The sequence below is a fragment of the Platichthys flesus genome, chromosome 4 (genome assembly GCF_949316205.1).
Source record: "Platichthys flesus chromosome 4, fPlaFle2.1, whole genome shotgun sequence".
Classification (NCBI taxonomy): Eukaryota; Metazoa; Chordata; class Actinopteri; order Pleuronectiformes; family Pleuronectidae; genus Platichthys; species Platichthys flesus.
Window position 1 is genome coordinate 16,459,123 of NC_084948.1, and position 108,518 is coordinate 16,567,640.

At 43.1% G+C, this 108,518-nt stretch overlaps 6 protein-coding genes across 9 annotated transcripts; 4 read left to right on the forward strand and 2 right to left on the reverse strand.

The window, feature by feature from the left end:
- Positions 1-2,496: 2,496 nt before the first annotated feature.
- im:7138535 (uncharacterized protein LOC797998 homolog) lies at positions 2,497-5,902 on the reverse strand. Its single transcript, XM_062386510.1, has 8 exons — positions 5,745-5,902; positions 5,525-5,631; positions 4,700-4,825; positions 4,291-4,544; positions 4,129-4,209; positions 3,938-4,054; positions 3,197-3,343; positions 2,497-3,096 (listed from the first exon to the last, which is right to left on the reverse strand). The coding sequence occupies exons 1-8, from the start codon at positions 5,786-5,788 to the stop codon at positions 2,926-2,928; spliced, it is 1,047 nt and encodes a 348-aa protein (XP_062242494.1). The 5' UTR covers positions 5,789-5,902; the 3' UTR covers positions 2,497-2,925.
- A 3,346-nt stretch (positions 5,903-9,248) lies between these two features.
- On the forward strand, positions 9,249-23,890 carry si:ch211-235m3.5 (BICD family-like cargo adapter 1). 2 transcript variants are annotated; one of them, XM_062386388.1, is made up of 10 exons: positions 9,249-9,656; positions 11,334-11,549; positions 16,646-16,765; positions 17,843-17,989; positions 18,567-18,749; positions 20,468-20,632; positions 21,236-21,319; positions 21,838-21,950; positions 22,107-22,227; positions 22,920-23,890. In XM_062386388.1, the coding sequence occupies exons 1-10, from the start codon at positions 9,411-9,413 to the stop codon at positions 23,163-23,165; spliced, it is 1,641 nt and encodes a 546-aa protein (XP_062242372.1). In that variant the 5' UTR covers positions 9,249-9,410; the 3' UTR covers positions 23,166-23,890. The 2 variants fall into 2 exon arrangements, with proteins under 2 accessions (XP_062242372.1, XP_062242374.1); XM_062386390.1 differs by having other exon boundaries at positions 21,242-21,319.
- A 1,029-nt stretch (positions 23,891-24,919) lies between these two features.
- Positions 24,920-35,328, forward strand: ube4a (ubiquitination factor E4A (UFD2 homolog, yeast)). 2 transcript variants are annotated; one of them, XM_062386010.1, is made up of 20 exons: positions 24,920-25,005; positions 26,279-26,448; positions 26,567-26,743; positions 27,311-27,423; positions 27,545-27,697; positions 27,770-27,959; positions 28,076-28,278; positions 28,496-28,687; positions 28,793-29,126; positions 29,310-29,436; positions 29,603-29,910; positions 30,261-30,393; positions 30,540-30,730; positions 31,069-31,169; positions 31,436-31,549; positions 31,820-31,994; positions 32,090-32,270; positions 32,475-32,622; positions 32,774-32,931; positions 33,135-35,328. In XM_062386010.1, the coding sequence occupies exons 2-20, from the start codon at positions 26,319-26,321 to the stop codon at positions 33,268-33,270; spliced, it is 3,264 nt and encodes a 1,087-aa protein (XP_062241994.1). In that variant the 5' UTR covers positions 24,920-25,005; positions 26,279-26,318; the 3' UTR covers positions 33,271-35,328. The 2 variants fall into 2 exon arrangements, with proteins under 2 accessions (XP_062241994.1, XP_062241995.1); XM_062386011.1 differs by having other exon boundaries at positions 27,800-27,959.
- Positions 35,329-38,027: 2,699 nt separating this feature from the next.
- On the forward strand, positions 38,028-75,704 carry kmt2a (lysine (K)-specific methyltransferase 2A). 2 transcript variants are annotated; one of them, XM_062385283.1, is made up of 35 exons: positions 38,039-38,299; positions 48,216-48,288; positions 48,418-51,725; positions 52,343-52,520; positions 52,883-53,111; positions 53,251-53,936; positions 54,846-54,919; positions 55,033-55,269; positions 55,413-55,559; positions 56,803-56,901; positions 57,278-57,398; positions 57,558-57,671; positions 57,920-58,104; positions 58,266-58,442; positions 58,696-58,806; positions 59,434-59,507; positions 61,356-61,570; positions 61,676-61,770; positions 61,853-61,990; positions 62,092-62,250; positions 62,361-62,472; positions 62,575-62,653; positions 62,801-62,961; positions 63,052-63,198; positions 63,312-65,970; positions 66,087-68,720; positions 69,088-69,156; positions 69,237-69,466; positions 69,711-69,785; positions 69,910-70,084; positions 70,362-70,469; positions 70,596-70,676; positions 70,846-70,975; positions 71,072-71,378; positions 73,872-75,704. In XM_062385283.1, the coding sequence occupies exons 1-34, from the start codon at positions 38,054-38,056 to the stop codon at positions 71,345-71,347; spliced, it is 13,602 nt and encodes a 4,533-aa protein (XP_062241267.1). In that variant the 5' UTR covers positions 38,039-38,053; the 3' UTR covers positions 71,348-71,378; positions 73,872-75,704. The 2 variants fall into 2 exon arrangements, with proteins under 2 accessions (XP_062241268.1, XP_062241267.1); XM_062385284.1 differs by having other exon boundaries at positions 38,028-38,299; positions 71,072-75,704.
- Positions 75,705-77,702: 1,998 nt separating this feature from the next.
- Positions 77,703-82,771, forward strand: c1qtnf5 (C1q and TNF related 5). The gene is made up of 3 exons (XM_062386666.1): positions 77,703-78,397; positions 81,161-81,405; positions 81,847-82,771. Exons 2-3 carry the CDS (start codon positions 81,174-81,176, stop codon positions 82,365-82,367), a joined length of 753 nt encoding a protein of 250 aa, XP_062242650.1. The 5' UTR covers positions 77,703-78,397; positions 81,161-81,173; the 3' UTR covers positions 82,368-82,771.
- Positions 82,772-96,151: 13,380 nt separating this feature from the next.
- rnf26 (ring finger protein 26) lies at positions 96,152-99,960 on the reverse strand. Its single transcript, XM_062386494.1, has one exon. The coding sequence runs from the start codon at positions 99,511-99,513 to the stop codon at positions 98,164-98,166; it is 1,350 nt and encodes a 449-aa protein (XP_062242478.1). The 5' UTR covers positions 99,514-99,960; the 3' UTR covers positions 96,152-98,163.
- Positions 99,961-108,518: the final 8,558 nt, after the last annotated feature.

A 108,518-nucleotide genomic window follows, 5' to 3' on the forward strand; every position in this document is an offset into this window, starting at 1 on the left:
TAGATAGACCTTCAGTTAATAGTGTAGCTTCACAGAGCAGGCTATGTTTTGTGATTTTGCCAGAATAGCAAACTGATAGCTGTGGTAATAGAATATGGTGTTGTAGTTAAAAGCAGAGCTCACTCTTCTTTTTCCTGCCTAGAGGGTGAAGTGAAATATAGCAGGAGAGAAAAGTGAAGAGATGAAAGGACTCTGTCAATGGTAAATCGAAGGCTCGTTTGAATGATGCAATTATGAAACTTATCAGTTATATGGATGGCGGATTGACACTGAGTGTTCTCAGTCAAATGAATATACAGACATATATGGGGCGGCTGTGGCTGAGGGGTAGAGTGGTCGTCCTCCAACCTGAAGGTCGGCAGTTCGATCCCCAATCTGACCCATCTGCATGCCGAAGTGTCCTCGGGCAAGATGTTGAACCCTGAATGGCCCCCCATAGAACAACAAAGTGCTGTGAATAGATGCACTGTATGAATGTGTGTGTGAATGGGTGAATGTAAAACTGTACTGTAAAGCACTTTGAGCGGTCATCAAGACTAGAAAAGTGCTATATAAATACAAAACCATTCACCATATTTAAACTCAAGGAATAGCTGCCGGGTGCATTATGTGTTTGTATGGTAATTCAGAATTACTGGTTACATCATACTGCTTTATGCCATGAATGGTCTTTAAATACATAGCCTGCTAATAAGACAGGTCAGGTGACCAGTCTTTAGTTTATTGGCCAATTATTATTGGTTCTGCACCATTAAAACAACACAAGGCTGAAACTTTGCAAGGCCTATGAGGAAACTGCCCCAAATTACAATTGGTTGCAAAAAACAGATAGGTTGCTGCATTCATTTACAAATATAGAATGACAAACATCTTTTCAAAATCAGAATCGGAATCAGAATTCTTTTTATTGCCATGTATATTTGCACATACAGGAAACTGCCTTGGTGTGGTTGGTGCACTGTACAAACAACAATATAAAAACAACAATATAGATCTTAGGATACTTTGCCTTTGATGGCTTCAAAGACAATAGGCTGTTCCTCTGTGATCTCTTGACATCATAGGAATGATTAAATGCACCCGTTATATTAAATACTCTTGAACAGTGGATGAAGTCATGGTGGATTTAAAATAAATGTCAACTCTGACCTCAATCATGAGCAGCCAGACACGATCACCATCACATCGCTCCAGGGATGCTGATGGCATGGATGAGGATACCCAGGCCAAACATTCATTTCTTGCATTGTTTGGACTTCAACCCGTCTCCTCTTCATCCAAATCCCCCACATCTTCAGCCACACAAGAGCCCTCAAATCAACAGAGGGATAACGTCCAAGACCTGAACAAAGCCGAGCTGCCAGGCGAACTGGAGGATCAAGGTCAGTGTACATCTCTGAAATGTTTCAGTGTCACCTGTAAAATAGCTAAAACCAGCTGAATCTGAAATTTTCACTTTTGTCAGTTGTTTGATTTACTTTTTTTCATGAGGATTATCTGGCAACCTGCACATATATGTGAGATCATTTTAAGATGTTCCCAGCTCAGCTACAATAGAGTTTACTTGAAAAAACATTTTTCAAACAATGTCACTGGTGGACGTTTTGGTGTCAGAAGCTCAGAACCACAAAATCAAGTTGTAAAAGTTGCCCACCTTGTAAGAGCCACCCTTAAAGAGGCGCCCTAAAACATTAGGGACATTGAGCAAGGTTTATATCCCATCATGTTTCAGAAATGGCTCGACTGGTAGAGAAGACCAAATTGAGGTGGAAACTGGAGGCACAGGCTGTGGCCCAAGCTACCAAGGAGGCCAGGAGGCAGAAAGGTAAACAGCCACCGTCTCGTCAGACTCTTCTCTAACATTGGATCAGATTGCGTGTGTGAACCTAGCATGTTTGTGTTTTCTAGCCATAAAGGCTAAGGAGGACCGACGGTTAAAGAGAGAGCAGAAAGAAGCTTCACTTCAGGACACTTGAAGACTGGGGATTGAACAGCCAACCTACTTGTTGGAGAACGACCAATCTACTCCCTGGGCCACACGCCGACCACGCTACTCCCTGGGCCACACCGCCTTGACATTCACATTTAGGATTGTATTACCTGCTCATTCCCATGATAAACTAAGCACAGGAAGAAGATGGACACATGATTATGTGTGTGTGCGTGTGTCAGTGTCATTCTATGGTTTTTATGATTCACATTTTCTACTTTACTACTAATAACTCCTCTAGGAGTTATGATAAATTCTGCTCACACTGAGGGGCTTTTCCTTAGATGGCGCTGTTGAGCCATTTTTCCAAACCCATGTCAAATTACTCCAGAATACAATGACCTTTTGGGGTTTTGTGTGTTACAATTCCTTCGAAATATAATAGGGCCTCCCGCCAGAGGTGCACGGGCCCTAATAACCCTTACAATTTCAAAAGAGCCTTCCATTGTCTCCTAGTGTTCGGTGCTCGGGCCCGAATAAATAATATTTTAAACATAAAACGTAAGCAGCTTCAAAATTATTTTATTTCATGCAGTGAGCGGTTTGTATCTTTAAGAATGTTAAAAAAATCCTGGATTCACACAAAAAATTGAATGGGATCATCCCAGACCTCCACAAATTTCATGGAAATGGTTTGAGCTTCTTTTGCAAAATGTGCAAAGCCAACATGTAAAAGAACATGTTAGATTTATTTTATTCTTTGATAAACAGAACAAAAAATATATTTCTACATACCAGCACATAAGAGCAATGACAAGCTCTTTTAGAAATGTACATGTCAGGTAGTTTTATGTGTTATAACAAAAAAGTGTACACACATTTATGACTATAAAATGAAGTCCCACGTGGCGAACCATGGCCACATTTTGTTTTAAGTATTTAAATAAAGGAAAATTATCACTTATTCCTTAATTTGGACTAAAGAGAAAGACATATTACAGGTTTTTCCCTTTCTTATCTGGAAATTTACGCCGATGATGGTGTCCACCTCCTCGACCCCCTCGACCCCCTCGGTTCCCTTTCGCGCTTCTCTCTCCCCACACTGGCATAGGCGGCTCAATTTCCCCCGGTCGTCCTCCTCTGTCTGGTACACTGCCCATCCTTATCTAGTAAAACCAAAGAAATATTAGAAACCATCTGCAATCAGAGCTGAACACACCTTCAATCATACTCTCGGACTTGGTGTTCAGGTGTTTACAGTTGTACCTTGTACACGGCAGTGCTTTTTCCAGCCTTGATGGGCTCAATGAAGGACTGATCCTCTCTGGCAGCAAGCAGACGAGACAGAGACACTCGGGAGGAGTGGGCGAGGGACTCAAGAGGAGGCACCGAGGCAAGCGCGTCTCTGCGCTCCTGTAAATAAAGAACTGATTGAACTGGGCTGTGTGATTTCATCATGACACACAGTGATGCATCGTGTCATCAGATTTAGACCAGAGCTGAAGCAAGAATCTGAGGCAGCAGACATTTTTGTTAAATCACAATGGAACACTACTTTGTTCCTGAGTTAAATTCTGGGACAAAAATAACTTTACTAGAAGGACACAGAGAAAGCATTCCTCCACCGAGCCTAACACCATATCTCACATTGTTAAAGAAAGGGAAAATCTATTCTTGGATTTGGCCCTTAATCTGGATTCGCAAAATAAATGTATTGGGTTCTTCCCTGAACCATATCACAAATTTCCGCCCAGTGGTTTTAGGATAATCCTGCTAACTAACACAAAAACAAATTAAGATGAAAAACTAACGTCCTTGGTGGAGGTTATTATATACAATTAGTGATCACACTTTATTCTCTAGGACCATAAGATTATATAAAAAAATACAATTTTAGCAAAAACACATTAAGTTGTTATAATTTTATCAATATTTCAGTTTGGATGGACATTGTGGCTAAAAGGGACAAGAGGCAAGTGTACAGGTGCAGGGACGTGACATTCCTACCTTTTGGTTGTCTCCCCATCCAAAGGACTCAAGTGTGACCTGAAAGCGTTTGGTCATCATCTGCCAGCGACACTGATAATCCTTTGACAGGACTTGACCGATCTTTTTAACTCGAACCTTAAAACAGAAAAGAAAATAAGGTTGAGATGCGGCTGTGACGATTGAATATGAGAACAGCTCTGAAGACGTACCCACTGCTCTGAGCGGAGGTTGGCATTTAGCAGAGGATCCATCATGGCTCCACATGGTAGACGAGCGATCCTGGACTCCACCTGCATTTACATGCCATCAAATCAAGCTTTTACAATGATCACGACTCACACAAAACTCTTTCTCTATGTTATCAGCCTTACATCACTCAACACATCCTCAAATTGGGAAGAGGCGTCCATGTTAAGTGCATGCAACACTAATATCCACTCCGCCTGCATCTCAGCCTGCCTCCTCTCTTTGTCAGAAAAATCTTCTTCTTCTTCGTCTACGTCTTCATGGCTGCGATCTACAACTCGCTGCTCTTTTTCAGACTCGTCTCCTGAAGTCTTCTCCTCAGGATGTGATTCCTGACGCTTGATCATGTGAGCTGCTTGCAGTTCTGATACAAGGAATTCTGAAGGATGAAGCAATAATACACCCTCCATTTAAAAAGGGATGTGCAGTTAATGTATAGATCCATAGGCACTGAAATCATCAGTAATTATTATAAACAAAGACATTTGCAGCAGAAGCAATTGGACGCTTTTGCTTATATTTATCACCTCTCACCAGTCACTTTGTTGAGGACATTTGGATCCAGCACCTCTGACATCAGCACAGTGAGAGGAGAGAACATGTCTGATAGTAAAGTTCTCAGCTCGCCCACCAGCAACACATTGCCCGTTCCAACTGAGTCTTAAAAAAAAGAAAGAAGAGCACACTATATTTATATAGTTATAGCTTTTTAGAGTTGAAATGATCAGTCAAAATAATCAATTATTAAATTGATGTAACATGAGTTCTGTGATTTTTGAATAAATGTTTTGTTTGGCACTTTTGGTCAAATTTGTATTAATTTGAAGACATTTTAAATTATTTTGACCTTTGGCAGTTGGTAGGAAAGAGCAATCTGAATATGTTCTCTTAGGCTTAATTCAATGGAGCATATGACTGATGGATTTATGGTGGAAATAATCTGAATTGATAGTTGCAATTTTAATTAAATACATAGAGCAAGAAAAGTATGTGGAAAAAAAACATAATAAAGAAAATATAAGAAAATGCAACATAAGTAAAAGGGTATATGTTACTAAAACCAACCAGGACTTGTCGACCGGTTGTAACAGATCTCAGCTGATCTGCCAGTTTGACTCAGAGAAAAGTAGAATATAAATTAATTGTTCATTTTAATAAATTAATTAAAATGAAAAAACATTTTTTTATTGATGATGTATTATTCTCTTCTCTTTAAGGGCTCAGAGTGTCTTTTTGTGTTTCATCCTCTTAGATGTACTAAATATTAAACACCTTCACTAGATGATGAAGCAACCACCTGCTGATCAGTGTGCAGCCCCTCACTCAGCAGACACGGCTCTATAATGAAGCCCTGCTCACCCCTCAGCCCCGGACAGACCCTCCTCAGCTCCGCAGACAACCAGCTGAGCAGCGGGCACGGGAGCTCGTCACACTCACACCGGGTCCGGCAGCAGCTCCCCGGGTACCTGAGCAGGAAGTAGAGCCGCCAGGTGAGAGACAGGTGGGAGTCAGGTAGATGATCTAAGGTGCTGACGCTGCTGGGGTCAGAATAATGAGAGCTTTCCTTGACGTAACTTACCCTGAAGCTTTAATGGCGGAAACTGTCCCCTCGCTTCTCTCCATTGTGTCTGTGAAAGACACGTCAACACAAACAACCACAATTCAACACAGTCTAAAGTTCTAACGTGTTTACCACTGCACTTCCTCTATGCTTCCTTTTACAGGGTCTGGACGCATATCGCCCCCTAAAGGTCGGAGTGTGCACTGCACGTTTGGTAAAAAATATATACATAAAAAAATTTGATAAAACACTTGAAATAAATAGTAAAACACAGTAAAAATTTGTAAGAAAATATAAATACTTTGAAAGAAATATTAACACCTGAAAATATAAATGGGTTTGATACAAGACCTTTATCAAATTGAATTACAAAAATTATTATATAATTATAAATAATACAAAAATCTCTCAGATATTAATAAGGTGCATCGGTTGTCGGATGTAGTTGCTGAGTCTGCGTCTCTGCTTTTTTGAGAGAAGATTCGAGATTCATTCACTATACGGCTCAACAGATCTCCGATCCATGAAGCTTCCTTCTACCAAGTTGTGTGGTTCGGAGCCGAGACACTGGCCAGAGAAGAAAAAACTTGGAATACGTTGCTTGATTGGTCTGCATATGTGTGCCATGAGTGATGGGTAACATAGTGCGAAGTCGATTTAGTTGGTTTCGGTTAGGCTAAATCGCGGACATTTTACGGGCACTGAGCAACGACATTGTGAACATTCGATTTAGACAGCGTCTCTCCTCAGGAGAAAGTATTGAAATGTCCCGAGGGTCAGTGAACAGGTAGGAGTGGGGCACGTGATAGTTCTAGGCCAATGGCTGTAGGGTTTTGTGGGATGCCAGGCTCTCATTGGCTGATGAGTTGGCGTATCAAGGGTGAATGAGGAAGGGGAGTGAAGAATACAGTGGTGAATGATAGGAGTGTCGGAGTTACGAACAAGAAGTCTGTCGTGTTCGCTGGACTTTAATAAAGTTACACATAAAGAGAGGTTTACTGTTGTCTATACGCGAGGACGCTACAATATGAACGTGTTCACCGTTCAAATTCATTATTTGTCATTGATTTGCGTTCAGTTTATCGTTCTCATAAAAGTAAACGCGTTCAATGAGCGCGTTCTTTTGCGTTCGTTCATGCACAACACTGCCTACTTTACAATAACCACTCCACCTTAAGAGGCAAACTGATCATTATTTTCTTTTGATGTATCACATATTTTTATCCACTAGAAGCCGCTAGAGCTCTGTGATTAGAAGATGGAATATGGTGTTTTAATAAGAAACTCAAATAACTGATATCAAATATGGAAGCAGAAAGTACACTTACTTAAGTGCATCTCTTAGGTGTAATGTTAAGGATACCTGCACTACTGTCTTTTATGGTAATAAGCTACGATTTAACTTCCTGATATCTCCCAGGCCTATGTATTATTCTTTCTTCACCTCAGGTTAGTCAGCCTGATTAAAGCCAGTGGACAAACATTAGCCACTCTGATAAAGACTTTTTTTTATTCCTACTTTACAGCGAGACATTTGTTTGCTTTTTATAAGAAAATGTATCAACCTGGACCAAATAACACATTTATTTTCTTTTCTGTCCAAAAAATAATGACCAAAAATGCTAATTGTATAGTCGCAGAGGACCATGGCTCTGCCTTCGTCTTCTCCTTGTCTTTATTGTAATCACTTCTCACAACATTTATACGCCTGAGCCTGGTTTGTCCCACTCAGCATTCTCACAGGTCTTGCTGATGCAGGCAGTGCAGCTCTCACACACACACACACACACACACACACACACACACACACACACACACACAGATGGTGTAATGTGGAGTATTGCGGTTGTCAGGGAGCCCTGGCAGCACTTGATTTAAAGTATCGATCAGGCTTTTATGGCTGCTGGTCCTGCTTGGGTATAGCACACCTCCTGTTGCAGCTCTCACAATGAAAAACCTTGAATGTAAGTGTCTACCATCACACTGGGCAAGCTAAGTGAACTTGTTCTCCGTGATCCGGCTCAGTAGATGAGCAGTGGAGAAACCAGTAGCAGGGCTCATCCTCTGATGTCTGCTTCATTTACTGCGTCTGGTTGTGTGGTTGTGGCTGACTCCAAAAGGCCTCCCCTCCTCTTTGTGCACTGTTTGACCACATGCAGACTGCACAGCGGGCGGTATGTGAGACACCTCGTCACGCTTACGGCACAAGCCCCTCCATCAGTGGCCCGTAAACCGGACAGGAACAATGGAGACAATGGCAGCCAGGCGTGCTCAGCCCTGACGTACAGTGCTTCTAAGTTTGCTTGGTCTCTGCCGCCATATGTACAGGAGCTTTGGCTTTCCTGAAAACAAAAGCCTCGGCGCGCGTCAGGATGCCTCGTCTTTTATTCCCCTGACACTAGCCCCTGCTGCATCAAACCTTGTGGGAGCTGACCTTTGACCTCTGGCAAGCAGCCAGACAAAGCAAGCAGAGGGTCCCCCTTTTTGACACTTGCTGGATGAAGGAGAAAGAGTAACACAATGACATCTTGATGTCCTAACTGGAACCAAAAGTGCATCCACACAATACAAGCGGGCAGGGAGAGAACAATCATGATAATCTGATTTTAAATTGTATTAAGATTGTAGAGATTTGTTGTGATTTTTATATTAAAGAGTCTTTTCCATCAAAAACTACTTTGATTTAATGCTGTGGGGCAATAAACATGACATTTTGAGTAGACCTCTACTTTTTATAGATTTATCTTTAGCTAGTTGTATTTTGTTGTAGTCCTGTGATAAATGTATTACCTTAACTAATTGTCTTTTTGCTGCTGCAAAAATATAAATGAAGGATTAAGGAGACTTTAAAAGTAATAAGAGAAAATAAGTATGATTATGTGTCTTTAGAATAGATAAATATTGTTAAACACAAGAACACAAACAGAAAGTCTTTGGTTTATTATAACAAGACAAAATGCCCCCACCCTCAAGCAAATCATCACAATGCACTTTTGTACAAGTGTGGAAGGGGAAGTGGTGAAAAAAATTTACCACTTATAATAACATGAAGAATAACAGGAGGAATCTGTACGATAACAGATTTTCATTGTCAGTTTGGAAGAAGACAGCGAAAGACCTGTTACGTGTTCATGAATTATTCAAATCAACCATCAAGATTTATTGAAATTACTTTAGAATGTGATTTTTTTTGTGATATCATATAGAAACCCCAATGCAATCTGAAAGCCTTTTCATGACATTTCTACAAACTCTGCAGCACATAATGAATCCTGTAGATTGCCTGGTACACAAGGAAACATCTGATCATAATAAATAAAGTATTTATTGTATCTGATCTCATCACAAACGTCTTTCTGTGTAATTTCCTCTGATGACGGAGTCAGTGTGAGTCAGTAGCACAAGACAGGTGTCAGTGTGTGTGTGTGTGTGTGTTGACAGTGGGGGTGGGAACAGTTGCTCAGGTGACTGCAGCTGGTTACTCCCCCTGGAGACAAACCAGTAAGCAGTCATCTGCTGGTGACACAGGGAGCAGCCTCCTCTCTCTGCTTCATTCACACGCTCACACTCACGGAGACAGCAGCTCGTGTCAGGTGCTATGGATGCGCATCTCATCCACACCTGCGTTTACTAAACAAAAACACTTTATTTAAAAAAAGAAGACGTGAGCGCATCTCCTGTGTTATGGACCGATTGGATGAATGGGGCTTCAAGTCCAGGAGCATGAAGCTGGAGGAGGACTTCTACTTCGACTACGGAGCGGAGGAAATAACAGACTATCAGGACCCCAGTGAACTTGTGGTGGCTCTGAAACAAAAGGAGGAAGAGGTTATTTTGGCAGCTCAGCTGGGAAACGCTCTGCTCCTGGAAAACCGAGAGCTGAAAGTGCAGAGCGAGAAACTTCACGAGCAGTACGCAGACAAGCTGGAGGTAAGAGCGGACTTTACGCACAAGTGGTTTTCATATCAAACTTAGTTATCGTGTGTTTAATAGAAGCCTCGCGGGTGGTTGTGTAGTTTAAAACTCTCGACGAGGCCTAATGCCGATGTTCGAAGTCGACGGAGGAAGACATGAGGTCTCCTGATTCCCTTTGAAGAATGGTCGTGTGCGTAAACTCAGAAATATATTGTGGAGTCAGATTGAGGGTTAAACTTGACCACTCAATTGACATGGATTGAAAAGAAAACTATTATCAAGTATAGAAAATATTGATATCAATAGCAATAAAACAAAAGTCCATCGATACATTGCTTATCAGTGTCGTGCAGCACAGTGATCAGTCAACCCTAACCCACATAACTGATCTACCTCAGATTTGTCAAACGTTTTGATGTACATCAAGAGTGTTACCACAACACTCAGGACCAAAAATCTGTTGTGACTTACAGTTTGAAAACACATGACGTTCATAGTAATGTGGATACTAACAACATTTGTTGTGTGTGTCCTAATTAAACATCATTCAGACATCATTCAGCAATGCAATGACAAGTCAGTTATTTAAATCAATATATCATATATCCATAGGGACTCTACAGTGATTGTATTAAGGGATTTAACAGCTGCCAAGCCCATGGGTCCATGTCAATTAGTTGTGCTTCTAAAATGTCTAATCAGGCTCAGTATAGAAGTATTTCATCTACTCTGATGGAAAAGTTATCTGCACTGGTTATGTAAGCAACTGGCACCTCCTCCTCCTGCTGCTGCCTCTGCTGAAACCCCCACTTATGTAAGACACCAGCTCCTAAAGGGGTAATAAAAAATACAAAGATGGAACAATGTCAGCAGCGATGGAGAGATCCACAGATTTAGAGGGATGACCTCACTCTTAACCAAACTTGAAATGACCATTCTCTGTATTAAGTACATGTCGACACAACAACAGGGGCAGCAGTTGAGAGCATGTGGCCTGTCCCCTGCTGCCCAGCATCACACACCTGGGTAGTGGGTACAGACTAAATCCTGGTTGTCTCAAGGTGAAGGCAGTTGTCTGCCCTAGATCTTCTGTCCTGAGTCTTATCAGGTGCGATTAAGAGTTACATTACAGATTTATGACAAACGACCGAGGTGGGAAAGTGTCAAAGTCCAAGGACTTATCTGATAGAGGTGGAAATATTAAGTGTTCATTGATGTTAAGTTCAAGTAATCATTGTTTTCATTGTCGATTATTCAGCAGATTTTGCTGTTTATTGCATAGAACATTGCTCTTTTTGTCTTATTTAACAATCCCCAAACTCAAAGATGTGTTTTTTTTTTTACCACGATATTAAAGAAGAAACTGTGATGCAGATGTTTGTTGTAGAATTACATTTATGTTGTTATTTCTCTGTGCAAATTGATTCAGATTACAGATGCCACAGACTTCCCATGATCCTTTCCTGGACTAATTGAGGCTCATTGTTGCAGTTTGTCCTCAGATTCCCCACAAAACAATGTGTTGTTGTTTGTCACATCCGATCGCCATCAAGATTAATTCACCAGCAGTGTATTTTCAATCCAACTTAGTACAAACACGTTGAGTGAGCTGTATTTGTTATGTTTGTCCCTCTGTGATGTTCCCACCGTCACCTATTAAGACGTTCTTTTATTCTTCCCGCCTGTGTTTAGGGGCTGGAGCAGGGTCGGCATGAGCTGCGGTTGAAGCTGGAGGGCTGCCAGTCCCAGTGGGAGAGCCAGGTGGGGGACCTGGAGAGGGACGTGAGGGAGCTGAGTGCCCAGGTGGAGCGGCTCACCCTGGCGCTCAGCGAGGCCGAGAGGGACAAGAGTCGGGCCCAGCTGGAGCACAGCGAGCACGCCCAGCGGCTCAGGGAGGAGCTCAACACAGTGAGTCCCCACACATGGATGGTACAGTTGAGCAGAATGTTTGAGTCCATTCAATGGTAACTTGATTCTATCTGCACCACATTTATAAAGAAGTGAACGTGGAGCACATATCTGGGTGTAAAGAAACCTCCGGGCTGCAGCAGGTAACTGAGCCTCGGTGAAACAAGCAGTTGGTCCTCTGAAACAAACTCGATAAGGCGAGCTGTCACACAATCCACACGCTGCAACTCTGTGTTCTTTACAAACCGCTCTGGTATCAGTCTGACTCAGTCTAATCTGTCCTCGAGCAAGGCCAGGCGCTCAGGTTGTTTATACACTCAGAATGAGGCAGTTCCCAAAAAATGCTTACTGCACAAATAGAAGAGAATGTTTTCATCTGAGCAGGAGAGACCGAGGGGGAAGTGAAAGTCGGTTGTCTGTTGAGTGAGCTGTATCTGTTCTGTTGTCGGCCTGAGACAAATGATCTGTGCCAGTGTGCAGCAGGATGGACAGAGGAGAGGAACATGCTGCTTCCACTTGAATTCCACTCATGCATGTTTGTCAGTTTTTTGGGAAAAGAATCCAACACATGATAATGGGGCCAAAAGTAGTTAATTGATAACGTTCTCAATAATTAACGACCTAGATTAAACTTAAAAAGCTAAAATATACTGGTTGCAACATCATGTACTCGTCCAAATGTGAATATTTGCAGATTAAACCAAATATCTTTGGGTTTTGTAATGTTGGTCAGACAAATCCAGATTTTCATATTTGGCTCTGCAAACTTTCTCAATTTATCTTTGACTTTTTACAGACCAAACCAACAATCAAAACTAGGATGACACTCACCTCTGCCAAGTGTAATCATGCTGATCTTATCAGGAAGAAACAAAAACATTAATTTCTGCCTTTCAAAGTCACTTCTCGAGGGAAAATGCAGAACATTCAGATCCCAGATTCCCTGTTTTCTGTCTCTCTCGGTTTTTATCTCATAGTTAAGTGAAAGTCTTTTAAGTTTTGAACAGTTGCTTCAGCAAGACATGATAAGGGAAGACTTCACCTTAAGCTTTAGTAAATAAAAAGTATAAAAAGCATATTTAAACCGACAACGAATCAAAATGAATCAATTTAATCACATGTGAGGATTGATTGGTTATAAGAATAATCATTAACTTCTGTCCTGTTTGAGAACATTATAATCTATGAAACCAGATGCGCTTTATTTAGTAACATAATAAAGTTTAGTGTTTAACTATGTGACGTAATGGACAAAAACAGCTGAATGAATCATGATAAGCAGCAATATGTGCTGTGGTTAAATCTCCATGAGAAGACGATGTACCCTGGCAGGAGAATCAAGCCAGTGACATGTTTTACAGCCTCTTATCAGTGAAGCTGGAGGACCGTGAGTACTTTTCCAGCCTGAGCAAGGTGGGGCGGTTTTGCTAAACATTAGCGATGTGACGTGTTGCTTCACACCTGATCAGTGGAGCAGTTCCTTGTGTTGTTTTAAGGATGATCATCAAACCAGAGCTGGTAAAGTTAAAAATGAACCCAAACAACAGAGAGACACCCTCCCATGAGTCAAGGTCCGCATAATGAGGAACTGTGAGAGTCCTTCCTCCTCAAGAACTTGCACTAAGGAAAAGTGACTCCCCAGATGTCCAGGAAAAGGTCCATTTAGATAAAAGGGGCTATCTGTGGTTGGGAAGTTCAAGAAGAAGGAAATGGGAAGGAAACATTTTGTTTTACTTGGCTGTCAGGCATCAGACGTGTGTAGCTCGGGGAGTCGCGAGGGAAAAGAAAAGAGTGCGAGAGGGGGTCCATGTCTGAACTGTCTTTACCAGACGTGGCGGTAAATGTTACTGCTGCCTCTGTTGCTGCGCTGCCGTCTGTGGTGAGTTGTGTTTGTGTGTCTGTGATTATATTGGTGTGTGTTTGTGGAGATGCTTCCACTGTTATGCCTGGAGCAGGAGATTTGGTCCTGATTATTATTTTCACTCGAACCTGCAGATTATTATCGCTTAAAATGGTGAATGTCTGGATAAATTTCCTGAGCTGCTTAGTTTACTATCATCAGAATATCGATATCCACATTTTTTATAACTTTTGCTTTACTCAAACAATGAACTACATCGAACAAGGAGGTCATGTTTTCCTCGCTGTCTGTTTGTTTGTTTGTTGGTTTGTTTGTTTGTTTGCAGGATGACACAAAAACCATATCCATGACATTTTGTGGAGGGGTGGGGCCTCCACAAAATGATACATTCAAGTTCTGATGAGGATCACTGGCCTGAACATCGTCTGATGGGGCGTTTTTCAACATTTTCATTGATCTATCAGGGAATGATTAATGGATGTTGTTGGACAAAAATCAGCAGACTGGTATTTATGAGACCTGGTGCAGATCCAAATCTTGATGCATTGAATTTAAATGTGATTTCATCGAGATACTCTACAATCTTAGCAGATCTACTGTGTGTAATTCCAGGGTTATTGGTTTTTATGGATATAAAGCTAATATTTTTGAAAAGGAAATAATAAATTCCAAGGCCCAAGCAGCCTTTGGTGCTGATACAGTTGTGAAAAAAGAAGCTGTAAATAGTTTGTTTTTTTATTTAAATGTCCTTTTAATTTGTGGACAAGTGGACTATTCAAGATGCTCTCGGAGTTGGTGGTCTTTTTGTAGATTGTGAGTCTACATTTAATGAAGCACAAGCTTGTTTTCAAAGAGCTTGAAACTCAATATCGTAATGGTGGGAGTGTAACAGGAGCCTGACGGGAATCTGGAGGAGGAGGTTGACGACAGTATCGCTCTGCAGAAACCTGAGAGAGAATGAATTCATTGTGTTAGCCAGCAGCAGCCAAGTAAAGCTCTGATGTGAGGGGGGTTAGATTTACTGGTGCATCTAATGCAGCGGCTGCACAAACTGCCTCTATAAAGAGAAGCTCAGGTGCAGGAGGGTTAAGGTGTTAATATATCAGAGAGTGTGAATGACGTCAGGATGTTTTCCTCCTGACCCCTTTACAAATGTTTTAATTTCTGCCACTGGAAAAACACCTGAGAACACTTCAATGAAGCAATAAGGAGTTTCTGATGTTTCTGATGACTTTTTTTGTTGACTCAGTTTTGAGAAGTGGATTTCCAGTTTATCTCAAAAAATAAATAAACATGCAGTCTGATTCTCCCGAGCCAGACGGTTAGGAAATTATTCACACTGAAGCAAAGCAAAATTGGATTGAGATGTTTTGCTGATTTAAGTTTCACTCACTTCACTTGTGCAAGAACATCTTTCAAAGCTCAACATTATCAGTGTATTAGAAATCTCTCTGTAAACATCTACTGAAGAGGAGAAGGAATACCAGTCTGGAGCTGAGGGAGAGTGGCGAGATAAGATAAACTGCACATTCGGATGAAACTGGGTTTGTTTATTGGGAAGAGTCATTTTATTAAAGTAATTTCTCCACCCTGTTTTTATCAATAACGTTTCACTGGTCATTAACTTAATATTTAGTGATTCCCCCCCCTCCCCCCACACTCTTCCTCTCTTGTTTTCTGCCCAGTGTTATATGATTACCTTCACTGATCACAGTTTGTTATTTGACAACGAGACAAATCCCTCACTGCGGGTTTCCGTTATTGTAAAAGAAGACGCCCAAATTGAGGCGAGCCCTGTGACCTTTGCGCCCTCTGGCAGCATCACCCAGCTCATAAACAAAAAGGAAAAGACAGTTTACATCGCAGAGAGATATAAATCTTTCATTTGCTCTTTTGATGCTGCCGCCGGTGCCCCATCGTCCCAGGGGAAAGCCGTCTTTTCTGTGTCTTCCCCGAGGGGCTCGGCTGTGGCTGGGGTGGTCAGCTGTTGTTGGATACCTCTGTGTTTGGACGGGTGAGGGCCTGAGGCTCAGGGGCCATGCAACGGGATGCCATCTTTGTGTGTCTACCAAATGGAGCGTCCTCCTTCCACTTGTGTTTTGGTCGATTCTCAGTGGGTCGCTGCCTCTATTGTGGAGGAGACCCATGTTGGCGGGACGAGGCAGCAATAATGACGACTCACAGACACAAACGTTCATCTTCAAGGCCCCCCCCCCCCAAACCCCCCCTTTCTCCTCCTCATAGTGTGTCTGCATGCTATGTTTTGTCATTGTCCATCAGTGCATGCTTTACTCTCAGACACACACACACGCACACACTTACCACTAATTTTAGCCCTCACGCCGGCCTCACTTCCTCTGCACACTCTTGCAAACACGTACACACAAGCTGTCCCCTCCACTTCACCTCATTGTTGTCTAATGTGGCATGATGATGTCACTGGCAAGTCCAAGATGCCCCCTTGCTCCATCTGCCTCAGAGAACGCTCTTTCATCTTGCATTATGTGGCAGTGATGGGACCTGACAGGGGCCCACCGGACTGCTGAGCAAGGGGAACTGAGGGTTAAGGACATGTATATAAAAAATGTATTTGTGTCTGTTAAAGAGTTAAAGTTTTGGAATAGATATGATGAGGAACAAAAAACATGAAGCTCTTAAAACGTGAACCCACTTATAAAGACAATAATCCATCTCATGATTACTGGTCAAAAACAGCCAATATGACCTTAACGTGTGGTTATGAGTTCTTTAGGTTCAGTGAAAGCAGAACAGATTTTTGGATTTGGGATGTAGCTTGGGAACCACAGAAACCTACTGTAGTGGCAAAGTCATGTTTCATTTTCCTTCTGTTTCAGGGCCAACAGAAAAAACAATACTAATCCCAACCTTTAGGGCAGATATCATGTTATATTTCTTCCCACCGGGGTCTCTATCCCAGGTCTGTATCTCAGAGACCTCCTCCTACACATATATGGGTATTTTTAACTGCAAGATTGTGTTCTCAATTCTCTTAAAACCCCTGCCTCGGGTCAGCTTTGTTTTTAAGTTTAAAGTTGAGTGATGCACATGTTTGATCCCACTTTTCTTGCTCTTTGACTTCTGGCCTATATCTTCCTGTAATCTGTTCCTCATGTCAGAAGGATTGAGCTTTGACCTACACATTCAACAGCTACATTTCTGTTTTCTTTTACCCTAGTTGTACATTCTCTTTGTCTGATGTGCATTTTCTGTTTAGGCTATGGCGGTGGAGCGGGCTGTGTCCAGCGAGCTGCAGGCTCTAAAACACGAGCTCCAGCACAAGGGAAGCCACAACAGGCCACAGGATGAGGAGCTGATCAGTGCCATGAGGGAGCAGGTAACTACTGCACACGAATATACATGCACCAATGAAACCATAGGCATAAACACCAAAATACATGAAAAAAAAATCTGTTTAGTGTCCTATACAGAAGTAAATCCTTGACTGAGGGTTTTGAGATTTAAAGTTTTCTTTCCCAATACGTAAAGAACATAATTTGAGTGTCTAATTCTCACTGTAAAACTAAAATGAGCAGGCATCAGAAGTAATCCAGGCACATAAAGCAAGCGTAGAGAAATGAATTAAGACAAAACAGTACGAAGGCTAGAATATAAAACTTCAATCACCCTGCATCAAATTAGTCACATTCATACCAGTTCCCTAAATATGCCTAATTTTTTTTTCATCAAGATACATGGATTGCTCCCTGGGAAAGTGCACTATCTCACGGTGTTAAATGAAGTGATTAATCGATGCCTGTTTGTGCCCTGTTGTCGGGAACTGCACTCAAAGTTAATGGGCTCTTTTTTGGCCTGTGTTCCTACTTTCCAACAAATTTCTTGAAAATGTGTTTCTGCGTAATCCTATTGATAAACAGACCAACAAACAAACAGACGAGCAAACAAACAAACAGACAGGGGTCAAAATATAACCTCCTCGGCGATGGTGCAAATGCAGCACAAATACAACAACAGCAGTTTCTCAAAATAGTGTAATCTACATGTGTAGAAAAATACACACGAAACTTATCTTGCTAATGATCGGTCTATTTTTTATTACAGATTCAAAAGAGATCCATTATTAATTTTAACTAATAAAGCATTATCTGTTCTTCAAGCAGCAACACATGCATACTTTCACTCTGTACTTCTGATGACTTGTTTCAAAAAAGCAGAAACCAAACAACATTCCTTTGATACAATAGAGAAAGTCTCTGCTGCATTTTTTACTCTTCCAGGAAAAGTATTTTGTTTTTTTAGGCAGAAACAGGTCAAAGAAAACCTCCCAAATATTTTCTCAATACTCCCAGATGTTAATATTTGTGGATTGGTGTGGTGTGATAAAGGGATCAGCTGGAGCTGGTTGGGAGTCAGAGTTGTTTTTTTTACTTCATGTCTGTATGTATTTTTTTAGGTGTTGCGTCTCACCCAGAAGGAGCAGGGGCTGGAGGAGCGTTTGAAGAGCGTGTGTCAAGAAAACACTGAGCTGAGGACGAGTTTGGCCTCTTTACACGCACGTCTGGCTCTGCATGACCAACTCAGCCAGCAGCACAGCCAGCAGGTGAGCGCCTCCTGCATTCATACATCACAGACTGAAAACCCACAAGCACCTCGACACAGACGCACCACGAGCTTCACTCTTTCCGACAACACAGAGCAGCTCAGTGCGGTCGGTGTATGAATGAAAGAGCCTCAATAACAATGGGGATTTTCTGCTCCCTGCCCGGGTTTCGGTGGGATTGTGTCAAACATTGCTAAACAATCACCTCATCCCCGTCATTGTAGCTTTCACTCACAGCTCTGGATTCCACTTGTGTTCGTTTGTTGAGTTTCACGTCGGGCTCGGGGCTGGAATCTGGCACGTCAGGATTTCTCTCCCACTGAACATTAGTAGAGTTTTTAAACGGTGTCTCACGACGGCGAGCTTTTTAAAAGGCACACTTGGCCTGGAGTAAAATAAGTTTGTGTTACCATATCCATCTTCCTCTGTCAGTTATCCATTTAATATTCTATGAGGATTCATTATGTCATCTTAAGTCTGTCCTCCGTTGTAAAACCTCAGATGCACGCCTATGCCTGAGTGTTATGTATCTACACATTTTCATTTGTGTGTTCCTCCCTGTGCTGTGTGTGTCCAGCTGGCAGAGGCGTGGCAGGAGGTGGAGGTGGCCCAGGGTCGCTCCCAGCAGCTGCAGGCCCAGGTGGACGAGCTTCAGGAGGAGGTGTCCCTCCAGGAAGCCAGGAGCCAAGGAGACGCCTCCCTGCTGTCCGAGCTGGAGAGCAGCCTGGAGACGGCAGGGCTGGGAGTCAGCAAAGAGGAGGTACGGACACCGAAGCACTCGAGTGGATAAGTGTTAAACACAGTTTGTTTAAGACGTTGTGTCAGAGCAGAAATAAATCAGACTTGTGTCGGATTTAGGAAAAACACAAAAGATAATTTAAAAAGGATCAATGAGGTAAGAAATATTTCCAAAAAAGGTCAAATATTTACCAAAAACTTTCAAAATAATCGACATTATACGACATAAGCAAATATAGTGAGAAGATATGAATAATAGAAAAGGCACATAACCTTGAATTATCAATTACCTATTTAGCTGGATTAGCCATAAAACATAATTTTATTTAGTCTTGTTAAACTGTTTCTGATTGAACTCTACTACAATATTTGGCAATATTATGATTTGAATATTATATACATTGAATATTTGGATTTTTATCTCCATCAAAAGTTATTCTCACAGGTTCAGTCAAAGCTGTAGATTGACTGTGCAAAATGGAACACAGTCTCTGCCCAGAAGTCATAAATTCAACCGTGTTTCTCCACTGTGGTTGGCAAGTGATAGTTTTGGTCTTGTTCTATTGTTGTCCTTCCCACAATGAATCATGTATGTTTTCAGAGGAAACAATGTTCCTGTGATGACTGGAAACACACAAACTTTGCATTTATGTGTTTCAGCTGGAAAAAAAAACTGTGCGGTTACATGTTAATGACACCAGAGAAGCATCATCTTTAAGCTCAATTAAAGCCGAAAATAGTTGGAAATGTATGAATTTATGAAAGCAAAAGTAAAGGAGCTGCGTCTGCAGACAGGAACGGTTTGACAGAACATCTTGTGCAAGTTCTCTGTGACAGTGGGACTTGTGTTTGATGCATAACACACTCTGAAAAAAGAAGGTGTGAAAGTCCTGGTGTGCAAAGCGAAGACGCCACAAAAGGAACATCCGATGAGGCGCGTTGTGGAAAACACACGTTTGATTTACGCCTGCGAGGGGACAGGAAAACTGAGCTGAAAAGAGTGAAGTAAAGACTTCTAGATCTCACGCTCTGGCCTTCTGCCATTACTGTTTTGTTCCAGCAGGAAAATGTGATGTATAACTCGACCTGTGAGTCATTCGATACATTTCCTGTTTGTCGTGACCACATCTCAGCAGAGTTTCTTCAACGGCACATGTGTTTATGACCTTATCATAAAATATGACATGATTATCTCTTCTAAAAAAAAAAAAAAAAAATACCTGTGTTCAGTTATCATTAGATCAGTACCGTCATGATACATTTGAGTCAAGGAAGAAATAAAGTGAAAAGATCATACTCTCCATAATATCACATGCTGAAGGGTAAAGAGGAAAATAAATGCCCGGTTTTGACCCAGTTTTATTTGTCAGGATTCAAAAGGAACATTAGTTCTCTTCTATTATGTCAAGTACATATTTTTTAAGTGACTGCACTTCACTTGAGTATGTCACAGGCTCGTTATTGTCGTTTGAATGCATTTTGGAGGAATTATCTGTTTTATATATAATATAGTGCATTATTTTTTCATTTTGTTTGAAGTAAGAGTGGTTAGGTTAATTAGTTATGAGTCTGAAGTTGGCTTTGCACAGATACATCCAGTAGAAAGTTACTTTAAGTGCATTTTTCCAGTTTTTTTTAGACGTTTTTAACACAAGTATCTGTACTTTTGCTTGAGTAAAGAATGTGTCTTTTTGGCATAATAGATATAAATCAACATGCCCTCCCCCCTTTTCTACGTAGATAACTCAAGAAATGGGGTCCATCCTTCAGTTACTGCTGCCAGTGATCCAGGATCCGAACTGCAAAGCGGAGTCAGATTTCCCGGATCAACGGGACGACTTGCAGGCGGTGCTGCTCCGGCTGAAGGGAGTGGCCCAAACCCTGGCGCAGGGATCCAGCCCGCAGGTGAGTGAGAGACACACCAAAAGAGCAAGTGGGGCAGGAGAGGAAAGGAAATGAAAAGAAAAGGTCAACCTTGTTGTTTGAAACAAGAGGAGGATGGGAGTTTTTGAACCATTTGTCATTACACTATACAAATGTTTTCATGTTAAACTCCCTGCTCTAAAGTCCTAACGTCCAGTGCTCTCATATTCTTACATAGTCTTACATTAATGGGATCCAGATCTATAAAGCAGCCTACTCTCATCGCACAGCCGTCAATTTATTCAGTTACCCAATATGCCCGCCAGTGGCTGTCAATGGTCCTAGTGTCTTTACTTTGAGCCATTCAGAGTAACAGTACAACCTTGTTTATCCGCAGAAAGCCTTTGAATTGTTGCCATTGTCAGCTTTACAAACCTCTGTTTGCTGTGACCGAGTGTGTACAGCTGTCCAGTTGTGTCTCATAGCATGTTGTCAGACCACTAACACGCATGCATCTGAAACTCAATAGCCCTGCCCAGCCACTTCTCTCCTTGAAGCGACATGCAAATAGGCCAGAAACTTGCTTTTTGTGAAAATGTCTATGAAATGCTCGACTGACACCCGATCTTTTTGGTAATGTCTCAGTTTCAGGAGCTGAATCTGGCTTTTGTCGACAGGACGGGTGATCAGTGTGGGAATAGGAGTGAGGCACAGGAGCGGAGGGATCAGGTAACCCAATGTTGAACAAATACGTCTGTCAGGGAGGAGCAGCACCTGTGGCTGCTCCATCATTTTAGGATTTGGCTTTGCCGGTCTTGATCTTGTTACTGTCACTGTAATCCATTTTAGAATCATGTGTAGATACAGATTCAGGAGGTTTTATTTGACACAAGGTTACATTGTCTGGTGCCAGATTTAATTCAAATAAATGAAATAATAGTTGTGCATAATAATCAGTTGCAGAGGTCTGTTAAGTTTAGAAGTTACTTATCGTAGGTGTGTGGCCGAGTCTAACACCAGGTTTCTTATTCAAGTTCACAAAGTCTTTAGTTTTTGTTTTATTATGAATTGTAAATTGCAACATAACCCGGAGTTGCTTTATGCAGCAATCCTTTAACAATGCTTTAACAATGCTTTGAGTCTTTGAAACCCATTTTAGTGCAACAACAATGTCGTCTGGGTTGTGCTATAGGCAAACAGTTTTGTACAGTCGTCTAATCACCGCTCATGTTATCTTCCTCCTGCAGAATGTCCAGCTGCAGCAGGAAAACACTGAGCTGAGACAGAAGCTGCTGAACGTCCAGGAACAAGGGGAAGTTGTCCAACAGGCCATCAGAGACCGAGATGAAGCCATAGCCAAGTGAGTAACTCATCACTTCATAATACCATCGCTGTATTTTACAATATCAAATATATCTCACATACCATTATAAATCAAATCCCTGTTTTTCAGTCTAATATATGTCAATATTTGGGTTTATCTATTACTGAAGAAGTTTCATTAATTTCTTCATAGGAAAAACCTGATGGAGGTGGAGTTGGTGCGAAGTAAAAACGACATGATGTCTCTGAACAACCAGTTATTAGAAGCCATCCAACGTAAACTGGAACTGTCCCAGGAGCTGGAGGCCTGGCAGGTGGGATACATGTTTCTCTCTCAATGCTTTTTACCCCTTCTCATCCAGACTACATTATCCCACAGCTCCCTATATGCTGTGGCTCTATCACTCTATCTTGATGTCTTTAAATGTTTCTGCGCATGTCCTACTTCATGAAACCTTTGACCAATGTATATGATTTACAATGTTAAGCTGTAAACCATCACATTTTCTATTCATAAATAATCAGTGAGGCATGCTGTGTTCAGTTCTAGTTATAGATAACAGACACGAGAGGGAGAGTGTCGTCAGTGGAAAGCCGACATATTTCTCTCATTCTCTTACCAGTCATGAACGTTATGAATGGCATTTGAGGTAGTTGTTAATATGATTTGATATATATATAACGCCAGTGTGCTTTTATTTTATCATAAAGCTAAAGGAAAATGGGGTGAAACATTATGATTGACAGCTGAGACTGACTCGTGATTGCTTGATTGGCTCCATCCCCGATCACTGCAGTACAGACCCTGGTTCAAGGCTCTGGGAGGAAGTGGAACAGCCTTATGCTAATTCCTTTTGAAAGGCCAAATTCATTTACTCCTGAAGTGAGATAGAAATGTGTATTATGACAATTCGGAGATGCTAATCTTGCCGAACATGAGACACCAGCCTTAGTTGCTGGCCCTCAGACCTCCTGCTCATCCCTTCTTCACTCCACCTCTCCTCAGGATGACATCCAGATCATCATCAACCAGCAGCTGAGGTCCCAGCAGCAGTCGGAGCAGCCTCAGAAGAAACCCGCCTCCAACAGCATGTCATTCTTCCGCAGGCCCAGCAAGGTGGCCTCCACCTGGACCCACCCGCCCACCTCCTCCTCATCCTCAACCTGGACTTCAGACATTAATCCGGACAAACCCCAGTCCCCCTGGAGGGACTGGTTAAGACGTGGGAAAGGAGCCCAGTATGGCAAATAAAGGCCGCTGAGTATGAAAGGACAGAGGGACGTCACAACTGAACTGAATATGTTTGGTGCTAAAGAGCCATAAAAACACTTTTGATTCAGTGATGAACAACAGAGCCACACTGGACTTTTTCAAACTGAAAGACATTTTACTGAGAGGCTGAGCCTTCATTAAACCTAAAATGTGACAACCTGCAGCACTGTCATGTTCACAGAATCACACTCAAAGGTTTGCCTGAGACTGTATATATTGTGCCTTATTTTGTATTAATGTGAATGTCATTCTGTCTGAGACTTTATATCATATACTGTGCATACTACTGTAGATATAGACACTTAGAGAGTATCTGTTTGGATTATTTAATGTAACTGAACAAAACTAAAATGTAATGACAGGAAAGAAATGCTAAAGATTTAATTTGTTAAAAGAAAGTTAAAAAAAAGTTTGATTTGTTTAAGAAACACTGTTTACTGACAAAGCTGTTTTTCTATAATTTTGTTCCTTTTTTGTTTTCAATATAAAACAAATATGTTTCTGAACAATCTGAATAATGGTGAAGCATGTGTGTGTGTGTGTGTATGTAGCAAACACATGTACTGTATGTGTATGAACTGTGACTCAGTATTCTTTATCGAAGCTGCTTAGTTAAAACTGTGCTGTGTCCTAAGTGGTGTGACTGAAAACTTCTGGACCGATTTTGCCAGAACATTTCATAAAGAACAAATAATCCTGTCAGATATTTGTGTCCCTGAGTCTTTGTGTTCAGACAAATGTGATAAACTGATAACTCTTGAATCAGACAAGTACCAAGAAGTGTCTTCAGCAAATTATAGCTGACAATGCACAAACTCCATTTTGGAAGAAAAAAAGAAATCCTTTGGCACAATGAATTTCAAGATACATTGAACAACCTCTGTGTTTTAATATTTGTCTTTCTGGCGCCGTCTGAATGCATATAATATGTGGAAAGTGAGTTTGAATGATAGATCATATCTTACTGCACATGTTCCTAGCACCAGTAACTTAGTAAAAGCATGACACAAAATGTTTAAAGGGAGAAAAACAATTTGTCCAATTACAAAAAATTCTGCAAATATATATTTTACTGTAATTCATAATGCGTATTTCATTTAATTATTAGAGGATTATTACAGTTTTGAATACAACTTTTCCTTTTATTGATGTGATACTCACTCAGGCCCCTTCATCAGACAGCTGAGGTAATGGTTGGCTGCTGCCCTCTGCTGTCCAAGCTTGTGAAGTGGCAGGTTTAAGTCATAATACTTGACATAATTTGATGAAAATAGTGAGGTTATGTCTCCATAGATTAAACGTCATATTATCCTGTTATTCATTGTTCAGCTATTTAAACTATAGACAACGGGTTGGTTTGTGGCTGCCAACAATTATTTAGCCTGAGATGTTAATCCATCCAAGATGCATTTTAAACTAAATAGGTCAAACGTAGTTCTCCCAAGAAATATTCTAAAGTAAAGCACTTTCCCTTATTCTTCCTTAAAACAGATAAAATAATATTCAATCTGAAACTGCTCTTTATTTACAACATTTAATATAAAAGTCAACAAATATTCTCTCACAAGTTTTGTGTGAATCCAGTTTAACTGTAGGGGATTTGAGATAATTATACATATTTACTATTTATAAAGCTGTGACTCTGAATGCTGTTTTATTTTATTTTATTTATTTTTAATGAAAAAAAAGTTGCTCAGCAGACAGGATGCTCCGTCTCAGTTTGATGACGTAGATGATTACTGTTTACTAAGGAACTCCCTCTGGTTTCGTAGGATCCATTTGTTTAAACCACAAACACACACCTCTTCCCGTCAAACAGGTACGACATCTCTCTTTATCGCTTCTATTCGTTGTGTAAACTGGTCGTAGACGAATTCAACATAACAGTTTGTTAAATCGATGCTGAAATGCAGCCGTGGTTGACCCCATGACAGCTTAGCTAGCTAGCTAGCTCGTCAGCTAACTAGCGTCACGAGGCTAAAGCTGAGCTTTGAGGCACTTCAGCGGTGAAGTGACACCTGTGATGCAGAGTATTGGAGGGTCGTCAGAGAGCCAGGCCCGGAGAAGGACGTGTATTATCGGTGTGAGGTGTTGAACTTGTGATTAACCGGGACACGCTGCTGCAACGTGAGGCTAAAGCACCGAGCAGGTACAGACCGGTACAGACCGTCGGTGTGGTGACTGTCAGTCCACAGCTCGGTGTCAAACTGTGGGCATGGGGATCAGCTTGGTTGGGTCTGATTGTCACGACAGAGGCTTTGTAGTGCCGTCAGAACCGGTTTCAGTGCCACTGCCTGATGAGGCAGCAGCTAAGGTTTATAATCCCTAAATCACGTTTTATCGTGCCATTCATTTATGTTTTACAATTTAGTAATAAGCCTGTAATACGGAAAACTTCTAGGTTGTGGAAAATCCTTCTGCAGCATGAGCACAGGGAGACCTCCTCTCCTTCCGGGTCTGTTTGACCTCTTATCTTCTTCTAATGCTGCAGGACCTCTGACCCCACATTCATTTAGGAAGTCCTTAAACACTGGATTACAAACTGACCAGAGGCCCTCAAGTTCTTTTCATTTGTCTTAATTGCATATTTGCAACATCAACAGTGATGGGCCCTCCATCCCAATATTGTGTAGGGGCCTTGGTTTATGAAAGGACTTTAGTTTTTAAACAATCATTCTTTTATTGAGTTCATATGCTGTAAAGTTGTGTTTACATACTTCTACCAAGTTATCTAGAATGAAAAGGGATTGAGGTTTTCTATATATGCAATTTTAATACATCGATTGATTGTTCAGTCTATTAAATGCCAGACTATAGTGAAAAAGCCAAAGTGAAAATATACCTATTGGTTGTTTGTTCTTTAGCAACAGCCAAACGTTTAGAAATGTGGAGTTTAATGACGTCTAAAACTAAACAGATGCTCATATTTTCTTTTTTGCATGTAAATAACTCAATGGTGACGTTGATATTTAGACACTGATGAAAATAATGATTTCATTTATATGTGGTAATATGCTGCAGCATCCCTTACCTGGTTGTTACAAGTCCTGCTCCTATGCCACTTATTTATCATGTCTGAATTGCTCCCTAAGGCTGGGATCTTGAATGGAGTGAGTGTTGAGCCCCAGTGAGATGACTGACCAGGGCAACAACAACCAAAACATCTCCTGCAACCCCTTCGCTGCCCTCTTCAGCTCACTGGCTGATGCTAAACATTTTGCGTCAGGCCAGAAACCGGAACAGCAGTCGGCTGAACCACCCCGTAAGAAAAGAGTTATCTGATCCTCTGCTTTTATTTCGAGTCAATTCAGGTCATAATAACATCTAATTCAAGTAAATCCACATGGTTTCACACTTAAACCCTGTATCTGAATGCACAGTGGAGGACTCCGGGGAGAGCCAATCGGACTCAGAAAACTCTGTGTCAGACAGCGTTGATGAAAATGACGACTCTGTGGCAGAGATCAGTCGCTCATTCCGCTCCCGCCAGGAGCTGTGTGAACAGCTCAATGTCAATCACATGATCCAGCGCATATTTCTCATCACTCTAGACAACAGTAAGTAAAAAAAGACAAATGACACATTCGGTAGGGTTCAAGCTACCCTTTATTTAGGTTTTTGACTGTGAACACTCAAAGTTTTAGCTTTCTATAAACGTTTGATGCAAATAATAGCACAGTAGGTTTTGTTTGGTGTTGTCGGTGGATGTTGCTGTTCTTGAAAATCAATTTAGAAGTTTCCAGTAAATAACGGATGACTCACCACCTTTTAAGACAGAACAAAGCCCTCACACACTGAGAGGTCTCCCAGTGAGACGGTTACATCCCTCCAGCGCTGTGACGGTTTAAGAATGAATCATGATTTTCAGGAAATGCAGACTAAAAGCCCCTCGGGTTTCACAGGGAGCCATTTCCATGTATTCCTCTTCCGCCTCACTCTCAAATATACCAGAGTAAACACATGCTGTGCACTTAATCCCCCTGTGTTTATTTTATTCTATATTGGGCTTTTGATTTATTTCCAGTTTTCATGATGGTCTGGTTTAAGCCTTATGGGATGTTAGGTATAATATTACATACAAGCAGACTTTTTTTTATAAACTCTGATTCTATATTCAACCCCAGGTGATCCCAGTCTGAGAGGAGGTAATGGAATCCCCCCTCGTTGTGTGTATCTGGAGGAGATGGCTGCAGATCTGGATGGACAGGACTGGCTGGACATGGACAACATAGACCAGGTGAGATGTTAACAACAGGTTTTCATGACACAAGACTTTAGTTAGTGGCTACGTCTTGTTCCTCTCCCCTCAATGTTAAACGGTCTGATTTGTATCTGTGATGTTTCCCTCTGTTCCTCAGGCTCTGTTTAACCGCCTGCTGCTGCTAGAGCCAGGAAACCACCTCATCTACATGACATCATGCAGTGCCGTGAATCTATCTGCAGACCGCGATGCTGGAGAGAAATGTGCCATCCCTTACCTTTTTGGTTGTTACCAGAGAGCCAAAGAAGAGGTGCAAGATTTTTCTACATCACTGAATATGTGGCACTAAAATACTCAGCTGTTTTTAGACTAATCTTGGTAGTTGGACATTTTCTCGATATCTGTCCCCCAGGTGACGAAGGTACCAGAGAAGTTACTGTCGTTTGCTGTGCGTTGTAAGAATCTGACGGTTTCTAACACACGGACAGTTCTGCTCACCCCAGAGATCTACGTCACCCAGAATATCTACGAGCAGCTTTTTGACCTGCTGCTGGAAGGTTTCAACGGAGCCCGTAGGTTTAGTCTTGTTGACCGTTTCCTTTCATGTGTTGCCTTTTTTTCACTCCCTTCCTTTTACTCTTGTCTTGGCATTTTCTCTGTAAATAGTTTTAAAAACGTTGTGTTTCAGAGTCAGAAGAGGTGGTGGAGTTTGTGGAGGAGGTAACTGCCGCCCTGCTCTCTGACCAGGAGGTGCGTACCTTCAAGGAGGTGATAGTACCAGTGTTTGATATCTTCCATGGACGCATCAAAGACATGGACCTCTGTCAGCCTCTCCTCTACTCCTACTTAGACGTTCTCCTGTACTTCAGCCACCATAAAGATATTGCTAAGGTCAGAGGACACACAGAGACATTATATCTCCAAATGTCATCGTAATCTTCCTTTGGAAATCTACCCTATCATTTTCCTGCTTACTTATGATCATATAACATACAATAATAGACTGATATACCCTCACTTGTGACAGTGTTACTCCATATTTGTTCTTTAGTTGCCCTATCTTCTCAAATCATTCCAAAATTGACTATTTTTCTTTCGTTTTTCTCAGGTACTGATGGAACACATTCAACCCAAAGACCCAACCAATGGTTTGCAGTACCAGAAAACCCTATTGGGGACAGTGCTGAGTATCTCCTGCTTGTTAAGAACCCCAGGTGTGGTGGAGGGACATGGCTATTTCCTGAACCCCTCCCGCTCCAGTGCCCAGGAGACAAAGGTCCAGGAGGCCAACATCCACCAGGTCCACAGAATGATTTGAATCAGCATTTTTGCTGCAAAACTACAATATTGTCTTTAAACTACAAACACATCTGGGCTCATTGTCTTTGATGTTCTTATGTTACAGTTTATGGGCCAGTTTCAAGACAAGCTGCACCAAATCTTGAAAAACTTGCTCCAGAGATCTGGTGAGACGCGTCACCTCCTGCTCTCGTGGCTGGGCAACTGTCTGCAGGCTAACGCTGGACGGGCAAAGATATGGGCCAATCAGATGCCAGAGATCTTCTTCCAGATGTACGCTTCAGATGCATTCTTTTTAAACTTGGGTGCAGCCCTTCTGAAGCTGTGCCAGCCTTTCTGCAAGCCTCGTTCGCCCAAACTGCTCACCTTCAACCCCACCTACTGCGGCCTCAAAGAGCTGAGCGAAGAAGAGAGGCGCAATCGCAATGTGCACGCAAAAGGTGAATATATGTGAATGATTGTCCTGTTATCATTTTATATGCATTATTTTGTTAACTTAGTTCTATCATACAGTAGTTATGGTTTTTGATTTACTTTTACAAGTAGGTTTCTAGAAATTTTTTACTACACCTTTTTAAAGGCTTAAGATTTTAAACTAAATGATCCCCTGTCGTTCATTTCAGGTCTCGACAAGGAAACCTGTCTGATCCCTCTGCCCCCTCAACAGCCGGTGGAGTCTGCACAGTCCTACAGCCTGCTGACTGAAAACCTCATCCTCACACAGCTCACACAACATCTAGGCTTCCACAGGTACATACCAACATCTTCTTCTATCAAGTTAAAATAAGAAATTTAGCCTTATCTCAGCTAAAGTCTTTAAAGTGAAGCTGTATTTTTTCTCATGTTTTCACCATATTTCAGCATTAACCCTCTTTGTCTTGCTCTGTTAATGTCCCTGCACAATGTCCGTGTCCAGACTCCATGAGCAGATGGTGAAGATGAACCAGTCTCTCCACCGGCTCCAGGTGACATGGCAAGAGGCCCAGCGGAGTGGCAACCCGATGTCGGAGCAGCTCCTTGAGCAGTTTGAGCGTCTGATGATTGTTTATCTGTCAACCAAAGCTGCCACTACGCAGCCTGCTATGCTGCAATGCTGCCTTAACCTCCAAGCTTCCACCGCTGCTCTGCTGGTTCAGCTTGGAATGGGAAACCAGGGGCCTGAACATGTAGCACTCAGTTTCCCCCTGCCCTCGCTACAGAATACTGTGCTCTGCTACGTACCAGGTAGGTCAGATCATTCACTGCACAATACAAGTTCTTAGAAAAATACCTTTTTGCTTTGTCGAGAGACCCAATGAGATCAGCAGAGTTTCTCTGTAATCTTAAATTGAATCAGGATTATTCCCTTTTTGACTTTTTACCTCCTAAAGAGGAACCTGTATGCTTCAACTCGCCTCACAGTAATTTACAGAAAAATAATTTTAATTTAACAGCATTTTCCCCTGGTAAATGTTCAAATAGTTTTGGTCCAGCTATTTAAATCTCTAACTCTGGGTTATATACAGCTGATACTAATGCTCTCCACTCCTTAACATGACAGTCATGGCTAAAGTGCATCTTTGTACGTTTGTCAGAGTTTTTTGCAGAAAACATGGGAGATTTTTTCATCTTTTTGCGGCGGTTTGCAGACGATGTTTTGGAGACTTCTGCAGAAAGTCTGGAGCAGATTCTTAACTTCATCACTGTCTTCATGGGTAATGTGGACAGGTATGTTTTTTCTTAAAAGACAAAATAATGTCTGCGGTGTAACAGTTTTCTGTTGAGATGAAAGGAAGAAGGAAGCTCATCTAGTTCTGATCCTAATAAAATGTTCAGATAATGCTCAAAGGCTGTTTGTCCTGTTCCTCAAACAGGATGAAGAACCCACACTTAAGAGCAAAGCTTGCGGAGGTCTTAGAGGCGGTGATGCCACACATGGAGCCTGTGTCTACTGGTGCTGCTCAGCCAATCCTGTTCCAGCGAGAGAGAGTGTTCTGTTCCTACAAATATGCACCTCAACTGGCCGAGGCCCTCATCAGTGTGTTCGTAGACATTGAATTCACAGGTGATTCAGTTGTATTCCTCACAGGTTTTTAGCTAGCTAGTGTTAGCTGTGGATGGAGACTTCACTGAACTTGGAAAGGCATGAAGATCATAAAGTCATACTTACATCCATAGATTGAACAGAAGCTGTTACAAGTGAGGACACTTGAAAAGAGTCCAAATAAACTGTTTAAAGGCAATAAGGGTTTTATTGCAAAGACTGACGGAGGTTGGCCTGTGTGTGCACACCTGTGTGTGTTCTACAGAACAAGATAAGGAGAGGAGCTGGGGCTAAGTGACAACAAATAGAAGGCATCAATGAAGCACATGTTTTATTTACTTTTCCTCACTCTATTTCAGGTGATCCTCATCAGTTCGAGCAGAAATTCAACTACAGAAGGCCCATGTATCCCATCCTCAAGTACATGTGGGGCAAAGATAGCTACAGAGAGAGCATCAAGGTAATGAGGTTCTCAGTGTTTTTGACGGTGTGTTGAGATGGTGATATATCTTTATTACAAGAAGTTCATAGGTTTGATTCTGTTTCTGGGTGACTTCCAGTCAGTGGCTGCCAGAATAATATTGTTTGCTGTTCCAATAGTGAGACACTGTAAACTCTTCAAATACCTTTCTATCAAAGATATACTCTCTATCCTTTGACCACTAATGGCTTACATTAATTGATCCCATTCATGTGCTCTTCATATTGTGTAATATCTCGTTTCAGGATTTGGCCGCCTATGCTTCTGTGAACCTGGAGGCCATGAACCCCCCTCTGTTCCTCAGGTATCTCAACTTACTGATGAATGATGCCATCTTCCTGCTAGATGAGGCTATTCAGGTGAGTTCACGAGGTTCACTGCATATTGACCTATTTTGTCTGTAGTGGTGCTCCTAATTATTTCGTTGGTGGTAAACGCTTGTTTCACATTTGCAGAAATCTAAAAAAAACTGCTCTCAGTCATGCACAGATTGTTTTCTTTTGAAGCAATACGGACATATATAATTGTTAGCATCAATTTATTGAGATCTTTAGCATTAGCTTACTTTTACTTTTAACTCTCTGTCACTATTTTCATGATCTTGATGAAATGTAATTATTTTCTCACAGTACCTGAGTAAAATAAAGGTTCTGCAGCTGGAGCGGGATCGAGGGGAGTGGGAAGGCCTGGCCCCGGATGCCCGAAGAGAGAAAGAGTCGAGCCTGCAGATGTTAGGACAGCTTGGACGCTTCCACAACATCATGTCTAATGAGACCATCGGCACACTGGCCTTTCTCACCTCAGGTAAGGCAGAAAATATTTTCATATGTGACTCTATCGATGAATCATTATCTTTCTCCATCCATGTTTGTTTACCTTTTTTCTGATTCCTTCTCCAGATATCAAGGGGATCTTTGTGCACCCCTTCCTGGCTGAGAGGATCATCTCAATGCTAAACTACTTCCTGCAGCACCTAGTGGGTCCTAAGATGGGCGCCCTTAAAGTCAAGGACTTCAGTGAGTTCGACTTCAAGCCCCAGCAGCTTGTTTCTGATATCTGCACCATCTACCTGCACCTGGGGTATGTTGACACACACAGCATTTACAAAGTGAATACACATGAGAAACAGAAAATAAACTGTTTATATTCTATTCCTTGGATATAATTTGTTTGGTGCTAGATTATTTGGAAGAGAAATACAGTGGCCCATTGCTGACTACATGCTACAGAGCAAACTCTGTCGTGATCCCTAATTAAACCCCAAAATGTTTTTGTCCTTGGCAGTGATGAGGAGAATTTCTGTGCTACAGTCCCAAAGGACGGCCGGTCGTACTCTCCTATCCTCTTTTCACAGACTGTTAGGGTTCTGAAGAAGATCAACAAACCTGGTGACATGATTGTTGGTTTTGGAGTTCTTGCTGATAAAATAAAGGTAAGATTTAATTTGGAAAATATTGATAAGAAGAGGAGGTTTTTATCTTTTACAAATATTTGTACTTTGAATCTGTACTGATAAATATGGATATAGTGGAAAAGCCTTTAATTTTGTACAGCCACAAGGTGTTGATTAAATTTTGTTTTAGTCCCATGCAGATAGGCATCAGCAGGACGAGGAAACATATTCAGATGCTCCAGATGAGTTCTTGGACCCCATCATGTCTACTCTGATGCTGGATCCTGTGCTTCTTCCCTCATCCAACGTAACAGTTGATCGCTCAACTATAGCAAGGCATCTCCTTAGGTAAGTTACTTCCTTCAATGCCCAGAAATTCACTTAAAGTAGAATAACAACCGGTGAGCACTTATATATCTATGTCTTTATTGTAATCTGATTAACTGGGATGACTGTAGAATCAGAACTCAAACTTGGGAGCATAATGAACGAATAAAAGCTTGGTTTGCAGGAGTCAAATGAGTAATTTGTTACTTATGTCCTCCTTGCAGTGACCAGACAGACCCTTTCAACCGCAGTCCTCTCACGATGGACCAGATCAGGCCAAACGAGGACCTCAAACAGCAGATTTCACAGTGGCTCGATAGGCATAAGCAGGAGAGCTTGCAGCTGGGACCAAGTGGCTAGCTGTGATCCCTTGCTGTGACAAACAATGACTGAATCCTTCCTTTCTTTCCTGGCCCACATCTCATGTGCTCCTCTGCTTTCTTGGCTAATCCACGGCGTGCTCGCCTCTGTGGAGTTCTTCTGAATCCTCCAATCTGACTAATGTTGCATTAGGCTTTTCGTGCAGCCTTCATCCTCACTGGATTCTCTCTGTGACAACAGTCCAGACAAACTGTAGCACACCAGCTGGTGGCAACTTCAAAATCCATTCAAAGCAGCTGATTCCATTGACTCTAAACATTAGTTGGGGTGATATCACCTCTGGTTCCTTTCCCTCCTGAACACTGTGTATTGATTCGTTATTATTACAGTCAGAGCTGTGGCCAGAAGTATCAGATTCAACAGACCTTGTTGAATGTACTGAATGAACTCCTGACTGAGCAGCTGGCCCAAAACAAGGTTTTATACTGCAAGGTGAGTATTTTTGGGAACTCATGAGGTAGCAGTTGGATTGAGTCATATATGATTTAACCTTCACCTTCATGAAGAATACATACACCGCCTTTCGAAGGTTTGATCACCCTATATTTGAGCAGTTTTGGTTCAATATGAAGCAGCAATGTAAATAGTTAGTCACAAAAATGTAGGTAATGTAAGACCAATATAACTGAATACTGTGGGACATAATTTATTGGGAAATAAACTATATTTCAAAACCTATAGCACAAAAACATACCATGTATTTTCAAATGTATAAATATAGGTCTTCACTTCTTCTAGTGCACCTGCACTTAGTCTAATTGATGATGTGATAATTTCTGGTGGGTTGTTGACTGTTGGATATAGGGATTTAAACATTTTCAAATTATGTCTAATAATTATTCTAATGTGATAATTACTTTAGGATGTAGACTTTGTAAAACATATTAAAATAACTCTACCTCCAGATTGCAAAATAAAATTGCTTGAATGTTGAACAAAAGATAAACATATGGCACAGAGGGTCACTTTCCTCAAGCATTTAAATCCTTAAAAAAATAGATTTGCCTTATTTGAAATCGTAAAGGCTTTAATTTGCTGTTGGAAAATAGTGAGAGGATAGAATATATTTTAGCACTGCAGGTTTGAGTATGAAAAATGCTTATCGGTCACGCCGACATCAATGTGGACATGATTATGCACTGATTACCACTATGTAACGGAACTGGAGTTTTTACTGAATTTCCACTTACCTATTCACCAAAATCAGACTGCATGAATCTGAGGTGATAAATGAGCCAAGAAACTGCAAAAATAAAATCAGAATTTTATATTCACTACATCAAACACTGCAAATCTGTTCTCTGAACATTTACTGATTTGTCTCATCCCTATTTTGATGGAGCTCAGTGGCTTCTCAGGCAGTAATTTCCTAAATCAGATCTTATTACTTTTTTATTAAGATAAAAAATTCGCAATTATTTCCCACCATCTGCTCATATTCCTTAGCCGTATTCCTTGACATTGGACCAAAAATGCAAGAATATAGGGTTCAAATATTTTTGACTGGCGGTCATTGACATCCTTCGAATTAACATCACCGGGTTTTAAGTGATGCTGAACAGAGTTTTCGTTGTGTGAATGCAAAGTGAATTAGCGAGTGGGCAAACAACTGATCAATAGAACTGGTGCCTAAAACCAAGAGCCTTGCAGTAAGTGTAAATGAAGGAGGATCTGAGTTGTTTCATACTTTAAAGAGACATAATTTGTCAGAGTTTGAACCAGAGAGGCATATGGGGACCGAAGGTAGAAAATGAATGGAAATCATAGAAGGTAACTTGTTTTTGAGAAGCTTTTTCAATTAAAAGGGTTTTAATTCAAGTTTAAGTGTGGTTGTATAAAATGGGAAACTGTGATAGATGTACACAAAGCTGTATTCGCTGGCATGCCCTCATACTGTATGTTGAATATCTAACACCTGAAGGATTACGTGGGTTAAATTATAATGCAATATTTTTGTTTTAATTGTGATCATAAATTGTTTATTTTGATTGTACAGTATGATTTAAAAAAATAAAAACTAATGTGCGTTATATAAGACACTGTGATGTTCTCTTTCAGAAGTATGATTGATTTAAATACATACAGAAATATACTTTGTATTTTTTGTTTCTGAGATCAACTATGAAATGTGAGATTATGTTTGTCAAAATTGTATACATTGATTTAGAAAGGGTTGAGATAAATACTTAAGGTTAAAGATAATACGAATGTTGGAATATTTGACTTTTTCTTTAAAAATAACTCAACTTTGTCTCGCACATCTTTGTGTAGCTCTTTTCCATCTTCCTTGTGGTTTTTTACTGAACTTCTTTTCCAAACAACTCATAGTTTTTATTATAATGAACCTAAACGAGTATTGAGACACAGGCTATATACAGGAACCACACATTTGTTGTATTGTGTATTTCTTCATCTTTACTTGGATAGTAAGACATGCCGATTGCAGATAAGATGGCAAATCAGACTTTAGTGTGTGGTGTTGTTTGACAGCCGTGGAACCAGTTGGATACGATGCACAGAGTTACAGTTGACGTCCATGAGTTTGTACAAACTGTGCTCTTTGGCTGCGAATGTACAACTTATGCAGAGCAGACGATAACTAACATGATCATGTCAGTGCTTTGGTAGAGGTCTTCTGAAGAGGAGGATGTGCACCTCTATAAAGACTAAAAGGAGCAGTTCTTACAAGTAACTTATTCAGCTTCCAGTATTGTCAATTTTCACATAATTAACTTTTTGGTCCATTAGTTTTTACATTGTCCCTACTGTGCACAAACTACATATGATTCTGTATAAATTTCACCATTCATAAACCTTGAAGTTCTTAAAGTGTTAAATGTTACATTAGGGACATCAACTTTAATGGAAGACTTATTTACAAATAAATAATAATTATAACTATAAGGTCATAACTGTGTATTTTTTATGTATGATTATCACTGACAATGGTGCAATAAGTTTTAATTACAACTAAAAAACCTGCCAAAACATTTCCCTCTATACATTTTTCTTGATTACTTAATCATATACTCCAGATAGGAGAAGGGAGTATACATGCAGTCTGTCATCACCCTCTTGAAAGATGACATGTGAACAATTTTTTAAGTTTTTCAACTTTGTTCGTTTTTTGCATTAATGCTATTAATTTCTTAATAATACTGATGGGAGTATTTTGGTTTGGATTCTCCAAACTGTAGACGTAGGACTTTGTGAAGGATCTCCTTCATCAGGCCCTGATGGGAAAACCTGCAGGATACAGACATTTTCTCTGTTCTTTTGAGAAGTTGTATTTCAAGAAGACCATTTGTGGAGTTAAGCTTGCATCTGCTCCACATGTTTTCACTGCAGCTTTTTAAAGAAAACCTTTCAAGATAAAAGATGTGTGCTGAAAACACATACTAATCACTATATACTGCATTTTATAGTGAGTCTGCAATTTATAGTGGCGTCTGAATGTTTAGTGAAGTTTATTATACCTATATAGTTCACTCATTGATTACCACAATGCATCATGAAAAGTAGTATACAGACGATTGTCACTAACATGAGCCATATATACCTTCATGCATTGCCCTCGTGGCGGTGAGACAAGAGGAGCGAGAGCAGCAGGATGAGACCGACCTGCCGCACAAATGTAAATAGAAGCAGAGCAGCACATCACAGCACAAAGTGAGGGGAACAGGTTTATCTCTACATTTTAAGATGATCATTCAACATGTTTGTTTTTTACCTCAAAGGTTAAGTGTGTAGGTTTTAGGTGAAAGGGATATATCGGCAGAATACATTGGATACAAAATAATCCTAATGGGGTTTTAACTAGTGTGTAAAAATCTATGAATTGTGAATCCTTTCCTTTGATACTTACATCGGGAGTGGGTCCTCCATGCGGAGGACACCATGTTTTTGACAGTAGCCAAGGCTGGACAAACTAAACACCTTTTGAGTTTTTATCACAACTGAAGGCTACCAAAGGTTCACTCTCATGTTTTGAAGGGGAAGGGGGGGGGGGGAGAGTTGCCACTAGATGTCACTAAATTGTACACACTGACTTATACCTACTGACATACCTAACTTACCATAAATACTAAGTGTAAAATAAACATTTAAAATTTACTGTGGGATTTTCCCACCGGCCGACGTTGTTGTTGTTGACATCAAATTCGTGCGAAAATGGCGTCATTAGAGTCCGGAAGCTTTTTTTTCTCTGATGAGCTCACTACATAGAGTGCTTTATATAGCTATAGTTATTGAAGTAGGAAATAGTGAATGAGTGGGTGATTTCAGACACAAAGTGGATAGAGTGGGTTGTGTTGCAGGGGGCACCAGAGAATCATAGGCTAACAGATTTCTTTGCTGCGCCCCTGGTTTAGCAGGTATACACTGCCTTCCTTTTCCAGTTCCACTCGGTCTTGTCTCATCTTACACTTTCACTGCCACTTGTTAAAAAACAAATCACTTTCCTTGTTGTTCAAACTGCACCGGGAACAACGGCCTGGTCCTTGTTCTACTGATTCAAGTGTGGAGCTCCTTTCCCGGGCAAAGCCCCTGAACCTGATTTGGAATCAGCCATGCAGAGTGTGAATGAGGCCGCTGAGGAAATGCATTGTCGGGGTTTCTTGGGTTCCGCCCCGCAACATGGATAACGACGTGTCGGCCAGTGAGAGCGAAGCGCTGTGGCGGAGGTTGTTTATGTGAGTGCTGGGTTAGGGTTCCGCCCACCGAGGTATCTGTGAGCGCAGGGCAGACAGGCAGAGAGTGTAAAATGGCGCACAGCTGTCGGTGGCGGTTCCCCGCTCGGCCCGGAGGGAGCAGCAACTCCGGTACCGGGAGGAGAGCGGGCCGAATCAGGGTTACTGCCTCTCTGCGGAGTGTCTCGGGAGGCCACCCCAACGCAGCGGGGCTCGGACCCGGGTTTGATGCTGCACTACAGGTCTCTTCGGTCATCGGGAGCAACCTGCAGAAATTTCGGGATGTTTTGGGGGAATCGAGCGACTCGAGCAGCGCGGAGGTAAGCACGGGACGGGACGGGAGCAGAGCCGGCGGAGCGTCGGTGGGACCGCTGCGGGGCTCGGTCCCCCCGGAGAGCTGCTCCTGACAGACCAGGAGCTAACGGGTACTCTCTGACCATCTCCTCCTCAGTGGAGCTGGGAGCAAACTTGTCATTGCCCAGGATGCAGTTAACTTTGAGTTGGTTGTTGTGGCCTTAAACTCCCCGGTAACGTGTCACCGTGTTAACTTCAGCCACCGGCGGGTTATCACGTTTAGGTTCTCAGAGGTTCTACCTGAGAGAAAGTTTCCTCCTCGGTGGAGTGAGGAGGGGGGGGCATGCTACATCCACACAGTTGGGATGAGCAGCTGCTAGCATCAGTCTGCTAACCGAACCAAAACATTGTGGAGAAACCCTGGTGTTTAACCGGCAATCGCAGCCCACAGCGCGGTTACCACACAGCACAGACAGCGGTACACCCACTGACTGTCTGTGCTGTGTGTAGCTAAGCCGTTGTAACTGGTTTACTAGTTAGCTCCTTGACATTAGCTTGACGCGAAGCCTTCATATTCATGTCACATTAACGCACAGCAAAAGTTATCGTCCCGTTTGAGCTTTAATGCGATTTAGCCACAGTAAAGCAGTGTTTGAATATGTCTGTTTCTTATAAGGGAGGTTTGATCGGAGAGTAGCATCCCGGGACCGTCACTGTAGCATGTGATGTGTTTGAAAACAAGACATGTCAACTTGGGGGAGGCGATAGTCTATAATTGTGGTTTGCAACTAGCTAACATGAACTTAGCGTCCGTCTGTAGCTCCTGTGTGAACGGGGCTGCTCGTTATTCACTTGGTTTGCTCATTACTATCTAATAATCGGTCCTCACAAGCTTCACAGCTCAGTTATTACAGCGTGAACTCGGGAGCTCGCTGTTTTCAGTGAGGTGCCCACCGTCCAGCGAGGCTCGGCTAACGTAGCTTGATGGGTTAGCTCGCAGGCTAGCTGTCTACACCTCACAGCCAAAACCACACCATTATCCCTGCCGACGTAAGCGGCGTCAAAGTTGCAGGTTCGCCCGGGAGGCTGCTGTGCTCTCCTCCGGCCGAGCACACATCGGGTTAAAGCTTTGTAGCCGGAGTTGGCGGAGCTCGCACACAAAAGTAAATAATTTCCATGGCTGGGTTTTGGTGGTGTGCTAGGGCAGCTACCATGCTACGCACTACGCCACGCTAGCCACTGGGGCTATTGCTGATGCATAGGAAAATGGGAGGGGGACATGTTTTCCCCGTCTCCTCACAGCCACTACGTAGCTTGTACCAAAATAATATCGGGCTGATAATGCTCGGGGGTGACGTCTGGTGCACGGCCACACGTCCAGGATCGCTCCCCCCGCTGGGCTGCTTGTAAGAGTGTATCGACGGGCTTTGGTGTCTGGATTGGCTTGTTTCAGCAGAGAAATGAGACTTGGTCGTGACAGTGCGCATGCAGGGCTGGCTACAATAACAACGAGCCCCTTCTTGACGGACCGTGTGATGTGGGGGTGTGTTCGCCTTAGCGAACTACCATCTTCCTTCTCCATGATGAGCAGCACGCGTTCAATGCAGTGGGAGCACGCTGTGTGGGGATGTTTACCAGCAGCTCCACTGCTCCCAGTCTCATTTGGTTGGAGTGTGTGTTGGTGTTTACATACACGCTACTTTGACGTTTAGCTAGATTTATTGTTTTTTTTATTCTGAACTTGAATGATGCATGGATCTTGAATACATTCTGAATGCTGATATTTGGGAGATTGTAAAAAAATCATCATAGTGTTGCAGTTAGATTTAGCAGAATATTGGAAAAATATATCATTATCATATATCACATTAACATCTTTATTTCACAGTATTCTAGAGATACATATGTTTGACAATACACTGAGTCCATGTGGCCGTTCAGAGTAGAGCAGTGTTTGGAGGAATAAGATGTTCCTGTAAAACCTAAATAGTATGGAAGATGTGCATGAAGCATGATGACTCAATTGATTCTACAGTACGATATATTTTAAATCAATGCTTTATAATGTTATGAAGAAACACACTTTTTACCTGACATGTAAGTTTTGTGTTCAAATAGCTTTTTAAGCTTTTTGAGCTCTTCCCAACCCCTTACTTTTATAGATGCAGGCTGGTCTATAAAATTACTTTGCAGGTTGAATCATATAAAGATCATATAAAGACTGTATTGTGGTTGTGACGAACGTTTGTGCTATAAATCACATCTTAATGATACTGTAGAGGAACAGATGTAACATCAACCTTTCAAGAGAGTGGTGTTACATGTAACAATACATTCCCTCTTCCCTGGCTCCAGTGAATGAGAAGATGGCAGTGTTTGGACTTGTAGAGACAGGACTGGACCAATGAACCCCCTTGGCACCTGAAGCCTGTGGAAGATGAGAACACAGCGTGGGGATCTAATAGAGAAGCAGTTTAGTGCCTGTCTGGCCAGGACGGGGCAGGATTGTTCAGTGTCACTGCAGCCTGCTGAGCTCACAGGGCGACCCTGAACTGTGTGCCAGCCTGATACTTGGTCACCCCTCCTTCCTCCATCCAAGCAGAAAAAAAAACAAATCCACTTCAGACACACACAACACCGTCTGAGAGGCAGAGCAATTTTTCTTCTGACAGCTGCCACTTTGGAATGGATCACTAAGCCTATTGGGGTGGCTCAAAGGGGTTCTTGTCGGCCGTTTCTGCCCTAATGAAGGCATTTGTTAGATTTATGTGTGTAGGGAATTCATTTTCCTGATCCGGCCAAATTGTTGTTGCTTGTTTTGATGCTGAATTTAGTCCATGATGACTTTTTTTGGTAAACGTGTGATCTTTTCACCCCCCCACAACCTCACTGTCCAGCTAATCAGGCTTAGCATCATTTTCCCTTTTTGTCCTTGCTCCATTATATCATGCCTCCTGCTGCAACTATCCACCCCCCATATTATGATCAATGTTTAATCATTCATACAAAAGTGCAGCTGAATAGATGTATCAACCTAAATGTCTCTTTGCCTCACTGATTTGAGAGAAATGGTGTGTTTGAGCGGAAGGGGTTTCAGTCCAGCAGGTGTTTGGCCTATTTAAATCGAAGACAACCCCCCCACCCGCTTACCCATCCCAGAGACAGCGTGTGGATTGGAGCAGGAAGCTTTGTGTCTGCTTTTATTCTAGCTCTCACAAAGTGCAGGCAGCTGAAAGAGCACAGGCAGGGATATCAAAGGGTGTGGGGCGACACCCCTCCTCCCAACGGGACAACGCTGGGAGGAGAATTAGTCACAGACCCTCCCATCCATGGCTTTATACTACTACAGCAGGCGGGCAAGGAGCTTTCACCTCTGCTTTAGGAGTTGCCTGACTGGGAGAAAGGCGACAATTGTGTCGTCTTACTCTTTGTGTTGTGTGTGTGTGTGTGTTTGTGGTAGGGGTGTCCCTCAGACTTTATGTCCCTTATTGCACTCAGAAGTGGGCATGCCTTCTTTGTCTTTATTTTGATTAGAACTCCAATTCAAGCAGCCTACTTGGGTGGGTAGGAGGGGGTGTGTGTCTACGGATGCCAGCCAGCCTGTGTGTGTGTGTGTAAGACAGACACCATACACACATGCCAATCTGTCTGTCTGTCTTTGTCCATTGACTGTTCGTGTCGCCCTACGTGCGAGGTGTAGGAAGAGGAGGCACCTTTCCCTACAAAGTGTTTGTTTTGGTTTGTGTTACTGACGAACAAATGTGAAAACAGTTGCACTTAGTGTTTGGACACTTGAAAAAACAAATGTCCACCTTTTGCTTAGGGGCTGACAAGGGTTACAAAAGAGTCCCACCAAAGGGTAATTCATTCTGGCGGAGGAAACAAGATGTTTTAAGCAGTGACTCAGATTAGGTTTAAAACATTCTTTCATATTACTCATGTTCGCTGCTTTGTATAATTAATAGCAGTAGTTGGCACAATTCTTGGAATTCCTCTTTGGCCTGTTTGAAGAGATAAGTCACCAGAGGGACATATAGAAGTATGAACTCATCTTCAATTTATATTCCAGGAAAGGATGATGCATAGTGTCTCTACAGTAAATGTAAGAGGTTAGCTTCTTGGAATGTGTCAGGAATTTTTTTTATTTTTTCTCAGAGTAGACGGGAGGAATAAGCAAATAAGAGCATCACATTGACTGACAGGGTCCTGACCTGACAAATTGAACATTTATTTGACATCCTTCCCCTCAGTCTGATCCAAACTCCTACCACTCTTTTCCTCCTCATTATTCATTAAGATGATTTTCTAACTTTAAATGGATAACGTCTGACTTAAAGTGTCTCAGTTTTCCTGGTCCTTGTGATTATAATGCATTAGTTAGCAAGATTTGTTTGAAATCTTGATGATTTATACATTTACATCTTATGTTAATTTTGCATTTATTTAAATATGTGGGTGAGTAGTGTGTGGGGTAGCTAGGGAGATGAGATGAGACACTTGTTCTCGTACAAAAAAAAGGACTCTGCTTCAACCCCTTTCTTCCCTTGATAACTCCAAATCTTGACTGTATTTCTTTTGACTTCCAGAAAAAACTTAACTAGGCGTAATATAGTGCAAAGCTTAGTTAACATAGGTAAGAAAGTATAATGGAAACTGAGTTTGCTGGTATTGATAAGCAGTAGAAAGTCTATCTGTTAACAGACTGTTGTTTAAACAAAAAGTCAGAACAAACTTTTACATTGAGCCTTTGTCCAACTATCCATCTACCAATGTACCCAACGCCATTTTTTGCTATGAAATATTTCATGAATTTAAATATTATATTTGAAGGAGTGAGGTTGACTGGGGTCTATACAAGTATTTTCTTAGGGAATTTGTTTTATTTTCCTAAAATGTCTGTTGGTTTTTCGATAGGGTCTGGTATATCGACTAAATCTGAGTGCTTACAGTGGAGCATCACAATTGACGATGTTTGTTTACTAAGCTTCTACACTAATAATCATTAGCCACAATCACTAATAATCATCATTATCATTAGCAATGTAGCGTTGAAAACATTCAGCTGGTGCTAAGCATCGTGGTGTTCAAATACAAATGTGCTGGTAGCAGTTGTATCATCTGTAGCCAATTAATTTAATGGCAGCTCTAAATGAAACAGGGCTGTTTGTGTGATCTCTGCAAGCCACTATCTTGTCAAATCAGAATCATTTTATTTGCCAAGTTTGTTTGCACATACAGGAAATTGCCTTGGTGTCGTTCGTTGGTGCACTTAGCGGTTTGTTTTAGCAGTTCGTATCACGTCACTGCTGACGACGCTGTTCTCCAAGATGAACTTTCATTCATCTCATCTTACATCACATTTTCTTAACCGTGTTCCTTAGTATTTGTATTAATAAGCTCATAAAAAACAGGGTGTGTGAGAGGAACTAGTCTAAAGCTCTGTTTTTTCAATGTGTCAGATACACTGAGAATTTTAATCAAAATGTAGGTGTCATAATGTGAAGTACAGAATTGTTATTTTCAGACCCGATAAAGGTTCGGTGTGTAGGATGTAGTGACATCTATTGGTGAGGTTGCATGGTGCAGATGACTACCCCTCACTTACTTTGTCAAGTTTTGGGCTACCGTAAGAAACATGGCGTCCTACGTAGAGAGGATCGATTTCCAATGTAAAAGGGCCCATTCTAAGGTAAAGAAAACAAATAAGTTTCAATTCAACTTAGGTGATTACACATGAGTTAACCCTCACTAGGATTATGTTATATTCATTTCCAGCAAATAGATCCCTTTCACGCACATTTTACACACTGAACCTTTAAAAGACTTGGATCTGGATCTGGCCAAAAACAAACTTGTGCAGGAAACAACTTGTCTTAAATGATAATTAATTTGTATATATTTTTCTCTATTATAGCAGGGACAATGGAATTGCAATATGTGTGTACATTTTTGTTTGTGGGAGGGTCTGTCCGGATGTTGTTTGGATTGGGCTGAAGGGACACAATGGTGTTGTCCATTGGCCCAACCCTATTTGTCAGTAGGATTAGGCAAAAGTACTTGAAGGAGGGATGGGACATGGGCCAGGGAAGAACCTGCTAAATTTTGCTCCTGATTTCGTTAAGGGGGGTTTTATAACATTGAGAAATGAGAAACATTTGTATGGAAGTAAAAATTCAACAATTTCAATTTAGCCTTGGCAAGAGGTGTGCTCTAGTTGTGTCTGCTTATACACTTTCAAAAAGTTATGGGCTTATTGTGATTAATTACAGCTTTTATGAGCTCCTGCAGGTTAAAGCTGTGTGCATTAACTCTAAATAATGGAGACTAATGTAAGTGGTTGAATATAATCTATGTTAAAAATAGTCTGAGAACCCATAGTGAAGAAAAGACTTCTGCAGACGAAAGCCTGCCAAGAAAAACTGGTCCCTTATCTGCTGCTGTTTGATTTCTGATAAACGCTGTCTTGATTGTCAGTAAAAGTCCCCTTTGCTTTTCAGTTTGAGAGGTTTACCTCAAACCAAATTTATGTTCTCCTCATAGCTGTCAGGGACAGTCCCCTGCACCTCTCGAGACTAAAGATGCTGTTGCCTCAACGATTCAGATCAGTTTCCTTTTCTTTTATCTTTGGATTTCATATCGAGTCATTTATGTATTGATCATTTACATGAGATGTGACAGAGCAGCAAGAAGTCAAACTGCTCAGGATTTCGTGGTGAGAGCGATAGCAGGAGAAGAACTAGAACAGTTGTGTTCAAAAACGTTCTTGTACAATTTTTATGCAGAAGAGATAAAAAATAAAAAGGGAAACTCAGATCTTTTCAGTAACTTTTGATCCCTTGCATGTTCCAAGGAAAGGCAGTGCATTCACCTCACCTTGCTAGTCTACTACAGTGTTTGTTTACTTCTTGATGGTACCTCCGTTTGCCTGCCCCACTATTGAGCTCATGGTGAGCCTTGTGTTTCAGATACTGCTGCTCAGTGATCAGTAGTCAGTGGGTGGGAAGCAAGTGAGCGAGCAGTGAGTGACTGAATATGTGTTAGGGAGCATGGCATGGAGCAAGGGGGAGGAAGGGGGTGCCTTGTCGTGTGTGGGAGGCCCGTTTAGATTGGGATTTGGCAAGCAGCTGCAGGAGCATGTTGCAACCCCAAACACTTTTCATCCTCTGCTCCCGGGAGACTGCCGCGCTCCTTCTGTTGTTGATGGTACATGTGGTCAAAATGCTGCTTCCTTGTCTCTTTCTTCTCTCCTCCTCTCCCTCCTCCCACAGACCTCCTCCTTTCTTTGCTATGCTTTGCTTTCTTGCTTCGCCTGTGCTCCCCTCCCCCGCAAACCTCACTCCTGTGCTTCGCTTGTTTACATCTCACTGTGCAGTTCATGCGCAGGTTTTTCTCCTCTCTCTATATGTGTGAAGTGTTTGTGTAGCTGACAGCATCGGGAGGTGCTTGTGCACATGTTCGAGTGTGCATGTGCAGCATGAACCTGCACAGTCCGCTCTGTGCACTCTCCCCTACTTGAGCGTGTTGTGATGTCATTGACTGCAACTCACACTATAGCAGCGAGTCAGAGGCGTGTGTTGGTACTCCGCCCCCCTCTGCTCCGCAACAACACCAACCAGGAGCAGAAGCTGTCTCAGAGAGGAGAGGATGCTGGTATTACTGTGAGGAAGGGATGTAAGAGGAAAAGGATGCTCACCTGCACTATGAAGAGGGGATGATGCTCAGCTTTATATTTCCTACCAGGATAAACAGCATTGTTGACTATCTGTCGTTGTTTATATTGTGATTTTGAACAAATAAAGCTAACTTTGGTAGCAAATTCTCGGCTGGTGCAAATCAGTTCTCATGTAATTGTGTGCGCATACTTGGTTAGCAGCTGCTCTACAAACTGGGCCAACAAGACCTCGACTGTATCCCTGCATGCTGCTATAAATAAACATGACGAAATGACATACTCACCTCGACTCTTAAACACACACACACTGATTGGAAGAAATGTTGACATACACTGACTTCTCAAGATGTTAATCATCTTCTGCTAATTTCAGTTGGACTGAGAGCACGAGAGGATTATTTTTCAGTCTGGTTTTACAGTATATTACATTTATTCACAATTTCTTGAACCACCACCATCAAAATTAAGCCATAGATAAAACATGTCAATATTAGTAATTCAGTGAGAGGAATAACACTCACTCAATTGCAAGGTGCGTTATACCTGCTTGCATTTGTTCCTGGAAAATAGTCCGTTTTTGTTGTGCAAGAACATGCCACATCATGCATTATAGTCTGGTTGATCGGCCATGCCAGGTTCTAATATGCTTATTGATGCATCATCAGTCCAAGTGCCTTGTGCATAAATGAAGACTGGTTTATTATGTCATGGACCAAGAGATGAAAGAGAAAAAAGAGAAATAATTCTGCTTTTAAGAAGTCTATGTCGTTGTCTCTTTAAGGACCCCCTCCCAATTAAGCTTAGTCTGCTCTGATTGGAGGGCTGTCGCACTCTGGAGTGAATGTTCACCTCCACTCTTTTACATTACATTACATGTCATTTAGCTGACGCTTTTGTCCAAAGCGACTTACAATTTTATTACACTCAACATTTATGAGGGGCCATTTAGGGGTTCAGTATCTTGCCAAGGACACTTAGGCATGCAGATGGGAAAGAGAGGGATTCGAACCAGCAACCTTCTTGTTGCAGTAAACCTGCTCTATTCCCACCTTGCCTCCTCGCTCTTCCTTTCACTGGCTTTGTTAAAGCGCATACATTATGCAAACTGGGGCCATCTGACATCATGACGCTATAGAAGTATTGGCTAGACTACTGATGTGTGTTTTCTTATGAGGAACCGACTTTAATGTGGACTTTTTAATCTTTTACATACAAAAAACTTTAAACCTCAATAGATGGTGAGGAAAAATGGAAAAAGCACAAGGTGTCTCTTTTAATTGTGATAAGCTCCATCAGAGATAATCTGAATCGCTTACTGCGTAAATTATATATCACCATAAGAAGGTAACAACATGGCCTTGCGCACAACACAAGACTTCATCACACCACACATCTTTTGTGATGGAGCTGTATGATGAGCTTTTTAAACTCACAGGGCTGCTCGTTCAGCTGTAGATTTAAAGCGATAGTTCACCAAGAAATGAAAATACACTCATTATCTACTCACCTATCTACTCGGGTGAATTGTGGAGTCCACAAAACACGTCTGGAGTCACAGGGGTAAACAGTGTTACAGAAGAATCCAATACAAAAATCGAAATCAATGGTGAATCGTTCCTTAGACATAATAAAACAACAGGAAAAAACCTAACAATGCCTCCGTACTGTTCGTGTGGTGTCATCCAAGTGTCTGCAAACCCAGACATTCATGTTCGATTCGAATACAATGTAATTTACATTTCACCCACCCCTCCATCGGCATAGTGTGCGTAGATCATGAGGGAATTTTCCTTTTATGGTGAACTATCCCTTTAAGGCCTCTTTGTTTTGTCTGTGTCCTTGTCCGGGCTCTCTGTCTGACTGTACATCTATGAGCAACCACCTTAGAATATAACATTTCCTTCGGGGAGCAGGAATGCGGCACGATGTGTTAGTCACCCAGTAAGATGTGGATGTTAGCAATTCAATCTCAGTTGTGGTTTGAGACTTCTCTGGCTACATACATGTCACCCTGAAAACCAATGAAGAAGAAAGCGCAGCGGTGACCCAGCAAGTGAAAGTGATTGAGCATTTCATAGCCTCAAAGCTATATTTCTTATCTGAGTCCAACTTCTGAACTGATATTAGTGTTGAACATTTAGGCCAACTGACAATTATGTAGCATGATCGATGTTGTACATTTGTCCAGCCATTGCTTCTATGCTTTGTTTTGTCATTACATAAATTGTATGCTCACAAAGGATTTAATAGCCTTTCCCCTTTTCTTGTAGGAAGAAGCATTTGGAGGATTTGGGATTGTTGACGAGCAGAACAGAGTACAGTGTGCATCAACAACCTCTTCAGGTACAGTAACTCCCTGCTGGCCTATCAGAGACCTTGCAGTTGTCTTGAGATGCCTCTTATTGTACAGTTTGTCTATATCTGATGCTTCCATGCCACCTAAATGTCCCTTGTTTTGCTCTCTTTTATCAGAAGGCCCACCCATACAAGAAAAGAAGCCCAGAGGCCGACCACCACGGGCCCTGACAGCCCAGAAAGCTGCAACAAGTCTACCTTCCCTTTCTTCACTTCCCACCCCCACACAGACAAAACCTGAGGGTCCAGAAAGGCCAGCTGACAAGGTAAAAAGGCTGCCCGGAAGGCCACCTGGCACCGGTGAAAAGAGAAGAGGTCGACCCCCATCTTCAAGTAGCAAGAAAGCTTGGAGTACAGGCAGCCATGCAGCAGTGGTTGACAGTAGGCAGGCTGGGTCTGAGCTGGGCATGGACACAGAGGAGGACACGGACAGAAAAGGCGCAAAGAGGATGCCACTTGGCTCTACTCAGCCTCATGACAGTGAGGCAAGGCATCCCAAAGGGGGGAGGGGGGAATCCAAAGTTACCAACATGAAGAGGCTAAGAGCAACTAAACTTAACCCTCTCAAGGCACGGCTTAAGACTTTGCCTGGTGTACCCCGACGCAGACGTGGTCGACCACCCTCTGCTGAACGGCTTAAAGCTGAGGCCGCAGCTGCTGCTGCTGCTGCAGCACAGCTTTCTACCTCTATTGAAGGTGGGGAAGGGAAAAGCAAGGCCTTTAGGGCCAGAGGGGGGGACAGAGGTGCAGAACCATATACTCCCCAGCAGTTGATGCTGAGGAATGTAGATGGAGCTGAGGACCAGGACTCTTCCAATCCACCTGCTTCCCCATCTCCCTCCAAGCCAGGCAAGACGGTGGGCCTCAGAAAAAGCCCTCGCCACAGAAAACCTGTCAGAATTGTCCCCCCTTCTAAACGCACTGATGCAGCCATTGCTAAACAGCTGCTCCAGCGAGCTAAGAAAGGAGCACAGAAGCGAATGGAGAAAGAAGCTGTATCCACCGGGCGCAGTGGGACAGGAGTCAATGAAGCTGGCATCAGGAAGACACAACTGAAGAACATTAGACAGTTTATCATGCCTGTGGTCAGCACTGTTTCCCTTCGCATCATCAAAACCCCGAAGCGTTTCATTGAAGATGAGGGCGGCTTTGGAATGCCACCACCACATGTGAAGATGCCACGGTTAGAAACCACCCCTTCATCTGTCTCTGCATCTGCCCCACTCACCTCCACCACTACCACCACTTCCTCACTGTCTCCTGCCCTGGTCTCTACACCTGCTGTTACTAGCACTGGTACCTCCAATCAAAATGACTCCCTCCCCCCTCCTCCACCTGCTGCCCCTATCCCCACGGTTCCATCAACTGCGGCCAGTCTGCTCAACAACAACAACACCAACAATGCCACCAATGGGCGATTTAGCAGTAGCGCTGCATCTTGTGGCTCGAGTGCTGTGTCGCAGCATTCCTCCCAGCTCTCCTCTGCAGAGTCTTCCAGATCCAGCAGCCCAAGCTTGGATGACTCATCATGTGACTCCCAGGCTTCTGAGGCCACACAGGCTTTGTCAGAGCCAGAGGATCATTCTCCGTCCTCGCAAGGAGAGAGAGAGAGCAACCTGTTGCACAGTTCACGGCCTCCTTCCCCTCCCTCTGAGCCAGAGCCGGAGCATGAGCATGTGTCGGCAGAGAGGAATCGACGAGGCCGGAGAGAACCAGCAGTTGGCCGGGGAGGTCACAGCCAGAGAGTGAGAGAGACTCTCACCACTGGGCCTAAAAAGCCGATCATCAGTCCACCAACTGGAGTGCTGATGTCCTCCTCGACACTTGCAAATTCCCAGCAAGCTTCATCCACAGCTTCCTCCTCTTCTTCACCTCCACCTCCCCCTCTCCTCACCCCTCCACAGCCTCTACAGTCAGCTTCCTCCAACACAGCTGCTACCAGTGAACACCACTCGCAGTCCCCCTGGATGCCTCATTTTCTGTCTGGCCCATCAGTGCTGTCCAGCTTGGCAGACAAACGTAGCCGCTCAATTTTGAGGGAGCCCACCTTCCGTTGGACGTCCCTGTCCCACCCTGAACACCAGTACTTTTCCTCTGCTAAATATGCCAGGGAAGGCCTCATTCGTAAGCCTGTATTTGACAACTTCCGTCCTCCCCCTCTCACAGCTGAAGATGTTGGTCTTCGGCCCCAAAGTATCGGTGGAGCAGGGGGAGCTGCTCCAGTGGCATTCCCTGCACCAGGCAGTGGAACAGGAACAGGAACTCGTCTATTTGCCCCTCTTCACAGCCATACCCACCACCAACATCCCTCCTCATCCCGCTTTGATGCACCACTCCAGAAACGCAGCCCATTGCTACGTGCTCCACGCTTTACACCTAGTGAGGCCCACTCAAGGATATTTGAGTCTGTTACCCTGAAGTCATCCTCTGGGAGCATCTCTGGCTCTCACTCCCAACATCAGTCATCCTCTGCCTCCAGCAGAACCTCGCGGCGCAGGAGACGACTTGTCACTGGAACGCTACGGGGTCGCCCGCGGTCTCCTTCTCATTCTATGACCAGACGCAGCAGCCAAATTGGAGGCCAGATATCTATGAGGAAAGGCTCTTCTGAGAGGTCGTTGCTGATGGGCCCTGTCAAAAGTAGTAACCCCAGCTCATTGCCAGGGGTCTCTCCAAGTCCACTAGCCACTAGTGCCTTAACTCCTGCTTCTTTCAGCACCTTCTCCACCGTATCCCTGAGTTTGGCCTCACAAGGGACACCTGAAAGCAGGAGGGGAGCTGCTGGAAACCAACCTCCTTTGTCAACTAAATCAGCCACATCTTCCCCACTTTTCCCTATGTTTCCTTCCAGTGCCCAGGACACAGGCCGAGGAGCTGGTAAAGGGGGTAAAGATAAAAGTTCACCAGCTCCCCAGGAACCTGCTCCTAAGGAAAAAGAAAGGGATTCTGAGAAAATCAGAGAGAAGGAGAATAAGAAGGAAGGGAGGAAGGATGGGAGGGACTCAGAAGATGCTCTTTTATCTCTTGCTCCAAAAAAGGCTCCAGGAAGAAAAAAATCAACCTCAGTTGACACGGTTTCTGACACTGCCTCCTCAGAGGTACGTGGGCCCCATCCCTCTGTTCCTGTGTCCATCGCCAAAGGACGCTTACCCAAAAAAGGTAGACCCTCTGAGAAAGGACCAGAAACAGAGGATGCCGAAAAGGAAAAGGAGAAACAAAGTGCTCCTAACCAGCAGACTGCAAGCCCTCAAGGGCAGCCGGGCAGACAACAGCTTCCTGTCTCCTCTCTTGGATCCGTGTTGGACCAAGCAGAGAAACAGCCTGTGAGTGACAAGCGGGTTGTTGGACTACTGAAGAAGGCCAAAGCCCAGCTCTTTGACTTGAAGAAGATTAAGCTGAAGCCTGCGGACCAGACCAAGGTCCAGGTCAGTTTTCCTGTTCATGTGTTGCTTTCAATGTTACTGTGTCTAACCTAAATTCTTCTCCGTTTCTCTCATTCACATTATATAGCTACAAGCAAGTTGCTCTGACATGCTGCTATGAATATTTGTTAAAAATAGAATGTGTTTGTACTCAAACTGAAACTTGATAATAGGAAAGTCCCACAGAGGGTGTTACATAAGGGGAATTCTGTTTGCTTCATACATTATGCAGAACGCTGCTCTGACTTTGCTTTTGAAAGTATTGTCTTCTGAACAGAATATAGTCATCTGTTATTCTACTGTTAATATAAGATTAAATGATTATAAGCAGTCACTTGAACAGTTGAACATTTTCAACTATTCCAGCTTAACTCAAACCAACCCTACTCCCCTGTCACCACATCATCTTTATTATTGCACATTGTTCATAGGTGAGAGTTCCGTTTGCTGTAGTGAAGCATTGACAACCAATAAAATCTCAAATCCTAATGACATAAGCAACATCTTAAATGTCATTCTTCTGTATTGAACATGTTCACATGTCTGTGTATTCGCTTCCTATTTTGAAGCTCCTCAAACATTTGTTTCACTCTTTTGTGGTGATGTGTGATTGTGAGCAGGGTCAGGAGAGTGACTCATCAGAGACCTCAGTCCGTGGTCCACGCATCAAACATGTATGTCGTCGTGCAGCTGTGGCTCTTGGCCGTAATCGGGCAGTGTTCCCTGATGATATGCCCACACTTAGTGCCTTGCCCTGGGAGGAGAGAGAGAAGATCCTATCTTCCATGGGGAATGATGGTAAGGCACACTCACTTTTTTTGTCATTACTTTGTGGTTTGTAAATGACTAATCTGGGCTCAACTGTTCAAGTTTATGTCTCTATTTTGAATAGGGGCTTAATAAAACAAATAATAATTAAAATAATATAATTATAATCTCTATAATATAAAACTAGAAGTTTGTTTTGGAGTATTGTTCACACAGCTGAGAGATACCAATAAAAGCCCTGGTTTGTATTGTCTTAATGTAGATTTTTTTTAATTCTGAACTATATATAGAAAATAAAGTGTTACAATTTTAATGTGTAGGTATCCTTCTTTTTTAAAAGCACCCTAGTTTACATTTAATAAATTGCATGTATGATGTTTCTCACTTTACAGACAAGTCATCAGTAGCAGGTTCTGAAGAGGCAGAGCCTCAATCCCCTCCCCTAAAGCCAAGAGAAACACGTCAAAAGTCCATTCAAGAAGCTCCTCCTAAGAAAGGACGTAGGTCACGGCGCTGTGGCCAATGTTCAGGCTGCCAGGTTCCAGAGGATTGTGGTATCTGTACAAACTGTCTTGACAAGCCTAAGTTTGGAGGACGAAACATTAAAAAGCAATGCTGCAAGTAAGTAGATCAGCCCTTTGTTGTGCAAGATTATTCTCAATCTCAAGAGAGCATTTAAGATTATTTTATTCCAAATGAGTTTTTTAATTAGATCGTTAAGAAATGCCGTGTTGAACTTTGTAAATTTCACTATCTACAGGATGAGGAAGTGTCAGAATTTGCAGTGGATGCCCTCAAAGATGTTTCTTCAGAAGCAAGGCAAAAGCAAGAAGGACAAGAAAAAGTACAGGTTGTCTGAGAGGAGAGAGGGTCTCAACCCGGGTAAAGGACTGAACTCAGAGTCTGCCCCTAAGTCGTCTCCCGGACCACCAAAGGAAGAGCCCCCTCGCAAAAAGAGTGAAACTCCTCCTCTAAAGCTGGGAGAGGAGAAGTCAAGGCAGCAACCATCCTCAAAGCAATCATCTCCCGCCCTCACATCTTCCCCTGCCCCTGCTGATTCACCTCAGACCCCCAGCACAGCCCAGGCTCCATCTCCAGCCCCGTCACCAGAGCCCAAACAGCTCTCCGTCACGGCCAGTGTCACCAGTAAGAAGGGACACAAACCACATCTGCCTATACCAGGATCCTTCTCCTCGTCATCCTCCTCTTCCTTGTCGTCTTCTTCGTCATCGTCATCATCCTCTTCCTCCTCGTCATCTTCAGCCCAGAATTCCCCCTCTCAGTCTACGCAGTCTCTTCAAGCATCCCAGCAACAACGTGCTCTTATGAGTCAGGCCCCTCCAAAAAAAGAGGCTTCACCCAAGATTCCTCTGAACGAGTCCAAGAAGAAGCCCCAGCAGCAATCATTGCAACAGCAGAGCTCCGCTACAAATATTTCAGATACAGGTAAAAAATAAATAAAACTGTTTGCACCGTATTCCCTTAAAAAAGGGTTATGATAGATAGCCAACTCTCCCTTACTGCCAACATTACTGCAACAAGGTCCTGTAGATTCATGCTGTACAACATCAGGAGAATACGCCCCCTTCTCACTCAGAAGGCGTTGCAGGTTCTGGTCCAGGCTCTTGTCATCTCAGGCCTAGATTACTGTAACCCCCCCGTGGCAGGTCTACCTGCCACTGCCATCCAACCTTTGCAGCTCATCCAGAATGCAGCAACTCGACTGGTTTTTAACCAACCTAAATTCACTCACACTACTCCGCTCCTCTGCTCCCTTGACTGGCTACCAGTGGCTGCCCGCATCAGGATTAAAACATTAGTAGTAGCCTACCATACTGTGAACAGATAAGTTCCAGTCTACATCCAGGACATGGTCACACGTTACAGCCCAGCACGTTCACTCCGCTCTGCTTGGGCCAATCAGCACATTCCTCCCTCACTGAGAGCTAAACGCTCATCAAAATCACGACTGTTTTCTGTCCTGGCTCCTAAGCGGTGGAATGAGCTCCTCATCGACATCCGTACATCAGAAAGTTTATACATCTTCCGCCGAAAACTAAAAACACATCTCTTCCGATTATACCTTGAATGGATAGAAACACATTTTTTGAAACTAACACTTTAGTAGCACTTTGATGGCACTTACTTATAGCACTTTGTAGTTTTGCTTTATTTTGAAGAAATTGTACTTTTTTGATTCGTGTTGTCCGGGGTCTGTACCCTTGGGGTTTTATGCACTTACTGTAAGTCGCTTTGGATAAAAGCGTCAGCTTAATGAAATGTAATGTAATTTAATGTAATATATAAGTCATACCCAACACAATATGAACGTTATGTCATGTCTCTTTTTAATAGTCGAATCAAAACCGTTGAAGAAGCCAACTTCCCGCACTGTCCCTCCATCTCCCAAACAGAGACCAAAAGATAAGGTAAGAAGATGTCCCTTTTTTTTTTCTAAAAACGGTGGTACTTTACATCGGCCACATATAATTCACAATATTAACCCTATGTCTCCTTTCTCCTGTGCGATAATCACCTGAAGCCGCTGACAACTAAACCCCCCGGCAGCAGTACTTTAAACTGGCTGAGCACTCCCTCGACTAGGGGCCAGACGAAGTCCAGAGCGCCCTGCGACGGAGTGCATCGTATCAGAGTGGATTTCAAGAAGGACCATGATGTGGAGAAGGTTTGGGAGGCAGGTGGCCTCAGCCTGCTCACCTCCGTGCCGGTCACACCCAGGGTGCTCTGCTTCTTATGTGCAAGCAGCGGGAATGTTGAGGTAAATAAATGATCTTTGTTGTAGTTGTTAAAACTTTTCTTATAAATTTGTCTGCATAATAACAAAACTTTCTAACAATCTCTTCTTTTTCCCCTGCTGCCTTCCCCTGTCTGCTGTTTCTCTCTCTTTCTTTTTATCGTTAGTTTGTCTTCTGTCAGGTATGCTGTGAACCGTTCCATCTCTTTTGCCTGGGGGAATCCGAGCGCCCTCTTAAGGAGCAGATTGAGAACTGGTGCTGTCGACGATGTCGATTCTGCCAGGTCTGTGGGCGCCAGCATCAGAAAACTAAAGTAAGCCATTCAGTTCAGTTCTGTTCATTTCAAAGCTGCTCACAAAAGAAGCTTAGTTTAGAGTGACAGAGTGTAAAGGCTGAAGAATCTTCCTGAGAAAGAAGCTTGCCTGCAGACAGCACTAATTTTATTATTTAACTCATGGTCTTGGTCTAGCATGGCTGTTATGTTAGCAATATATGTATACATATTTGGTCTACACAACTCAATCATGTGCCTGTTGGATTGTTTTGTCCAGAGGCTACATGTCAGGGAGCTTGTATGAACTTGTTGGTTATTGTCATATAGTCAGTAGTCTGAAATCTCAACTCCAGGTGATACTGGAGGCTGCCGGCTTCACAGATTGTCTGTGCTACATGATCATAAAACCTATATATTGTATCAAGCAACAAGAAGTGTTTGATAACCAGATAAATATGAAGTGGTGTCATGATAAGGTCTTTAAAGGTTCAGTGTGTAGAATTTAGTGGGAAGGTTGCATGTTCCAGCTGAACACCTCTCAGATAAGCTGTGGTAGCCTTCAGTTGTCATAAAAACAACTCAGGTGTTTAGTTTGTCCAGTTCGGGCTACTGTAAAATAATGGTGGCATAAAAGTCTTTAAATATAAAGGGCCCATTCTAGGGTGAAGAAAATAACAATTCATATAATTTAGATGAAACACACTAGTGAAAACATCACTATGATTATTTTATATTCAATTTCTGCCAATACATCCCTTTCACCTAAATTTTACACACTGGACGTTTTAACCTTGCAAATGTATTATTTTTTGAAATATTAAATAGCACAATAGCTCGTAGTTTGGAAAAGAAAATATGTGCTGCAGCACATTAACTGTATGTTGTAAAGCCGTGACGAGGGCTAACTGTGTTGACCCAAACCCACAGGAAAAACTTGACTCTAGTTGCCACTTAAGTGGCTGTCTATAAACTCTGCCACGCTCTGCTCTGTACAGCTCAAACTGTAGCTGCAGCGTAATGCCTTTTAATTATGATGTTCATCCATCCATAAGCCCACAATGAATGTGCCACTCAGTAACCTCCATTATTACACTGTAGTTAAATGTATGCATGACATATTACATACAAGGTGAATGATACCCTTACATGTTGCAACCAGGTCACATACTTGTTGCCATATATTGTGAACAGATCTGTGTTGTTTGTTGAGAATGGACAATTTAATGTGGCCACTTTTCATTTTTAAATAATATCACCTCACTTTCTGTTTCTGTCACTGTAGCAGCAGCTGCTAGAGTGTGATAAGTGCCGCAACAGTTATCACCCGGAGTGCTTGGGTCCCAACCATCCAACCAGACCCACCAAGAAGAAGAGAGTCTGGGTATGGACACACACACACACACACACACACACACACACACACACACACACACACACACACACATCTCCTCCTTTAGACACCCTTTACACTTTCACCTGTGTGTAACTAACACAGTTTGCACCACTGACAAACGTTAGTCAAACTTAAGCATCATGCTCTCACATTTTTCTCTTAACCCCTCCTTTTGTTCACACATTTTTTCCAGCTTCTCACCACTGCGCGACTCACATTTATTGGAGCCTCTCACAGGCCGTGTCTATGATAACATTTTACTCCTCTCACAGTGTCAATTTCACACCATCCCTGCTCTTTAAACAACTGCCCGCAAGTTTTTGTCATTTAGTCAGCGCCTTGCTTGTGTGCTCTTTCTTTCCAGGTTTGCACCAAGTGTGTGCACTGTAAGAGTTGTGGAGCCACTAAACCTGGGAAGTCCTGGGATGCCCAATGGTCACATGACTTCTCCATGTGTCATGACTGTGCCAAACTATTTGCTAAAGGTGAGCATAATTCCACCTCAGATATTTTTTTTCTGGGTTAGAAGTAGAATCATTTCCTAAGAATCCGTTCTGTATTTTGAAGCGACATCTTTAGAAGGACATTTTAATTTTAGCCAAGTTGCTAAATCAGAATGTAATGGTCATTGTTTTATCCCTCAGGGAACTTCTGCCCACTCTGTGATAAGTGCTATGATGATGATGACTATGACAGCAAGATGATGGAGTGTGGTCGTTGTAACCATTGGGTTCATGCCAAGTGTGAAAACCTGACAGGTTAGTAGGCCCCACACAAGCCAGGTAGAGACGTGTATTAAAACACAAGTTTGTTCTCTTTTCCTCACAAGTGGAGCTCTGCATTTAATATTCCGCAGCACTTGTTCTTTATTGGTCTTGTCAGCTGTCAGTGTCTGTGCAAATGACTGACAGGCTGCTCTGGGAGCGCTGTCATGCTGATGAGATGCTGAAAGACGATAAACTTAATAACACACAATAATGACCTGTCATCTCCCACTGTCCCCCAGATGAAATGTATGAGGTACTGTCAAAGCTGCCAGAGAGTGTTGCCTACACTTGTTCCAAATGTACTGAGCGCCATCCGGCTGAGTGGAGGACGGCGCTAGAGAGGGAGCTTCAGGGCTGCATTCGCCACGTCCTCACCGCACTGCTCAACTCTCGTACATCCACACACCTGCTGCGCTACAGACAGGTTAGATACACATTGTTGCTTCCTCCTCTGTGATTTCAGAACAACCCTTTTTGCTTAATTTAGATTCACACACATAGCCCGTTAGAACACCTCAATGAGCTATTGCAGCTTAATGAACAGAATAGTGATATTCAGTGTGTAACCCTTTGGCTTTGGGGCAGGCGGTGAAGCCTCCGGAGCTGAACCCAGAGACAGAGGAGAGTCTTCCATCCCGTCGATCCCCCGAGGGACCAGATCCTCCAGTTCTGACTGAAGTCACCTCCACACCTTCCAGTGACTCCCCCCCAGACCTGGACAATGTTGAGAAAAAGATGGATCAAGGCCGCTACAATTCAGTGGTATGTTATGTTTTCAGTCTGTTGTCTGGAAAAGTGAGGTCTTATTCATCTTGCAGAGCAGTTTGTATCTATTACAGTCATAACTCTGAATGTGAGACAACAGTTACAGTTGTAGATTTAATTATTGGTCTCTTCTAAATCTGTTGTCAGGGAGATGAATAGTTTTGTTAATGACTTTTCCAATGTCCGTCGCCACTTCACTGTTTTAACAATGACTCTCCATATGTGTGTCCGTTCTCCATTTCTCTCCCAGCTGGAGTTTAGTGACGACGTCGTGCGAATCATTCAAACAGCCATCAATGGTGACGGTGGCCAGCCGGAGAGCAGGAAAGCAAACAGCATGGTCAAGTCTTTCTTTATTCGGGTAAGAACTTCTCATTAATTATCTAGACTGTGGCGGCCCGCCATATTCTAAATTGTTCCGTCACACTTTAGTAATGTACAAGTTGTTTTTTTTACACTTATCATAATAACATATGAGATCCCTAACTTCGGGATATATGCAACGAATGCAGAGCTATTTGCCGTGTGCTCGCTGTCGCACTTCTGCATGTGTGCACTACCACATGCTTTTGTAACATCAATCAGGTTCCTCCACTATTTAGTCTGTGTACCTGTCAATGTCATTTCTATATATTGAATCAGTCCCCTCAGCACCAATGGAAACACAACATTGCAGAGCAGATCAGGGGCTCTCACTCAGGCTCTGTGTTTGTTATATGATGCAATATTCCTTTTTTTACACACACAGGCTTACAAAAACATTCACCAACACATCTTGTGTTCTTAATAATTACAAAAATAACTTTATATCCTATGATTGGTGTACTCCTGCAGCATGAATGGGTGAAGTATCTTAGTCAAGTTATGGTAGTATCAAGCTAGGGCCCTTCTGTTGAGCTACAGTATGACTAAATACAATTCTTTCCCCTGATTATGGTCTGTGCGAATGCTTTAGTGTGCAAATTTGATTGCATGTTTTCTCTTTCAGCAAATGGACCGGATCTTCCCATGGTTCAAAGCGAAAGAGTCCAGGGTCTGGGAAAGGCAAAAAGTCTCTGCCAAGTGAGTGTCTATCACACCATAGTCAATGCAAGGGTTTGTGTTCAGTGGTCAGTGTCCAACTCTTCTGACTTACTCATTAGAGTTATGTAAGCCATAATTTACATTAAGAGTTGCTTCTCAATGACTTTTACAGAGTTATGATGTCATTATTCAAAAACGTTTTTCTACAATAAGACAAATTATGCACTTACTGGGTGGTTTAACAAGTTTGGTTCATATTGAACGATTTAATATCCTCGAGTCAGGAAACAATTCTGATTGAAAGCTCAAACTAACATGAATAGTCTGAAAGTCAATACTTAAAGATGCCTCCCAGGATGCATTGCTCTCAATTTTGGGAAGTGTATGATCTCCTGTTATTTTATAAACTTGAGCTGCGAGTTATGTTGTTAATTACACAGAAGACTTTTTGGGGTACTTTTGTAACATGATCACGTTCCAAGAACCCATGAAAGAAGAAGAACTGCTGTTTTCAGGAACTGTTGGTCTGTTATTATTGAAATGAAGAGTAAGATGTGGTTTCTCTGGGAGAATTTGCAGCATCATCATCATCAGGGTAAAGGATGGAACCAGAAAGCATTGAATTAATATTTCTAAAATGTGTGCGCTGACTTTACCAACAACCCCTGAAGAAACATGAGCCAAGTAGAAAGATAAGGATTTCGTAAGAGTGGAAATCTGCAATGTTGTGTGCTGGTCAGTCATACTTGTGTCAGGACAGTGACTGTGATTAAAGGTCACGATTTAAAGCTGCAGTAATGAAACTAATTACACAGTCTATTTGATTAATGAACCCACTGGACAGTTTAGTGGTGAATGTGAGTGAGGGATGACTGAAGGCTAATTGATGTGATTATTTTCAGTATCTGGTGGAAAGATGTAGTCAGTATCTCTTTTAGTCTGCACTGACTAGAGAGTAATGGATCAATGAAATCAACTCCCCACAGCTGCAGTTAAATATATTATATATTGATTGGTGCCTTTTTATATCAATGATTCATAATAAAATGGTCATTATGAATAATTAATGCTGTGCTCACAAAGATGTCAGGTTTATGTAGATTATTAGAAAGAATAGGTCATAGCCGTTATATGTCAGCAGGAACCTTTCTCAAAGTATATGAATAGTGTGTTTTACTGTTCAGCCTATTGAAATTAAGCACTTCACACTCATTAATACCCTAACTCTTTAATCGAGCTATCACCACTCCTCGGCCGTTTATCCTGCCTCAACTCGAGGCATTGTGGGAGGCAATCCCTACAAGTGTCAAATTTCATTAGAAAGCTCTCTGATACATACTTGTGGTCTAATTGTGGTTTACTTGTCAGTTTGCTCTGTCGCGTTATTTATCAGTGCCATGGTCCAGGAAACCAGTGATCCACGCAGTGGATCTTGTGGCCATCCATTGGATGGATGCCTGTTTTAAAGCCTCTGCTGGTTTTTAAGTATCAGACCTAAAGGGAGGGTTCACCCAAAAATTAAAATTCACTCATTGTCTACTCACCAATATGCAGATGAAGGTTAGGGGGGGGGTTAGGAAGTTAACAAAAGCATGCAAATCCAAACTTGTTAAACATTAGATGCTGGACAGAAGTGACGAAAACCAGAAGTCTGGAAATGTCTGAGCACCGGTGTATGTTCCCCTTAACCCACAATTATGTGCTTGGAGACGTTCATGTCTTTAGTCTTCACTTAAGTTGTAAACTTACATAGTGACATGTGTGGTTATTTGAACTTTGGTAGTTCAGTTGTTTACATCACTGCTTCGGAAATAAAACAATCAATACTTAATATTTTACCCAATCAATGTTGGTACTAATAGATATGTCCCTGTCATTACTCCAAAGCAATGGTCTCCTCCCGAACGCTGTGCTGCCTCCATCCCTGGATCACAACTACGCCCAGTGGCAGGAGAGACAAGAGCTTTCCCGCGCTGAGCACCCCCACCTCATGAAAAAAATCATACCAGCTCCCTGTCCCAAGACCCCCAGTGAACCCGACTCTCCAGCGTCCCCTCCTCCTCTCCCTCCCTCTCTACCACCACCACCTCCACTCCTATCCGGTAAGACAAAAAAATTACGTGTATGAATACTTGCATGAACACTGTTTTTTACATCTTGTCACTTTCTGTGTATTCCCTAATTCTAACTTGACCTTTCCTCCTTAGATCGTGAAGACAGCCCAGAGCTCCCTCCTCCACCGGGTGTTATTGATAATAGGCAGTGTGTCCTGTGTCTGAAATATGGAGACGAGAACACTAATGTGAGTGACATATCCAGCTAAAATCTCTTAAACACACACAAAGGTCAATCTATATCATATTCAACAATTCTGTATGTTTTAGGAGGGTGGCAGGCTGTTGTACATCGGCCAGAACGATTGGACTCATGTGAACTGTGCCCTGTGGTCTGCTGAGGTGTTTGAGGATGATGATGGTGCACTGAAAAATGTTCATATGGCTGTTCTCAGGGGAAAACAGCTGGTAAGATGGGATACTTTGTCCATCACAAGTTCACACATTTGATTTTCAGTGTATATTTATTTTTAGTTTGAAATATTCATACATTTATACTTTCTATTTAGCACTGTGAGAAGTGTCAAAAGCCTGGGGCTACCGTTGGCTGCTGCCTCACCTCATGCACCAGTAACTACCACTTCATGTGCGCCCGCCAATGCCACTGCATCTTCCTTGAGGACAAGAAGGTCTATTGTCCAAAGCACAGGGACCTCATCAAGGGAGAAGTGAGGAAATGTCTTTATTTATGATATAATAACAAAGTTTAATACTAACTGTGACTTAATATTCTTTATTTTCTACTCACCTATCCTATGTTTGTGTATTTTTCCTCCAGGTGGTTTCTGGGTTTGAGGTAACCCGCAGGGTCCTGGTGGACCTGGAGGGAATCAGTCTCAGGAGGAAGTGGCTTGCAGGACTGGAGCCTGAAAATGTCCACATGATGATAGGTAGGTTGACTGCTGCTAACTTTTTGTCGATGATTGTTGCACCATTTCCTTGTCTTACTGTCAGTGTCCTCTTAAATGCTGATTCAAACCTCATCCTTACAGGCTCCATGACCATTGATTGTTTGGGGATACTGACTGAACTCTCAGACTGCAAACGCAAACTCTTCCCCGTAGGATACCAGTAAGTGCTTTTCTTTCTCCTTTTCATTTATCTGCAAGTCTTCTCTTGCTAAGTGCCATTATTACTACTGTCTCTACAAGTAAAGTAAATCCAACTGCAGGAGGAATTTGAATTGCCAAGTAAGTACATTTATTTCCATCTCTACAGGTGTTCAAGGGTATACTGGAGTACTTTAGATGCTCGGAAGCGCTGTGTGTACACCTGTAGGATCCTAGTTTGTCACCCGCCAGTGGTAGAAACTGACCTGAAGAACATGATGGCTTTCGAAGAGAATCGTACAATAGCACACAGCCCACCTTCCATAACAGGTAACTTACAGACTAGTTCAGTTTTCAATCTGTACTATAGTTGGGACTATGATGTGTTGAACTTAAATGTGTAACTGTTTTCACATTCAGAATTTCCTGATCCATTTGAATCCCCGAGACGTTCCGACTCCCTTTCCCCAACCAACACCCCCAAGCTCAGGGTTTACTCCAGGAATCGACATCCCAGCTACCCCCCATGTCAGCGCTCACTAGGCCCCAGGCCCATGCCCTCCCCAGGTATGACTAGACATTTTTGAATAAAATGTATCATAGAAAGAAACTTCTTTGAGTGTCAATGGTGCCTGTTTTTTCACTGAGTAATCTCAATTTCTACTTCTTTCATTTTGTAGGAGGTACGTCTCAGCCTCAAAGCCATGAGATTGTGACAGTGGGAGACTCCCTGGTGAACCCTGGCATGCGGAATATTGACTCGCGTCGACACAGCTCCCCTCCATTCTCTCCCCCTCCCTTCCACCTGAACAGACAGAGAGGGGTGACCTCCCCAACTCAGATTTTGTCACGACCCCTTACTTCACCCCCTCCCCTCATCCCCTCTCCTGCCAGAGACCCAGAAAAGTGCAAACACCCCGGCAAAGACTCTGCAAAGAGTCCAGTCCAGAGAGATGATGATAGAGGTAGACCATTCTCAACAGACAGAAACAGGCTGCGAGAAACCAGAGAACAAGGGCTGAGAGATCCCGACAAGGGAAGAATTTCAAGTCGAGATCAAGCTTCTAAAGATTCTGAGAAGAACAGGTCGTCAAGAGAGCTGGCGCAAAGAGACGCAGACAAGGCCGAACAACAAGCCAAGGAGCCGGAAAAGAGGAGGTCGCTGAGTAAAGACTCTGGTCTAAAAGAATCTGAGAGGGGAAGACCACTCAGTCGAGATTCAGAAAAGGGGAGACAAGTAAACAGATACTTTGAGAAGGGGAGACAGGTAAGCAGAGAGTCAAGCAATAGAGAAACAGATAAGAGCAAATCATCCTCTAGAGACTCCAGTTATAAGGATGTGGACAAAGCAAAGTCACTCAATAGAGATTCCGGGTTTAGGGACTCTGATAAACCTAGACAATACAGCAGAGAAACAGGAAAAGACTCAGGCCAAGTTAAAGACAGACCCTCTAGTAGAGACTCTGACAAGGGTCGACCTCCATCTAGAGACTCCAGTTACAGAAGCACAGAGAGAAACAAAGATTCTGGCTCAGGGAAAGACAGTAACCCTGGCACTCAGTCCAAACAGGCTGGAGGTGAGGGTAAGAGCCCCAGACTGGCACCTGCAGGTTCAGGCCAGTCCTCCCCTCCTGTGGGCACTGCTGTTCTCACAGGTCACCAGAGAGGGGGCAGCACCAAGCAGATGGACAAGCAAGGGAAACATGGAGGCAAAGACCACGATGTTTCTGCAAGCCTCAGTTTGTTGCCACGTCACCGCTCAACCCCCGCCTCCAACACTATCCAGTCTAAGGACAAGCCCAGCTCAGGGAAGGAGAGTAGTAGTGGCACTGGAAATCTAACATCAGCTCCACACCATAAAGACTCTGTTGTTGGGAAATCTGCCTCCGCACAGCCTTCATTTCAGAAGTCCAGTGCAAGGAAATCCAATGATTTCTCTTCAGTTTCAGCCTCGGCAGCGGCAATGAAGCCCCATTGGCCGTCTAGGGCACTGGTGGAAGATGATGTGGTCAAGCGAGGCTCCATGCACCTGGGCTCTCCAGCTGCAGCCTCAGCTGCCAAAGACAAACACCCCAAAGTTAAGACGGCAGGCAGCAGAGAGGTTTCCAAAGACCGTGAAATAGACAAAACTCCCCCATACAACAACAGCAGCAACAAAATTCCCATTATCAACAACAATACCAAAGCCCCAGCCGGCTCCAACACACATGTTTCAAGCCCCAGTTCCCACAACAGCGCTAACAGCAAAGCTCCAATGCTGGGAAACAGCAGTAAAGTCCATGGGAAGTCTCAGCATGGGGATAAGCATGAGAACCAAGGAGCAGACAAATTCTCCTTAAAGAGCAGAGAAAATTACTCTGAGAAGAAGAACAGCTCCACTATGGACCTACAGCAGCTGCAGCAGGCTGTTTTAGCTCCAGAGAAAGGAGTGAAGACATCTTCCCAGTCTCACTCGAAACAAACAAACAACCAGCTGACGTTGTCGTCTAGAGAGAAGAAACAATCAGTTACATCTCCTATTTTAGCTGCACTAAAGAGTGATATCAAGACTGACCCTAATGGGACCAGCAATTTTAGTGGCATTTCTTCTTCTTCTTCCTGTTCCACGACCACTACCTCCACCATTTCTCCTGCTGGCCAGGGGACCCGTTGTTCTGCTGGCTCTACTATCTTCTCCTCACCCTCCGCTAGCAGCAGTGACAGCTCAGAATCTGACACCCAGACTCCGACAGAGGACGAGGATGTGCACAAGGACCACATACGCAGTGAGCTCAGAGACCACCACGGCCTCCTCACTCAAGGCCACGACGATGAGGGTGACGGCCCGGATGATGACCATGACAGGGATCTGGATGACAAACATCATGAGGATGACAGTGATGGGTCAAGCTCAGCCAAGCGGCGGTACCCTCGACGCAGTGCCCGGGCACGATCAAACATGTTTTTTGGCCTCACGCCTTTCTATGGGGTTCGCTCATATGGTGAAGAAGACCTTGCCTTCTATGGTGGTGGTGATGGAACCGGGCCTGTGGTTAAGAGGAGGAGTGGAAGTAAGAAGTCCGCTGAGGGGCAGGTAGATGGAGCAGATGATATCAGCACCTCCTCATCGTCAGGGGACAGTGGAGAAGATGAAGACAGCGCAATGAAACACAGGGGTAAAGACCCTTACTACTACAACTTCACCCGAACTGTAATTAACCCTGGTGAGGGACTTCCGTCTATAGAAGGGATAGACCAGTGTCTCGGACGGGGCTCCCAGCTTCAGCGCTTTCTAAAAGATGAGGAGCAGCAACAACAGAGGGCTCAAGGAAAAGCTGAAGAGGACATGCTGAGTGCTTTGTAAGTCTAAACAATTGTTTTTGTATAATTCTTAGCAAATGTATATATATATATATATATTTTATTCTATGATCTTCAATAACAATTTGATTTATTTTCTTTGCCTCATTTAACAGGACATTAGGCAAGCAGCGTATTGGGCAGCTTGATGGCGTGGATGACGGCTCTGAGAGCGATACGAGCATCTGCACCACCAGCACCACAGCTGCCACCACCACATCCTCTTCCACCCCACCTAAGAGCACTCCTAAGAGGAGGGGCAGAGAAAGACACACTGAGAAACACGACTCTCATGACTCGAACAAGGAGGCCGACAACAGTGGAGGAGCAGTGAGTAGCAACACCCGAGAAGGGAGAAAGAACCAGAAAGAAAATTGCCTTCCTGTAGGAGTCGGTGGCAAGTCACAGCCTCAGACTCAGGGTCAAGATCCTCTCGAGGCCCAGCTGTCTCTTAGCACAGATCTGCTCAAATCAGACTCCGACAACAACAATAGCGACGACTGTGGGAACATTTTGCCTTCAGACATCATGGAGTTCGTTTTGAACACGCCCTCCATGTCAATGCAGGCTCTGGGGCAGCAGTCTGAGCCGTCCTCCTCGGAGTTGCTGCTGGACGAGGGTTATGGCGGGGTGGATGTAAACCGGCGCAAAGACATTCTGTTTGACGACTTCTCCCAGCCGCTGCCCAGTGCTGAGAGTGGAGGTGTAGTGGAGAGTAGCGTGAACAGCTCCATATCGGTAGAGGAGCCTTATCTTCCTCTGGAGCTGCCCTCCGATCTCTCTGTCCTGACCACACGCAGCCCGTCTGTCAGCACCAGTCAGAACCACACTGCTGGAAATCTCATCTCAGATACTTCAGACCGCACCATGCTCAGCTTGACCTCTGAACCAGAGACCATCAGTGCAGAAAAGAGTGGGGACAAGAAAAGAGAAGAATCAGGTGTGTCTCCATCTGGGAATCAGCACAACGCTCCAACTGTCACCGAAGGTCACATGACTCCTGAGCAGTTTATTCCCAGTCCTGCTATTGGCCAGGTCCTTGACCCTTCAGCTAACCAGGACGTTCCAAGGAGTTCTGGCACTCCGGGTTTGCCATGTTCTCCCTCCCTCCCTCTTCAGGGTCAGAAGTATCTACCAGCATCAACTGCAGCACAGGGCAGCCCGAGTTCAGTCCCTGGACCAGGACCATCCCAGACTCAGGTTTCCAGTCCGGCACTCATCAAACCAGGCCCTGACAAACTCATTGTTGTCAATCAACAGTTCCAGCCCCTCTATGTCCTACAGACTGTCCCAAATGGGGTCACCCAAAAGATTAGTGCTACAGGAGTGATGGATACCAGCTCTCCTGCAGTGCTGAGCTCTATGACTCTCACCACAGGGTTGAATACTGGTTTATCCACAGCCCAGCCAATATTTCCTGCCGGTGGCAAAGTCCTGGGCACCATGTCTCACCCCTCTCATATTCACACCTTCACTGGAGCCGCACAGGCAGGTTTCCAAACTGGAATCCCCAGCACCACCTCAGGGCTTCTCATTGGGTTGCCCACTCAGCCCCACGACCATTCCCAGATTCTGGTCACAGAAGCGGGTCGACCACATGAGCTAGGGCACAATGTTGCTATAGTGTCCAGTCCCTCTTCCCGAACTTCCTCACAGACGGCACTCGCCTCTGCTCACGGCAGAAAGAGACCCATCTCTCGTCTTCAGCCACGAAAAGGCAAAAAGTTGGCCCGCTGCCGTAGCCAGCCTACTCTGGCCCCATCGGAAGTGGGTCCTTCTAAAATGACCCTTATCAACCTGTCTTCCCCTCAGATCACTGCAAGCATCTCTGGCCAACCCGGTGGCCTGGTTGAGTTAACCACCCTCTCTGCTCATCAGCGCAAGGTTCCAAATATCATCAAGAGACCAAAATCGGGTGGGGTAATGTACTTGGATCCCACTACTCTAATTCAGCAGAGGATTCCTGGGACTGTTCAGCCTGGGATCCTGAGTCACGATTCCTCTACGCATCTCCTGCCTTGCACAGTCTCTGGTCTCAACCCCAGTCAGTCAGTGTTGAGTGTCGTGTCTGTGCCCTCTAGTGGTGCTGCTGGTATTCTTGCACCAGGATCAGTCTCCCTCTCAACCTCTGTACTTAGCTCCACTGACATCACAGGACCAATTAGCAGTCTCCTGTTTAAGGCAGGTCCGCATGGCCTGGGCCGGTCAGATCAGCCCATGGTCCTTCAATCTGCAGGGGGAGCTCCTCTGATGACACAGCTTAACTCTTCTGTGCAGACATCAATAGCCAGCAGCATCTGCGTTCTGCCCTCCCAGCAGACCATCAGCATGGCTGTCAGCCACCAAGGAGAGAGCGAATGCAGTAATATCCACTTACAGCATCGGTCTGTTAACAGAGTGCAGAGTGCGGACTCCTGTCCAACCACCACTGTCACTTTAGCCCCCTGCACAGCCACCCACCTGAGCCCTGCCAAGGGGCGTGTTATTGGAGTGTTCACGACACAAACACAGACCTCTGCACTCTCGCAGGGCAGCAGAACCATTCCTATTGCCAAATCATCAGAGCAAAGACTTTCTTACTCCAACACAATCGTGACTGCAGCAAGAACAGGTTCAGGAACAGAAAAGGGTAAACAGAAATCCAAGAGGAGCAGACAGAGTTCAGACACAAGCAGCGGAAAGAAGCTCAAGGGCTCTCGGGCAGAGGAGCATCACGGCAACCCTGCAGGACGACTTCCATCAAACCCAAGGTGAGACCGCCATACTGTCCTGGATGTTTGAGATGTATCAATACTATGTGCTGGGTCAATTTTTGTTATGCAATAACTTCTTTAAGGTTGTTCTGCATTATGAATGTGACTTTTAAAACAGTAAGTTAGTTTTTAAATGACTTCGTAGCCCTCTGTCATTAAACTGTGACTTTACCTCAAACGGATTCTTCAAAGTACCATAGCATCAACAGATGCTTCTTCAAGAGAATAATTTTTATGCACTTAAAATTTTAAGTTAGATTCACATAAAATGTATGCATCTCCAATTCACTGTTACATTTTGGAAGTACTTTATGTAGAATATAAATGTTTCCATTTTTAACCTTTCTGTATTTTTTGCCAACAGTTCCAAAGAGCTGCTCTCTCCTGAACCCATGGACACCGGCAAACCTGCGGATAAGGCGACCACCAAGGGGTATGTAGTTTCAATATTAGTCACCCATTTTCAAATTAATCAACTAATAGAGTTCTAACGCTTCTTCCCATCTCTTCCAGTGTTTTTGGTAAAAAGAAGACATCTGAGGGTTCTGTTTTACTGGGGAAAGTTGTGGGAAAAGACAAAGCATCTGCAGCTGAAGGGGCAGCAGTGTCTCTTCCTGTGGCTTCACCCCCTGACCAGGATGGGAACAGCTGGGACACCGGCCTGGACAGCAAACCCAAGAAGGGCATTATCTTTGAAATCTGCAGTGAGGACGGCTTCCACATCCGCTGTGAGAGTATTGAAGGTGAGACAAAACAAACTCTGGAAAATCACAAACTACACCCTGAAACACTAAATACTATAAATAGTTCAACTTCCCTTCTGCTTTTTATGAGCGACGGAGTAAATATTAAAGGTGATCATAACATCATTCACATTAATGGTACATACATATACTATATCTTGGGTGTCTAGATTGCTTTTCTGTAAATATGATAAGAATAGCCAAAACACTAACTGTCATCTGCTGACTGTCTGTCCTGCTACAGAGGCTTGGAAATCTCTGACTGACAAAGTGCAGGAAGCTCGCTCCAACGCAAGACTCAAAGAGCTTTCTTTTGAAGGTGAGGCGTCACACTCACTGCATAAAACACAAGTTGTTTTGTTCAAACTGTTTCTAAGATACTTTCCAAACACACATGATATATTTAAATAGAAGACTGTAATGTCTGTCTCGGCTCCTCACAGGTGTGAATGGACTGAGGATGCTGGGAGTCGTCCATGAGGCAGTGGTCTTCCTGCTGGAGCAGCTGTATGGCTCCAGGCACTGTCGGAGCTACCGCTTCCGCTTCCACAAACCAGAGGAAACCGATGAACCTCCCATCAACCCCCACGGCTCGGCTCGTGCAGAGATCAACCACAGGTCAGGAACAGATCTATATGAGAAAGTTGTTTCGGCAGAGTCAGTAAAGAAATGTGTGCCTGAAGGTTTTTGCCACATTATTACTAAAGTAGAACCACTTAACTTCTACTGATTCTATAACCACACTGTACTAATGTTGATAGTATGCACCATATTTGCTGCACACTCTTAATAAAGGGCTTTTGTAGGGAAACTTCTTCATTTAATGAGAACATTCCAACCTCCTGTCTCTTGTGTGTTTCTGACTGCTTGTCTGTTCCACCTGTCTACCCTCCAGGAGGTCTGTCTTTGACATGTTCAATTTCTTGGCCTCAAAACACCGCCAGCCTCCTGAGTACAGGCCGCATGAAGACGATGATGAGGAAGGGCAGCTCAAGACAGCCAGGTCAGTTACAGCAAGCGCTGAACTAAATCTTGATTTCATCGGGCAAATCATTGTGTCAAGATGATTTCATATTAGTAAGCAGAGAAACTGTCATCATAATGTTGCTCCTTCGTGCTACTGTTGCAGGCGGGCCTCCATGGAGCTACCACTCACGCTGAGATTCAAACAGCTCAAGGCCACATCCAGGGAAACCGTGGGAGTCTACAGGTCAGATCAGTGGCATAACATCACATATAACCATTGAGGATGATGAATAGTTTCACAAGAAGTAGATCATGTAGCTACAGGATATAAAATGAAGGAGATTGGAATTATACCTGCATCTATATATTGATTCCTAACTTATGTTTTTGTGATTCGCCGCTCTCCTCTGCAGGTCTCCCATTCATGGCCGCGGTCTGTTCTGCAAGAAAACCATCGATGTTGGGGAGATGATCATCGAATACTCTGGAAATGTCATTCGCTCTGTGCTCACTGACAAAAGGGAGAAATATTATGACGGAAAGGTGAGGACTTGGGGTTTCAGTTTTGGCTGCTGTTTGATGAACTTTACTGAAAAACGAACGAGTAAGATAAAACCTCTGTCTTCTCTCTCCTCAAAGGGCATTGGCTGTTACATGTTTCGGATCGATGACTACGAGGTGGTAGATGCGACGGTGCATGGCAACGCCGCACGCTTCATCAACCACTCCTGTGAGCCCAACTGCTACTCTCGGGTCATCACCGTGGACGGCCAGAAACACATCGTCATCTTTGCCTCTCGCCGCATATTCTGCGGAGAGGAGCTCACCTATGACTACAAGTTCCCCATCGAGGACGCCAGCAACAAGCTACCCTGCAACTGCAGTGCAAAGAAGTGTCGCAAGTTCCTCAACTGATCTAAACAAGTAAAAGAGGACTTAAGATTTGGTGAGCAGCAAGGCCACAATGTCCTGAGGACGCCCCCTGCTGGGGGTTTGCTGTGGCACTAGCACTCTGAGTTTGGTCCATGTAGGACCACGGCTGCCAACTGTGCAACAGCTCTGTCAGTGTTTCTGCTGCTGGTGTTGGTAGAACACGGCAGAGACAGAGCCGCTGTGGGTCGAACCGTATATGCAGCTAACGCCACTTTAGTTTAAAGGCCATTTGCAGAAATTCCAACATATTGTGCCTCCTTTTGTCTCAGTTACATTTGGCACGGGACGTTTCACCTTTAGAGGTGAGGTATGAAACGGTTGAGCCTTCACATCAAATTACAATATTAACTGTGGATGATAAAGTAACCCCATCATGTTCTATTTTTTTTTTTTTTACATTGCCACGTCCACCTATACTGAGATTTGATCATGGAAACTAAAAATCAAATAACTTGGTTCCATTTTACACCAAAGTGCAATTTGTTAAAGGGACTGGGAAAAGTGATTTTTACTAGAAAGACAAATTAGAGACTTTGTTAGAATTTGTTTTATTTGCGTCACATTGTCGCGTGATATTGATACACATCTCCCTGTGTGAATGTGCCCTGATGCCTTCAGAGCCATTGTAATTTGACTGAAACCTTTCCCCTAAAAGCTTGTAGGTGTGTTAATAAGAGCAGCCGGTGTTCAGCAGCCCGAAAATAGCTGTACCGACACTAGGAGGAGCTGTGGCCACAGGAGAGCAGAGTGAAACGAGGAGGATTGAAATTAAGAATGGTTGGAAAAAAAAGGTTATTTTTGGTAGTTTGTGTGAAAGGGTGATATCTGAGGTTGATATCATCCTGTATTCTTAAAGTAAAGTTTAGTCTGACAGCTTGGTAGCTATGTAGACATGTTGTTGTTGGGATTGAAGCGTCTGGCCTGAGAGAGCGAGGCAGCTAGAGATTCTGGTGGACTGAAAGCCAAGGGACTGGAAAACCCTACTGATGTGCTTTAGTAGAAATATTTATAATTGAATTTTTTTTGGAGGCGTGAACTACAAACAGCCATGGATCTTACGGAACCATACAGACGGATGTGTTGTCAGTTTGTGCATGCTGTTGTCGATATCAGACTTGTTGTTTTTTTGGTAATTATATAAGCTCAGATTTTGAATCTCGTTCCAAATTACAGCAGCAGAGAGAACCAAACATCACAATTTAATTTTCTCACCACTTTTCTTCTTGGCCTGTTGTGATAACCGTTACCCTGGAGAAGATTTTATTTGTAAAAGTCTTTTAAAGTCTTGCCTATTATCTGTCTTTTTATTGCGGGCAGGGAAGTATCATGCTTGCTTTTAAAAAAACAACAAATGTAAATAATGTATATTTTTCTACGAAAAGACTTAAAAGCACTCACTAGTGAATAGCACTTAATGATGGTATTTATATTTTTTAAAAATCGTATTTATTTTATTGCCATTTTTGTAGGAAATAGAGGTTTACAAACACTAATGCTCGGTCTCTATGTTTTGTATTCCACTGCCTTTTCAAAGTTGTTTTTGTCGTGATTTATTTTTTTTAATTTGTAGCCTGAATGTTTTCTTTGATTCCAAAGACTGACGCTGGTCTGTGGCTTGGTCCCGTTTTTAGTTCAGTCCACCAGTAGCTCTTTATCTATCCCAGGCCGTTTCGTCGGAGCTGACAGCTTTTATTTTCCATTGTTCCAGTTCTAGCTGGCAGTGTGGCAGTCATACCAACTATTAATATGCACTTGAGAGAGTTCAGATTGTTGATCCATAGCAGATATCTCCTCTCTCCAGCCTTATCGTCTCCACACCACATCACACCGAGAGTCAAGTCCACTTCACGGACCGCTGCAAGGCAGCCTCTTCTTGTCGCTTATTAACTGTGGGTCGGGAGACTTGCAGCCAACTGTTCACATGTGTAAAACCCAACCTGAGTCCTGTCGGTTGGAAGTGTTCTGTCCCGCTGCAGTCACTAGTAAAGAGGTGCCTTTATTTTAAGCTACCAAGGTCATTCAGCATATCTGTGTTGAGCCAGTCCGTTTATTTGGTGACCACTCACCAGCATTTGGAAATCCCTTTCTTTTCTTTTGGTTAGTGTCCTCTGGGTTTGCCTTAGTTGTGAAGGAGCATGCCTTCATGTACTGGACCCAATATCTAATTAGACTGTTTCGACCGACTGGTCCTGAAGTCAACTACTTCCGTTTTTGTCCTTTTTAACGAAATTATTCTTGCCCACCTCTCACTCTGACTTTATCACCTAAAGGCCGTTTCCCCCACACTGCCCTCTGTTGTTGTGAACAAAAAAGTGACCCACACATTGGTTTGCACTGAAGTCATGACACAGGCACATAAGAAACCTCAACTCTTTCTCCAGACAGACAATGCAACTGCGATGCAGAAATAGTGCATGGGGCCCCTGAGTTCAGTTTAACCTAGAACTGAACATGGTGTTTGTGGCTCTAGCGAAGTGCACTTGACTTTTTTTTTGTTTTTTTGCAGCAAAGTGAAGGCAGGGACCACACCAGCAGCCCGTTCCTTCCTGAAGGTGCAGCCTGTGCAAACCTTGGCTGTGCTTGGGCCCAACATCAGGTCTTGTCTGACAGGTCGGCCTTGTGGTTTTACAGCTGCTGCCACGCCGGGCTCGCTGGGTTCTGCTGCTAAGGTCAACAATGAATGTATGTTCCTCCTCCACATCACCAGGCTCGTGATGATGTTGATACTTTGTCTGCCACACTTGTTTTCAGTTCCTGCATTAACCACCCTGGTAGATAACGGATGGTGTTTAGATGGGACCTCATGCTGGGCAGCAGGAGTTTCATTTCAGTACTGGGAATAAAAAACACAACGACACCCGAACAGCAGCGACATGTCCGCCTGTACGTCAACAGGTTCTTACTGAGTTAGCGCAACAGTTCACGCTAGCATCGGTGACAACACGTTTGCTGATGCCAAGGGCTCTGTCTACAACTTGCTTCTCGAGATCCACTTCTGCATTTTCAAGGTCGCTTGGTTTAGCGAACAATAACTCTGTGTATTTCACATTTTTTAAACAACATATATATACATTAAGGAAATGGTGTCTGTTGGTTCTTTGGACTTTGTTTTACCACGCCACACCAGTGGCCCTTCGCCGTCACTATCTGTAATTATAGTATAAATACATGACAATAATATACAGAAACGTGCATAGTAATTTCTTGTACTATACAATATATGGAATGGACAGACAAACTTAGTTACAGTAGCAAATCAGCAGATTTATAAAGGTTATTAGCAATGTTTCAATGTACTCTATAATGGTTTTGTGTTACAGTACTATCAGATGAAACTAACGTGCATCATTCTTTTGTATATTAATATCCAGTACCAGTTTTGCTTCGCCTGTGAGTGTTCCTGCACCAGCAAGGGACATTGCAGTTTTTCCTTTCCTTTTTCCTTTCTCTGGAACACAAATGTTTTTATGTGATGAGAAATGTACCTGTATTAATGTGGTTGTGAATTCTTGAGGTCAGCCTATTTTTTTGTTTTTATTTTGTTTTGCTTTGTTTGTTTGTTTCCCCCCTGGCTGTTGTAGTGAATGTTTTTCTGTTATATTTTTTCTTTGTGCGTGTTAACAGGGATGTTTTGACAACTTACTTGATGTGGCATAAATGAAGAGCGTGGTTTGTGGAGACGGATCAGGAGTCTTTAAAGATTTGCACCAAATTGGCAGTTGTCTCATTTTGGAAGCCTCCCGTGTCTCCCTGACCACCTCTCTCTCCTCCGAAGCTTTGGTTGTACTTACCATGTACTGTTTTTTATAGAAAGTCATAATGCTGATGTTAAAAACATTTTTATTTATTTATTTTGTGCAACATCCACCCTGAATTGTGCTTTTACAAGTCAAGGTTTGGGAGAGGTGGGACAAATACTGAGTGTGTATTTGTCATTTTCTACTTGTTTCTCGTGTATAGAAGTTGTCAGCCTTGGATGGGATGTGGTGTCACAGGTGGAGCGGATGTATGGGTCATGGATTGTGGACAGGCTTGCTTTCTTATGCCTTCAATATACCTTTGTCTTATCAATACTCCTCCTGCTCTCTGTAACAACGGTGTTCATGAGTTCAACAGTCATATTTCCTCCCGTTTTTAACAGTGTTCTTTCAATACACATCAACGCAATGAAGGAAAACCACCACAGTGAAAATAAACCACAAAGTACTTGGTTGAATGTATAATTAGGAAACAAAGTTGTACATAAGTGTAAAAAGAAAAGTTTCTAATCATGTTTATTTTCTATGCACTTTTTTATTTAAGTGATAGTTTAAATAATAAACATGTCTCCTTTACTCTTCTCTGTTTCTTGACTCAATCATTGAGTGTCGACATTAACACCACTGGTTGCAAAAGGGTTTAGTTTAATAGTTAGTTTCAGACGGGCCATGCACTAGACAATATAATCAATATAATGTGAATTTTAATCCTAAATGCACTAAAATATATACGTAATTTACTTAATATTAAATTACTACGACTTATATTTGTGCTTTATAAGCAAAAGAGAAACATTTTGGTGGCATGCAGTGTTTTGTCTAGATCTTTCATAACAATACAAATATTCTCACGCTGTAATAAATCTACCAACATGGAACTGTTTGTCTACCAGTGCCTACTCTGCTTGTATGTGGGACTATAGATACCTACTGACTGTAAGCCCGGTTTGGACAAAACTCCAAAAGCTCCAGATCAGCTACTAACAGCCCTCGAGGTGAGATGGTTTTCAAGAATGAACTTTTTAATCAGTTTTCTCTGGAAACTAACACGTTATTTAAAATTTTTGAGCAGATTTCTCTCCCACCAATAGCAGATGATCATTACACTAGTCAAGTCTTTTTTAAAGAAGTGTCAAATCTTTGTGAGATCAAAACTTGCCAACTCCTGAAACACACCAAACCCTAAACTTTTATCTAGCAAGCAGGTTTTTTTTTATAGCTCTTTTGCTATAACTTCCCCACTACCCTCTATAAATAAGCTAATTCTGCTCATTTACCAAATGGTCCACATTAACAGTAAGCCCTCCATTCAGCAGTTTATGGATTCTTACAGGAAATCAGCACAGCAGCCCCAGAATGTGCTGATTCTGGCGCTGCTTATTAAAACCACGTCTTAACTCTGCTGTCGCTGCAGGATCCTTCTGGAACTCCTCCTCACACCAGCCCGAGGAGTCCAGCTCCAAGGAAAGTCGCCTCTGGGTTCAAAGAGCAGCTCACCCCCTCGCCACCCCCCGATCACACCCCCGTAAAAAACAGTGTTTTTTAGTGTCGCAGGTCTAAGCAGACACATGTGTGGAGTCAGAGCTGCTCACACCGTGACACCAAACACATCAACATGCTTCATTTGAAAAAGTGAAGGGGAGTGATTCATTATTCACAAGCAATTATGTCATTTTAATTGCTTCAGTTTGTGATAATAACTCACGAAGACTGAATTAATCTTATGATTTAACTTGTTTAAACTATTACACCACTGTTTTTTGATAGGTGGCCTGTGTGCTATAAAACTTCTCATAAGTACTCTGATAAATCCTACAATGAATGCGCCTGTGCCAAATAATGACTCCCCCCCAGACGAAGAGACACATGCAAACTGTGCCTAATGGGGTCCTGAAGTATACTTACTATCCAAACTATATGTTAACCCCATGTTAGCCGACTTTATCATGTGCTCATTAACCATGTGTTCAAGCTAAGCTAATGCTATACTGGTCTGCACATGGGAACCATGTGATTTTCCTGGTCCCAGTTTCCAGTGCAGGCTCCATGGACACCTTTAAATCAGTGAGCACTGAGCATTAATGATTATTGTGACTTTCCACATTGATTAATCGTTTTATCCATTTTGAAAATATATTTCCAAGTGTTTTTGACATATTTAACACTTTTTTTTACATTTATGTTTTATGAAACATTTCATTGGGTTAATGTTCTTCATTCAGCATCAGCTCATGACGGTCAAATAGTTCTCTACATGCTTGAATTTTTCCCATAACATGCTGCCCCTCGCCAATGAACTCTAGGTTAATAACACTGGCTCATGGTTCTAAACCTTTAATTGCAGACTCCTGTTTATTTTCTCTCTTCCCCCTCAGAGATTTACTGGATGGACCGTGGCCTCTCACATCTCCTCTCCTTGGCACAGGGCTGGCTCCTCCAGGATCTCTGCTGCTTCACGGCAACTGTCAAAACATGTTTTCATTGGCCTGAACTGAAGGCAGCTGCACGGCTTTATCAGTTCAGCCTCAGCTCTCCTGCCAAAAATGATAGTTTGACTTTTTTTCCTCTGCCGTCTTCACGCTGCCACTGAGGGGATTACAATCAAAAGAGGATTACTGTCGGAGAGTCTCGCTGGTGTAAAACGGCTGATAAGGAGAAGATGGTATCTGGATCAGACAAACTGGTTCATCTCGGAGGCAGATAATGAAAATCACAGAGTTGAGAGGACTCGTCATGCAGATTGTGTGTGCCTGTTAGCCTCATGATGTCTGTATTTACTTCTCTTCACCTTTCTCTTTACAGCATTGGTGTTTCTGAGTAATGGAGACGGTTATTGCTCATTTTTTTGTTGCAGGTCATTGTCTTGGCGTCTGTCCTTTTCTGACCACAGCCCTCTGAACTCTCTGGCTCTGTCTCGGAGAGTTTCCTCAAACACTGTTGTATCATCTCTCAGACATTTATCATCCTGCCCTAAACGTCTCCCATCCTTCCAAACCGAACCCTTCCCTTTATTCCGATTGTTCCATATTTTTTGATTTAGTTATATTTACTTTGAATTTGTGGTAGATTACCATCACATATTTCCCTGTGTGTCCTCCCTGCTCTCTCTCCTCCACCCTAGTTCCTCCTCCAGTCTCTAATTGGCTTTCATTACTTTACCGTTTCCGCTCAGTTTTTCCTCAGCCAGGCTCTTGTGGGGAGGATCAGCTTCAGCTGGACTCTCCTCGACACTCACGGATATCAGCAGCTCTTAAAGTCTTCATCACTTCAGCCAGTAAGTTGGGTTTTATCTCTTAAATAATGAATCCAAGCTGTCTACTGCATGTGAATATCAAGGGACACATCTGAAAGCTGAACATTACAGACCTGAGTTACAGTGTGAGTCTTGATAAAAGTGTTTCTTTCCAGCATAGAGCATCATTGTGTATTTGTTAATATAACTGTTGATAACAACATAACTAGAAAATTCCTCATGAGTAATATTGAATATGGCAATTGAACTGTCAGATAAATGTAGTGGAGGTAAAAAGTACAACCATTGATCTGAAAAGTAGAAAATGTACAGTACAATTAAAGTATAAAGTATTGGCAATAAGTATAAATTGTACTTAGTTAGAGTATGATTTGTGAAAGAGTATTATTAAGCAACAACAGGTTCAAATAAAGGAGCAGCTCTGCCTTTAACAGCCTGATAATGAGTTACAGTAAATGTGGATAATATCTCAGAGCTCCAGCTGGTCTGAAGGCTTGCTGCCAAACTTTTTTCACTGTGGCTGTTTGAGGTTTGTTCGCTGACATATTTCAGAAATCTGATCTTGAAACTGTCCGTTAAAGTTCAAACGGATCATCCAACCAACAGGCCACAGTCCAGTGATTTGGATTAAGCTCAATTTATACTTCTTCAAACTGTTTATGAAACTAAAAACAACAGGATATCCCCCCCTAAAAATACAGGATGGTAACGAAAGTGTTAGAAAGACTTCAATGTGTTGACATTAACAGACTTTCACATGCAGAAAAGCAAAACCAATGATCTGCTCCGACAGTTGAAAGTGAGGGTAGAGTTGCTCGATAAACACTAATGTCCACATGTCAGTGAACTTCAGAGGAGGATTGTTCAGCGTGTGTTTCTCATCATCGGAGGGCGACAGAGACAGGCAGCTGCTCAGACTCTCCAGGACTTCTCCCCTTGTCTGCCAGGAATCCTGACATGCAAGTCTCTTTCTCTGCCTCCTCCTTTTCTCTCGCTGGTTCCCTCTTTTATATCAGTTTTTATATCCCTCTTCTCCACTGTGAGGATCTCTCTCTCTCTCTCTGGGTCTGTAGCTGTTGTGGATGTACTGTAAACTCTCGATTGAAATATGGAGACCCGCAGACAGACAGCTTTCATTACAATATCCTAAAGCTAGAACCCAGTGCTACGAGTCTGTACGTCCTCTAAGCTCTGACACACACTGCTCAACAGAGGCAAGCTGGTGTTTCCTGACAAAAACTCCCACAGGAAAAGACAAGCAGGCTGCAAATACTTTGACGTTGTACTGGGTCGGTAGCAGCCACGTAATTTGATAACTGTCTGCTCGTCAACGTCGGGTCGACTGGGGATTAGAGCTTCTTTATTAGTGTTCACACAGTCAGGAAACACAGGGAGACGGTGAGGGAGGAGAGTCTGAGGATGAACTTTTTAAACGGTTAAGTCTGACCATGAATCGACTGTCTGGTATTCAGCAACTTGTCATACTTTTTTTTTGAGAGGCATCTGGTATTGATTTTTTTGGATTAGGTAATCGTGATTTTGATCTATTAGTTTCACCTTCCTCGTCTGCAGATCAACTATATGTGGCTAAATCTGCACTTCATTCACAAAACCATCCCATATGACAAGTTAGAAATATACAAGGGTATTTACATGAATAGTAATAGTTTGTAAAATGATAATTTAGATCTGTGTAACTTTACTTGAACAAACTTAATTCATTTGTATTTTACCAACTGAAGTATATTTTGAAAAACAATTTTCATTTTCATGAAAAATTGGACGTATTACAATAAATGCATTTGGGATCATAGATGACTTGACTCTTTGACAAATTTGATTATTTTATCTGTGGTCATATTTTCCCTGCTTCGTTTCATCACTTCCTTCCACGTGCCTTCACTCTCACAGAGCGGGCTGTTCTTAGTGTCCTGACTCTGAGACGTTTATTTGCAGAAGCTGAATCACTGATGGAAACCAAAACCTTCAGAACCTGCTAATGAAAACAAATGTCCAGTGTCTGTTTTCGACAATAAAATGGAGAATACCAGTCCAGTTGCACAATATGGCGACCACACTTTACCCTCCAAACAAGAGAAGACTTGGTTGGAAAACGCAAAAGAGCATTTATTTTATTCAAAGTTTGTCATAGTATTGAGTATTCTACAATCCCTTCTTAAAATATTTTTATATTTAACTTTGTTTCCTGTTTTCCTATTTTTCCTATTTTCACTTGCATGAAGAAACCACAGCAAATTCCAACTGGTTCATACTTGGCAACAAACCCTGATTCTGTTAATTTATTAAGTGCAAGTTCGAATGTGTTCAAATGAACGACTCAAGCAATAGATATTATATTTTATAAATCAGTACTTGCAGAGAGTTTCGGGACTAAATGTCAGTGTGCAGTCTTTTCTACTGATCATCATGCTGCAGGTTTGAACTTATTCTAAATAGTAGTGTGAAGAAGTTGTTTCCCTCAGTCCATCATGGTTTAGTATTGTCAGCTCTGCCTGAAAGACAAAAGTCCTTAAATTCATTTGGTAGATTCCATTTCACTGGAACAAGAAAACATAAGCCGTTTACAGATGTTGCTGTGTCATAATTTGCCTCCCCCACAGTTTGTAATCTGATCACCTTTGGTTTGACCTGACGTTTATAGTGCTATCTGTGGAGGACTTGTGTTTAACCAGATCACTGTAATCCTGGTGTGTTAGGTTCAGTTCGAACTCTAGTGTTATACACTGTTGTAAGATATTTAAATATTTATCTTTTCTCTCTCAGCTGTGACACTGCAATGACCTCACTCGGGTGGTTATCCTTGTTGCACTCCCTCCTTGTCCTACAAGTCCACTGGTCCGACCAGTTAGAGGACAACAAGATCCCACCCAGTCTGTGTACGGGTCACCCTGGTATCCCGGGCACTCCTGGAGTTCATGGCAGTGCTGGTCAGCCAGGAAGAGACGGGAGGGACGGGAGAGATGCTGCTCCCGCCGAGAGGGGAGAGAAAGGGGAAAGGGGAGACTCAGGTGTGTGTGGATAAGGTATTTCTTATGTTGTTGGGACCTAAATCAGCTTACACAGTCACATAATGAGTAGCAAAAAGCTAATTCCCATAAAGTAGATAAAGATGAAGGTATGGTTAATGTTTAGGTTTAGGTTTAGGTTAAGGTTAAGGTTAAGATGTAGGTGTAAATTAAGGATAAGGTTAAGGTTAAGGTTAAGGTTAAGGTTAAGGTTAAGGTTAGGGGATGTAGGCTAAGGTTGGGTAAATGTGTAGGTTTAGGCAAAGGTTAGATTCAGGTTAAGGTTAGGGTAACGGTTAGTAATTAGCAAGTAATAATTATGGGTAAGAATCAAGTAAGGGTTCAGGAAATCAATGAAAAAAACATGCGTGTGTGTGTGTGCGTGTGGGCGTGTGTTTGTGTGTGTGTCCCTGGGTGTTCACATCTGTGCTCCTCTTTCTCCAGGTGAGACAGGAGTACGAGGCCTGACTGGAGACAAAGGCGACCTAGGTGACAAGGGGGAGAGGGGCCAACAGGGCGAGTGCGCCGTGGCCCCCAAATCAGCATTCAGTGCCAAACTATCTGAGGGCCACACTCTTCCCCTCACTGTGGGGGACGCGCTGTGCTTTGACAAGATCCTGCTGAATGAACAGGGCGACTACAGCACAGAGACCGGACGCTTCACCTGCAAAGTCCCTGGAGTGTATTACTTCAGCGTCCACGCCACCGTTTACCGGGCCAGCCTGCAGTTTGACCTGATGAAGAACGGACACACGGTGGCATCTTATTTTCAGTATTATGGAAACTGGCCCAAACCGGGGTCACTGTCTGGCGGCTCCCTGCTCCACCTTGTCCCTGGCGACCAGGTGTGGGTCCAGATGGCTCTGTCAGAGTACAATGGGTTTTACTCCAGCACCAAGACGGACAGCACCTTCACCGGCTTCCTGGTGTACTCCGAATGGAAGAACTCTGCTGTGTTTGCATGACATGTGCTTAAGAACAAAACAAAGTCACTTTCCTCTGTGAGAAATGAATCACAACCCTTTTTATAAGATTCCTAATTGCGATGTTCTGGATAATGACAAGTGAATTGGCTGAGATGTGTGCCACAGCTGTATTTGTGTATGAAGTAAAGACAGACAATGTTACTTGGATGGCACATACCGTACTGGTGAGGTGTGAGGTGCACACACTGTGCTCTGATGTTTGTTCAGTGTCTGTTCTTCAGTTGCAGCTTTTAAAACGGCTGAGACACTTGATTCTTCTACCAGATGTTGGGACTTATCCAACCAACTCCAGGCCACAGATTCGAACAGTCTTCATGCTAATAATGCACGTTGTTCCTGCTCAGCGAACATGAAACATGAATAAATCATTTTAGTTTTTAAAACAGACTCGACTGATGTTTTTGGCCACAGCTATAGACATTAAATACAGAAGAGAGATGAATGTGAGGAGATCAATTTTGTCAGGAGTTTCAATATACTTCCAACAGGACTGTGGAGCCACTTGCTCATAACACACCTGCCTGTGCACATCTGTTATATTAAACAGAAGTTTTATTAGACAGATGTTGATTCATTTTCATTTTTGATGGTAACAAAACACACATTTCTCTTCATTCCCATTTAGGTTAAAGCACAGAATAAATCATAGGCAACATGGACCCCCCATCTATCCATTCCTCCATCACTCCATCCATCCATCCATCCATCCATCCATCTATCCATCCCTCAATATATCCATCCATTCACCATTATCCATTCATTTTTCCATCCATCCATCCATCATCCATCCATCCATCCATCCATCCATCCATCCATCCATCCATCCATCCATCCATCCTTCCATCTATCCATCTATCCATCTATCCATCTATCCATCCTTCCACCCACTCATCCAACCATTCATACTCACATATCTGTGTGTTTGGACTATGGAACTCAGTGTAAACCCACACAAACACAGGAGAAGATGAAATGTTATTCAGAGAGTGAGACTGAAATGAAAGAAAAGAGATTTCGGGAAAGAAACTAGACCTTATGATGGAAAGAAACCCTCACAGCCACAATGGGTTCACCTAATTGGATGGTTAGTGGTCTACATGCTGTCCTCAGCTCTGGCGTAAACACAGGGGGAAAAACATTTGTTCCTTGCAGTTTCACCGGCACAATTTGAAATGTGTGTGTCCATTACTCAGACTGGGTGAAAGCTCACTGTTTAAAAATATTCCTGCATTTACACGCTATCAAAAATATCTCTAGAGTCTTTTACTCATGTTAATCTGATTCATAAACAGTTTTCAGGTCATTTGATGCAGTGATCACATTTTCAGGCCTCAGGGATGTTGAGGTGTTTGTTGGAGATCTGAGCAAACGTCCACCTCTAACTATACTGCCATCTACTGACTATACTTGATCAAGCATCTTTCATACCAGACAATAGAAATCAGCAATTAACCTTTTAATTAGATCAGAAGAATAGTGTTTTAAAGGTTTACTCTTTTTGTATCCATTACCACGACCAGGAGGTTCTGGAGGTGCAACGTCGATATCCTCAATTCCTTTACGGATGTTTCCTGGTGAAGTCAATCAGGTTGTCAGTGCCTGTTCAGACGACCTGTCAGAAAAACAGTGGCCACACGTCTACTCCCGATCGGCCTTAGAACCCTGAACCAGAACACAGAGCCTCCGTTTCCAGGCAACCAAAGATGCTTCTTGGAAATTCCAGCCGAATGGTTATCGACCTCTTTTTCAGGTTCCAGCCCCCAAAAAGATCTACAGCACATTGACACTTATCCACGTCGGTTGATCCAATTTATTGTCATGACTGAGTTGATGATGTTACAAGATTCATAATCCTTAAAACTACATTCATAGACATTAGACATGAGCGTTTGTAAGAATTATCCCAGGGCGCAAATTTATTCATGAAGCAGAAAAGATGATGTTTTCATTCTTTTGTTTTGAGTATGGCTCAGTGAGCCGTGCGTGAGGGCGTTCCCTCAGGAGAGGCTGGAGTGTAGGACCCCTCCCCGGCACAGGTGTCAGGTATATGCTCAATCTGGAATCAGTGCAAACTCAGTGGTGGCTGTTACCATGAAGGTGTACCATGAAGAGCAGAGCTTCTAACCTCTTAAGAAGGAAACACCAGCTAAGTCAGGAGCCATAGGATGGGATAGACCGGACCTGACTAGGGGGACCAGCCGGACCCCACCCAGCGGAGCATCCTCATGTTCCTGGTCCACACTTAACCAGGTGGGTCACATTTTCCCTCATTATGTTCACTACCTGGAGGCAAATACATTGAAGCTCTTAACTAACTGTCATCTTTCCTTGTGCACCAGTTGGAGCTGACCCATCCCCATATTGATCATTCTGCTTTAAAGAAAAGAAAAGAAATACATTTATAAAAAACTTAATATGGGTTTTTGTGGTATTGTATAAGATTATTTTTCATATAAAATACTAAATTAGCCACAGCTGCTAAATGAATATTGTGGGGCAAAGGGCAAAGTACTTGAGGAACTGCACTTATACTTTCCACCTCTGCCTGATTGATGTACTTTTATTTTGGATTTGTATTAATAAAACACTGGTTCCTCTGGGTTTCACTCTCACAGGCAGAGCACTACCAGAGTTAACGTCTTTAATGAGAAAGCCTGGAGAAGATCCATTTTCCACCGAGTACACACTGTTTACCTCCGTCTGATGATTCCACCAAATGCTGTGACGGACTCAAACGTTTCAACACTGAGCAGCTAATAGAACTCATCTCCCTCTGCCCGTCTCTCAAATTTAAAAGAACATGTTATTTCTCCCAGTTTATTGAGCAAAGTCTCTGCCATTGTTCCTGACATTTTCTTGAGGCCTGATTGTTTGTTTAAGAGAATAAACACTGACAAGACCAAGAAGGGGGGGGGGGGTCTGTCAAACACACAGTGCCTCAGACATGAGGAAATGTTATTTTCCCTTCACTCCCAAAGCCTCTGACATATAATTAGACTCTAAATATAACCCCATAACTTTTTCTCTCTATGGCAGAGGGAGAGGAGCAGCGAGTTAATCAATCCTCCTCTGGCTTTAATCAGTTATTTCCATTAGTTCACAGGCTGTAAATTGAAGCCGATGGCCGAGCAGACGGTGACGGCGCTTTGTGAACGAGCTGGGTGGGGGTTTGTTTGGGTGGAGGAGAGTGAGGCAAGACTTTGACATCTGGTTTAAATAATGCAGATGAATGTTCATGCACAAAGAGGAGACAGGGCAGTATCAATGATTTAAGAAAATGATGAGATCATAAAACCCCAGCACTTTATATGTGTTCTCTTTGCCTCCAAAAGCCGCTAAACCTTTTTTATGTCCCCGCATGAATGTCTAATATTATTTTTAAGATCCGTTTGAATTTCTATCTAAAATAGACATTTCTCTTGGAAATATTTAGACATTTCTGCAATATCATTATCGATATGAGGGGGAAAATAGAGATTTTACCCTATTTTTTTTTAGATCAAACAAGCAAGACATAATATGTTAGTGAGGTTTAAAGGTGCTGATGGATATAAATTCTAAATTAGCTGTTTTACAAATTTGAAATTAGATTATTATACTGGAAAAAAACTAAATGAATCAACCTTCAGACAACAAACTTCTCCTCGGATCAGCAAAAACCCCAATTCATGTCCTCAATGAGAAAAAATCTGCTCTTATCGACCATATTTTCCACAGTGATTGACATCACCTTCTTCAGCCATTGCGTAATCCAGCAGGGGGCAGTGTTGTAACAGCATTCAGCAGCTAAGACTCTGCAGGAGCATCTCCAATCTCATGTTTGAAATGATCTGGACAGGACTGGTGTCGTCATAGCTGTGTCTATATCCGCTTCTATCCACTGACCTGAGGTGCCTCTATGATGAGTATAACAGCAGCTCTGGATGCTATAAATAGCTCAGACAGGAATGTTTATGGTACATTAGGATTCCAGACATTATTTACTGATTCCTTTAACAGAATATACAGGCTAGAAAAACCAGATTTATTTTGAAACCAGAACCTGCTCTCAGGAGATTAACACTTAATTAAAGGTAGTGGCCTAATTCAATGATAAATAGATAAATCAAGGCCTTGGTGGTCACATGTTGACATGTGGAGGAAAATGTTTGCATAAATTCAAAATGTAAAGAAGTACTTTAGATATACAGCAGCAGTGTTGTGCAAGTTTACACCTCTCATGAACTACTTCAAATTTCAGTTCATACAAGTAAACATGAATAGTTCACGTTCATAGTTCACCATTTAAATTCTGAACTAGTTCATAGTTCAGTTCATGTCATAGTTTTAAGGTGGAAAGTGAGAATGAAAGACTTAACTTGTTAAAGAAAACCTTATTCATCATTACTCCTTGCCTTTACTGTCGGAATCTTTATCAGACAGTGTGTACAAATCCCTTTCTGCTTTCTCTTGCCATCTGTATATGAGACCAAGAGCTGTTGTGTTGCAGGTATGGCCTGCCCCTTTAAGGAAAGTTTGTAGTGTGTGACGTAGTGCACCAGGGTATTGTGGGTAAAGAAGCTGAAAGTGTTTGTATAACGAGAAGTGACGGACCAACTGGAGGTGAGGCTAGTGTTGGTCCTGCTGTAAATCCGAGAAATAGAGTGTGGCCGCATTCCAAGTAAAGAAACATGTCCTCCTCTTCTTCACGGAGCGTTCCGGACGGCTGGTTACCGGCCAGACAGCGAGCCAAGATAACCAGTGACAGGGGCGGTACCTGGCACAGTCGACATAGGAGACTGATTTCGTCATGACGTGAAACATGCAATTTAAAACAATACATTAAGTCACACCATCATTCTCTTAACCCCGGGGACGCACCGGAGGTAGAAGCGCTGCGAAAAGCGGTCCGCTTCCTTTCCTCAGCCATGTTAAATACTTGGGCTGTTCGCACCGGGAGGCTCCGCGGCCACACACACACACATATAATCTCCTGTGAATACCAGCACAATTTACCCCTGAACCAGCGCGGAGAAATGATGTTGATGATTACAAATTAAATATAAAAAAAATAAATATAAAATTAAATATAAAAAAATTAAATTAAAAATTAAATTAAATTAAATTTAAAAAAAAACAAAAACTGCGCGCGCACATCCTGCGCAGAAGCCCACTGCGCAGATCTGCGCAGAAGCCCATTGCGCACATCCTGTGCAGAAGCCCACTGCGCAGATCTGCGCAGAAGCCTATTGCGCACATGCTGCGCAGTAGCCCATTGCGCACATGCTGCGCAGAAGCCCATTGCGCAGAAATTGCGCGCGCAGTTTTTTTTTTTTTTTTTTTTTTTTTTTAAATTAAATTTTTTCCCTTTTTTTATATTTAATTAAATTAAATTGACATCATCTGCAGTTAATAAGCGATATCTCGCCTATTTTAAGAGACCAATGTTTGTCTGGCTTAAAGATGGGAAGGAGTGGGATTCAAACCCAGGTCCTTCTGGTTGGAGAACAGTCACTCTACCCACTGGGCTAAAGCACCTGGTGATTTTCATGAAGAACTAAACACATTAAGAAGATGGCCAAATTATCATGTGCGTGTTGTCCGTTTCATGTTATGCTGCTTTTGATAAACACTTCAGAGAAAATATTTTGTACTTTACTACATATATTTGACAGCCTTACTTAAAAGTTACTTTTAGATTTTTGCCTTTTAGATACTGGATGATTGTTATCCAGTACGTTTTTCTATGGAGGACCATACATGACATAAGTAAAAATAAATAAATGTATAAATAAATACAGAAATAAATAATTAAATGAATAAATAAAAATGGAAATAAATAAATACAGAAATAAATAAATATGTTAATACCAAGAGAAATGTCAAAATAAATGTCTTAAATATATTTGCACATTTATTTATTCCCTGATACATTTCCTTTTCATTTGCAGTGTCCTTAGGCTAATGAGAAAGGCGGGCCTAACCGCAGTCTCATGCAGGATTGGACACAGGAGTGTAATGATCCAGCCCTACTACTTCTGCCTCTCAATGCTGGTGTCCAGTAGCTGTTTGCAGCGTTGAGCCAGTTCACACTTAAAATGAACTAGTTCAAGTTCAGAGGGTTAGTTAAGGTTATTTTTTATTGGGATGATTTAGGTGTCAGTAGTTCTGACTGTGAGCGTCACGTCTCGTGTTGTACTGAGCACAATGAGCGAGCAGAGAGGAGAAGGAGGAAACAGAAACTCCAGCTCATTACAAACCACCTGCAGCTTCTGCTCTGATCATGAAGCCGCTGATCTCTGAGCAGATGTGACCAGAGAAACTCTGTGGGTTACGGTTAGGGTCATGTATGGTCCTCCATATTTTCCAGCCTTGTCTTTGAACTTCTTAAAGAATCACAATCTGCTGTGATGTCCTGAGGCTGCCCCCTGCTGGCTGCTGGGTTCTTCTGCTGCTCTAGCTTGGTTTGTGCAGCTTGTTATTAAGTAAAGTTTTCCATAAAAGAAAATCTTTAATATCCTTCAAGGGCAATTTGATGTACAACCAGCAATCAGTGCACGACAACAATAAACAAATATAAACAATGTAAATAAAACACAATATAAAAACCCAATAGACTAAAAATTAGCTTTTAATAAATGAATTGTCGACCAACACAAAATTACTATCTGGAATCTTCTCTCAAAAAACTACCCCCCCCCCCCCCCCATAGTGTAGTGTGAAGCTAGTGAGGTGTTTTATAAAGATGTGATCGAAAACGTCAGAACAAGTGAATCCACTTAATTTAAAAAAAAGAAAAAAAAGAAGGGAGTTTCATTTCACTTCACAACAGTTCCTCATATCAGCATGATGCATACAAAGAGAAGTATAAAAACCTACTCATTTTGGCAGCATAGTAGGAACATTATAGACTGCGTTTAGAGTCAAAGATGAATCAAAAAAAGATTAAATTAACAGGTGCACAATTCAGAAAGCACCGCAAAGTAGAGGAGGAGAAGAAAGCACAATATAGAGGTAAGAATCACCCCGATTGTGGACATCATTAATGTTTATTTGTGTCGACATGACATGATATGCTGTCAGTACAGGACTCTTGGGGATACATGACAGTTTGCGTGTGTATGTTGGGGGGCGCCAATTTTAAATCTCGCCTAGGGCGCCAACGTTACCAGGGCCGGCCCAGACCAGTGAGCTGAGCTCCCAACTACGGTTCTGAACCCAGACACTGGCCAGAGAAGAAAACACTTGGAATACGTTGCTTGATTGGTCTGCATATGTGTGCCATGAGTGATGGGTAATGTAGTGCGAAGTCGAGTTAGTTGGTTTAGGTTAAGCTACATCGCGGGCATTTTACGGGCACTGAGCAACGACATGGTGAAAGCATTCGATTTAGACAGCGTCTCTCCTGAAGTATTGAAATGTCCAAAGCGTTAAACAGGTAGGGGTGGGGCACGTGACAAATCTAGGCCAATGGCTTTAGGGTTTTGTGGGATGGCAGGCTCTCATTGGCTGATGAGTTGGCATATCAAGGGTGAATGAGGAAGGGGAGTGAAGAATACAGTGGTGGATGATAGGAGTGTCGGAGTTACGAACAAGAAGTGTGATGTGTTCGCTGGACTTTAATGAAGTTACACATAAAGAGAGAAGTTTCCTGTCGTCTGTACGCGAGGACGCTACAATATGAACGTGTTCACCGTTCAAATTCATTATTTGTCATTGAGTTGCGTTCAGTTCATCGTTCTCATAAAAGTGAACGTGTTCAATGAACGCGTTCTTTTGCGTTCGTTCATGCACAACACTGTACAGCAGAGAGATCATGGAGTTTTTAATAATCTGCAGAATGATATGAATAACTTGGCTACTGAGTCATTTTGAATACATGACTGTTAATTACCTGTTGCAGGCTGTTTTATATGAATCCTTGCAGATTTGATATCCTTCACGGTTCTTCCCGTTGTCCAGTTTTTCAAAAGAATTTCTAAAGAGTGAAAAAAATAAGAATGTCTAGTGAAATGGAGAGCTTCCGTGTGTTAGTGTTGGACAAGAAGTTAAGCTCAACAACTGAAGTCAAAGTCGATGTCTAATGATGAGACATTGTATGAAACAAATATTAAACAGTGGACCTCAGTTATGCTGTTGTGGAACAATCAGGAATGTTTACTTTGAAACTAACTTTACCTTGTAAGGTAAAATCGACGAGAGGAATTCTTCACAGAAAAAAAGCAGAGTTCGTTTTTGGAGGAGGAAATCAGATATCTAGAGATGATGGTCAGGATGCAAGCCTTTTTTTGATACTGCACAGAGAAACTCAACAAAGTCAAACTTCCACTTGTTTCAGTTATCCAAAGAAGTAGCTGTTCTTCTGTGCTATACTTGGTGATACCGTGCTCCTAATCATTTCTAAAAAACTATTGTTTGGCTTTAATGCTGACAGCAGGTTTATTCAAATACAACAATCAAATAAAAAGACCCTCTTTACAATGATTTAAATCATCATGTTACATCTAAAGGCTGCACCATTGAAGATTCAAGTTAGAGAGGTCAAACACTATTCAGATAGGGAAATTTAGGCATCCAGTAGCATATACAACAGTCAAACACAAGAGCCGAACTATCTTAAAAAGTCAAGAGTCAGTATATGTTATCTGCAGTGGGATGAAGGTTGCGCCACCAGAACTACTAAAAAACTGTCTCTGTAAAGAAGTATCTGCTAATGGGGATATTGACGATACAGATATAAGGAGAGTAAGTTTACGTGATTGAAAGTTTGAAGTGACTGAGCCTGAGTACTGATACCAAATATAAATAGAGATTTAAAGACTAATAACTGAAGCCATCCAAAGTTGTGCATTAGACTAACATAGCCTCCCTGATCTGAACCCGAGCGGTCGTTTGTTATTGGACTTCTGTGCTAGCCATGGATTGTCCATAACAAACACCATGTTCGAACATAAGGGTGCTCATAAGTGTACCTGGTACCAGAGTACCCTAGGCCGAAGATCAATGATCGATTTTGTGATCGTGTCATCTGATCTGAGGCCGCATGTTTTGGACACTCGGGTAAAGAGAGGGGCGGAACTGTCAACCGACCACCATCTGGTTGTGAGTTGGATCAGGGAGTGGGGGAAATTTCCGGATAGACCTGGTAAGCCCAAACGAGTAGTGCGGGTGAACTGGGAACGTCTGGAGGAGGCCCCCGTCCTAGGTATCTTCAACTCACACCTCCGGCGGAGTTTTTCTGGCATTCCTGTGGAGGTTGGGGGCATTGAGCCGGAGTGGGCGGTGTTCAAAGCCTCCATTGCTGAAGCTGCGGCGGCTAGCTGTGGCCTCAGGGTCTTAGGCTCCTCAAGGGGCGGTAACCCTCGGACACCGTGGTGGACACCGGTGGTCAGGGAAGCCGTCCGATTGAAGAAGGAGGCCTTCCGGGATATGATATCCTGGAGGACTCCTGACTCGGTTGCAGGGTACCGACAGGCCCGAAGGGCTGCAGCTGCTGCCGTGTCGGAGGCTAAGCAGCGGGTGTGGGAGAAGTTCGGAGAGGTCATGGAGAAGGACTTTCGGTCGGCACCAAAGTGTTTCTGGAAGACTATCCGGCACCTCAGGAGGGGGAAACGGGGAACCATCCAAGCTGTGTACAGTAAGGATGGGACTCTGTTGACCTCAACTGAGGAGGTTGTCGGACGTTGGAAGGAACACTTTGAGGAACTCCTGAATCCGAATAACACGCCCTCTATGTTGGAGGCAGAGCTCGAGGTTGATGGTGTTTCATCGTCAATTTCCCTGGTGGAGGTCACTGAGGTGGTCAAACATCTCCGCAGTGGCAAGGCCCCAGGGATTGATGAGATCCGGCCAGAAATGCTAAAGGCTCTGGGTGTTGAGGGGCTGTCATGGTTGACACGCCTATTCAACATCGCGTGGGAGTCGGGTACAGTGCCAAAGGAGTGGCAAACTGGGGTGGTGGTTCCCCTGTTCAAAAAGGGGGACCAGAGAGTGTGTGCCAATTACCGGGGCATCACACTTCTCAGCCTCCCTGGTAAAGTCTACTCCAAGGTGCTGGAAAGGAGGGTTCGGCCGATCGTCGAACCTCAGATTGAAGAGGAACAATGCGGTTTTCGCCCCGGACGTGGAACTACAGACCAGCTCTTCACTCTCGCAAGGATCCTGGAGGGGGCCTGGGAGTATGCCCATCCGGTCTACATGTGTTTTGTGGATCTGGAGAAGGCGTATGACCGGGTCCCCCGGGAGAAACTGTGGGAGGTGCTGCGGGAGTATGGGGTAAGGGGGTCTATCCTCAGGGCCATCCAATCCCTGTACTCCCAAAGCGAGAGCTGTGTTCGCGTCCTCGGCAGCCAGTCAGTTTCGTTCTCAGTGGATGCTGGTCTCCGCCAGGGCTGCGCCTTGTCACCAATCCTGTTTGTGATATACATGGACAGGATATCGAGGCGTAGTCGGGGTGGGGAGGGGTTGCAGTTCGGTGGTCTGAGGATCTCGTCACTGCTTTTTGCAGATGACGTGGTCCTCATTGGATCATCGGCCTGTGACCTTCAGCACTCACTGGATCGGCTGGTGGCCGAGTGTGAAGCGGCTGGGATGAGGATCAGCACCTCTAAATCTGAGGCCATGACTCTTAGCAGGAAACCGATGGATTGCTTACTCCGGGTAGGAAATGAGTCCTTAGCCCAAGTGAAGGAGTTCAAGTACCTTGGGGTCTTGTTCGCGAGTGAGGGTACTATGGAGCGTGAGATTGGCCGGAGAATCGGAGCAGCGGGGGCGGTATTGCGTTCGCTTTACCGCACCGTTGTAACGAAAAGAGAGCTGAGCCGCAAGGCAAAGCTCTCGATCTACCGGTCGATCTTCGTTCCTATCCTCACCTATGGTCATGAGGGCTGGGTGATGACCGAAAGGACGAGATCACGGGTACAAGCGGCCGATATGAGTTTTCTCAGAAGGGTGGCTGGCGTCTCCCTTAGGGATAGGGTGAGAAGCTCAGCCATCCGTGAGGAACTCGGATTAGAGCCGCTGCTCCTTCACTTAGAAAGGAGTCAGCTGAGGTGGTTCGGGCATCTGGTAAGGATGCCCACTGGGCGCCTTCCTTGGGAGGTGTTTCAGGCACGTCCAGTGGGGAGGAGACCTCGGGGAAGACCCAGGACTAGGTGGAGAGATTATATCTCAACACTGGCCTGGGAACGCCTCGGGATCCCCCCGTCAGAGTTGGTCAATGTGGCCCGGGAAAGGGAAGTCTGGGGCCCCCTGCTTGAGCTGCTCCCCCCGCGACCCGACCCCGGATAAGCGGATGAAAATGAGATGAGATGATGAGAGCCTCTAAATTATGGTACAGTGAAAATGTGAGAATAACACAAAAGATATATAAAAAATAAGAAAAAAAGATGTATACTTAAATGAAGATAAGCAGCCTAGTATTATGATTAATGCATTTAATCACTCTCTGGCCTGGGGGATGAAATACCTCTCCAGTCTCTGTTTAGCAGGACTGAGACAGCAGAAGTTCAGACGGTCAGTAATGCAGTGTGTGACCCAATGTCCTCGCTGTGCGGTTCCTGCAGCCCACTCACGTCTTAATCTTGTCACTGTAGCTCATTTAGATCGCTTCAGAGATATTTATCTTCACATTCACCTTACAGGCATTTTCTCTGTTTATCAGTGTGAGAAAAAAACACATTAAATCACCTTAGATTCAATGTTATGAAACGCTGAACATTCATAAGTAGAAGAGTATCTGTCTGAACACTTTTTAAATTGCCTCCCGGCCTTGGCTCTAATCTCTTTGTGTGGAAACAGTGGCACATTTCATGTGTCATTCAGGCTGAAGGTTAAAGTTCAAGTATTACGGGGGGGGGGGGGGGTCAACCCGACTCCTGTGACCTGATGGCTATCACCCAGTTTCCTGCAGCAGCTTTAATCTCTGTGACGCCCATTAATCACACACTGCCTTTATTCAAAGCCATCAGGATTATCAGTGGTAGAAATCTGCTAATTAGAACAAACCTCTTCATCACAGTAGAGTCCGGGCTGAACATCTGTGTCTTCATCTTACCGTCAAACAGCTGACTTCACATTTAATTCACTCACGCTCTTTTCTCTCTCTGACTCTTTTGTTTTTCCTCTTCTCCTTTAGTGGATCTCTGATTGAATCTAAAATCTATGTCTCTTCTGTTTGTCTTTTCGTCATGACGGAGGACTCTGTCCCTTCAGGCTTGTCAATATATCAGAAATAGAAACATCAACAAAAACCTCCTGTAGTTTGTGTAGGGTGAGACTCGTGATTTATGAGCCCCCTTACAGGGAGGTCAGGGGTCATGCTGCGCCGTTGGAGATTCGCAATCTTCATGTCTGAATTTCCTCCTCAGCAAAAACACTCTGGAAAGCTCGGACTTTGTTTTCTGTCAATCCATCATAGGGTTTCTCCTGTGGCTCCATGATGTCGGTACGAGAGAGTGGTGTATAAAAAATGTATACGCAGTGACAGGTTATTATAAATAGTTCCTTTAATTTGATTACATACAGCGCTCCAAGCCCCTCCCCTGAAGGACTAACCCCCGACCAGGGAGTTTTTTGGGGGTGAAAAGATTTACCAGTAACTTTATATAGATCTTAGAAACACAGAGTTCCTGCAAAGCTTCCAAGCTCAAGGAGAAAGATCCTACTGTCACCTTTGACCTCCGTTAGCATCACTGTTCTGTGGCTCGAACCCCTTCTGGTTTTGAAGAAGTTTTCCCAGTCATAAAGAGGCCGGGTTTAAGACAAACAATACAGAGATGATGTAGAATCAGCAGCCAGAGTGGTCATCATAAACAGAAAAAGATAGATCCTGAGAGAGGCAGACAAAAGTGCACTTGGGTTTGACATTTTCCCACACTGCTCTCGACAGGGACCCCCGGAGTCAGAGGGAAGAGGTCGAACCCCCAGAGTACCAGGCTCTCCTCAGTTTACTCCTCCCTGCTCGTCCCCCCCCCAACATTAAACTTCCTCCCCTCTGTTAACACAACCGCCATTTACAACTTACACGTAAACACAGAAGAGGCAGAACTCATGGGTCAGGTCGACAACAAACAACCTCTGGATTAGCTTTCTGATCCCTCTAACAGCTTGTTTGGTTTGTGGACATCACAGAGAAACCTCAGAGTTATAAAGATGAGGAGTAAAATGCTTGTGTCATGTTCACAGACACGTACCATCTCAGTGAATCCTTTTTATCTCTGCAGATGTTGAATGTGGATCTTGGGATATTATTAGAGAAAACTTTGGGAACAGGACCGGAGCCTCTGGTGAATAGTCGTATGTTTTTGGAAGTGGTCCCTCGTGCATTAGGGCCTCCTCTCCTACTCTAACACTGCAGCTCTGCTAGATCCCCCTTTACTTCTGCAGATACAAGACATGACAGTTGAACTCTCTCTGAAATCAGCTGCTGAGTTATCGCTGCCTTCAGATAAACATTATTCCGCCCACAACTCTTTCCAGTTGTTGTAATCTGCATAAAAAGATCCAGGGGCGGTACTGCAGTCTGTCTGGACGTTGTGAAAACGTTGTAAAATCAGTATAACTCAATTTGGTAAAATATACCAAAGGCCATGTTTCCTTTCTTCAGAGTAAAAGTTTGTCCCGGTGAACACATACTGTACCGGTGGCTGGAAAGAAATTAAGTGTTTTTGTGAAGCCCAATGTCACCATGGAATTAGTTCAGCCCCCCCCCATAACCCTCCAAACAATACTGAATCACTATTAACATGTGTGTTTGTTAAGTTGGTAAAAGAGTTCACAAGAACCAGTCTTGACTGTTGTTTTATTATGAACATATGACTTCTCACTATGTGGCAGCCACAGCAATAAAAAAAACCACACAAATTACATTCTTCAAATCGCATCGTCCCGCACTGTGTCATCACTCCTGCAGGAAGCAGCAGATGATGGTCATGTGAGCGGTTTCACTCCACTGCAATCTTTAGTTAGGGAACGCTGTACAGTGGCATTATAGGAATACCTGAGAGAGATCTGACTTCAGTCTGGTCCCCACGAATCTTTTGCAACCTCATCAAACACTCAGTCACTCTCATTAATGATATCTGTGTCAGGTACTAAGGAAACATAGGAATGCCAGTAAAATGTATGACATGGCTCCCGTCACAGAAACAATGCAGAAATCACATTTCTTCTAATCGTACAAATTATTATAAAAAAAAAAAAAAAAACGTTCAAAAAAGCAAATGAGGGCATGTTACAAACAGCACTTGTCCCACAAATCTGACTCCAGACCACCCGCCATCAATGATAACACATTAAGTGGCACCATCGCCCTTTAAACACCGATCAATGACAACACGTCAGCTTCAACAGCTACAGATGAGAAAACAAATGAAATTGTGAATGCTTATTAGTTTATGGTCCTTTTATACAAGAGGAGAGAGAAAAGCTTTTATGGATCATGTATGGGTGGTGACTGTAACCGGCCTCTGATGCAGGACCGGAATAAGCTCTATCAATAGAACCTAAATCGTATAAAGCTGTATTTTACTGTCACTGACTGAACAATTATAAATGACTTTCCCCAAATCCAGAAAACCTTGAATATACTGTTAAAGATACAGCGTGTGTGTAATCACTCATGCATGGGTTTGTATTCGCAGCTTGGTCTATTAAAAGCAAATTTTTTAAGACAGGAGCAGCGGTAGACATTTCAGCATGGTGGGGGGGCACTTATGGGTTACCGTGACTACAAGACCTGAGACGCAGCGCGGCAACACAGGATCATTTGTGAGTGGGTTCATCCCAATGGCAAAACACAGACTGTAGCTGTGACGCACGTCCAGATTACAGGAAGCGTTCACACTTAAAGCAACCAAATTACATATATTTGAAACAAACAGTACAAGTACAAAACCCAGTTTATTATCCCACATGCACAAGTAGCAGGAAAGAAAATAGTGGTGAAACAGTCCCATTCAATTTAGAAAAAAAAAACACTTTGCAGCCTCTTTCAGAGCCACAACGTTTTATCAATTAATCACTTAACATAAATAAAATTAGGCTGCAGATATGTTGCTAGTGGATTAACTTGATCAGATTTCCCCCCCAAATATTCGCTGATTTCAGCTTCACCAAAAAATTACAAATCATTGTTTTTTTTTTTGCATAAATCAACAGTCCACAAACAGGTTTTGGGGACATTGCTTTGAGCTCTGGAAAGTTTTGTTTTTAAATATTTTTTGATGTTTCATACATTTTAGTGATTAATGGAAAAGGATCAGCAGTTTCATCGACAATGGAAATAATTACACCGCAACCCATGTCTCTATTTTGTTGTGGCATTTATCATCTAAAGCTTACATAATACTTACTTTAGTTAGTATAATATAATTTCCGGTTCACATCTTTACTTAAGTATTTCTCCTCTGAAATGACCACACAGATCTGAAACCAGATTTTAGGAGATATGTCTGCGGATATTCTCTATTTTTTATTACCAGTAAATCCCAATTAATCCAGAGCTTTTTGTCTAATTGATCCACTAACAAGTATTTTCTTTACCCAATTCCCCAAAAACCACAGGGCCAAGAGTTTTTATAACATCAAAAACAATATATGTATGAGCTCTCTGCGAAGATTCATTGTCTTGCTTATGGGATATATTGACAGAATGATATTTTTTAGTTAGAATATCACCATATGTATATTAAAAGGAAACCCAGTAAAACAAAGGTCATACAACATCATTTCAGTGGTGTTAGAACGTGTAAGTATAGATACTGATTGTCAGGAGCCTTTAGATCCCCCTGGTCCCTCATAGATAGACGTCCATAGTGTTGAGGATCATCCGGCGACACAGCGGACAGTTCTGTTGGTAGATGGGCTGCCTCAGCAGGATGTCTGTACAGCCTCTACACAGGCACAGGTGTCTGCACGGCAGCAGCACCACCGTCTTGGTGCAGTCCTGACAGATCACACACTTCTTCCTGTCCTCCTGCTCCTTCAGCAGAGTCAGCAGGTTGTCAGCAGGCAGAGGTTTGCTGCCTCTGTCTGGAGACGCCACCTTCTTCAGTGGCCTGTCTGTGCTGGAGGAGGGGAACACCAGATCCAACATCTCTCGGTGGGCCCCGTCCCCCGCTCTTCCGTCTGGCGGGCCCCGCCGCTCCTCCTCGGGGTTGCCGTCCCCCCGCACTCTGTTGTCGTGGTCCCTGTGGAGGTGTGTCCTCAGCGCAAGGCCTATTTGGCTGCTGTGTCGAGACAGCTGCTGCCAGAGTCGTGTCTCCAGCAGGTAGAGGTGGTGGAGAATCCTTCGCAGACGCCGCATGTTACCACGCAGCAGATGTGGGAGGCCCTGCGTGGCTGAGGCAAGGCGGCGGAGAGCGAAATGCAGTCTGCGCAGACCACGAAAAGAGTTCATGTAATCCAGAGTCTGTGCCGCAGCCTGTCGGGTCAGCCGCGGGTTCAGGTAGGCCGTGGTCGTCAGAGCGATGGTGACGGTGAGCAGGAGGCCGTAGATGTTCAGTATGAAGATGCTGACGAACATGTGCACCAGTGAAACCAGAAAGTCCAACACCAGCTTGCAGGGCGACCACAGGAACGCAGAGGTCCCAGCCAGGCTGCTGTACAGAAAGGTGAGGGAGGTCAGCGTCAGCTCCAGCACCTTCTGCAGCGGGCTGGAGACCGTGTGCCAAACCCCTGCCACAGCCAGGTACACGTTCTGAGTGGCGATGAGCGCGTAGTTCACCACGGTGTTGGTGAAATAGACCACCAGGCTCACCGCGATGCCGCAGCCCTCCAGCATGGACAGCACACCCCGACACAGGTGCTCCTTCCCGCGGAGGAGGACGTGCATGGACAGGTAGCCCACCATCTTCAGGCTCTCCAGCAGCCCCTCTAGGGCCAGCACCAGGCTCCCCAGCATGGTGACGGTGCCCTGGGCCACGTTGGTGGTCGCCTCCGCCGCGGACACCAGGCAAAACACCAGGAAGTTGGCCAGCTCCAGCACTGAGGTGAGGAGGAGGGTGGGCAGGCTGGTGATGAAGGTGACCACCGCCAGCAGGGTCCGCACCACGGTGTGGACGACGACGAAGTTCAGGTCCAGGAGGAGACAGACGGCGTCCAGACATTTTCCAACCGTGGAGAGGACAAAGTTCACCAGACCCATGCTGCCCTCCCCGGCTCCCTCAGCTTGTCTCCGCAGTAAAGTCTGTTTACGAACCGAGACACTCGGGTGTTACATCTTGTTCAGGCCGGCAGATCGTCCGGTGCGTTAACCGAAACCATCAGCCATTGCCCGCTTCGTTTCACCACAAGATGCCTTCTTTTTCATGTTCTATCCATTTGCTCGGCGAACACGACGAGCTCCCAAAACATACACACGCGTTACTAGAGGCGGATGTTTTGTTTCAAACGGGAGACGCACACTTCCGTTTCATTTCCTCGTTGTAGTTTTCTTCTATCCGATCATAGAACGATCCGGAATCGTTTCCTCAGCTAAGGAATACGGTTTTAAAAAGTGTTAAACCATAAAAATCGAACGGCGTCAACAAGAGAGACGAAGAAAAACACATACAAGCTTCGATGTTATTACCTCAGCCGCCATGTTTGTTTAGGTCGCGCCAGCTGACCTCAGTATCTATTTCCGGTTTCCGGTGAGTCTACAAAATAAAATGAATTATATTTTAAAAGGATGTGGTTTATGTATTGAAATATTCTATTTTCAGGTAATGCCACCATTTTTGGAATTGTTATTTTTAGAACAATTGATTCTTTAAAAACATGCACTCAGTTGTCAGTTAATAATACTAATATAATAATAAGATGGGAGTGGTTAGACTTCATAGTGAAAATTTTATATAAATCGAATTTCGTTTTAGAATAGGGCTTACCTCCTTTCGCTATCCCTATAACTATATACAGACTTATAGACCTGTTCAGGTCAAAAACAATCTTTTCTCTCTTCAGATCGTATAATTCGTTCACCTTTGCATCTACGTCAAAAGAATCTAACACCACTGACACTGTGACATTTAAGCAAACTGACAACAAACGATGAATCCTTAGAAATGTTCTTTTATTTTACGTTTCCTGTTGCCACCAGGGGGCGCTATGATTTTAAGTCATGATTGCTATGCAGATGTCATCAGGCTGGGAAGTAGTTTAAAGCTCCACCTTGTTGAGATGTCATTCCCAGAGGTTGAAGTTAATAAGACAAAAGCCCTACGACATAAAAATGTGGAAAATGGCCAACATGGCCACTAAAGTCCTGTTTCTTTTTTCCAATTTCACCTCAACCTTTTTGGGTTTGTCTGGTCTTGATACACCTGGGCCACGATTTTTGTGAAGATAGGTGAAAGCTAACTGATATCCTTAGATGGCACTGCTGAGCCATTTTTCCACGCCCATTTCAAATTATTCGAATACAATAACATTTTGGGGTTTTGAATTCCCTGCAAACTTTGGTAACAATTTGAGCAAGTCTAGGGTCTGAAAAAGCCCCAAAAGGGAAATACAAATTCTTCGAAATACAATAGGGCCTCCCACGGATTGCTTGGGTCCTAATAAATTCCCAAACAATGAAAAGCTATCATATACTGCACATGTGAAATTGGAAAGTGGGGATTCACAGTTTGTCACTGGTAAAACAATTACCCTCTTCTAAATGAGGTGTGTATGTGTGTGTGTGTGTGTGTGTGTGTGTGTGTGTGTGTGTGTGTGTGTGTGTGTGTGTGTGTGTGTGTGTGTGTGTGTGTGTGTGTGTGTGTGTGTGTGTGTGTGTGTGTGTGTGTGTGTGTGTGTGTGTGTAAAAACGACTGCTCTAGTCATTTTCAGGGTTTTCCCGTCTCCCCAGCCCTTGGCCATTATCACAATCTCATTTTTTGATCTATTCTGTCCCACAACCTCAGCTGCTTCAGTGACAATGAAACATAAACGCTTTACAATGGTGAACAATATCAAAACTATTTCCTTCCTCGCCATGTGCCTCATTCCCCCGGTCCGATCTGTTCAACATTTAGCCTTTTTTTTAGTGAAGGGAAACTGGACACAGCCAGATAGGCTGTTTCCCCCCATTCAAATCTCAATGCTCTGTGCTGACTGTAGGCAAATATTAACACTACAGACATGAGAGTGATATTGATCTTGTCATCTAACTATCAATAAGAAAATTCACTGCACAAACTCTGAATGACTATTCTCCGAAAGTCGCTTCCTCACTGTCATGGCAGGGTTGTATATTGCAAGTTAATTTCATATCTTAAATGACATAATGGAAATAAACATGGATATAAATTTGGGGTTTCAGCTTCATCACCACTGGTCTGGAAATGAGCAGTATTCAGAGAATGTTTGTCAACTGTCATCTGCCCCTTTCACACCCAAACTGAGCGGGGACAAAAGAGTCATTGCAGGAAAAGAGGCAATGATGGTTTTACGTGCCTCAGAGAGAGATGAATGGGATGACTAAGTGTGTGGAGGTCCCTCAGCATGACATTCCTGTCCTTTGAGTCGTCTTCTCAGGACCTTGTCTACATCTGCAGGATGTCCATGAGTTTGCAGGATGTAGAAGCAGCTTCCTGCTGCATGAGTCATTATTCTGGCTCTGTGCCAAAAAATAACCTCAGTGGGATCCTTTGTGTTGTCACTTATAGGGCTGCTGTTGACGATTATTTGATATCTAATCAATCTGATGATTTTCATATTTAATCATTCTGCAGCAAACAATCACCTACATATTGAATAATTGTAAAATTTGTATTTGATTTGATTATCAATGTAGTCTTTCAAATCCTTTTGAAAGAGGTCCTGTTAAAACCCAAAAATCCTTTTGCTCCTCAAACATTCATCAGGCAAAATTTATGAAGACATAACCCTAGAAAGAGCACCTAACAACTCTTCTCCTCAGGAATGGTCATTAAACATCAGGAAAAAAACAACAAATGGTCATGAAAAGTCAGTGTTAAGATTTTTCATAGAAATATGATCTTTCAACCATTGAGAAGTGGACACTGCATACAGAGGCCTGAGTGCTCCTGCAGCGGCTGCAGGTTCGGTTATGACCCAACCCATTCAGACCCATAAAATGACCATTTCACACTTATAATATTCATTAAGTTCATGTCGTGAAAACTTCTTGATGAATTCAATAACAGTCAAACATAAGAATTTCACATTTGTGTTGTGATCTTTTCCCTGCATTGAAACTTTCACCAAGGCAAGATTCTTCCCTCTGGACAGGTTTTCTTTTGAAAAATGAAAGCTTCTCAATATGCGCCGCAAAACCCTCAATTCTACTTTGATGGGCAAAATCCCGATTCAATCTTCTTTATATTTAAATGACCAATGTGTAAGATTTAGGTGAAGGAGATCTTTTGGTAGAAATATATAATATAAAATAATCCTAGTGATGTTTTCACTAGTGTGTTTCATCTAAATTGTATGAATTGTTGTTTTCTTTACCCTGGAATGGGCCCTACATATTTAAAAACTTTATATTTACATAAGGAGCCGCCCTTATTTGAGTTTTTATGACAACTGAAGGCAACCTCAGGTTCCCTATCATGTTTGGAAGGGAAGGGATTGGTGAGGGGTATTCAGCTGCAACATGAAACTTCACCACTAGATGTCACTTACTTCTACGCACTGAATGTTTAAGGAAGATACTTTCTTTATTATCTCATATTTCAAGACCCAGACACCAATTTATGGAAAAAGTTTTGAAACAAGAAACAAGTTGAGATTGTCTTGGGTGTTCTCATTTCCCTGTGGTTGTAATCACCCCAAGCAGAGATCGAAAGTCTCATTAATCTAAGGTCATTAGACTTTATTAGTCACATTTTTTATTCATCTTTCTTTTCTCTTCTTTTTAACATCAAAATCTTCCCAGGCTGAAACACTGAAGAAACATGTCGGTGGGTGGATTTATTATGATTAATGCCCCTTTTACATATAATCACCATGGCGAAGCAATGTTCAAGCCTTGGCTCGCACAGTTATCACAGTGTCTCTTTTGTCACAATCCCTGTTGCTGTGATGGAGTTGAGCAGAAATTCAAATTGCTCTCCCACTCTTCCTCGGAGCCCCCTCACCATACCAGTCCAGTGTATGCTCAGTAGCCCCCCATCCGCTGGAGCAGCTCAGACAATAGCCGCCTCACATGCCCGACAGACGACAACTTGCTCTCCAGTCTGGCTTCAGTGGCTCGGAAAGAATGACTTATTTTCCTCTGTTTCCTTCCTTCAGGCTTTCCTTAGCCCTTGAGCGAGACGCTGTGAGCACTGGTGAGATAAACAGAAGTTGTGTGTAATCATCAATCACTGAGGAGTGGCACACACAGAGGTACACCGTGACCACACTTGAGTCAGTGCATCAGTAATCATTAGAGGGGCCAAAGTTTCATCCGCTATCTTGATAAGGGTTTGATTAAAGATTATCACTACAGCCAGGTTAGCTTAGCTTTGTATAAATACTGTATCAATCAGTGGCACAATCCACCTTCCAGCACCTTTTAAAACGCTGTAATAAACACATGGTCATCTTCCGACATGAACTCCAGAAAATGTCGGCAAAATTTGGTCTGGAGTCAGACTTGTTCCCAAAAAAAAAACATTCAGGGAAGGGGGGGTACCATAAAGGTGGTAGGACATGATGTATTAGTCCTGATTGAGCCTTTTGGCATAACTTGTATTAGAATTTTAGCATTGGCCCTCATTGCCTTAAATCTCGGAGTGGACATCTTTGATGGCTTTTTTCCTCCTGACATTTTCAGTTTGTGGTTTGTAAGAAATCAGAAATAAACTAAACCGTGTCTGTGAATTTCCCAGACATTCTAAATAGGAATTCACATAAAACCGGAAATTTTTTTTTACAGATTTCTGTACAAATCTGATGAAAATATTATCCAGCAAATCTGTCAGACTCAGAAAAGACAAAGCTAATGATATAGAATAAATGCAATTGTTTATGAATTACACAGTACTTCTCATTTATGATCACACAAATATTTAAACGGGATTCATTTGAATGGGTCATTGGTTTAAAGATAAAGTTTTTTCTCCAGTCATCAGGTTAGAAACACTGTCGTATAACATCCTTCAGGGCTTTGCAGTCCCTGGGAACTATGTGGGGGAGGGTACGGAGCTTTTCCTGCTTCTATTTTCCTCATTCGGTCTCATTCCCAAACCCATTGCCCCCTGATATTCCCCAACGCCCTGTCCAGGATGTATCATATTAAATTGAGGGTGAAAGGGGAACATTCTTGCAATTTGTCCACCAGGAATTTAAGAATGCTGTCAAAAAAAATTGGTCTCACCAAACTTCCATATGTTTAGTTATTTACTGTACCCAATTTCCAAATGTGCCACACCCATGTCACAGGGCCCCTATGACTCAGTCACAGACCCTGAGTGGCAGAACAATGTAACTGTTTTGAGAACAGCCCGTTCTTTCCTATCGATGCAAACCATAAGGAAAGGAAATGAAGCATCAACACAGCAGTTCACACCTTTCTTTACATCTACACAGGCTACAGTACAATCCAGTGGGCCTTCTCTGACCTATAGGATCCTTGATGGTTTTTGGATAAATACTGTAGAAGCCTGTGATGCATATTTAAGTAGAACATAACTGAACATCATGAAACACTGTGTGTGTAAAATACATTGTGAGACATCAGACAATTGCAATTGTTTCCCTTCACTGCAGAAACAAAACAGTGATCTGAGGAGAGGATGTTGTGTGGAGACTCAATCAACCCAACATCACACATGTGTTATCAGTGCTGGCCTCATATTTCCATCAAAACACATCCATAGTGCTCATATCTCCACCAGCAGATCCCCTCTGATGGCGTTAGGAGGGAGAGAAAAACAGAGCACCAGTGATAGTGTATCTGGGAAACACGGCAGACACACGCTCCTGCTTCCTCTCTGTTTGATTTCTGCTGTCCACCTGCTTTGAACATTTAGACACAGCAGTACCCTGAAAATAAGAAACTGCACAGAGTCTATGGGTTTGTCGGTCATTAATTAATCTATGATAAAACCCCTATCTGCTTTCTTGCTGGAAGATTAATGAGAACATGGATACCACTCTCAGTTCAATTACCTGGCCAGAAAATGGTATCACCCACGCCTTCTCCTTCACATGGTTCTTTTCAGACTACTTTACATTGAAAAAGTTGGCTTCAAGTTTCTTTATTTTCTTTATTCCTCTGGAAAATAGTGAACATGTTACAAAACGCCCTATCTGCTTCTGTCATCCCTTATCAGAACTGTATCCTTCTTCCAAGTTCTGTTGAAACACATTCAGATTTTTTGAAAACATAACCGCCCTGGCAGAATTGTGATGATGTGGAAAAGTGCCAAAGCAGACCAACTTGACAGCTCCATGCCTCTGGAACACATGAGGTCTTTGATGGAGGACTGTCGCTGTTACAAGCGGACCCCCTCTCCACTGTGGACTCCATCACATCCGAGAGTCCAGTATCATCGACTGAATCCTTCCTATCCTGCGCTAGGAGGCAGCCCACTTAGCCGACACAGAGGCTAGATATCGAGGGTCTCAGAGTTTACACGACACCTTCTGCTCTTCTTTGATCTGCGGCCCACTAGACTGTGATTGTTTGATTGTTCACACACACGGATAGCATGATGAAACTCTCAAATAACACTCTCATCACCCTGGCTGGCGACAAGGTCTAAGTCTATCACCCACCGGAAACCTGTTTGTCTTCGTGGGTAAAAAGTTGGTCCACTGACTCACAGCTAGGATGGAAACCCCCTCGCTCCTCCTGAATCCGAAGTTTCTTGGAGCTTCCTGTCCATGCAGGACCTTGAAGTAGACTTTCCCCGGGAGACTTAGCAGTGCGATTCGAACCAATGATCCGAACACAGCCTTCCGCCCCCCCCCCCCCCCGTTTAGAAAATTGGAACCACTCTGCCACGACTTTGTTACTTTCAAATACCAATATTGTATCAGCCTAAAAAATCTGTTAGCTTTACATAAATTGGACCCACGATGTCATTAATTAACCCATGAGCTTGAAAGCGTTTTGCTCATCTTAACTCTATCCAGTCTGTGTCAGTCTGGGAAGACTACATTTTAAAACAATCATGACTTGAATCAAGAGATCATGTCTTCATCGTGTCCAGTACTGTATGGGTACTTTCTTACAGTTTGGCAAACAGTGAATACGGGAGTCAACAGTGCAGTACTTCTGCAGCCCAAGCAGAGGAGGTCAGTGTCACATTGATCATATAATCTCCTCTGGCAAGCTCTGGGTTCTCACATGTTTTAAGGCAGTCAGCCTGATTCAATTCTTCGTTTATGTCCTTATGCTTTTGCTTGCTTTTTGTATTGACATTTACTTATACTTAATTCTTCCTCCGCCTCTGGTACAAATCCTCATTACAATTTCATTTCCATGTGCCATATAATCAATATTGATGTTGTTTTCCGCGTAATGCCTTGCACACTATGTACATTGTCTGTATACTTTTATATACAGTCTGTGTATTGTTGGTCGCACTGCCTGGGGGGTCAACAGTGATGAGTTGTGTGTTCATGGTCGATAACTGTGATCATGACGCTGCTGTCCCCCCCCACACACACCACAGCAGACATGACCGCATCAGCCCTCGTTTGCTGAAGGCCTGTTCCAGCCAGCTCTGTGGAGTTCTCCAGCACCTCTTCAACCTGAGCCTACACCTTCAGAGAGTGCCAGTGCTCTGGAAAACATCCTGCCTGGTCCCAGTGCCCAAAAAAGGACGTCCTGCTGCACTGGAGGACTACAGGCCGGTGGCACTGACCTCTCACATCATGAAGGTCATGGAAAGACTGGTCCTGATCCACCTCAGACCGCTGGTGTGCCCATCACAAGACCCCCTGCAGTTTGCATATCAGCCCCATGTTGGGGTTGATGATGCAATCATCTACCTGCTGCAGAAGGCTTACTCCTCCCTGGAGAGACCCAACACCTCAGTCCGGATCATGTTTTCCGACTTCTCCAGCGCCTTCAACACCATCCAGCCCAGACTGCTGAAGGCCAAACTGGAGGGCACGCAGGTGAGTGCTCCCCTCATCACTTGGGTCGATGACTATCTGACAGGCAGACCGCAGTTTGTGAGATTACAGAACTGTGTCTGATCGTCTGATCAGTAACATCGGGGCCACCCAGGGAACTGTGCTGTCCCCCTTCCTCTTCACCACATACACTGCTGACTTTAAGCACTGCACTGAGAAGTGTTATCAGCAGAAGTTCTCTGATGACACGGCCATTGTGGGTTGTGTTGAGGGCGGAGGGGAGGCTGAGTACAGGGACCTGGTTGACCGCTTTGTGAAGTGGTGTGGGGAGAACCGCATGCAGCTCAACATGGCGAAGACGAGGGAGATGGTGGTGGATTTCAGGAGGAACAAGCCCCTGCCCTCTCCTGTCTGCATCGGTGGGACGGCTGTGGAGGTGGTCCCTGCATACAAGTACCTGGGTGTCACACTGGACAATAAACTGGACTGGTCCACCAACACAGAGGCCGTCTACAAGAAGGGCCTGAGCCGGCTTTATTTCCTGAGGAGGCTCAGGTCCTTCAACGTCTGCAACAAGATGCTGCTGATGTTTTATAAGTCTGTTGTGGCGAGCACCGTCCTGGGGTGCGGACATCAAGGCGAAGGACGCCAACAAACTGAAAAAACTCATCAGGAAGGCAGAGTCTGTGGTTGGCTCTAAGCTTGTCACCCTGGAGGAGGTGATGGAGGACAGGATGCTGGCAAAACTGCTGGCAATCATGGACAATCCGTCTCACCCCCTCCACAAAACACTGGACAAGCTAAGGAGCAGCTTCAGCCACAGACTCATTCAACCCCGCTGCTCTAAGGAACGATACAGGAAGTCGTTCCTCCCAACCGCAATAAGACTGTACAACGCATCTACCTCTGTCAGAGCCACCATCACAGAACTGCACTAAATATACCTGTCTCAATTCATCACTTTATACAATAATATTGTCTTTTGCACACTCTGTTTACATATTCTTACACTCATAGTATATTATATTATCTATTGTATCGCCAAATACTTATATTATAATACTTATTTTTTATATTATATTTATACCCATACTATATATCATATATTATATCATACTTTTTATATATTCTTTGTATAGATAAGTCTAT

Coding starts and splice junctions, on each gene's coding strand:
- im:7138535 (XM_062386510.1), bottom strand. CDS start 5,788: ATGGAGAGAAGCGAGGGGACAGTTTCCGCCATTAAAGCTTCAGG. Junction 4,545..4,699: donor TGTCCTCAACAAAGTGACTG/GTGAGAGGTGAT, acceptor TTCATCCTTCAG/AATTCCTTGTATCAGAACTG. Junction 3,097..3,196: donor AAAGCACTGCCGTGTACAAG/GTACAACTGTAA, acceptor TGGTTTTACTAG/ATAAGGATGGGCAGTGTACC.
- si:ch211-235m3.5 (XM_062386388.1), top strand. CDS start 9,411: ATGGACCGATTGGATGAATGGGGCTTCAAGTCCAGGAGCATGAAGCTG. Junction 17,990..18,566: donor GCCAGCAGCACAGCCAGCAG/GTGAGCGCCTCC, acceptor GTGTGTGTCCAG/CTGGCAGAGGCGTGGCAGGA. Junction 22,228..22,919: donor AGGAGCTGGAGGCCTGGCAG/GTGGGATACATG, acceptor ACCTCTCCTCAG/GATGACATCCAGATCATCAT.
- ube4a (XM_062386010.1), top strand. CDS start 26,319: ATGACTGACCAGGGCAACAACAACCAAAACATCTCCTGCAACCCCTTC. Junction 27,960..28,075: donor GGAAGGTTTCAACGGAGCCC/GTAGGTTTAGTC, acceptor GTTGTGTTTCAG/AGTCAGAAGAGGTGGTGGAG. Junction 29,437..29,602: donor CAACATCTAGGCTTCCACAG/GTACATACCAAC, acceptor GTCCGTGTCCAG/ACTCCATGAGCAGATGGTGA.
- kmt2a (XM_062385284.1), top strand. CDS start 38,054: ATGGCGCACAGCTGTCGGTGGCGGTTCCCCGCTCGGCCCGGAGGGAGC. Junction 65,971..66,086: donor GAGGACATGCTGAGTGCTTT/GTAAGTCTAAAC, acceptor CTCATTTAACAG/GACATTAGGCAAGCAGCGTA. Junction 69,467..69,710: donor CCGCTGTGAGAGTATTGAAG/GTGAGACAAAAC, acceptor GTCCTGCTACAG/AGGCTTGGAAATCTCTGACT.
- c1qtnf5 (XM_062386666.1), top strand. CDS start 81,174: ATGACCTCACTCGGGTGGTTATCCTTGTTGCACTCCCTCCTTGTCCTA. Junction 81,406..81,846: donor AGGGGAAAGGGGAGACTCAG/GTGTGTGTGGAT, acceptor CTCTTTCTCCAG/GTGAGACAGGAGTACGAGGC.
- rnf26 (XM_062386494.1), bottom strand. CDS start 99,513: ATGGGTCTGGTGAACTTTGTCCTCTCCACGGTTGGAAAATGTCTGGAC.